A 144,179-nucleotide genomic window follows, 5' to 3' on the forward strand; every position below is an offset into this window, starting at 1 on the left:
TACTAGTGGAAATACGTAAAATTGTGCAGCCACTTTGGAAACAGTCTGGCAGTTTCTAAAAAGGCTAACCACAGAGTGTCCTTACAACCCAGCCATGGCAATCTCAGATATGCAGCTGTAAGAAATGAAAACATAGATCTCCACAAAACTTGTATACTAATGTTCATAGGAGAATTATTCCTAATAGAAAAAAAAATACTAATTGTGTGGACACCAGTTCACACATGTGTCTCTGTCCTGAGTGCTCAGCCCCGCCCCCAGACCACAGGGGCCAATCCGCGCGCTCGCTGCCCGGCCCTGCCCCGGAGCCGTCCTCAGCTGGGCCCCGCCCTCCGCCTAGCGGCCCGCGCTTTCGTCAGGCAGGCAGGCGACGGTTGGCAGTTGGTCTCAGCGGCTGGCGGCTCCGAAGCTCCGCATCTGCTTCGAGGCGGCGGCTGCAGCGGCGGCGGCGGCGCGGTCCCTCCGGGAGGCTCAGTGTGGGCAGAGCGGTGTCCGCGAAGCCTTGAGCCAGCGCGGAGGCGGTGGAGGCGGCGGCGGCGGCGGCGGCTGGCGCGGGACCGGAGCTTGTCCGCGGGCGGGTTTCGCCGCGGGGCCGCGCTCCAGCAACCTCATCGGCGAGGGCTCCTCCGGCGTGATGCGGTGAGTGTCCGCGCCCTCCTGCCCGGCCTCCCGCCCGGCCTGGGCGGACGCGGCCGCGGCGTCGGCCGCCAACCCGCGACCCCGACCCCGAGCCAGGCCGGACCGCAGCCGGGCTGCCCCGCGGTCCGCGCGCCGGGGGTCTCGTGCGGGGCCGGGCCGCTCGGGCTGCGGCGTTACTCGCGGCGCTTGCCGGGTGGCCCTCGCTGGGCGCGCGGAGTGGGGGAGGGGCGCGGGGAGCGGAGGTCGGGACCTGGGGACCCCGGGACGTCGGGACGGGAACGGCCCCCAGCCCCAGGGTGCTCGCCTCGCGGCCTTCCCTTGACGTCCGCATAGTGAAGCCGCGAATTACTTCAGATACTTGAGGAGGCGGCTTTGGTCTGGAAAGCGGTTCTCAGCGGCGGGTGTGCACAAGCCTTAAATCATCCTCTTATTCTCCACTTGCCTGCATTTTTCGAGAACGGCTGTGGTTCAGCACCTTCCGTGGTGCCCGTGGTGCCCTCCTGTGCAGGCTTTCTAAAAGGCATGTAGTGGCACCAGTTTGGGTGTGGAATGTTTCAGTCTTGAAGTTTTAAATGACTTAGGCATGGTACTGTTCGCCTTCCAGGAAGGGTAAGCCAGCATCGCTCTTTTGATTTATTTCAGGAGTCTTAGGAGTTGGGCCTAATTTGACTTTTTTCCCCTTTTACCCGGCATGAACTCTAGCATAAAGGCATCCAGAGGTTTTAGCACAATGACTGCGGACTTTTCTTGTTAATACTTTGTTGGTCAGTGTGTATGTGGCCCTGAGGGAGTTCTTGCACAACTACATGCAGGCTCCCTTGTCTGGCTCCAGATCCCTCAGAAGCGTTTCGGAGTTGGGGGTGACAGTGTCTTTTTGTTTGTATGTGTTTGGGTTTTTTTTTTTTATTATTAGAACCAACTCCTGTGGTATTTTGTGCTGACAGAGGCTTGTGGGGGTGTGGGCTTCCTTACATCTAAACCTTCATGTGAGCGTGTCTTTCATGTTGAAGGAAGGAAGCAGACTATGAACACTTCGTGTCATGTACTGTGCGAGGCACCTTGTCTCCTGTTACCTGAACAGCCACCTGCAGAGAGGGGAGGGCAGTGCTATTAGTCAGATGAGAAAGTATTTTGAGGTGAAGCCAGTTCCTAAGGTCACACAACTAGAGTCAGACTTGAGATTGTAGACTGTCATCCTGTTTCAGTTGCCAGAGCTCTTTTCATTACTCCCTGTTTTCTTTAATTACTGTTATTAATAATTTAGAATTTTAGCATATTTTACTCTTAAAAGCAAATTTAGCTCAGAAACATATTCAAACTTGAATGGTCATTATTTTAGAAATATATAGAGGGAATGTTTTACCAAGTATGCTAGCTAGGCACAAAGACTAAAATTCTTTTAACAAACCTGAATATTTTCATTCTCTTCAGGAACAGAGTGCTTCACAGTACAGTTGTGAAGATTCACGTGAACTCAGTGGGTTAGGAGCCATAAGAGGAATTCAATTAGGCCAGGCCTAAACGAAACAAGGTCCTAGAAGGTAATGGAAAGACAGTACTGCCCACAGCATTGCTTATATGGCATAGGTCTGATTGCTGTGCACCTGCGTGGGGCTGTCTGTGTCTGGCTTCACAAACCTTCATGCCGGATGTTGATGTATGACTGGGAGTTTGCCTTGAGAAGTACACTCCAGGTAGAGGAGAATGGACACACCGAGGCCCAGAAGTCTGAACATGACATCTCTGGTCAGGAAAACCAGGAGTTGTCTGGAAAGGGAGGGTGGGGGTGAGTGTCCTTGGTGAGAAAGCTGGAGTGGAGGCAGCTGGGATAGGTGGGGCCAAGTTCTGAAGGACTTTGTTTTCTAAGGAGTTGGGACTTGATTTGGCAGGGGAAAGTCACTGAAGGATGCCCTTTTTCTGCTGGTTCCCCGTGAAATTTTGTGTTTCCCTGTTTGTCTTTGACTTTCTACCTCTACCCACTGTTCTTATCTCTTTCTACTTATTTAGCGGTACTCAGTGAATGTGATTTTTATCCAGGCTCCAGGGACATTTTGATATGTTTGTGGGTTTTGTTTTGCTTTTTGTTGTTACATTGATTGGAGGTGTTATTGCCCTTCAGTGTGTATGTGGTGGAGGCGGACTTACCAAATGACCTGCATGCAGTTTGCACAGCACATTCAGTCACTGCACCGAAGGAATATCCTGTTAAGATGCCAGTGATGTTTCCCTCCAGCCCATCTCGAAGAAGGGCTGGGCCCTAGTCATGTCCTGCCTTCCTCTGTGGTTCATCTCCTCCATGAACTTGTCCTTATGTCTTTCAGCTCTAGCACTCCCCCATCCCTCCCTGGGACTTGCTATGTTGGTACCACCTGTTTGAAAGGCAGGACCAGCAGTGCTATAAATCATCTACAGAGGCTCCAGACCAGATTCCAAGTTGTGCTGGTGTAACTGTCAATTTGACTTTTAATGAATAAGTCTCTTGTTTGGTTTTTGGAGCTCAAGGATGTGAGGAGACCATCTACATGAGCAATGGAAAACCTAGAGTTTCTGAATAGTTTTGAGTGCAGGTAAAATGCAAACAAAATTCATTTTGATATTAGCAACATGCCTAATAGTATGCTCCTGGTGGTTAGCTGTAGTTTATATGCCATTCTGTTGAATTTAATTTGTATGTTCTCAACTATTAATAACAATATTTTTTTATGAAAAGCATCCCAGTTGAGCTTTCCAGGAACTATGTATAGTTTATTACTCACCTTGCTCGCAATAATGTACCTACTAAAAACAAATGTTTCCCCCAAAAACATCTCGAGCTACCCCACCGCGCATCCAGCCTGCTCTGCCTGCCCACCTGCCTGACCCTGAGATGCTCTTTCTTCCTTTTTACTTCTCTTTTCTCTTTCACTTCTTGGGGCTCCCATACATTGGAAAGCCAACAGGATAGATGTTCTCAACTTCTGGTGTACAGTGTAGTGCTTTAGTCCTCAATTTCTGGTGTACAGTGTAGTGCTTTAGTCATACATGAACATACATATACTTGTTTTCATATTCTGTTTCATTAAACGTTACTGCAAGATGTTGAATATAGTTCCCTGTGCTATACAGTATAAACCTGTCGTTTATCTATTTTATATATTGTAGTTAGTGTCTGCAAATCTCAAACTCCATATTTATCCCTTCCCACTCCCATCCCCTCTGATAATCATAAGTGTGTTTTCTCTGTCTGTGAGTGTGTTTCTGTTTTATAAATAAGTCCATATGTGTCTTCTCCTTTAGATTCCATATTTAAGTAATATCATATGGTATTTTTCTTTTGCTTTCTGGCTAACTTCACTTAGAATGACCGTCTCCAATTCTATCCATGTTGTTGCAAATGGCATTATTTTATTCTTGTTTATGATTGAGTAGTATTCCATTGTATAAATATAGCACAATTTATCCAGTCATCTGTTGATGGACATTTAGGTTGTTTCCATGTCTTGGCTATTATAAATAGTGCTGCTATGAACATTGGGGCCTATGTATCTTTTCCAATTAGAGTTTTCTCTGGGTATATGTGCAAGAGTGGGATTGCTAGATCATAGGGTAAGTCTATGTTTAGTTGTCTGAGGAATCTCCGTACTGTTTTCCATAGTGGCTGCACCAAACTACATTCCCACCAACAGGGCAGGAGGGTTCCCTTATAGAAGGAACTGTTTCAGATGCAAATACAAATCTGTATCGACACACACGCAGCCGTGGGTGGGAAAGGAAGGAATAGTAACTGTGGGGCGCCTTTGCAAACTCATTAGCCCCTAAGGCCACAGCAAGAATGGTTGTCCTCCCTCAGTGGACAAGATGCTCCCACCCAGAAATCCCACAAATCCCACAGTGATGCTGTCATTCCCCTTTTACACACCTTTAACAGGCACCTCATGAGGTTCCTCTCAGCCAATTCCCCTCGTGTCCTTGGGATTAAGAGGGAGCTGCCTCCACCACTCCCCACATTGCAGTAATCCCAGGAGACTAGAAGAGGCTCCCTCTACAATGGTGCAGAGATAAGGGAAGCCCTGTCTCTCAGGCCAAGGACACCCATAAAGGAAACCCTGGACTGTCATCTGTCCACCTCAGGGAAGCAGAATGAAGCTCCCCAAAGACAAGGGCTGTCTCCAGGCTCCATTCTAGAGAACTGGTTAGTGTCCAGAGCTGAAAGGCACAAAAACAGCTCTCCATCCCTAGTTTGCTCAGGGATGCAGATGATGAGGGAATGCCCCACAGGCATATGGCCAATCAGGCTGGAGGGAAAAGGACAATGCAGGGGTCCCTGAGGAAAGTGAGAGCTGCAGGCTGCCAGGAGCAGTCTGAGGACCCCGTGTCAATGTGGAGGAACAGCTAGTCAGCCACCTGTGGATCCATAACTCCTGGGAACTCCTCATCCTCTTTCTCAGGACCCCTTTCTGTAGAGCAGTGCAGACAGGAATAAGACTACAGTGGTCTGAGATCATTCCCAAACAAAACTATCATTCACATTTTACATACAACCCCCCAAGATGCTGCTCCCACCCACAGCCACCCAGACCCGCCTCCCCTACCCTCTAACTCCCCACCACCCCACCCCACCATGGCCCTGATGGCCCTCCCTCCTTCCCTGCCCTTCCCTCCAGGTCCCCACATCAGCTGGGTTCAGCACTGAATGAAGAGGAGCCCCTAAGGTCCCCTGGGGTCCCCCTAAGGGGCTGTTAATGGAGGGCTGGCACGCTGTTCCCTGCTGGCTGCAGTTCCTGTTTCTCCTTCTTTTACTCTCTGTGCCAAACAGGTCACACCTTCTCTTTTTTTTTTTTTTTTTTTTTTTGCCTGTGAGGGGTGAAGCAGCCCCAGAGTCAAGACTGGCCTCCCAGAGATCCCGAGGTCAGTCTTGGGCAGGGACAGCTTCTCAGCAGACACTGGGCCTCCACTGGAGCCCACGTCCTAGACTTGGTAGCTGGTGGAGGAGCTGGGCTGAGGCCAGTTGTCTGAAGGGAGGGGGCCTGGGGAGCCCCTGAACCTCCAGGGCAAATTTCAAGGGCCCTGGGGCAGAGCTCTGGGACATCTCCCAGGGCCACAGGCTGTACTGAGAGGCCAAGAGGAAGGCCAGGCTTGGGAGCTTCTCCTTGTCTTGATTGAACTCATCCCCTGGCCCTGGGACCTCTTTAATAGACCTCTCTCTGAGAACTGAGGCATCCCTGGGTCCCAGGCTCCGTGCAGTGTGCTTTTGACCCTGGGGAGGAGAGAGGGGCTGTCCAGTCTGGAATGGAGGGAAAACCGTGATGTCCTGGAGAGATAATAAAGCGTTTGGTCCTGAACAGGCCACTCTCTGTTTGGTAGCACCTTAGACATTCCTTGAAATCAATGTCCGGTGGGCCGTCTTCATCACTGACCCCTAGCTGGGGGCCTTGGTCATGCGTCTGGGCATCTTGGCCAATGTCAGTCTCACGAGTACTTGAGTCCAAATGGGGTGCACTGTGACTGGTGGGTGCCCGCACACCCAACTGCTGCTTCAGGGGCCAGGAGTCATTTCTGCACCAGCTGGTAGGAGGAAGGTGGACAGTGACTGGCCTTGCATGTACAGGTGAGGGGAGGAGGAGGTCTGGGCAGTGGGATGATGGCATTGTGGAGCAAGAGGCAGATGTCTCCAGGACTCCAGTCAAAGTACAGACACTAGAGCTCTTCTGCTGTCCTCCTGGGCCTTACTCCCAGCTGTGTGTCCTTCCTTTCCCTCTGGGCCCCCGTCTTCTCCTTCCTGTGCTCCTGCATTGCATCCAGTCCCTAGCAGGCCCTCCACAATGCCAGGCCTACCAGGCAGGGGAGGGATGAACAGAGCCATGTGGGCCTCCTGTTCTGTGATCCCATCCCTCAGCCATCTGTCCTAGGTCTTTGCCTCCCTTGGTTACCTGGGTGTCCCTTGCCTTCCTTCTTCTACCTGGGGTCCCTCCCTCCTCTGGCTCGCCTCTTCATGGGTGAGTCCTTCTTCCCTTCCAACTCCTCAGCTAGGACCAAGAGATCCAGCTGTGGTTCTGGGGAACGCAAGTCCACCAGGAATTGAGAGTGAATGACTGCCTTCCCCTAAGATGGGAGGAAGAGGCTGTGAGTATCCTTGGCCTGGAGTAAATTTGTGAGCCATAAATACCTGGAGGGAAAGTGAAAAACAGAACCCCATCCCATTGTCCTCCACAAGGTGGCACACTTTAAACCACTGAGGCAGTCAGCTACACACACACACACACACACACACACCCCCTCAGGGACAAGGTTCAGAGCTTAAGTCCCAGAGGCCTGGGCAGAACCCCAATCCTGGTGCTGAGAGTGCCAGTCCCTGGAATCTTGCAGCCCCCAGGCTCCAGGCCCAGCCCACCTTGGTAACGAAGTCTTCGTGGGAGCACAGTTTGTCATTGTAGCTCAGGAGATCCAATCCGTGTAGGTCCCATTCTATTCTTGGTTCAGTTCATTTCTGTCCTCTTGGAATTCTGCGTCGAGCTCCTCAGTGGCTGAGGGGACAGGCCCCACCAGCTCCTCCATGGTGTCCACATGCTCTCACAGCCTCAGAGGGAATCTCCTTAGGTGCCATGGTCTCCGAGGGACACTGGAATCTGTGTAGTTGTGGGCAGGTGGGCTGGGCCAGGCCCTGGGGCCACCCTTCCTGGGCACACACCCTGGGGCAGAGTGGGAGGAGGAAATAATGTAAGGGGCTTTTGCATCCAGCTCCTGACCATGCAGCACACGTGTTGGTACAGACAGTGTTTGTATGACATGGATGTGGGTGTGGCTGGAGTCAAGACTACCCGAATCTTCACCCACAGTGATGAGGAATGAGGAGGGAGAGGCAAGGGGGAGCTTCTGAGAGAGTCACGTGTTAGGGAGTTAAGTGGGAACCTTGACGAAGTGAAGTCAGGTAGTGGGGAACTCCAATTTTCCAAGTGTCTCCCCATCCCGCCCACTTCCCAGGCAGACTTTATGTGGGGTCTTTAGACAGGGAGGTGGAAGTGAAGTTACAAAACTGACCAAGTCAATGCCCCAGCGTGACAAAGGGCAGCTGAAACCCCTCTTGGTGGCTGCTGAGGTTGAAAGAAAGACCATTGAGCCCCATGAGGGAAAAGGACTGATGTGGGGATGGTGGCCATCCCTAAGCCCCTGTTACCTTTGCATTCAGCTCCAATGGGCACATGGGTACTTGGCTGAGGGCCCACTTTAGGGGCTGGAGGTGCCTGAGGTTCCACTTCAGTGGGGTTGGAGGAGTCAGGCCCTGCACCCTTTTATCCACTGCACCTGCTGAATCCGCATCTCCTCCTTTGCCTCAAACTCCATGACCCTGAGGGGGGAGGGAGGCACAGGCCATGCTGAGAAAAAGTCCTGGGCTCTGGGGCCCACCAAGGGAGAAGAGATGGAGAAATCAGAAGAGGTTGTGCTGGGGACAGTCAATGCCTCTGAGGTGCAGTGAGGAGCTGCTCCTGGAGCAGATACCAGATTTTGGGACACACCTGCCTCCCCAGTAATGGGCAGTGTTCAATAGCATAGACCAAGGTCACTGAATTGAAACAGGCCTGCATGGAAGGCTCACAGAGGAGACCAGGAAGGTGTCACATTGACTGTCCTGAGAGCACTACCTGAATGTGATTTCTTGTGTGACATTGTGACTCCCGGGAGAATAGAAGCCCTGGAGGGCAGGGCTGTTGTCTGCCTGATGCATTAAATGATGGTTTTTCCTAGAAAAGGGAAGGTACTTAGTGGACTTCCCTGTTAGTCTGAGGAATGAATGAGCCCAGCCAACCCCATCACACAGATCTGAGTGGGCCTGGGACCCCACTTCTCCCTCCCACGGATCTCTGCTCCCACTCTCCTAGGACAGGGACAGCTAATGGCATCAGAAGTTCCCTTTGAAATGGGAAGACAGTTCAACCCAAGGCCAAAGTCCCAGTGACACAGGAGGCAGAGGCTTCCTCATGGGCAGGAGGACAATGACCAATTAGCCCCAAAACAGCCCCTCCAGTTGAGCTTACCAGGGGCCAGTTCCCCAGAAAGCACTTTCCATGAAGGACCCACTCTGTCCATACCTTCCTAGGGCCTGATCCTCTCTTGACCCCAATGTGCAGAGGGGCAAACTGAGGCTCAGGGATGTAGAGTGACAATCTCACATGTGACTGCTAGTAGGTGGCTGAGTTACCAATATCCCATGAGGATAGAGTGCTCACCTTTGGAACAGAAGGTCCAGCACCTGTGGGGCGGTGGTGAAACTTCTGTACTTGCCCAGGAATGTGTGCAAGTAGGAGGGGTGGCCGCCCAGGACAGCAGGCACCAGGTTTGCCACCAGCTTTTCCAGCCTGTGTCGCTGGAGGGTCCACACCCTGTAGGTCTCATCCCTGCTCCCTAATGGTCCATCTACCCCCTGGGGTAGAAAGAGGACAGATATAAGTCAGAGGCAGCACAGGGGACTACCAGGGGGTTGGGAATGGAGCTCAGACCGAATCCTCAAGCCTCAAGGTCTTGTGCCTGAGGTGAAATAGGGGAGCCCTGAGCAGATTCAAAGTTCTCGGCGTCACCATTACAAGGGGCAGTGGGTGATGATTAAATGCATTAATGTCTCAGATCTTTGTGTCAGCATCGCAGTGCCAGCACCTCCCTCCATGAGCTACCTCATCCCTGTGACTGCTATCACAGCATCCCATTGTAGAGATGAGAACACAGAGGCTGATCCTGGGGTGGGAGGAATCAGGATTGTCAGGCCTATGTGGCCACTTGGGGATGGAGGAAAAACAGGACAATTTAGAAAAATGCAGAAACATCCTTGACTGAAAATGAACTGAAATTCTGTCAAAGTCTTTTTCTGAGATTCTGACTCATATGTGGGCATTGACTTTGCATCTGGCCAAGGAAGGGCCTGGGCTGTGTGGGCAGGTGGGAGAGATGGGGCATCAGATTCCTTTGGCAGCAGGTCTCTAAGAGGGAGCCCAGGGGAGGAGCAGGGCAGCTCTGGGACCCGGGGCTTCCTAGGATGGAGTCTCATCACTCGCACTCACCCGGAGCCCATCCTGGACTCTGTTGGTGTTGTGGGGCACCTGCCCCTCCTGCAGGGAGATGGAGCAGGGGGCTCCCTGGACCAGGTCCTGTCCCATGTCCTGGGTGGAGTCCTGCAAACACAGTGCCTAGCAGCCATGCAGAAACCTCAGAGCCCTGTCTGATTGTCTTGACTGGCTCTCAGACCCATAATGCATCTCCTGTCCTGACACACACACAACACTCTCTGCAGAGACCTCCATGAGGGACAAAAAGCTGACAACCTGAGGGCTTTGGATTCCCAGTGGCACAGATAAGAGACCCCTCAGGAGTCCTGTTTCCCCCCTGCCAGCCCTGTCCTCAGGTGTGGCCATGACAAGACCACCAGTTTACCACGTGTTCAACAACCTATTCCTACCCAGAGGAGACACCTCCCCGCAAGTCCCCCTACTCCAAGATGGAGATGAGGGGAAGTGGGCCTGCCCAGGGAGGGCTCCCAGAGGAGACTGGTCCAGGACTGGCCTGCTCCAGGGCACCCTGTGTTACCTTAGGTGACCTCTCATAATAGATGACAGACGTTGGGGTTAAGGGTTCAACCAATGCCTACAGCCTCTCAGAAACCTCTCACTCCAGGGTTTTCTGGAGGAGAAGCAGCGGGAGTTCGGGAAACAGAAAAAGAACATGATTCTGTGTAAACTGTCTCCAGCCAAGTGAGCTGGCTCTGGGGCCATCACTAGAATGTGGGTGCCTGGTAACCAGTTTCTATTTCTGTTGGTGTCTGTTGTCAAGGAAGTGACATCATTTTGTGGGGTCCACTTCCTGGAACCCCCTCCTCAGACAATACCTCCACTCACAGCCCACTGGGCTGCTGTCTGCTCACCTGCTTCTCCACGCAAACCCACATCTTTGACAGTTACAGCAGCCCCGCCCTCTCCACGGCTGCCAGGGATGGTCTGTGTGCAGCTGTGAGGAGACGCCCTGGCTTCCAGACTCAACAACTCATTCTTACCTGTCCTCCATCTTGGATTTATCCTGGTGTTTCTTGAGGATAGTCTCCCCATCTGCACAGTAGAGGTGATTCTAGCTTGTATTTCTAGGGATGTCCTCAGACACATGTGGGATAAGACCTGAAAAGTGTGAGAGTCGTGACACTTGTTGGTGATGCCTCCAATCCCCCCCCTTTTTTTTTTTTGTCTTCTTACCACCCTTGACATCTGTTCCTCTCCTGATCCCACCATATAGTTCTTATTTAATGTCAATGTGCATGTGTGTCTATGTGTTTGTGTGTGTGTGTGCTTTGGCACACGTGTAAGCCAGGGGTCACTCTCTGTGTGGCCAGCAGAAAACTGCCCTCACATAGGAGGGTTGGGCATGAGCTTCCTGTGGCCTGACGGTTTCTGATTTCCAAAGCAAACGTAATGAATGTGGTTCAAGCGTTCGCCAGCAGGTCAGAGCACCATGACTCCAGGCCATACAGGTAGCAGGGGCTGGAGCTGGGATCACAGACTCACACAGTCAGGTCCCACTGTCCACACTCAGAACCACAGTGTTGTGTCCCCTTCATGGGCACACAGCCTGGCAGAGTAATCTTCTTTGGCTGGACACACAGTGGTGCAGGGACAGATGGTCAGTTGAAGGGTTGCTGTCACCAGAGAGATTTGACAGTCTCATTTGGTGTTCCCTCTATGTTCCCATCCTCACATGCCTCTCCCAATTTCCGACCCCAGTATAAACAGTACCTTCCCCAGGAACAATGGGGTTTTTATCCACTGGAGTGAGAAGACCCTCAGCCTCAGTGGAATTTCCTTGAGAATCAGTTTCTCCCAGTAATTTCATGAGGAACGTGTATCAGATTTGATCTAGTCTTGTAAGTGTCTCAGGTTCAGTTGGCCCCAAGCTGCCTTCTGGAACTCTCTTCCCACCCCTCCCCGATCCTTGCAGCAGCTCCATCTTCCCACCTGCTCAAACCAGAACCTGGGGTGCTTTCTGCTCCCTTTCTGTCTCACCCCACATGCAGTCAGCTCCTCCCCTGTCCCTGGGTCCCCACTCCAAATGCATTCATCACCTCTCTGTATCCCCCTCCCCCTCCTGTCCAGGCCACCACTGACACTGTCCTGGATTCATGTTTTGTTTCCCTTTCTCACTCCCTCTGATCCAAGGGAGGAATGTTTAGAAGACAAATCTGTTCCTGTCACTCTGCTAACTCATAGGAAACTTCTCAGAGGCACTTTCAGGAACTGTCCAGATCCTCAGCCAGACCTGAAGGCCCTCCTCCTGCTAGCAGCCCAATTCGCCTTGCTCCCCTCAGTCCAGCCACACTGGCCTATGTCTGTTCTTCCAAGGACCATCCCCTACCCACCCTGCAAAAGCCTCAGGCTCGGAGCCCACTGAGCTCTTTACCTGGATGACTCCTCCTTCAGGTTTACCTCAAATGCTGGAGGATGGTCTGCCCTGGCCCTCAGTGCCTACCCCAGGGCTCTTTCCATCATCCAGGGAGTCATCGTTGCAGCCTTCTGGGCCCCAGGGTTTGCCTGCAGAATTTGCAGGAGCCTAGGATCCTGAGCAACCTCCCAGTGCCTAGCCCTGTGTCTCCTCCTGCCACTCGCTTACAGGTGAGCCCAGAGGGCTCTGTCATTCGCTCTCAGCCTGGGTTAAGAGGCCTTGCAGACCTCCAGAGACTCTCCTCCCTGCTCGTTTTGCAAGAGGAATTGAAAGGAGGAGAAAGCCAGAGCCGTGTGTGGGGCTTTCAGATCCTGACCTGTTCATCACAAGACAGGCTTCTTTTCCAGTTTCCTTGGTTGGTCTTTCAGGGCTCAGTGCTCAGAGTCACCTGGGTGCAAATCCTCACTTCTTTTGTTTTAATATGTTTAATATGGCTGGTACAAGTCACCTTTATTTTTTTCTTCAGTATGCCTGGGACTATTCCAGGCACTGGGAAGACTGCAGTGAATGAAACCTATAAAGAGCCTGCTAGCTTGGAGCTTACCGTCCAGGGTGGGGAGAATAATCATTTATATGTTTACATCTCTCTTGGATCTGGACCCCTCCCCTCTTCCTCCAGCTGCTACCCCATCTCTCCTTCTCTTTAAAGGAAACACTGTCAGAGGGTTTTCTAGACTCTGGTCCAACTGGTTTGATGAAATTATTTGTCTGTGAGAAGAGCTTTCTGGGTAGAACAAATAGCAAGTGGACAGGGGTGTTCATGGAATTCCAATAGTCCAGGGTGCTGGGGTGGGTGGGAGGGCAGCAGGGATGGGTCCTGGGGGGAAACCCTAGAGAGAGGTGTGCTTCTCCTCTGTGTGAGGAGCCCCAGTGTTCAAAGCAGCACTACTTGTAAAAACCAAGATGTGGAAGCAACCTAAGTATCACCCAAGAGACGAAAGCTTTAAATGTATATACATTTTATATACATATAATATATATACACATTATATATGTATATATAATGTACATACATATAATGGAACACTACTTAGGCATAAAAATGGAATGGAATTTTGCCATTTGATACAATATGGATGAACCTTGAGGATATTATGCTTAGTGAAACAAGTCAGAGAGAGACAAATACTGTATGTTGTCAGTTATATATGGAGTCTAAAAAATAAGAGAGGAGTACATATAACAAAACAGAAACAGACTCACTGATACAGACAAGAAACTAGTTGTTACTGGTGAGGAGAAGAGGGTGGGGAGGGGCAAGACATGGGTAAAGGATAAGAGACACAAACTACTATGAGTGAAATAAATAGGCTGTGTGTGGTTAGGAATGTTTACATGTATGGTTTAAAGTTAAACAAGCCCCGGTTCTGCCCTGAAGATGTTGATGGATGCTGGAGGGGATACAGCTACCTTTGTAAAATAGGTGCCAAGCTTTCTAGCAGCTCAAAGGAAACAGCTCCTCAGGCCTCCTGGAGGAGGTGGATGTGTGACCAAATGTACAATTCTTTTAAGAAAGTGGGCTGTTTGGAGTTTTTATATTTTCTAGATTTAATTTTGTTAACTTTGTTTTCCAGAAAATTATTCATATAGCCTAATATGGCCATTATATAGGTATGAAGTTGTTCATTACATTTTTCATAATACTTTTTTTCCACACTATTTCTTGTCTTATAATAAACTTTTTTAATTGCTTGACAAGGTTCATCTATTTTCAATTAGAAAAATAATACTTTCCTTTTCCAAACCCAACATTTATTTGTGTCCATCACACACAGTGTTTGCTTTCCAACTATTTTAGGTTTTCTATATTAAATTCCTCGCCCATTTCCAATGTTTGAAATTTTATTTTCAATTCCTTGTTGAATGTATGCTTTGTATAATTTCAAATTTGCTAAACAAACAAAAAAAGTTGATCTTCACTGAAAAAATGAAAGCACAGCTGCCATAAAGGGAAACAGACACCAGAAATGAAGTTACAGTGAGTGACAGAAGAATAAATTTTCAGCATCAGGAAGACAAATACGATCAAAAACAAATCAAAGAGAAAAGCAATTCCATACAAAGAATTAAAAATACATGGAAAAACTGACAAAGGGCATAACAGAAAGCTCACATCTGAGGAACTGTAATGATTAGTGAATCTCAAAAGACATCCCTGACTTTACCTAGTCCTAAGAAAAAGAACCTTTTTAATGACTTCCAATCACACCACTACTTTTACATAAATATTAAAAACTCATAACATGCTTTACCTGGCATTAAAGACACCTTTTTTCACAACAGAGACCAGCAAATACCCTTCAAGATGAAACACAAAGCACAGCTCTTTGTGTTTCTTCTATAAGAGACAGAAGGAGCCTGACTGGATCATTGCAATAATGTGGTTCTCAGGGAGAGCCACTTCCCCCATTGGCTTACCTTTCTCCCAGTTACTTTAATGATATAAGATGCTGGGGTCTTTGAAATCTCCTTCAAGGAGAGACTGCTGACAAACCCTAGTTCCATGGTAGTTAACGATCCTGTACTTGTGGGAAACACTGAAAAATCAAAGATCTGTTTTTCCCTGGCTGTTGTTGGTAATAGCTTCATTTGGCTTCACCTGCTGATGGTTTGGTGGCGATCAGGGAAGGCTCCTTCTCAGCTACCACTCACTTTATACCAGTGTTTCCTGACTTCCTTGAGCACGAGAATCCCTGGGACCCTTGTTGAAAGCACAATCACCTGGTGCTTCCTGGAGGACTCAGCAGCAGGACCAGGAGTGTGGACTTTACATGGCACCAGGGGCTTCTTAACAGCAGCAAAGATGTAAACAAATCATTTAGACTCTGCAAATCGTGTATCTCATAAGCAGTTAATATCCAGAATATGTAAAGAACTTATACAACTGAACAGCAAACAAACAAGTACTCTGATTGAAAAATGGGCAGAAGATCTGAATAAACATTTTTCCAAAGAAGATATACAGTTGGCCAATAAGTACATGAAAAAGATGCACAACATCACTAATCATCAGGGAAGTGCTCATCAAAGGCACAATGAGATATCACCTCATGTCTGTTAGAATGGCTATAATCAGGAAAAAAAAAAGGAAGAAATAAATAACAAATGTTAGAGAGGATGTTAAGAAAAAGGGACCCTTGTGCATTGTTGGTAGGAACGTAATTTGGGGCAGTCACTATGGAAAACAATATGGCATTTCCTCAAAAAATTAAAACTAGAACTACCATGTGACCCAGCAATCCCACTTCTGGTATTTGAGGAAAAGGAAAACACTAACTGGAAAAGATATATGCACCCCATGCTGACTGCAGAGTTATTTACAATAGCCAAGATACAGAGAAAAGCCAAGTGTCCAATGATGATGAATGGATGAAGAAATTGTGGTATAGAGTGGATCCCCAGGCCCATCCCACAGCCCCACCAGCACCCTACTGCCTGACAGCCCCTCCACAGGCGCTGCTGAGGCACAGGGATGCTTGGCACCACCAGGCCATGGTCCTTTTCCTGAACAACATCTCCCTAAATGGGTGTCCCTCAACCTGGGCCCAGGAGGCAAGAAGCCCCCACCCCACCACTGCCACCGACAGAGGCCCACGAGCCCCATGCAACACCACCTGGACCGCCCTTCGGCCTGTCCTTGCCCAATATCATGAGCAGGGCCTAGGCCCCCCCCCAGGGCCTGCTCAGCCCTGTGCCTGCCCTCATTAGCCTGGGCCTTGGCCAGGGCCCAGGCCTCGATGGGCAGTGCCAGAGAAGGTGCATCGCCTCCCAGCACTGCTCCCTTCAGTTTCTGAAAGACACAGTGGGATGTACCTCGGTTCATTGGACAATGCACATATCTGGGTCCCTGAGACACAAAGGCCTGAAGAAAACTCACTTCATCAAGAACGTGAGGCTGTATGATACCAAGAGCAGTAGGATCATACTGATTTGTTCCAAATGTTCCCTGCATGTGTCCTTCTTGGTCCTGCCCTACGGAGAAGGCTGGTGGATCAGTGACCTGCAGGGGAACAAACAGCCAGAAGCATAGGCATCCATCCAGCAACATTTTCATGTCTTCCGAGATGGTCTTTCAGTTGGAAGGTGTGGAGCTAGGGGTAGATGGAAAGGTTGTGTCCTACACCAAGTTCCTGTACCCCACCAAAGCCCTGGTCACACTTAAGCTGGACAGCCAAGGCCCATGGCCTCTGCCCTGGCCCAGTGTCCCCCCCAGTCTTCCAAGGTTGAGATGCAAAATGGCCCCCACCAGGGTGACAGCAGCCGGCCTGGAATTATGGGCCAACATGTGGGATGCCCTTGGGTTGGGGGCGGCCTTGGTCGCGCGGGGAGAGCCGCGGCGCAGGGACAGCTGGGGTGGGGGGCGTCCTCGGCCGCGCGGGGAGAGCCAAGGCAGGGAGCGGCCTCGGCCGGGCGTGGAGAGCCAGTGCGGGAGTCGTTCTCGGGCGCGCATGGAAAGCCGGGGCTGGGGCGGGGGGCGATCTCGGCTGCGGCTGTACAGTGTAGTACGGAGGTGGCCTCTGCCGCGCGGGCAGACCCTGGCCGCGTGGAGAGCAGGGGCGCGGGCGGCCTCCGCCGCGCCGGGGGAGCTGGGGCATGGGGCGGGGGCCGATCTCGGCTGCGGCGTGAGAGATGTGGTGGGAGGCGGCCTTGGCCGCGCGTGGAGAGCCCGGGCGCGGGGAGAGCCGGGGTCGGGGTCGTTCTCGGCCTCGCCGGGAGAGCCTGGGCATGGGGCGGGGGGCGATCACGCCTGCAGCGGGACAGCTGGGGCGGGGGTCGGTCTCGGCCGCGCCGGGAAAGCCATTGTGTGGGACGGGGCGATCTCGTCTGCGGCTGTACACTCTGGTCCGGGGGTGTCCTCTGCCGCGCAGGAATAGCCGGGGCGCGGGGAGAGCCGTGGAGCGGGGAGAGCCGGGCGGGGGTCGGTCTCGGCCGTGCCTGGCGAGCCGAGGCATGGGGCGGGGGGCGATCTCGGCTGCAGCGGGACAGCTGGGGTGTGGGGCGGCCTTGGCCGCGCGGGGAGAGCCGGGGCATGGGGCGTTGGGCGATTTCGGCTGGGGCGGGACAGCTGGGGTGGGGTGCGTCCTCGGCCGCGCGGGCAGAGCCGAAGCAGGGGGCGGCCTCGGCCGCGCCTGGAAAGCCGGGGATTGCGGCAGGGGGCGATCTCTGCTGCGGCTGGCAGTGTAGTCCGGAGGTGGCCGCTGACTCGCGGGCAGAGCCTGGGCGCGTGGAGAGCCGCGGCCGGGGACGGCCTCTGCCGCGCCAGGAAAGCCGGGGCTTGGGGCGGGGGTGATCTCGGCTGCGGCTGTACAGTGTGGTCCGGAGGTGGCCTCTGCCGCGCGGGGCGACTCGGGGCGCGGGGAGAGCCGTGGCGCGGGGAGAGCCGGGCGGGGGATCGTTCTCCGCCACGTCGGGAGAGCCGGACATGGGGCGGGGGGCGATCACGGCTGCGGCGGGACAGCTGGGCCGGGGGTCGTTCTTGGCCGCGCCGGGAAAGCCGGGGCTTGGGGCGATGGGCGATTATGGCTGCGGCGGGACAGCTGGGGTGGGGGGCGGCCTTGTCGGCGCGGGGAGAGCCGGGGCGCCTGGAGAGCCGGGGCGGGGGTCAGTCTCCGCTGCGCAGATCATGGCGGGTTGGGCCTGCGGGCGGGATCCTGTGGGCAGAGCTGAGCTGCCTGCCGAGACTGTTGAGAGGCACGGGACTCCCGGATGCTTGGCCTGAGGTGGCGGCTGGGGGCTCGGTGCCTGCCTGGAGGCCGCAGGGAGAAGGCGGGCCTGGGGCTGGGGCTGGGGCTGGGGCTGGGGCTGGCGTCCCTCCAGCTCCGAGAAGGGACCCGCGCCCGCGCACTACCAGCTAGTCTTCACCTGCAATGTATGTGGGACTGGGTCCTCCAAGCATATCTCCAAGCTTGCCTATCACCAGGGTGTGGTCATTGTGACCTGTCCTGCCTGCCAGACCCACCACACCATCCCCGACAGCCTGGGGTGCTTCTCGGACCTGGATGGGAAGAGGAATATTAAAGAAATCCTGGCAGCCAGAAGGGAGAAGGTATGACAAGTGGCTGGCAAGGGGGTCCAGGAGCTTGTTTTAGAGGCTGCGGGGTCCCCCAATCCACCAGTGCCGTGGCAGGTGCTGAGGACCAGGATCCCACCCAACCTGGCAAGAAGGAGGCCAGCTGACTCAACTTCTGCCTTCAAGAAGGATACTCTGGCCCTGGGCCACTCTGGACGTGCCTATTTTTTTGTTGTTGTTTTTGTTATCAGTAGCTATCAGTTGCAGATGTGGGGCGTGGGGGTCTCCTGCTCTCCCTGGTTCTGGAGTCAAAACGACTCCCGAGAACCCTCTGTGGGCTGCAGCTGGGGCCTTCTGCAGCTACAGGCCATGTCCCAGTGGGAAGGGGCTGGACGTGGAGTCTGAGTCCTTCCTGGCTGCGGCTGTGTGGCCTTGGGCAGGTCACTGTGCCCCTGTGAGCCTCTGTCGTCCTGTCTCCAGATGAGAATGCGCAGAGCGCCACCTTGTCAGGAGGACAGGCAGAAAGACAAGACTCAGGACAGACATGGGGTGGCTCAGTCCTGCCCCAAATGTCAAGGCGCCCATCTTGCTGGCTCTCAGGGATTCCAGGAAAGGACGGCCAGTTAGCCAGTGTACTTCCTGGGTGCAGGATCAGCACCCCCACACCCCTCTGCAGATCTTGTCCCTCTGGCCAGACACAAGGAGCCCCCACAGATCCTTCTGTGGCACCTGCTGTCCCCTGGACAGCACTGGTGGACAAGTGCCAACCTCAGCCCTGACTTTTGGCCACTGGCCAAGCGGTCAGGAAACCAGGCCACTCGCCGTCTCCACTGACAGGCCAGGCAGCCGTGGTGACAAAGGGAGTGGGTGCGAGGGGTGCTGTCTGACGGTTGGTGGGCCGCGTGCCGCGTGCCCTGCATTTGTCTCCCAGCCTTGTTTAACTGTTTCTCAGGAAGTTCCTGTGTTTATGAGAGCGTGTTTATTACCAGAAGCCTTCTGGGCAGTGTGAGCGTCAGCATTAAACAGCAGCCACCATCTTACAGGATCCCGGCAGGATGCGCGCTCCCAGTTGCCGACCCCGTCGGCCCTGGGCCTCAGCATGGTTCTCCAGGCACTGGCAGTCTGTGCTCTGACTCGGTTACCCCCGTCCTTCCCCTTGGCGAACAAGCCTGCATTATTCCAGCCCAGAGCCCCCCGTTCCATTTGTGAAGTCCAACCTGGAGGCTGAGCCAGCAGCCCCACCACGGCCTGCTCTCCCACAGAGGCCCCAGGCGACCCACTGGCCTTGAAATGCCTGAGCTGCAGGGCTGGGTAGTGGTGTGGCTGCCTAGCTGAGCCCAGACGCTTAGGACCAGAATTTGGGGAGGTCCTGGGAGCTGGCTGGACTCTGAGAGTGCAGGGCTGGGCCTTGGAGGGCCACTGAGGCCAATCCCGCCCTCCACGGATGTGGAAACGGAGGCCTGTGGTTTGGACATGTATGCTAGCCGTTTTTTATTGTCTGTTTTCTGACACTTTGACACCTGGGTCCCACTGAGCCTGGAGGGGCTGCCCCTCCCAGGGCTAGTCAGTTCCTAGAGACAGTAGAAGATGCCAGTGAGCACAGCCAGGGCGGGGACAGACAAGTAGGGACAGCCCCTCCACCCAGAGATGCTTGAGTCCTCCCACCTGCTAGTCCTGCCTCCCTGTTGATCCCCATGGAAACCACAGGAGAGGCTCTTGCCCACTTTTCCCCTCCCCTGCCTCCTGACCCGCGAGGGCCCTGCTGATGCCCCTCCAAGGGCAGTGCCCCATCTGCACGGATGCTTCTCAGACCAGCCAGGGCCCGGCGGTCCAAGTGAGCCTACTTTGTGCGAGGCCAGGCTGCCACTGACTTCAAGACTTCAGAATGACATCTCAGATGCGAAGGGACACATCACAGGAATGTCCATCTAGTTTTCCTTCTAAGCCATGACTCAGGAGTAAAAGCAAAATATCATTGTGTTCAGATCCAAGAGACTCAGAGAGTTTGCCGCTGTCAGGCTGTCACTGAGAGTGAGAACGGGTGGATTGAAAAAAGAAGTGAATGAATCCCAGAAGGATCGAGTGGAGAGTGAGACACGGGGTGGCGGGGGGGAATGGGTGAGTGCAGGTCTGTCTGACAGTCATGACTGTGTAAATCAAGCATCAGGGGTTACTAAGAACAATTATCATGACTAATGAGAAGGCAAAACCCTCTGTGGTTCAGTGTTGTGTCCTGGCCATCACCGGCCACCCTACCAGGGCTCAGGAAGCCTGAGCTGAGGTAGAAAGGGCAGAAAACAATCTATAAACTAGTCATTCGTACCCATCTGTGTAAGAAGAACTGCACACCATGAGCAAGTGGGATTGATTCCTGGAATGCAGGATGGCTTCACCTTAGAAAAGTGCATGACTGTACTCCATTCCATTAACAGTGTGAGGAGAAAACACAGGACCATCTCAACGAATGCCGAGAAAGAAATGGGTGAGTTCACCACCATCTTCTGAATTTCCTGGAAACATGAGAAATTTCAAGGGTCATATTCACACAAGGTTATTTTTTTTTCAATTACCCTAGCCCAACTGGATAATAACAATTTTTAGAAGTATCACAGCATTATATACTGCGTTATAGCACAATATCACTTCACTCCGTTCCTCATGTAATGCGTCAGGTCTTTTAGAGCCTCATCAGAGAAATGGCTAAATTTAGTAGGGATGCTCATTGCAAGAAAAACATGCTTCTTTTATGCCATCGATTTAACATGGATTGTTCAAGAGAACCCCCCCCGCATTATGACAGTCATGCAGAGCGGTATTTCTCCATGTGGTGACTGATTCATAAATTCAGTCCCATCGTGAAACTTCAGGTCCGTAGGATCTAATATTCTGACTTTGGATCCCTGAGGGAGTCAGAGGTGTCCCCTGAGACCTAGAGTGCAGAGCCACACAGTAGGAGAGTCAAGGGGGCCAAAATGAGAACAGAAGTGAGAGCAGATGCTGCGATGTGATGTGGGAGAGCCCTGGGATCATGTGGGTCCTGGCTGAGGGGCTCTGTGGGAAGGTCTTCAGGAGTAAAGGGCCTGGCAGGGGAGGAAGGTGCCTAGGTTTGATGACTTCCTGTCAGGAAAGCTCCAGGAGAGTCCCCATTTCAAATACATTCCCCTAACCCGTCCTATCTTCCCTCCCAACTCTATTCACTCAGCAGTACACGTCCATCTTCTTGGCCAAGTGCTGGGCTAGAGACCTGTAATATGCTCAAGTCCAAGGTGTAGACTCTGCTCCCAGGTTGCTGAGCGTTCCTTATAATACAATCCAGGGAAAGCCGTTGTAGGTAGAGGAGCAGGTAATTGAAATCAAAACCTGTCCCTCTCCCACAGTTCTTATCATCACTGTTCTTTCTTCTGACACTTTAGGATACACGGGATTGTAGCAAAGCGCCCCAGGCGAAAGCAGACTCAGTGCTCTGGGGATAGAAGTCGATGAGGACCCACCTTGGCTGTGCTGAGCAGGAGACCTTCCCCGGTGAGTGACTCCCACTGAGACCTACTGCCCCGCTTCAATTGTCTCCTAGGGATTCAGGGACAACCCCACTGTCCTGTGAGCAGACCGCTTTCTACCCAAATCTACATCACACGCACACAAGGCAACATGAATTAAAATATCTCTTGTACATTGCACTGATTGTCAAAGTCTTTTATTTAAATAGATATTTACAAACGCAGACGGTTGGAGGGAGAGAGGAAGGGACAGAGGTGGACACAGATGGGGGCTGGACACAGAAGAACACACGTCTGTGTATCCCAAGTGACAACTTCCACTCAGTGGCTCAATTGCTGTTTGTGAATGAAGGTGTATTGAGATTAGACCTGAAATGAGATTGAAGAAAAAAACCAAACCTCTATAGCTTAAAGGAATCCTCACTTTCTAAACCATGTTCTGAGGAGGGCTAAATTGGGAAGGACCACTTTGGAATGGAACAGTGTTTCTCAGAAGCAGTGACATCCCTCCCTCTGGTGGCCGTATGGGGAATGGCATGTGAACCGCTGGCTCCATGGATGTCGGACAAACAGGCAACATTCACACAAACACAAAATCAGTCTCACTGCTGGGAAAAAACAAATCCTCTAAGATCAAAATTTGGGGTTGCCTTCTAAGTCCTTGTCTTGATCATGACATGGGCGGCCACTTACCAAGGGTGGGGTCTCAGGGAGTGTTGGCGGAGGCCCTGAGCTGGGCCCTGGGTCCACAGCAGACAAGAGAGAGGAGGCCGCTGCCTCACAGGACCTGCAGGGAGAGGGTGGGAATGTGCTGGGGCCACTTGGCCACATCCCCGCCCTGTGTGTCTGGTGCAGAGAAGTGAGTCTATCCAAACAGAGACATGTAGGGCACTTTGATGTTTCTATTAACCATAAAACACAGACACAACAGGCCGCAAGGAATATGTTATCACCTCTAAGAATAATCCGGAATTCTAAATCACAGACACCTCAAGGACAGTGGGCGTCCCGGCCCTGAAGGCGACGGGTGGCAGCCGAGCCGGACTGATACTTACAGCGCGTCCCTCTGCTCTGGTTCTGGCTCTGGCTCTGGCTCTGGCTCTGGCGCTGTCGCAGGCGGGAGAGCTGGAGCTGGCTCTCCACCCAGAGGGGTTTCCCCAGCGGGTTCTGGAGCTGGTGCTGTAGCTCCAAGAAGGGAAACTCTCATCAGTAGGACTGCTTTCCCACGGGTCTCCCAAAGCCAGGGGAGCCCTCACTGCTACTCAGTCAAATCTCACTCCAGGATTCCACCCCCAGGGAGTCTTCCCAGACTCTGCTCTGTGGGGTCCAGTGCCTTCCCCTCCCCACCCACCAGATCCCCCACCCTGCATCCTCCTCACCATCACTGTCTGCCTCTGGGAGTTCCAGTTGCTCCAGCTGTGCCAGGAGGAGGTGGGCCTGCCGCTCCAGGTCTGAGCCAGGCATGCTGAGCTCGACGTAAGCAACAACGGTCTTCAAGCATGGGAATTCTGGAGGCTGGTGGAAATCGTCTGGGTACTGGAACATCCAGGTGCCCAGGATGGAGGCCATGGCCCTGGGGGTAGTCAGGGGGACACCAGAGTCAGAGCCTTGGCCTTTCCTACCACGTTGGGCTCCCAGGGTAGCCCTGCAGGGACCTGGGCCTTTTTGCCTTTGGCTCCTGCCCATCCAGAGGCCGGCTCTGCTCCATGTCCCATCTCAGCTGGCAGTGTGGGCAGAGGCGGGCTTGGACACAGAGGAGGGGCTGCTACAAGCCTTCTGAAGGGACAGCCCTGGCTCAGTGGCGTGACCACCTGTCCACCGCTTCAGGGACACCTGTCACACTGCTATGTCCCTCTCCCTGCCCCTCCCCACTGGATGGCACGTCTGTGAGGACAGGCAGGCTGTGTGCTCTGGCCACTGCCCTCTAAGGGACACAGGAGCTGCTCTATGAGTGCCTGAGCCAGGAGGGAACAGACAGGCTGTGTCGGCCATCCAGGCTGCCCACGGGCCTCCTCACTCCTCAGACTTTAGCTCCTGCACCTGCTGGCTGCAGAATCCTCCAGGGACCCTGCCTGGGTCTCCTCATGCCCCTGCTACTCAGCATCATCAGGATGGGCTCAGCTGTCCCCTGAGGCTCCCTGGGTCCCCTGAGCACCAGCTGAGTCCCCACCATTGAGGCTCCCCTAGATGGTGGGCAGGATGCTCTCCACCCCTCGTGTTCTGTGTCTCCCAAAGGGCGTGTGGGCAGGGATGGGATGGATAGGGGATGCTTGTGGGTTTTCTTCACTTTTGACTCTGTCCTCTGACCTCCCAGATGCCCCTCACAGCGCCACAGTCCCATCCACAGCTCTCTGGGTCTCGTCTCTTCTTTGCCAGGGGAAGCCCTAGGACTTCTGCTCTCAAGCCAGACTCGAAGGATATGCGGGATCCAGGATTCCGCCCACCTCTGCCCAACCAGAGAGCCCAGAGCTTCACACACTATTTGGGGAAGGAATCCTTCCCGCTTCAATCCAAGAGACTCACTCTTTCAGCTGGTGCAGGGGTCCCCCGTCCTCTTCCGTAACAGGGAGGACGCATCCGTATCTAGAGGAGAGCAGGAAGGCGTCACATGCACTGTCCCGAGCACACTAGCTGGATGTGCTGTCTAGTGTGACAGTGTGACACCCGAGAGAATGGAAGCCCTGGAGGGCAGGGCTGATGTCTGCTCGATGCATTAAATGATGGTTGTTCCTAGAAAAGCCCCTGTCCCTGGGGGCCCTTCCTGTACATTTGAGGAATGAGTGAGTGAGCCCACCTGGCCCCACGGCGCACATCTGAGTGGGCCTGGGACCCCACTTGTCCCTCCCAGGGATCCCTGCTCTCACTCTCCCAGGACAGGGACAGCTAATGGCATCACAGATCCCCTTTGAAATGGGAAAACAGTTGCGCCCAAGGCCGAAGTCCCAGTGACACAGGAGGCAGACGCTAGCCCTTGGGCAGGAGGACAATGACAAATTCGCACAACCACAGCCCCGCCAGCTGCCCTTTCCGTGAGCCAGGTCCCTGGAGAGCACCTTCCATGAAGGTCTCCCTCTGTTCCTACCCTCCTAGGGCCTGATCCTCTCTTGACCCCAGTGTTCAGGGGGGACCCTGAGGCTCAGAGAGGTAGAGGAACAATGCCTCATGGCACTGCTGGTAGGTGGCCAGGTCCCCAATGTCCCATGAAGACACAGTGCTCACCTTCGGAACAGATGGTCCAGCACCTGCTGGGCAGTGGCAAAAGTTCGATAACTGCCCAGAAATGTGTTCACATAGGATGGCTGGCCGCCCAGGACGGCAGGCACCAGCTTTGCCACCAGCTTCTCCAGCCTGTGTCGCCGGAGGCTCCAAGCCCTGTAGGCCTCATCCCTGCTCCCTGATGGTCCAGCTCCCCCCTGGGGTGGAAGGAGGAGAGACATGAATCAGAGGCAGCACCGGGGACCCCCTGGCTCTTGGGGCTGGAGATTAGACCGAATGCTCAAGCCTCAAGCTGTTGTGCCTGAGGTGGAACAGGGGAGCCCTGAGCAAATCCAAGGTTCTCGGCATCATCAGTACCAGGGGTGAAGGGCGATGATGAAATGCATCAGTGTCTCGGATCCCTGTGTCGGCACCGCAGTGCCGGCCCCTCCCTGCCTGCACCACTTCATCCCCGTGACTGCTGTCACAACACCCCGTTCAAGGGATGAGAACACAGCAGCTGAGCCTGGGCTGGGAGGGCTCAGGGTCTTCAGGTGAATGTGGACACTTGGGGATGGAGAAGAAACAGGACAACGTGTAGAAAAATGCAGAAATACCCTTGACTTTACGTATACTGAAGTTCTGTCCGAGTCTCTTTCTGAGATTCGGACTCATACGTGGGCACTGACTTTGCGTCTGGCCAAGGCAGGTCCTGGGTTGTGACGGCAGATGGGGGAGACGGGGCATCAGATCCCTTTGCCAGCAGCTCTCTTAAGAGGCAGCCCAGGGGAGAAGTGGGGCAGCAGCGGGGCCCGGGGCTTCCTGGGTGTGGAGTCTCCTCGCTCACACTCACCCTGAGTGCGTCCTGGGCTCTGCTGCTGTCGTGGGGCACCTGCGCCTCCTGCAGGGAGGTGGAGCGGGGATCTCCGTGGACCAGGTCCTGTCCCGTCCCGTGTGTGGAGTCCTGTAAATACAGTGCCCAGAGGCCAGGCAGGAGCCTCAGAGCCCTGTCTGCTTCTCCGACCCATAAGACATCTGCAGTCGTGACACACATCCACCACTGTCTGCACAGACCTCCTTCAGGGGCAGAAAAGCTGACAGAGTGGGAGCCTTGTATTCCCATTGACACAGAGAAGATGCCCCCCAGGAGTCCTCTTTCCCCCTTATCAGCCCTGTCCTTGGGTGCGGCCATGACAGGACCCCCAGGTCACCAAGTGTTCAACAAGCCATTCCTGCCCAGAGGGGACACCTCCTCTCAAGTCCCCCTTCAGCGACATGGAGATGAGGGAAAGCGGGCCTGCCCAGGGAGGGCCCCCAATGGAGGCCGGTCCCAGACTGGCCTTCTCCAGGCCACCCAGCGTTACCTTAGGTGACCTCCTCAAAATAGGCCACAGGCGCCTGGGTGGAGGGTTCCACAGACGCCTGCAGCCACCGAAGAACCTCGCAGTCCAGGGTTTCCTGGCGGAGAAGCCCCGGGAGACCGGGAAACAAGAGGAGAACATCCTGTGTCTTCAACTGTCTCCAGCCAAGTGCACTGGCTCTGGAGCCGTCGTTAGAATGTGGGTGCCTGGTAACCAGGTTCCATTTCGGTTGGGGTCTGTTAAGGATGTGATGTCACTTCCTGGGGTCCACTTCCTGGAACCCCCTCCTCAGACAACACCTCCACACACAGCCCTCTGGGTTGCTGCCTGCTCACGCCCTTCTCCACGCGAACCCGCACCTTGCACAGTTAGAGCAGCCCCGCCGTCTCTATAGCTGCCGGGGAGGGTCTGCATGCAGCTTTGAGGAGACGCCCTGGCTTCCAGAATCCACTCCTCATCCTTACCTGTTCTCCATCCTGGGGAAGTCCTGGTGTGTGTCCAGGCCAGTGTGTCTCCCTAGCTGCACAGTGGGAATGATTCTAGAAAGTACTTCTAGGGATGTCCTCAGGTGCAAGTGGAATAAGGCCTAAAAAACTGGAGAGTCATGTCACCTGTAGGTGTTGCCTGCGACCCAACTTATCTTCCTCTGACTTCCTCCTCCGTGTCTGTTCCTCTTATGATGGGACGCGATAATTCTTATTCAATGTCATTGTACACGGGTGTCAATGTGAGTGTCTTTGTGTGTGTGTGTGTGTGTGTATGGGTGTGTAAACCAGTGCTCACACTCTGTGTCGCCAGTAGGAAACAGTCCCCACACAGGAGAAATGGGCAATAGCATCCTGAGGTCTGAGGGTTTCGGTTCTCTAAGGCAAACCGAGTGAGAAAGCCTGAGGCCCTTGCTGGAAGGTTAGAGCTCATGAGTCAAGGTCACGCAGGTAGCAGGGCTGGAACTGGGATTAGAGACAGCCTGTGTCCACTGTGCACACTCAGTAGCACAGTCCTGGGAGCAGGAAAACTGTCCACTTGTCTGATTACACAGTCTGGCAGGCTGAACTTCTCCAGCTGGATATGCAGTGACCCAGGGACAGATGGGCAGATGGTGGCTCACATCAGTAGAGTGACGTGACCATCTCATAGGCTGCTTCCACGCATTCAGGGAGCTTCCGTCCAGGTAGGAGGAAGGCCAGCGAGTAAACTGAATGACAAGGAAGGATGTGATCAGGAAGTAATAATTGTTCTGATGGACTACAATGGGGACGTGAGAGAGAGCAAGGCCACGGGCAGCATGGCATGGAGGAAATGGCAGTAGGGGCCTCATGACCCGGGGGCCCAAGATTCTCAACTCGGCATCAGAGATAGCAAGGTGAGGGCGAGAGGGGGTGCCCACCCACAGGGAGCTGGCCTCTACCTCTAGCTCCGTGTGGCGGTCTGGCCTAGCTGCTTACCAAGGTCACTTCCTCCTGTTCGTGGGCACAGATGCAGCTGGACTCCATTTCCCGGCCTCCCTCGCAGTCGGGCATGCTCAGCTGTTGAGGTCTGACGGTGGCATGTGAACTTCAGCACAGCCCATGAAAATCTCCCACACGTTCTCCTTCACGTCCTTGAGACCTGAGAAGCCATATGTCGAAATGATAGATTCAGTGGATAAAATGAACCTGGATCCCTGAACTCTGGCTAGGAGAAGAGCTACCCACCAAGGAAGATAAACCCCTTTTGGACGTTACGCAAGTGAAGAAAAGCCCGGGATTGTATTAAGCCACTGAGATATTGGGGGTTCCATGTTCAGGCAGCTCACACGAGACTGATTCACGGAAGTCACTGTGTCATTGTCACGGCTGCTCATTTGGCCCGTTCTCAGCCTTATCATATTACCACTTACCTTTGTACTTTCAGGGCACTTTTCCTTCCTATAGGTCCCACTCCCTCAACTGGGATGGCAACAGGGCAGTCAGAGTTTTGCCCTTGTAAGGTGAGTGCTCTCTCTGGTCTCTGCTCCTTAGAGTGGATTCTGCCTTCACTGCTGTAGCATGTCAATGGATGCTCTTAGGGCCCTTGAAGCCATTTGTACTTTTCGGTGCTTTCTCTTTCAGCTCGCTTAGACGACTTGCTTTCTAGACTAGCACGAATACAGTCCTTATCTCAGTCCTTCCCCGAATTGTGATCATGTCTGAACTAGCGGGGCCCGGCTGAGTAGGACAGAACTGCCCAGACGCTGCTGTAGCTGCTTATTTCCATGTGCGACTGTACGCTTTTTCAGGAGAAGGAGTATTTCTTGGGCACCAGGCACAGTATCAGGCACACAGGAGGCGTTCAACGAATGCTCGCTGAAGGAACGAGTAGGGTCACTCCATGTGCTCAAACACACCGGGATGCTATGGAAAGAATCCGCAGCTTTTTCTTTCCCCCTCCCCTTTTTGGTATTTTATTTAAAAAGGTTGATTTATATAGACAGGTATTTGGGCAATTAATTAATCTTTCTTTATCATTTGGTCAATTTTCCGTGGAGAGCACAATGTTTCAGTGATACATGAACATACATATATTCTTTGGAAAATGTCTTTGGCTGTGAGCTACCACAAGATCTCGTATGCATTTCCCTGTGCTATACAGTATAATCTTGTTCATCTATTCTGCATCTGCCTGTCAGTATCTGCACATTTCCAACTCCCAGGTTGTCCCGTCCCACGCCCCTCCCCCTTGGCAGCCACAAGTTTGTTTTCTATTTCTATGAGTGTGTCTGTTTTGTATTTATGCTGTTTTCTGTTTTTCCTTTTTTTTTTTTTTTTTTCCATCCGAACCATCTTTAAAGCGACAGCCTAGGGAAGCCTGCTCCCAAGATGTCGAAGGCGTGGCCTGGGCCGCGCGCGGAATTGGGGCGGGGCGGGGAGGGGCGGTATGAGCTGTGCCTGGAGGGCCAGAACAGGAGGGGAGAAATCTGCAGTGGAGGGGCAGGGGAAGGGGTGGGCCAGGAGCGGGGAGCCCGGTTGGGGCGGTCTAGGCTGGGCTGGGTGAGCCAGGGCGGCGGGCGGAGGCGGCAGCTGCGCAGGAAGCCTGGGGCTGGGTTCGTTCTCGGCCATGCCAGGTGAGCCTGGGCTTGGGGCAGGGGGCGATCTCGGCTGCAGCCGGACAGCTGGTGTGGGGGGCGGCCTTGGCCGCGCGGGGAGAGCCGGGACGCGGGGAGAGCCGGGGCCGGGGTCGTTCTCGGCCGCGCCGGGAGAGCCTGGGCATGGGGCGGGGGGGCGAGCACGGCTGCGGCGGGACAGCTGGGGCGGGGGTCGTTCTCGGCCGCGACGGGAAAGCCGCTGCATGCGGCGGGGGGCGATCTCGGCTGCAGCGGGACAGCTGGTGTTGGGGGCGGCCTTGGTCGCGCGGGGAGAGCCGCGGCGCAGGGACAGCTGGGGTGGGGGGCGTCCTCGGCCGCGCGGGGAGAGCCAAGGCAGGGAGCGGCCTCGGCCGGGCGTGGAGAGCCAGTGCGGGAGTCGTTCTCGGGCGCGCATGGAAAGCCGGGGCTGGGGCGGGGGGCGATCTCGGCTGCGGCTGTACAGTGTAGTACGGAGGTGGCCTCTGCCGCGCGGGCAGACCCTGGCCGCGTGGAGAGCAGGGGCGCGGGCGGCCTCCGCCGCGCCGGGGGAGCTGGGGCATGGGGCGGGGGCCGATCTCGGCTGCGGCGTGAGAGATGTGGTGGGAGGCGGCCTTGGCCGCGCGTGGAGAGCCCGGGCGCGGGGAGAGCCGGGGTCGGGGTCGTTCTCGGCCTCGCCGGGAGAGCCTGGGCATGGGGCGGGGGGCGATCACGCCTGCAGCGGGACAGCTGGGGCGGGGGTCGGTCTCGGCCGCGCCGGGAAAGCCATTGTGTGGGACGGGGCGATCTCGTCTGCGGCTGTACACTCTGGTCCGGGGGTGTCCTCTGCCGCGCAGGAATAGCCGGGGCGCGGGGAGAGCCGTGGAGCGGGGAGAGCCGGGCGGGGGTCGGTCTCGGCCGTGCCTGGCGAGCCGAGGCATGGGGCGGGGGGCGATCTCGGCTGCAGCGGGACAGCTGGGGTGTGGGGCGGCCTTGGCCGCGCGGGGAGAGCCGGGGCATGGGGCGTTGGGCGATTTCGGCTGGGGCGGGACAGCTGGGGTGGGGTGCGTCCTCGGCCGCGCGGGCAGAGCCGAAGCAGGGGGCGGCCTCGGCCGCGCCTGGAAAGCCGGGGATTGCGGCAGGGGGCGATCTCTGCTGCGGCTGGCAGTGTAGTCCGGAGGTGGCCGCTGACTCGCGGGCAGAGCCTGGGCGCGTGGAGAGCCGCGGCCGGGGACGGCCTCTGCCGCGCCAGGAAAGCCGGGGCTTGGGGCGGGGGTGATCTCGGCTGCGGCTGTACAGTGTGGTCCGGAGGTGGCCTCTGCCGCGCGGGGCGACTCGGGGCGCGGGGAGAGCCGTGGCGCGGGGAGAGCCGGGCGGGGGATCGTTCTCCGCCACGTCGGGAGAGCCGGACATGGGGCGGGGGGCGATCACGGCTGCGGCGGGACAGCTGGGCCGGGGGTCGTTCTTGGCCGCGCCGGGAAAGCCGGGGCTTGGGGCGTGGGGCGATCTCGGCTGCGGCGGGACAGCTGGTGTGGGGGCGGACTTGGCCGCGCGGGGAGAGCCGGGGCGCGGGGAGAGCTGGGGTGGGGGGCGTCCTCGGCCGCGCGGGGAGAGCCGGTGCGGGAGTCGTTCTCGGCCGCGCCTGGAAAGCCGGTGTTGGTGCGTGGGGCGATCTAGGCTGCGGCTGTACAGTCTGGTCCGGAGGTGGCCTCTGCCGCGCGGCGAGAGCCGGGGCGCGGGGAGAGCCGGGCCGGGGGTCGTTCTCGGCCGCGCCGGGAAAGCCGGGGCATGGGGCGATGGGCGATTATGGCTGCGGCGGGACAGCTGGGGTGGGGGGCGGCCTTGTCGGCGCGGGGAGAGCCGGGGCGCCTGGAGAGCCGGGGCGGGGGTCAGTCTCCGCTGCGCAGATCATGGCGGGTTGGGCCTGCGGGCGGGATCCTGTGGGCAGAGCTGAGCTGCCTGCCGAGACTGTTGAGAGGCGCGGGACTCCCGGATGCTTGGCCTGAGGTGGCGGCTGGGGGCTCGGTGCCTGCCTGGAGGCCGCAGGGAGAAGGCGGGCCTGGGGCTGGGGCTGGGGCTGGGGCTGGGGCTGGCGTCCCTCCAGCTCCGAGAAGGGACCCGCGCCCGCGCACTACCAGCTAGTCTTCACCTGCAATGTATGTGGGACTGGGTCCTCCAAGCATATCTCCAAGCTTGCCTATCACCAGGGTGTGGTCATTGTGACCTGTCCTGCCTGCCAGACCCACCACACCATCCCCGACAGCCTGGGGTGCTTCTCGGACCTGGATGGGAAGAGGAATATTAAAGAAATCCTGGCAGCCAGAAGGGAGAAGGTATGACAAGTGGCTGGCAAGGGGGTCCAGGAGCTTGTTTTAGAGGCTGCGGGGTCCCCCAATCCACCAGTGCCGTGGCAGGTGCTGAGGACCAGGATCCCACCCAACCTGGCAAGAAGGAGGCCAGCTGACTCAACTTCTGCCTTCAAGAAGGATACTCTGGCCCTGGGCCACTCTGGACGTGCCTATTTTTTTGTTGTTGTTTTTGTTATCAGTAGCTATCAGTTGCAGATGTGGGGCGTGGGGGTCTCCTGCTCTCCCTGGTTCTGGAGTCAAAACGACTCCCGAGAACCCTCTGTGGGCTGCAGCTGGGGCCTTCTGCAGCTACAGGCCATGTCCCAGTGGGAAGGGGCTGGACGTGGAGTCTGAGTCCTTCCTGGCTGCGGCTGTGTGGCCTTGGGCAGGTCACTGTGCCCCTGTGAGCCTCTGTCGTCCTGTCTCCAGATGAGAATGCGCAGAGCGCCACCTTGTCAGGAGGACAGGCAGAAAGACAAGACTCAGGACAGACATGGGGTGGCTCAGTCCTGCCCCAAATGTCAAGGCGCCCATCTTGCTGGCTCTCAGGGATTCCAGGAAAGGACGGCCAGTTAGCCAGTGTACTTCCTGGGTGCAGGATCAGCACCCCCACACCCCTCTGCAGATCTTGTCCCTCTGGCCAGACACAAGGAGCCCCCACAGATCCTTCTGTGGCACCTGCTGTCCCCTGGACAGCACTGGTGGACAAGTGCCAACCTCAGCCCTGACTTTTGGCCACTGGCCAAGCGGTCAGGAAACCAGGCCACTCGCCGTCTCCACTGACAGGCCAGGCAGCCGTGGTGACAAAGGGAGTGGGTGCGAGGGGTGCTGTCTGACGGTTGGTGGGCCGCGTGCCGCGTGCCCTGCATTTGTCTCCCAGCCTTGTTTGACTGTTTCTCAGGAAGTTCCTGTGTTTATGAGAGCGTGTTTATTTCCAGAAGCCTTCTGGGCAGTGTGAGCGTCAGCATTAAACAGCAGCCACCATCTTACAGGATCCCGGCAGGATGCGCGCTCCCAGTTGCCGACCCCGACGGCCCTGGCCTCAGCATGGTTCTCCAGGCACTGGCAGTCTGTGCTCTGACTCGGTTACCCCCGTCCTTCCCGTGGCGAACAAGCCTGCATTATTCCAGCCCAGAGCCCCCCGTTCCATTTGTGAAGTCCAACCTGGAGGCTGAGCCAGCAGCCCCACCACGGCCTGCTCTCCCACAGAGGCCCCAGGCGACCCACTGGCCTTGAAATGCCTGAGCTGCAGGGCTGGGTAGTGGTGTGGCTGCCTAGCTGAGCCCAGACGCTTAGGACCAGAATTTGGGGAGGTCCTGGGAGCTGGCTGGACTCTGAGAGTGCAGGGCTGGGCCTTGGAGGGCCACTGAGGCCAATCCCGCCCTCCACGGATGTGGAAACGGAGGCCTGTGGTTTGGACATGTATGCTAGCCGTTTTTTATTGTCTGTTTTCTGACACTTTGACACCTGGGTCCCACTGAGCCTGGAGGGGCTGCCCCTCCCAGGGCTAGTCAGTTCCTAGAGACAGTAGAAGATGCCAGTGAGCACAGCCAGGGCGGGGACAGACAAGTAGGGACAGCCCCTCCACCCAGAGATGCTTGAGTCCTCCCACCTGCTAGTCCTGCCTCCCTGTTGATCCCCATGGAAACCACAGGAGAGGCTCTTGCCCACTTTTCCCCTCCCCTGCCTCCTGACCCGCGAGGGCCCTGCTGATGCCCCTCCAAGGGCAGTGCCCCATCTGCACGGATGCTTCTCAGACCAGCCAGGGCCCGGCGGTCCAAGTGAGCCTACTTTGTGCGAGGCCAGGCTGCCACTGACTTCAAGACTTCAGAATGACATCTCAGATGCGAAGGGACACATCACAGGAATGTCCATCTAGTTTTCCTTCTAAGCCATGACTCAGGAGTAAAAGCAAAATATCATTGTGTTCAGATCCAAGAGACTCAGAGAGTTTGCCGCTGTCAGGCTGTCACTGAGAGTGAGAACGGGTGGATTGAAAAAAGAAGTGAATGAATCCCAGAAGGATCGAGTGGAGAGTGAGACACGGGGTGGCGGGGGGGAATGGGTGAGTGCAGGTCTGTCTGACAGTCATGACTGTGTAAATCAAGCATCAGGGGTTACTAAGAACAATTATCATGACTAATGAGAAGGCAAAACCCTCTGTGGTTCAGTGTTGTGTCCTGGCCATCACCGGCCACCCTACCAGGGCTCAGGAAGCCTGAGCTGAGGTAGAAAGGGCAGAAAACAATCTATAAACTAGTCATTCGTACCCATCTGTGTAAGAAGAACTGCACACCATGAGCAAGTGGGATTGATTCCTGGAATGCAGGATGGCTTCACCTTAGAAAAGTGCATGACTGTACTCCATTCCATTAACAGTGTGAGGAGAAAACACAGGACCATCTCAACGAATGCCGAGAAAGAAATGGGTGAGTTCACCACCATCTTCTGAATTTCCTGGAAACATGAGAAATTTCAAGGGTCATATTCACACAAGGTTATTTTTTTTTCAATTACCCTAGCCCAACTGGATAATAACAATTTTTAGAAGTATCACAGCATTATATACTGCGTTATAGCACAATATCACTTCACTCCGTTCCTCATGTAATGCGTCAGGTCTTTTAGAGCCTCATCAGAGAAATGGCTAAATTTAGTAGGGATGCTCATTGCAAGAAAAACATGCTTCTTTTATGCCATCGATTTAACATGGATTGTTCAAGAGAACCCCCCCCCGCATTATGACAGTCATGCAGAGCGGTATTTCTCCATGTGGTGACTGATTCATAAATTCAGTCCCATCGTGAAACTTCAGGTCCGTAGGATCTAATATTCTGACTTTGGATCCCTGAGGGAGTCAGAGGTGTCCCCTGAGACCTAGAGTGCAGAGCCACACAGTAGGAGAGTCAAGGGGGCCAAAATGAGAACAGAAGTGAGAGCAGATGCTGCGATGTGATGTGGGAGAGCCCTGGGATCATGTGGGTCCTGGCTGAGGGGCTCTGTGGGAAGGTCTTCAGGAGTAAAGGGCCTGGCAGGGGAGGAAGGTGCCTAGGTTTGATGACTTCCTGTCAGGAAAGCTCCAGGAGAGTCCCCATTTCAAATACATTCCCCTAACCTGTCCTATCTTCCCTCCCAACTCTATTCACTCAGCAATACACGTCCATCTTCTTGGCCAAGTGCTGGGCTAGAGACCTGTAATATGCTCAAGTCCAAGGTGTAGACTGCTCCCAGGTTGCTGAGCGTTCCTTATAATGCAATCCAGGGAAAGCCGTTGTAGGTAGAGGAGCAGGTAATTGGAATCAAAACCTGTCCCTCTCCCACAGTTCTTATCATCACTGTTCTTTCTTCTGACACTTTAGGATACACGGGATTGTAGCAAAGCGCCCCAGGCGAAAGCAGACTCAGTGCTCTGGGGATAGAAGTCGATGAGGACCCACCTTGGCTGTGCTGAGCAGGAGACCTACCCCGGTGAGTGACTCCCACTGAGACCTACTGCCCCGCATCAATGATGAACACAACATTAGCACCTAAAATCCAATGTTTACATTAAGTCTCATTCTTGGTGAACCGTTATTCATCCCTTCTTCTTTCCTAGCCCCTGGAACCACTGATCTTTCTACTGTTTCCATGGTTTTGTCTTTTTTGGAATGTCATATAGTTGGAATCATACAGTAGGTAGCCTTTTCTGGTTGACCTCTTTTACTTAGTAACTTGCATTTGTTTCCTCCTTACGATGTGAAAACTGTCTTTACATGGTTTGATATATCATTTAGTACAGAATAATATTCCATTGTCTGGATGTACCACCATTTATTTATCCATTAACCTACTGAAGGACATCTTTGTTGTGTCCAACTTTTGGCAATTATGAATAAACGCATCTGTGCAACTTTTGATGTGGATGTAAGTTTTCATCTCCTTTGGGTAAATACCAAGGATTTTGTCGTAAGAATATGTTTAATTTTGTAAGAAATCTTCAAACCCTCTACCATTTTGCATTCCCACCAGCAATGAATGAGAATTCTTACTTCCCTGAATCCTCACCAGCATTTGGTATTGTCAGTGTTTGGGAATTTGATCATTCTAATTGGTGTGTAGTGGTATCTCATTTCTGTTTTAATTTGTATTTCCCTGATGACAGATTATGTTTTACATTTTTCATATGCTTATTTGCCAGCTGTGTATCTTATATGGTGGGACCTCTGTTCAGTTTTTTGCACATTTTTTGGATTGGGTTGTTCATTTCCTTAACGGTGACTTTTAAGATTTCTTTGTATGTTTTGGATAACAGTCCTTTGTCAGATTTGTGTCATTTGCAAATATTTTCTCCTAGTCTTTGGCTTGTTTTATTCTGTTGACATTGTCTTTTGCAGTGTAGAAGTTTTAAGTTTAATGAAATCCAGCTTATCAATTTTTTTCTCATGAATCTTGCCTTTGGTGTCGTATATAAAAAGTTATTGCCATGCCCAAGTTCATCTATGTTTTGTATGTTATCTTCTACAAGTTTTATAGTTCTGTATTTTATATTTAGGTCTACGATCCATTTTTAGTCAGTTTTTGTGAAAAGCGTAAGGTCAGTATCTAGATAAATTTTTGGCATGATGATAGCCAGGTGTTCCAGCACTCTTTGTTGAAAAGACTACTTTTCTCCATTGTATTGCTTTTCCTCATTGTCATGGATAAGTTTACTATATTTATGTAGGTCTTTTTCTGGACTCGCTAATCTGTTTCATTGAACTAATTGTATATTTGTTGCCAATACTATAGTCTCTTAAAGTTTTATAGGAGATCTTGAAGTTAAGTTGTTCAGTTCTTGTACTTTTTCTTCCCCTTCATTATTGAGTTGGGACTCTGAGTCTTTATTATCTCCATATAAACTTTTAGATCAGCTTGTGGATATCTAGGAAATAACCTGTTGGGGTTTTGACGGGGATTGTGCTGAATCTATAGGGCAACTTAGGAAGAACCAGTATCTTGAAAATATTGAGTCTTCCTGCCCATGAACGTGAAATAATTTATTTATTTAGTTCTTTTTTATTTCATTCATCAGACTTTTATACTTTTCCTCATGTAGGTCTTGTGTATATTTTGTTAGATTTATACCTAAGTATTTCATTTTGGGGAGGATGCTAATGTAAACGTGTTTTTAGTTTCAAATTACACTTGTTTATGACTGGAAATAGGAAAGTGATGGCTTTTTTAAATATTTGCCATGTATATTACATCCTTTCTATAATCACTTATTTGCATTAAGGTTTTTTAATTCTTTTGGATTTTCTACGTATATGATTATGTTACCTATGAGCAAAAACAGTTTTAATTTTTTCCTTCATGATTCACATGCCTTTTGTTTTTGCTTCTTGTTGAATTGGTAAAATTCCCAATAGGATGCTGAGAGCAGTGGTGAGAGGGTATATCCTTGCCTTGTTCTTGATCTTAGTGGGAAAGCTTCAAATTTTGCACCATTAAGTATGTTAGCTGGAAGGTTTATGTAGACTACTTTGCTGAGAGATATTATCAGGAATTGGTATTGGATTTTGTCAAGTGCTCTTTTTGTGTATATTGATATGATCATGTGATTTTTCTTATTTAGCCTGTCATTGTGATGAATCACATTAACTGATTTTCAAATTCTAAACCCAGCCTGGTATAACAAGGGTAAATCCCACTTGGTTATGGTGTGTAATTCTTCTTATATATTATTGGATTTGACTTGCTAATATTTTGTTGAGCATTTTGCTTCTATGTTCCTGAGAGATATTGGTCTTTTGTTTTCTTGTAATGCCTTTGTCAGTTTTAGTATTAAGGTAATGCTGGATTCAAAGAATGAGTTAGAATATCTTTTCTGTGTCTGTTTTTTGCAAGAGGTTGCAGAAACTGGTAAAAATTTTCCTTAAATGTTTGGTGGAATTCACCAGTGAACCCATGTGGGTCTGGTACTTTCTGTTTCAGAAAGTTATTAATTATTGTTTCAATTTCTTTTAAAAGTCTATTCAAATTATCTGCTTCTTTTTGTCTGAGTTTTAGCAGATTGTGTCTTTCAAGGAATGGGTCCATCTCATCTACGTTATCAAATGTATGGGAATAGAGTTTTTCATATTATCCTTTATTATCCTTTTAATATCCATGGGATCAATGGTGATCCTCCCTGTTCCATTTCTGGTATTAGTAATGTATGTGTTTTATTTTCTTAGCCTAGTTAGAGGCTTATCTATTTTGTTGATCTTTTCAAAGAATAAGGTTTTAATTTTATTTATTTTCTCTATTGATCTCCTATTTTAAATTTCATTAATGACTGCTTAAATTTTATTATTTCTTTTCTTCCACCTAATTTGGATTTAATAGGCTCTTCTTTTTTTCATTTCTAAGTTAGAAGCTTAGATAATTGAGTTTAGATCTTTCTTTTCTCCCTATGTCCATTCAATGCTGTAGATTTCCATCTAAGCACTACTTTTGCTGCATGCCACTCATTTTGATAAGTTGCTTTTTGTGTCCATTTAGTTCAGAATATTTTTTAAAATTTATGTTGAGCTTTCTTCTTTGACTCATGTTATTTAGAAATGTAATGTTTAATATCCAGATCTTCTGAGATTTTCTGGCTATCTGTCTGTCATTGCTTTATTGTTTAATTGCACTGCACTCTGAGAACAGACATTATGTGATTTCTGTTCTTTTAAATTTGTTAAAGTGTTTTATGGCCCAGAAAGTGATCTATCTTGGTGAATGTTCCATGCAAGGTTGAGAAGAGTGTGTATTTTGCTGTTGTTGGATGAAGTCCATAGATGTCACATACTCAGTTTGTTAATGGTGCTGTTGAGTTCAACTATGTCCTTGCTGATTTTCTGCCTGCTGAATCTGTCATTTCTAATTAGAGGGGTATTAGAGTCTCCATCTGTAACGGTGGATCCATCTATTGCAGTTTCTCCTTGCAGTTCTGCCCATTTTTGCTTCATGTAATGTGTGCGTACATGTACTTCCTTTGTTAGGCACATCCACAATAAGAATTGCTATGGCTACTTGGAGTATTGACTGCTTTATAATTATGCAATGCCCCTCTTTATCTCTAAAAATTTTCTTTGCTCTGAAGTTGACCCTGTCAGAAATTAATATTAGTATTCCCATTTCTTTTGATTAATGTTAGCATGGTATATTGTACTTTATACTTCTATTTTTAACCTATATATGTCTTTACATTTAACGTGGGTTTCTTGCAGGTAAAATATATAGTTGGGTCTCATTGTTTTATTCACTCTGACAATCTCTGTCTTTTGATTAGTGCTTAGACCATTAAAATTTAAAGGATTACTGATGTAGTTCAATTAGTATCTGCTGTATATGTAATGTTTTCTATTCACCACCCTGTTCTTTGTTCCTGTTTTTGTCTTAATCATTTTGTCTCCTTTGTGTAGGTTTAATTGAGAATTATATGATTCCACTCTTTTCCCTTGTTAGCATGTCAAGTATACTTTTTTTTCCAAACTATTTTTTAGTGGTTGCCCTAGAGTTGGCAATATACATTTACAACTAATCTGAATCCCCTTCAAATAACACTCTAGCACTGCAAGGGTAGTACAAGTACTTTATAATAACAAAGTATTCTTAATACCTCACTCCTGTGTCTTGTATCATTCATCTTATATATATGTAAGCATTTTTATTATGCATGCGACATGTAATCAAATATGTTACTATTATTTAGTGAACAAGCTCTACTCTTTTAGCTCAATTAACAATAAGAAAAATAAAGGTTTTTATTTTACCTTGACTTACTCATTCTCTAATGCTCTTCTTTTTTCCTATAGGTCTGAGCTTCTCACCTATATAATTTTTTTTCTTGTTGAAAAACTTCTTCTAACATTTCTTTCAAGGTAGATCTACTGGCAACAAATTTCCTCTATTTTTGTTTCTGACTATATTTCTCCCTTTTTTATAGGATAATTTTTCAGAGTGTTGAATTCTAGGTTGGTGGGTTTATCTCTCAGTACTTTAAATATTTCACTCTACTCTTCTTGCATGGTTTCTGAGGAGTAGTCAGATATATTTTTTATCCTTTCTTCTTATAAGTAAGGTGTTTTTTTCTCTTTTTTCAATTTTTTTTTTATGTTTGATTTTCTGCAGTTTAAATATAATGCCTATGTATGGACTTTGGGGGGGGTGTTGTTTGTCCTGCTTAGTGTTCATTGAGCTTCCTGGATCTGTGGGTTAGTGTCTGACATTCATTTGGGAGAATAATTCTCAGTCACTATTGCTTTAAACATTTCTTTTTTTTCTTTCTCTTTCTTCTTCTGATATTCCTATTACAGATGTATTACATGTTATGTAGTTGTCCCACAGTTCGTGAATATTTAGGCTTTTTTCCCCTGTGCTTTTCAGTTGGGAGGTTTCTATTGTCATATCCTGAAGCTCAGTGATTCTTTTCCCAGCCATATTTAGCCTACTAATGAGCCCATCAAATGCATTCTTCATTTCTGTTACATTGTTTTTGATCTCTGCACTTCTTTTTGATGCTTTATTAGAGTGTCCATCTCTCTGTGCTTGTAGCTTTCTACTTTTTTCAATTAGACCCCTTAGGATATTAACCATAGTTTATATGCATTCCTGGCCTGATAATTCCTGGCCTATCTGACTCCAGTTCTGATACTTGTTCAGTCTCTTTAAACTGTTTCTTACCTTTTTTGTATGCCTTGTGATTGTTTTGTTTGAAAGCCAAGCATGATGTACTAGGAAAAAGGAACTGTGGGAAATAGGCCATTAGTTACGTAGTAGTAAGGTGTTGGAGGAGGTGAGTATTCTGTAGTCCTATGATTAAGTCTTACCTGTGCCCCTGGAACCTCACCAGTTCTTCTCAGAACTTCCCCGCCTCTTAAGTGGAGCAGGGTGGTAGAAGGGGTTGGAGTTGGACATTTCCCTTCTCCAGGTAGGTTAGGCTCTGGTAAAACAGTTTCTCCTGAGGTTAGGCCTTGGTAAGAAAAATAGAATGCTCTGGTATTTCTCAAAATGGTTTCCTTTCTCCTCCTCCTGCTGGAAGCAGATGGGAATTTTCACTCATTTTTACTGTGAGAACCTGTTAGAGCTCCTGGAGCTACAAACTCATCAAAGTGTGGGTCCCTCTCCCCTGATGACCGAGTCCCTTTGGAGTTTTCATCTCTCAGGCTGGTCCACATTGAGTCTCTAGAAACTTGCCAATTACACTACCCCAGCATTGATTCCTAAGGAAGTTTCTGCTTGGTTGTTTCTACTCAGGTAAGTTGTGATTTTTGTACCCCCCTTTATGTCTCCAATTTTGGAGGGAGAGTAGCAGTTTGGCCTATGACTTACTTCTCTGAAAGATCTAAGAAGATTTGTTGATTTTTCAATTTGCTCAACTTTTTAGTTATTGTTAGGTTTGAGTGGTGACTTCTGAGTTCTTTACATATTGGATCTGAAAGTAGAAGTCTAATTCATTTTGAATAAACACAAGCCAAACAAACAAAACTTTGCAAATTGGAAGGAGTCAAATGTAAACTCAATGTGACAAAAGAAGCCCTAATTCTAACAACCCACTTTAAGAAGAAAAACACAGAAACAAGAAAGGAAAAGTCAATGCTGTTCACCTAAGCACCACTGCTTATCCTAACCCCTGACTTTTTCTCGTATCAGATTTTCTCGCCTCCTTTTTTTTCATTTTTTAAAATAAATTATTTTGGCCACAAACTTTCCACTTTTATCTACTTGTTTTCTCTATGTAAAGCTGGAGTTTTGAGTTTTGTCTCAGTCTACATCCACTTGCGTCTGACTCATACTTTTTTCATTTATTTCTCAGCCTTTTCACTTTGGTCTTCCTCTTTATAAGAAAAAAAAAGCTAAAGCTCAAAACAAGTACATTTCCTTCCAGTTACTGGGGACCTTCCAGGTTTGGGAAATTACAGTGTATTAGAGTGAAAGGCTAGTAAAACCCCCAGTGTAAATATTTTAGTAGTTTGCTAAAGAAAGAACCTCAAATACTATGTGGAAAACAATTTAGAATGAGGTTTATAAAGCTCAATAGAAAAACCTGTTTGACTGTTAAAGCAGGTGCAGATAATCACAATTTGCTATTAAAAGATACAGTGAGAGAAACATAAATTCAAGACAGAGGCATGGGGCATGAGAACTCCAGATCAATAGGTTGTGAATTATTAGCTGTTCCCTATCTGTAAAACCAGAGACCAGAGTCACTTTCTGTCAGTGGACAGGAAACTGGGGAATCAGTATCTATGTATTTCTCAGATAAGGGAGACTTCTTGGCAGAAGTTTAGGGTTTATCTTTATTTCACTGTGGTGGGAACATTCATTTGCTTTTTAACAACTCAGTTTTTCTAACTATAAAATGATACAGTGCATTGGGAAAGGTGGTCAGAAACTTTTAAGTGAATATGCTAAAGCTGGCCTTTACTTTCATGTAGTAAAATGAATTCATGCAGCAATAATGCTAAATGGTTACTTGGATCAAAAGTTGACCCAGTTTACATCTTCCATTCATCAAAGTATGAGATTTGTACAAAAAGTACAGATTGACTCTCAAATAGTGCTCCCTTATAGAGGTTTGGTTCTACTGTTAGGATAACTGATTTTTTTCCAAAAAACATATATGCCAGTTACTGAAATGTGCACAGACTCACCCAACAACTTAAATGAATCTCCAAAGATATTTTCTCCTGAAGCCATTGTGAATATTGAAAATTAAGCCTGAACAATTTTGGTGTATAAGCAACTCTTTAGCTATGTTCTTCCTCCTTCACCTTTGACACTTATGGAGTAATAGAAGGAAACGTCTTTAACAGCAATGACAGATGTACAGATAAAGGGAACTAAGACCGAATTATATTTTGATTGACAAGTGTTGGCACAGATGCTAAAAATAAATAGCAGAAATCTATCTTGCAATTAACTCCTATGACATTAAAATTGTAATTTACAAAAATGTATAATATAAAGAAATAGGCTTTCTCTGTTTTAGTAAAATAAATCAATACAGGGAGTAGAATGGTGGTAACCAATGGCCAGGGGCTGGAAGGAATGGGGAGATGTTAGTCAAAGGATACAAATTTTCAGTCACAAAATGAATAAGTTCAGGGGAATCTAATGTCAGCATGGTGGTTATAGTTAATGAATATTGTGTTACATACTTGAAAGTTGCTAAGAGAGTAAATTTTATGTGTTCTCACCTACAAAAGAGAAATGGCAATTATGTGATATGATTGAGGTGTTAGCTAATGCTACTGTGGTTAATCATCAACACATTGTACACCTTAAATTTACATAGTGCTCTTTGTCAATTATATCTCAATAAAGCTGGAAATTAAATTGGATTAAGTGTTCAAAAAAGAGTCTTTGGCCACACTTGATTGTTCAACCATTGTTTTTGTCAGAGCTCAATAAGCTTCTAAAAACAAGACAATTTTCAAAACAACCATCTTTCTTCTCCCTGCCTCTTCACTGGCAGCCAATACCAGGGGTTAAACAAAAGTTGTGTAAACAAATGTGTGATCATAGACAATGCTCTTGTGGGGAAGAAATCTTTATTTTTATTCCTTCCTATCTCCCATTTATGTCACATGCTCCAGTGTCCTGTGAAGGCAAAGCAGGAACTCAAGTGTCCTTGAACAGACTTAGCTCCCTTCCTACTTGAGAGCCCACACCAGGCGTTTGCCCTTGAACCTGGCAATGTTGCCTGGCTCTTCTGTGGCCAGGGAGCCACAAAGTAAAATTAAACATTGCAATTAAAGATTGAATGATGATATTTTTACATTTTTTCTGGTCAATTAGCATCTAAAAAACTTCTTGGAAATTTGAAATATATACAAAAGTAGACATAAAATAAACTGCATATCCCTGTCACTGAGCTTCAGTAGGTACCAACTCATGGCCAATTTTATTTCACCAATACTGCCTTGCACTTCCCTCCTACATTATTTTCAGCAAATTCTAACTATCATATAACTTTAACTGTATGTATCTCTAAAAGGTATGGACTTTCTCTGTCATCTTTTTTTTTTTAAACATATCCACCATGCCACTACAACAACTAAAAAATAAAAGTCCTTAGTATCTTCAACTATCCACTCAATGTACAAATATCATTGTTTCATTTTTTTCTTCAAATACAAGTAGTCTTCACTTTGCACTGTAGTGTAGGTCTGTAAAGTGACCATGCAAAAATAATTTACATAATTAATGGTAAAATTGTAATTGATCTATGATATTTGCAAATATTAAACTATTAAACATTAAAAACACTCCTACTTTGGTTATAAATAGATAAGAAAATGAAAAAATCTAGTAAAACTAGTATGTATTTAGTACATAGTAATACATTTAAAACATTAGGAACATCAAGTGTTAAAGTGTTTTAATTTTTTATAAAATACCTATCAAGAATAGTTTGAGAGTGCTTGCTTAACTTCGGGTCCTGTAACTTACAATATGAAGGCACCATCTCTTGTATGTCTTGAAAAGTTGTCATACTTCTTTCTAACTTTGGATCCGCTTCCAACATTTTATTCTTAGTGCCTCCAATATTGTGAAATGTATCCAAGAGTTTGTTTAACATAAAGATTTTTGCTGATGTCACTTCCTCTCGGAGTCTTTGTGTCTTTGTCTCTTTGCCACAACCGCTTTCCCCATTTGTGTTGCTAAGTTTGCCTTCACTGATTTCCTCTGGCTGCAGATCTAGAGTCTCTTAAATGGCTGCAGGGTCAACATCCCCACGGTCAGCTGTTCCTTTTGTAACTCCATATAGATTCTGTGTGAATTTCACTTCCAGTGATATCACTTTTTGTCTCTTTGCTGAATTTTCATCTTTGTTGGTCAATTTCTTCCTTCAGTTTTCTGTTTTTGTAAAGTGGCATGCAGGTTTATCATTGAGAGACCAAGAGGCTACACAGCCACACACTCCACACACTTTACTGTTTTTGTGTGTCCTGAATAATAGTTGCACAGTGACCAACCACCAACAGACTTTGAAAGAAGTGACATGATTAGACCCCGAACACGTTGGAAAATCTGTGTATACAGAGGACCGACTGTGATCATTATACTGAGCCATTTTATATAAGGGACTTGAATATCCTTTACTAGGTGTCCCTGGGGGGTCTGGAACTGATCCCGCATGGATAGTGAGGGATGACTGTATACTGATTTGTGGGCTGAAGACCTAGTGGTGACATCTGCATTTTATGCAATTACTCATAGTTAATATACTGTGGTAACTGAGATTTGAACCACGTTGCTGGAGGACTGGTGTTATTTAACTAAACTGGCAACAGAAATCTGTTCATTTGTGAACAGTATAAAACAAGGACTGCCCACGGATTGTTTAAATCAAGATCAAATTAAGGTTCACATATTGTGAATGGTTCATAGATCTCTAAGTCCCTTATAGAGTTTTCCTCCCTTTTCTTTTCTTTTCCTTTTTCTTATTTTCCCATGCAGTTTACTGGTTGAAGAAACTGGGTTGTTTATGCTTTGCAGTTTCTAACAGTCTGGATTTTGACATTTTCATCTCCATAGAGTTGTTTAACAAATTTCTGTCTCCCATAATTCCTATTAACTGGCATTAGATCCCAAGGCTTCTAGTTGGCTCCTGAGTTCTTCTAAATACCCCAATATGTTTTGATAATTTCTTTGAATTTTGGAATAAGATATCCTCTGTTTACTTGTAAGTATTCTAAGCTTACTTGCAGAGATGGAAATTACCACTTCTCTAAGGACCCCTCATTCCTTTCAGTGGGAATTGGTACGTGCAGAACAAACTGGTCACTAGAATTGCTCCTTGCTATTGCATTGGTCACTGGATTGGTCTTTTCAGTGAATTGAAAAAAGAGACAGATATAGATAAGCTGTATAGTGGATTTTAACCAACGAATGCATCTTATGCCTATTTTTATGTCTATACTGCTATTTCTATATCTACTATAGAGAAAATATGTCAAAAGGTCACACTATTACTTCCAATCCAAATTCGAGACTACAGGGCTTTTACTTGCCTTTGTCTGTCTTCTATCTGCATATTCTTTTCCCCCTGCCAAGAAGCCCAGCTCTCAAAAACAGTAACAGTGATAAAAATTAGGATAGTGTGTAATTATTCACTTGCTCACCACTTCAAAATAATAGTACAACACTACACCCATACTATAGTCATTGAAAAAATTTAATTTCATTTTCCTTCTTTTCCTTCATCTTTAGGGTATATTCTACCAGAGAGATGCAGGCAAATTACTGTGCTTTAAAGTCAATTGGAGTAATGCCTCTCTGTGTGATTATGCTGCCTGCTGGAGACCATTTAGGTAACTTTGCTTTTATTTTACTTCCTCTTAGCTCTCTTTTTCCCTGGTCCTCTCTGGTGAATTCACTGGCCTAATGGTTTAGCTTGTTCTTGTGGCACTACCAGCCTGCTCTTTTTATCTTTTTATTCTTCTTTCTTTTTTCCTTTTCTTTTATTTTTCCTTTTTTTTCTTTTCCTTTTTTTTTCTTTTTCTTTTTTAAATTGAAGTATAGTCAGTTACAAAGTGTCAATTTCTGGTGCACAGCATAATGTCCTATTCATGCATATCTACGCATATATTCATTTTCATATTCTTTTTCATTATAGGTTACTACGAGATATTGAATATACTGTGTATAAAATAGCTACCAGCCTGCTCTCAATTGCTTCCCACCTGAATCTCCATGGTCTCTGAGAGCATCTTCAGGCTTGCCCCACACTCTGTTCCAGATGAAGTCACTTCATTTGGGGAGAGTTCTCTGTTCCTATGATGTGTCTCCACCTGGGTAAAATCTCTGTGCCATTGCTCCAGCGTTGGGGACAAATACAGTTTCCTACTTCTCTTAAAGGAAATCCCAGCTTTATAGCAAGGTATTGAGTAGGGGTGGTACACTCTGGCCTTCCAGGTTTGCCTCTCCTGGTGTAAAACTTCCACCCTGTGAATGAGCTAACATGAGGGTGATCAGAGGCCAAATGTTCTTGGCTGCCACACCTGAGATGAGCCTCTGCCCTGCAATCGAGACTGAGATGAGGGCTGAGAGAGGCCCTGAGAGCTCCACTGCACTCATTTGGCATTTAGCCTCTGTGACACCAAACTGCAAGCTGGGGGAATAAGAAATGCCATTGGCCTGCACCCCCAAGGAGGTACTGTAGTCCTAGACTGTGAACTGGGGGGAAAGGGACCCCCCCTCCCCACCTTCTTGGCCGTAACATCCCAGAGTAGAGCTTCCATTGTAACAAGCTAGGGAAGGAAAATGGGGGCAGGTTATGGCTGAATTGCTATAGGCTTTTGCTGTTTCTACTAAGACTTACTATATTTTCTTGAATAAATGTTTCTCCACTTGCTGTATGCCATTGGGACAATTTCCAGAGACTTTAAATGGTTGTTTCATAATTTGTGCAGTAATGGTTGTTCCACTGGGAATCAGGTGCACAGAGCTCCTCACCTCCCTGTCCTGAAAGTTGCCCTCCAGCTTATTTCTGATTCCTATGGGTTTCAGTTGTTCTGCTCTCTCACCTCCCGGGTGACTCTTCTTTTTTTTCCCCTCCACTGAGTATGTGCCAGGTGCTTTTTATATATAGTTCCCATTTTGTTTCTCATATATCCCTGTGAAGGAGGTTCTGGGAGTTATGATGCTCAGGGGTTACATATCTTTCCAGAAATTACATCTTATTCCTAGATTTTAAGCCGTTAGAAAGTTTAAACTCATTTCTTTTTTTTTTTAAATTAAATTAAATTAAAGTATAGTTGTTTTACAATGTTGTGTTAGTTTCTGGTATACAGCAGAGTGATTCAGTTATACATATACATATTCTTCATCATTATAGGTTATTACAAGTTATTGAATATAGTTCCCTGTGCTATACAGTGGGTCCTTGTTGTTTGTCTATTTTACATATAGTAGTTTGTATCTGCTAATCCCAAATTCTTAATTTATTCCTCTCCCTCTTTCCCTTTTGGTAACTGTAAGTTTGTTTTCTGTGTCTGTGAATCCATTTCTGTTTTGTAAATAAGTTCATTTGTATCATTTTTAGATTCCACATATAAGTGATATCATATGATATTTGTCTTTGACTCACTTCACTTAGTATGATAATTTCTAGGTCCATCTGTGTTACTGCAAATGGCACTACTTTCATTCTTTTTTATGGCTAAATAGTGGTCCATTGTGTGTGCGTGTGTGTGTGTGTGTGTGTGTGTGTGTGTATGCCCAGTCATCTGTCTATGGACACTTAGGTTGCTTTCATATCTTGGCTATTATAAATAGTGCTGCTATGGACATTGGGGTGCATGTATTATTTTGAATTAATTTCCTCCAGATATATGCTCAGGAGTGGGATTTCTGGATCACATAGTAACTCTTTTTGTTTTTTTTTTAAAGAACCTCCATACTGTTTTTCATAGTGTCTGCACCAAATGACATTCCCACCTTTTCTCCATACCCTCTCCCTTTTCTCCACACCCTCTCCAGCATTTATCATTTGTGGACTTTTGAATGATGGCCTTTCTGACTGATGTGAGGTGATACCTCACGGTAGTTTTGATTTTCATTTTTCTGATAACTAGTGATATGGAGCATCTTTTCATGCGCTTGTTGACCATCTGTATGTCTTCTTTGGAGAAATGTCAATTTAGGTCTTCTGCCCAATTTTTGATTGGGCTGTTTATTTTTTGCTATTGAGTTCTCTGAGCTGTTCATATATTTTGGGAATTAGGCCCTTTAGACTCATTTTTAATCAGAGGGAAGTCACCTGACAGTTTACCACACAAAGAAAGAACCACTTTCTAGTTATGTGTTCCTCTCTAGAGAGGCTACCAAGCCCCGCTCTGCCCTCCCACTGAGTCTCAAATAGCAGAAAATCTCTTCAGAAAAATAGGATGCTCACAACAAGAGAAAGCTCATATTTTCAGCACTACCCGGATTCAGACTTGCGGCTCTGTTGTTGATTTTAAGTCTTTGTTAATGCTGAAGTGATTCGGTCTAACATAACCCAAAGCCTGTAAAGGTGTACTAACAAAGGGCTTGGATTGACCTGTATCAGTTGTTTCTCAGTCTGTTTAGTGGGATGTCATAAGTTACTGCAGGACTTCTCATGGCTTTTCATACACAGAGGTACATTTTTGACTCTCTAAGTGTGAAATATTATATGCACTATTTCCCAGCTTGTTTGGCCATGCAACCCAGTTTCCTTGTGCCACTTACACTCTGTGTTTTGGGAGAGGTTGGACTAAAACATTTATTCATTAAGGAAAGGACAGGGGAAATCCTTACAAATGACTGGAAAATATTTGCATAAGAACTGTGTTTCTATCTGCCATCCTTTAGGGTCTGGTGTGGAAGATAGTACCTAGTTTTTGTCTCTTAAAGGGGGAGCTCATTTGATAAACTGTTCAGAAGCTGCAGGGGTCTGTGAGGGCATAGCCAGCTTCCTGTTGAAGCCTAATCTGCATTCCCAACTGGAGAACTCTGGGATAATCCCATAGGTTACCTGTTGATCCTTGGAAGAAATACAGAAAAAGACTTTGGGGCAGGTGGTTAACTTGGCTGTAGCAAGAGCACACTGTTGTATCCTCCAGTGCCAAGCATGGTGCCGGCACTTGTGCATGATACGAATCTAATAAATACTTGTATAAATACTTGAAATCAATAGTAAATCAGCGCACAATTCAGAATCAAGCTCCCCCTCCTCCCCCACAAAAAGAAAAAAGGAAAATAGGCCCTGCCCTCACATTTGGGGCTTATTCTGAGGGGAGAGAGAATCAGAGAGTTGCTGCTACTGCTGCTGGTCCCCAGGTGTGGGTGCTTGGAGGGTGTGGTCAAGGTTGCAGAAAGTTCTATCCCACTGAAAGCTCCTAAACCCAATCCCTGGAAGGCTACTGGAATGTTCTCCACACAGAGAGTAACCTGAAAGTACTATACCAATAGTTCTCCGAGTGTGGCCCTGACGCCTGCAGCACCATGCATTATCTATGGGTTTGTTAGAATTAGAAACCTATGTTCCTCTCTCTCAAAATATTGAATTAGAATCATTGGCAGTTTGTCCTGGAAACTGTTTTTATAGGCCCTCCAGGTGATTCTTATTCATTCACATTAATGTGTAAAAAAGCACACTGAATTTGACTATGATTTTGAGGTCAAAATGATTGCTATGTACTGCAGTTTTGTCCTTCCCAAATTCATACATTGAAACGCTAAGCCCAATATGATAGTACTGGAGGTGGGGGTCTTTGGGAAGTGATTAGGTGAGGAGGGTGGATACCCTGTGCCTGGCATCAGTGCTGTTATAAGAGGGATCCTAGAATGCTCTTTGCTCCTTGTGTGGGGATGCCGCAAGAAGATGGCTGCGTGTGAAGCAGGAAGCCTGCTCTCACCTCATACCAGATCTGCCAGCACCTTGACCTCAGACTTTCAGCTTCCAGAAATGTGAGAAAAAATTATCCATGGTGGTGGCATTTTTCTGTAGCAGCCTAAACTAAGAGAGTGATCATCATCAGGGTGGGGGCTGTGAAACCTGGATGAACATTAGGAAAATCTGGAGAACTTGATAAAACACTGAGGCAAGACCCTGCCCCGAACCAATTAAGGAAGAATCTTGGGAGAATATGATTAGGTTATTGACAGCTTAAATGCTCCACAGGTAATTTTAATGTGCAGCCAGCTGAGAACCACTGGCCTGGCTGGTTGGGCTATCAAGATGCCTGAAAGCCAGGATGCTCAGGAGACTGGGGGAGCAGCACAGCAGTGACCAGGGACACTGAAGCTTGTCACCTGAGGACAAGATGGCAGCATGACGCCTGGCCCCTGAGGTTACTTCAGAGGCACTTATTTAACAAGTGGTGGTACGGACTCTGAGGCGCGAGTTCTTGCTCATCTCGTATGTATTTAACCTTCATGCCAGTGAGGGCTTGGGATGCATGCTGTCCCTTGTCCTTAGAGTTTCTGAAACAAGGTTTGTGAGTAGAGACCTGGTGCCCTGAGTGGGCAGAGGTGGTCTGTCTCTTACCGGGCGAGGCCCGCATGGAACAAACTGCTGATGGTGAGCTAGTCTTCATGACAAATGGACCACACTTGGCTCAGAGGATGAGGATTGTGGGCAGACCTGGGATTTGTGGGGTGGGGCTCAGGCTGGGAAGTATAGCTTTTCCATTCAGTGGGAAAATGTCTTGCTTTCTCAGCAGCTCCCATTTCTTGGCCCCATATTCACCTTGTCTTAAAAGCCCTGGTTTGGGAGCGATCTGTTCTTGGTTGGCATGTGGGTTTCCAACTGTGTGACTATAGCCTCAGACAAGCAGGGATGCCATGTCCACACCATGGCCAGGCCTGTAGAGTGCTGAGCCTTACTTATGGCATATTTATAACTGAATACAGTGTTTTCAATTTGCACAGAATAGTTAGAATGTTCTATTAAAGTTGTGAAACATGAAAAAAAAGTGGTGGTAACATCAAATAAGAATTGTTAACCAGAATTTCAAAAAATTATTGGGTACCATCTCTGTGTCCTAGATGCTATGGATACAGCATCAGTGAAAAAGGCAAAGTCCTCAGTCTGATGGGGCTTGTATTCTAGCGGGTGGTGGCAAAATAAACAATTGGTTACACTATGTAAAATAGCACACGGCAATGAAGGAGAAAATTTAAGCAGAGATTTAGAGGGATCATTTTATATAGCATAGTCAGAAAAGTCCTCATTGATGTAACAGCTGAGCAGAGACCTGAATGAAGTGAGGAAGTAAGTCATGTGGGCATCTTGAAGAGTGAGGAAATGGAGGAGCCAAAGCAAAGGCAGAATCATACTCGGTAACTTGGAGGAACAGTAATGAGGTGCTGTGTTGAGATCAGAGAGGGAAATAGAATCATGAGAATTAGGGGGCAGGGAGAAGGGGAGATGATATGGTCTTCTGTAAGAACACTGGTTTTCACTCAAAGTGATGAGGGAAACCACTGGAGTGTTTAGAGTGAGGTGAAGTTCTGGGTGTTATTTTCTAGCAGGGTCACTCTGCTGCTGTGTTGAGACTGGACTGGAACAGTTAAGGGTGTAAAGGCAGTTAGGAGTCTATTGCAAAAGGCCCAGTGAGAGAGCACAGCAGCTTGGACCAAGGTGGTAACAATGGTGTAGCTGAGAGGTGGTTGGATTCTGCATGTACCTTGAAGATAGAAGCAACAAACTGTGATAGTAAATTGGATATAGGATGGGAAAGGAGGAGAGGACTCAAGGATGATGCTAGTTGTTGGTCTGAGAAGTTTTGAGGATGAAATTGTTATTGACTGGGAAGACTGAAGGAGAAGCTGGTTGGGGAGAGGTAAGGGATGGGCAGGATTCAGGACATGTTTTAGACATGTTAAATTTGAGACCTCCAAGTGGAATAGCAAGTGGGCAGTTGAATATATGTCTGAAGTTCAGGAGAGAGGTCTAGATTATATGAAAGTCATCAAAATGTAGATTGTTTCATGCCACTAGAGTGAACCTAGATCCTTCCTACTTACAGGATTAACATTACCTAGAAGCTTGTTAGGGCTGCAGAATCTCACTATCTACAGAACTACTGAATGGGTATGGACTTTTTATCATGATCCCCCAGTGATCTTAAGAGACTTTAAAGTTTGAGGATGCTTTCAGATTAGATGACCTAGAGTCTGAATTCTGAATGAATATAAAAAATAAGGACTGAGGACCATCTAACTTTGGAGGCCATGGAAATGAGATGAAGATGGAGATGATAGGAGGAAGGAGAATTTAGAGAGAATAGTGTCCAAATCCAAGTTCAGAATGTGTTTTAAGAAGAAGGAAGTAATCAATTTAGTAAATGTTGTAGGTCAGTTAAGATGAGGAGTGAGAATTGACCCCTGGAAGCAGCATTACAAATGCTATTGGTGACTTCTACAAGAGCATTTGAGTGGGGTTCAAGAGACTGGAGAGAGAAATTGGAGACAATGAGTATAGACTTTTATGAGTTTTACTTATCGGAAAGGAGAGGAATGGATTGTAAGTGGATGGAAATGGAAGTCAAGACTTTTGTTTTTAAGATGAGAAAAAGAAAATCCTTTCATTATATTGGATATGAGAATAATCAGCTAAGGGGAGGGGGAGTTGATGGAGCTGCAGGAAGATTTGAGAGCTGTCCCAGAGTACCTTGAGTGAGAGTGAAGGGACCTAGGACACAAGAGGAGGGATCATCTTTAGTGAGGAGGATGGAAATTATTTATGGGAACAAGAGAAAAAGTACATTGATAAATGTGGGTGTGGAAATTATGAAAGTTTTCTTTTGATTGACTCAATTTTATTAATTAAATAGTAAGATAGACATAAGAACATGAGGATTGGAAAGGAAATATTGGGGATTTAAGCAGAAGGAAGTGTGAACTTCTATCTAAGACAGTTTCCACAGTCTTTTAAAGTCATGGCACACATAAAAACATGAGAATACGTGGGTAAGTAGGAGGGCATTTGGAGCCCTGGGCCAGTTTGCCAGGGTAGGATGCAACTGGATCAGGGGTTCTGGTTGACAGAAGTCCTACCCAGATGCCCATATGGCTAACAGAAGTAATAACTTCTGCATCCTGGTTCTGTTTGGTACATGGCTTCCAAGTAAGTTATGGGAATGAATGGACCACAGGAAAGTAAAGAGATAGCCAGGTGTCATGAAAGGATCCATGTGTGACATAGTTCACAAATCTGAAGAGAGGCAGGCCAGGATGGTTGTGTGTTTTTTAACCATCTTCAGCTCTACAGGTATAGTCATACAATAGGTAGAGAACTGGATTTAACTGGGTTCAGGGTTATGCCAAGTAAGCACAACAGGAAGAAAGGGGGGATGAGGGAGTTGAGGAGAATGGAAAGGAATGACTCTTAAGTTTGGAGCAGGTGTATAAACTAGGTGAGGAGAGAAACAAGGATGCAGAATGGGGGAGGAATATTGAAAAGGTGTGTAGTTCAGCGGACTGTGAATTTTGTGGTGTCTGAGTTTTGGAAGTTGGGATCCCAGGGGAAGAGGTTGATCAGAGAATAGAATGCTGGAAATTGAGATCATGATGGGATGCAGATATTGATAACAACAAAGCCAGGTACTTCATGAGAGTGGGTAGCTGAAATAAGGTGGAAGAAAAGGTGCTAGTAAGCTGAGAGGTCAGGGTATCAGAGGAAAATTTACATTGATATTAAAATCAGTGAACCTGGAGAGCAAATCTTCAATAAATGAGAGAGAGAGGGTAACCCTAAAGAAATATGTATGACCATAAAAAGAGACTAGTACCATTTGCTGGAGGAGTCTGATGTCAGAACTTCAAAGAAGGACATTTGTGGAAGAGGAAGATACAATGTGTTAATGGGACAAAGAGGTTGGGAGGACATCCTCCTCCACCTCTGGGTCTAGTGGTACAAGATATGTGGAAAAGAAAGCAATTCCCTTGAGGGTCCCATAAAAACGGTGTGCTCAGAGGGAGCCAGGTTTTCATTAAAACCATGTGGAAAGAAAAAGCGTGGTCCAAGTGTTTGAAGATACAGGAGATTTTGCTGTGATTCCTGGGAGGCTGTGAGAGATGGGATCAGGTTGGGGGATATGTGGAGAGACAGGGGATGAGAGCTCAGTTGATGAAGTGTGGGCTTCTTGTCACATGTGACTACCGCTGTTATGGTTACTGGTAAGCAACTACTCCAGAGTGTTCAGAATTTTCTACCTAAGAAGCTATAGGTTATCTAATATCACTTTTCAGGTAACATGCTTTTTCTAAGACAAAATATTTTGTTATTATCTATTTGAGAAAATGGCTTGACCTTCCCTTAATGCCTTCTTGAAAATGTCTTCAAAATCATCATTCCAGAAATGAGAAGTGACAGAATCTTGTCTAATTCCCTGACTTAAGATGATCCATTCTAGAAAAGTGATTATCTATTTTCTTCAAGACTTTTTTTTTACTTTTTTTATTTGAAGTATGGTCAGTTTACAATGTTGTGTCAATTTCTAATATACAGCACAATGCTTCAGTAATATATGAATATACATATGATCACTCATATGTGGAATATAAAAAAAGATAAATGAACTTATTTATAAAACAGAAACAGACTCACAGACATATAAGACTCTCTTTAAAGCTTATTTATTGAGTCTCCTTTCTGATTGGAACATTGATCCAAATGTTCAGCAGCCCTCACTCCTCCATTTTAGTATAACACATGACACCAGCCTTTGCTAGGATGTGAGGGTGGGTGTTCTCCTGGGAATGTAAATGTGTGTGCGTAGACAGGATAAGAGTGATGGTGTCCTGAATGCTCTTTAAGCCTGATCTTTATGGACTTCAAAGATATTTCTATCTCCTGTGACCTGGTGACTTTGGTTGTGACTCGTCTTGACTAATACCTTTTCAAAAACACTGTGCACTGAAGGACAGCTAGAAAATTCTAGGATTCTGTCCAAGTTCTAATTGAGGAGCAATTCCACACCCTCACAGCCCTTCATTGGGCAACATTTGTTAGCGTTTGTTTTCCAAGTTACCAAATTACTCATTTTAGAGTTCAGCTGCCCAGAAAGTACTTTCTTCTAGGCCCACAAAAAGAGTCAAACAATCAAGACAGTCTCCAGGATAAGGGCTGGCATGTGGAATCATCCCATCTTTGCTGTGAAGCTACAGGAAAGAGGGAGGGAGGATAGAAGCCAGCTTTCCAGCAGGCATTTGAGTAACCACAGTGGGACATCCCACCTCACGTCTTGGCAGGTGTATTAGTTGTGCTTTTCAAGGTCACAGAAAGGAATCCTATACACATTGTCTTCAGTGATGGGATTTTATTGTCAGAATATGAAAGCTTGGGGTAGGATGGGAAATTTCCTTATCTGCTGTGCCTCCTGGGCCCCCACCTGGGAGTGGGGTGATGAGGCACAGCAGACTTCTTACCTATAATCAAAGGGCAGAGAGGCGATGTGTCTTCTCACTGTTCCCCTCACACAGTAAGGTCAGGGTTCAGCTTCTCACTATGAGGCTCTCCAAGTAGAAATGGTGCCCCAAATTCACCTCTTTGAAAGTCAGCTTCTCTAACATTGGGGATTTTTGTCCTGAGGCTTTGAGGATCCACAAACCCCCTTGAAGTACATACCCAAATGAGGGCTCATCCCTCTGCATTTTCTTGGGAAATGAGAACCCATTTCCAAAGGAGTCTTAATCTTTGCTTCAGGTAACCATGGCTAGAGTAACATATTTGGGCTTTACTCATGGCTCATTACAATGTAGGCCAGAATGAATTCTTTTGAATGATCACCCTCAATGGGGTCCATGATCCAGAGGCTTCCTCTCAATGTTGTGTGAGGTAATTCTCTCAGTTCCCCAGACTGAATTCTGATACCTCCTCTGGTCTTTCCATTAGTCACAGAAATTCCCTCATATCTCTGCAATTTCTCATACATCACCCTCTGACTCAGTAACAGATGTAGAATTGTTTTCTTGTGTGGTTCTGTGGCCAAATGAGTTTCTTTTACACTGTTCAAATGGACCTCGCAGTGGGTCCCATAGTTGCTGCACTCAGTTCTGTTTTCCCCCTATGTGATCAAGGTTGAAAAAGTGAAAGCTATTCCAGGATTTTCACTTCTTAGAAAGCAGACAGCTTAGATTTGTCTCCCACTCTTCAGTAGCAATGATTCTACAGCTGGATGTACAGAGAGTTGTAAGCAATCCCAAAGGTTTTTGTGGCCCATGCCTCTTTACAGTGGTAAATTTTCAACTACCTTGGAGAGGGTTTTCAGGATACCCAGTGTTGACTCAGACCCAATCAAGAGCATTATCAAAACAAATGAAGAGCAAAGTGAAGAAGAAAATCCAAATGTTGTTATTCAATCATAAAAGTTGAAGGTGACATGAACTCATGTTGCTTTTTCAGTCAGTTACTCTAAGTCAAATCCATTTTACCTCTTAATATAAGTGACCCTTTTGTTGGCCAGGGCTCTGCTTGGGCTTCAGGGCCCTGAGTTAGAGAAACTGGAAAGCTTTGAGTACTGTTTGGCTTTGGGACAATGCTGTACATGGTTCAAAGATGTCATTAACTGTAAGTGAATTAACAGCAGCACCTACCAAAGCTAATCAAAGCCAGGAAACAAGATTTATTTCCCCTAAGTTTTCAGTTAGCTGAACTTGAAAATGTTTAGAGACTTGATAATGTGAATATATCATAAGGGTCTTATACATATTTTAGGCAAGTCTGTTGAGAACAAGGATGATCACTACTCAGTTCCCTTGGCATCAAATATCATTACCAATTTTTGCAGAAACTTCTCATGCGAAGACCAGTGTAACTGTAAAAATACTCTTTTTCATCCTTTGAGAAAGTTGAACTCTTTGAAAAAGGAATGAAAATTCATTTCAATCCAAAGGCATTGAGGGCTGTCATTTGTATTTTCTGCTTTTGTTTTGAGAGATGTTTTGTTTTATCAATATCAGATCTTTTATTACAATATTCTTTAAGGTAAGGAAAAAAGCCAGTATTTCAATAATGTGCTCCATACAGCTCCAAGAAAGGCATACAAAGCATGATGTAATATTTTACTTTTCTCTTTGGAGTTCAAAAGGGTTGGAACAATGCTTACATTGACTCAGGAAGAGAGAAAACCCTTACGAAGGAAGCCAGGTCAGCACAACCAGCTGGCATTTTGTTTATTTTCTTAGCATTTAAAAAAAAATAAAACTTTTTCTTGGCTCTGCTTCTGACCTTACCTTTTATAGTGCATTTCATTTTCAAAGGGCTTGCTTCTTTTCCTTGTATTTGAACACACATCCTATTTGTTGGAAGAACTTCCATTAAATTACCGTGTCAGCTCTCTTTTCATGGCTCTTGCTGTCTAGGTTATAAGAGCCCGTGGCAAGCATGAGAGGCCCCAAAGGAATGTGTGTTGGATCTTCTTGAAATGCGTTGCACAGATCTGGTGAGGTCTTTGCCTCCAGGAAGCAGCAGGAAGAAGGTAGGTTGGCCTGTGCTCAGTCTTTCTTAGTGGATGGGTTTTTCTTAAGAACAGCCACATGAAGTAGTGGTGCCTCAGGGACTGACTGATACCAAGGTGAGGGGTTGGCAGAGTGTTATTAATAAATGTGAAATATGCAACTTCCCCAAAGATACTTCTTGGATGGAATTTAGCATGTAATTTCAACCTGGTGCTGTTCAGTGCTTCCTCTTAGAGTCCAGGAAGTTGCCTCCTTTTCTCCCTCTGGACAAATGTGTTATTACTTTCAAGCTTTTTTGCTTTGAAGACAAAAATAATAAAATCAGCTCTGCCAACTACCTTATTTCAGTGGCCAGTTTTCCTTCCTCTAATGAGCAGTGCTGGCCAGTGTGACTGAATCACTGCATGTGGGCAGCATGACTCAAGTATGTGTCAGACAGTCAGCCGTCCTGGGCAGGCTCTCTCTCTTTGGAGTGCAGCTCTAGGTGGACAGTGACACCTCTTCAGACTTGCTTTAGGTGGAGAAAAGCTCAGAGAGAATAAAGAACCTACCCTTTTCCTTGAAATTAAGGATTATTGAGCTTTGCTAATGTGGCATGGAAAGGTGAAAGAGTGAAACCCCCAAGCTCTACACTAGGGGACTTGTTAAATAGTGTTATGCATGCTGAGGAAATCCTCACTTTGGACTTAGCGTGGAAATTAAGATTGTTTTACGCAATGAGTGTAGGCCAAGTAAGCATCATTCCTTACATAATGCTGCTGCTTAATGATTGTGTACCTGTGAGGTGTGTTACATGTGATGTACATTTGGTTTTCCTAGAGGTTGTCTCAGGATATACTCATATGACTCAACTCCTTCTGTGTTCTTGGCTTTTCTGTCAGTGGAAGTAATGATAATGTGTGTTTGCTCACCTCACCAGCTTTTAAACTGAACACTGATTCCCTGGCATGGGGAAACACTTCTCATTTCTTCAGCAAAATATCCAACAGGCCAAGCTAGTTTGTAGTCAGTTTCTCACCTTGAAAAATCTTGTATTTTATATAATCTCCAACACTTAAAATGGAGGAATGTCTAGATCACTATCAAATTCTTTTCATATCTTTTTTAATACTGATACCATTGGATCTTTTGATGAATAGCATTAAAAAAAAAAAGAGGGATGGTGTATTAGAAGTTTCCTGGGAATGCTAAAACAAAGTAACATAATCTGGGTAGGTTAAAACAGTGGAAACTTACTTTCTCGCAGTTCTGGAATTTCTAGAAGCCCAAAGTCAAGGATTTGGCAGGGCCATGCTTTCTTTGAAGGCTCTAGGGGAGGATCTTTCCTTGCTTCTTCCTAGCTTCTCCGAGGTGCCAGCAATCCTTGGTGTTCCTTGGCTTGTAAATTCATCACTCCAATCTCTGCCTCCATTATCACACAGCATTCTCCCTCCATATCTTTGTGTGCTGGAATTTCCCTCTTATCAGGCCTCTAAAGCCCACACTCATCCTCAACTTAATGGGATCACATCTGCCATGACCCTATTTCCAAATAAGATCACACTCAAGTTCAAGTGGACATATGGTTTTGGTAGATATTAATCAGCTTAGTACAGGTAGTCTTGAGAATATTCTTCTAAATATTCTAAATCCTTTAACCTAAATGTGGTTCAAACAAATACACTACAGAAATAATCACCATCACATCCCAAGCTCCATTAATGGCACACTTGTATTCATTTAACAAATAGTTAGCAAGAGTCCATCAGACACCAGGGACAGTGATGGGCACTAGGGAAGACAGTAATGAACCAGAGAGATGAGGTCCCTGTTTCCAAGGAGCTTACTTTCTAGTTGGGGGAGAGATACATAGTATAATTCATTTGTACTCACAGGCAGCATTTATTGAGAACTGACCATGTGCTGGTCACTGAGGATGAGGAAAAGGAAGAAAGAGCAGAGTCCATGCCCTCATGGAACTTACTTTCTACTGGTAGAGGGACAATGCATAAATAGGTAAATGAGTAAACAAAATAATTTTAGCTGGTGATAATACTATGAAGAAAGTAACAGGGCAGAGCAGTACAGGGTACTCTTTTGATCTGAGCCCTGAAGGAAGCCAGGGTATGAGAATTGTGACTGTCTCCATTCAGTGTTCTAGTAGGGGGAACAGGAGGTAAAGGCAAGTTCCTGGCACCTTGAGGAAGAGCTGAAGGCCAGTGTGGCCTCTGGGAGCCAAGCAGGATGGAACAGAAAGAAATGGATTGAGCAGTAGCCTGGGGCTCAGGTAGAGCCCAGTAAACCACCATGAGATACTATCACTCTAAATGCTCTGGCAAGCAGTCTAAAGGTTGTGAGCAGAGAGAGGAATTTGGATTTACTTGGATTTGATTAGGAACCCCTTTGGCCATTTGGTGTGTAATGGGTAGAAAAGGGATCATATTTGGTTGCAGGGGAGGCAGGGACCTTGACCACAGAGCCATTGGGATTCAGACAATGAAAAGGGCTGTGAAGTAATCTTGGCATGAAGGAGAGGAAGGGTATGAAGAAAGGTAATTACATTGGATGGCTAGGAGCCAGGGAAGGCCTCCCTGAGGACGTGGCATTTTAGTGCATACATGAGTGACTGGAAGTGACTAGATTTCTCAAGATCTTGAGAGAACAGAAATTGGAAAGTTCTAAGTCCGCTGTGTTAAAGGCAAGAAGAAACAGCTGGAACCTAGATGATTCCAGCCTAGAAAGCCAGCAGATGCACCGTGAGGATTGAGGAAAAAAACCAGAGCAGCCCCAGGTCCACCCCCAGGAGCCTTGTGTTTGTTCCCTGAGCCTCCTCAGAGTCCCAGAAGGAACATGAGGCTCTGCAGCTGCCTACCAGGAAGAGAGTATTTCACCTTGGCCCTGGAGTCACTGTCTGTGGCCCACAGGCTTCTGTTGTATTGTAAGGGACAACATTCCTCAGTGTAAGAGAAGTGGCTGCTTTCTGAGATGCATTCATTTAGAGGATCTCCTTCTGCAAAGCATTACAACTAATTGTTCTCAAAAGCCTGTGCCTTTTCACACAGCAAAACCATTTCCAGGAATCTGCCCTACAGAAACAAAATTACCAATACTTAATACAGTGTACGAAGATTTTACTGTGCCATAGATTATAATAGCAGAAACAACATTAAATAAACTGAAACAATCTCCTTCATTGTTTTCTCAATGATTGATTTTTCAATTAAAAGAAAACATTTGGGCTGACTATGCATTCTAACTTTATTCTTCTAGTTTTCCTGATTGATATTTTCATAGACAGTTTTGTCAAAAGTAAATTGAAATGTAGCAAAATTTGGATCAGCCTTGCACTAGATACAAAAAAAAAACTGTTAAAGCATAAATGAAAACAAATGAAGGTGCATTGTGTCTTCTCAGTGTGGTTCAGTGTATAATGGCCCACTTTGGCAGATAAATGGCCAATGTTTCACAAAATTGTCTATTTTCTCAGTGAAGGGAGATATCTCTTTTCTGCACATGGCTTATGAGTTACAAATTTGTTCTGATTGCTGGTAAATTGTGGACTAGATGATTAAAAGAACATTTGAATGATAATGCTTTCCTGTATGCAACTCAAGAAACTAAATGGGAAGAAAATATACCCATGACTCAAACCCCAAGTTTCTTTTAAGGAAAAAAGAAGTCAAATCTTACTGTTAATTTTTGGTCAAAACAGCAGGAGATAAAATACAGAATTTAATATGAGGGAAAAAAAAACTAAAGGAATTTGAATAAAGCCTATCAGTAGGAAAATGGATGAATAAATTATGGCACATCTATAATATGGATGTCTATGCAGCCATTAAAAAGAAAGTGTAGGGTCTGTATTTGCAGACTCAAAAAATTATGTATTGTGGATATTTTTCTATATTAAAAAATGTGATATGTTTTTATTGGATTATATTCAGTTTACACTCTTGTGTCAATTTCTAGTGTACAGCACAATGCTTTAGTCATATAGGAACATGCATATATTCATTTTCATATTCTTTTTCACCATAAGTTACTATAAGATATTGAATATAGTCCCTGTGCTATATAGTAGAATATTGTTTATTTTATATATAGTAGTTAGTATCTGCAAATATCAAAATCCCAATTTATCCCTTCCCACTCCCTTAGCCCTTTGGTAACCTTAAGTTTGTTTTCTATGTCTATGAGTGCTTGTTTTGTAAATAAGTTCATTTGTCTTTTTTCTTTTTTTAGATTCCGTGTATAAGTGATATCATATGGTATTTTTCTTTCTCTTTCTGGCTTCACTTAGAATGAACTTCTCCAGGTCCATCCATGTTGCCACAAATGGCATTATTTTAGTCTTTCTTATGGCTGAGTAGTATTTCATTGTATGAATATACCACAGCTTCTTTAATCCAGTTGTCTGTTGATGGACATTTAGATTGTTTCCATGTCTTGGCTATTGTAAATAGAGCTGTTGTGAACATTGGGGTGCATATATTTTTTGAATTAAGATTCCCTCTGGATATTTGCCCTGGAGTGGGATTGCTAGATCGCATGGTAAGTCTATTTTTAGTCTTTTGAGGAATCTCCATACTGTTTTCCATAACAGCTGCACCAAACTGCATTCCTATCAGCAGTGTAGGAAGGTTTCCTTTTATTCACAGCCTCTCCAGCATTTATCATTTGTGGACTTTCAAATGATGGCCATTCTGACTGGTGTGAGGTGATACCATTGCAGTTTTGACTTGCATTTCTCTGGTAATTAGTGATATTGAGCTTTTTTTTTTCATGTGCCTATTGGCCATTTGTGTGTCTTCATTGGAGAATTGTTTGTTTATGTCTTCTGCCCATTTTTGGACTGAGTTGGGTTTTTTTGTTTATTTATTTTGTTATTAAGGTATATGAATCGTTTATATATTCTGGAAATTAAGCCCTTGTCAGCCTCATCTTTTGCAAATATTTTCTCCCATTCCATAGGTTGTCTTCTTGTTTTGCTTATGGTTTGCTTTGTTATGCAAAGCTTATAAGTTTAATTTGGTCCCATTTGTTTACTTTTGCTTTTATTTCTATTGCTTGGGTAGCCTGCCCTAGGAGAACATTGCTGAGGTTTATGTCAGATAATGTTGTGCCTATGTTTTCTTCTAAGAGGTTTATAGTGTCATTTTGTGTTGGTATAAAAACAGACATTGGATCATGGAACAAAATAGAAAGCCCAGAAATAAACCCACAAAGTTTTGATCAATTAACCTTTGACAAAGGAGTCAAGAACACACAATGGAGTAAAGACAATCTCTTCAGCAAATGGTTTTGGGAAAGCTGGACAGCTGCATGTAAGTCAGTGAAGTTAGAACACTCCCCTACACCATACACAAAAAGACTCAAAATGGCTTAAAGACGTAAACATCTTGGCTTTTGATTTTTATACAGACGGGTCAGTCATTTGAGGTTTCAAAGCAACATGTCTCTAATTTAGGACAGGCTGTTTCTCAGTTTGGATGTGAATGACAAGTAATCTGGGAAGGTGGACATTTTTCACGATCCAAAGGAGGCTATTCACATGGAGTTCAGTATAAATTGTGTGCCCTGAAGCATAAGTCTGTTGATGTCTCTTGAAAGACACCATACGAGTCAGATTCTACAATATACAGGTTGGCTATTCCCAAGAGGAAATGTGACTTGATTTGAAATTAAAAAGCAGACATTCAACTTCACATCTACCACAAAGTACTGTATGCTTCCATGAATCTGGGCCACACTTTTGAAAAATCTGAAGTGGATATGAAGTACATCTATCAAGCAAGACATGAGAAGGAGCACAATAATTTTAATTTATTTATTTTAAAAAATTTATCAAAGTACTGTCAATTACAGTGTGTCAATTTCTGGTGTACAGCACAGTGTCCCAATCATGCATATACATACATATATTTATTTTCATATTTTTTTCATTAAAGGTTACTAGAAGATATTGAATATAGTTCCTTGTGGTATATAGAAGAAAGTTTAAAAAAAATCTATGTATATATAGTGGCTAACATTTGTAAATCTCAAACTCCCAAATTTATCCCTTCCCATCCCCTTTCCCTAGTAACCATGAGATTGTTTACTATGTCTGTGAGTCTGTTTCTGTTTTGTTGATGAGTTCATAGTATCCTTTCTTTTTAGGTTGCACATATGAGTGATATTGTATTTTTCTTTCTCTTTCTGTCCCTCTTCACTTAGAATGGTGATCTTGAGGTATATTCATGTTGCTGCAAATGATATTATTTTATTATTTTATGGCTGAATAGTATTCCATTGTGTAAATATACTGCAACTTCTTTATCCAGTCATCTGTCGATGGACATTTAGGTTGCTTCCATGTCTTGGCTATTATGCTTGCTATGAACATTGGGGTGCATAAATCTTTTGGAATTAGAGTTCCCTCTGGGTATACCCAGAAGTGGGACTGTTGGGTCATATTGTAGGTCTATTTTTAGCTTTTTTGAGGACTCTCCATACTGTTTTCCACAATGGCTGCACCAAACTACATTCTCATCAATAGTGTAGGAGGGATTCCTTTTCTCCACACCCTTTCCAGCATTTATTGTCCATGGACTTTTGGATAATGGTCATTCTGTCTGGTGTGATGTGATACCTTATTGTAGTTTTGATTTGTATTTCAGGAGCACAATAATGATCCGTCTTGGCAATGCAGATTCTCCAGTGAGTGGGAAAGTTGGTAGATGTGAGCTTAAGAAAGTGAAGGCTAATACATACATACGTACCTACCTACCTACCTACATACAAACCACAAGATTTCTGTGACTGACACAACTGCCCAGTCATGAACACCGTGTAGAGGTTTTGTTGGTACAGTAATGCTCTTCATGTACATTGGGTAAACATTAGGTTTACAGATAAAGGAACTTAATGTATAAGTATTTACAGGAGTAAGTGAGGTATAAATATTTAGTACCTGAAATGGAGAGAAAGAAGATGGTGTTGTGGTTACCCCAACAGAGGGCATTAGAACCCTCCACCCAAAATTTGGTTCAGATATCAAAACTGATGAACACATACATACAACCAAGAAGGCATGAAAGGTTTATCACTCATATAATGAGGTCTTCTGGGGAAAGCAGGGTGGGCTTCCAAGCAAGTCCAGAAGTGGAGTGAAAGCTGGGAGGGCTTGGGGTTTTATGGTGGTTAGGTAGTGGGGCTGGGGTGATGATTCCTTTGTATAGGTGAGGCTTGCATGACCTGAACTTCTTACCAGTGCTAAAGGAGTGAGATTCTAAGCTTTCTAATCAGCTTGCCCTGATGTGGGTAAGGAGAAAGGGGAGTGGTGGAGCTTGAAAGTGACCAACAGTCAAATTCATTGACTAGTGCTTTTTATATCCTAAGAAATCTGTGCCTAATCTAAAGTTAAATGTTTTTCCTATGATTTCCTTTAGAAGTTTAAAGGAAAGTTTAAAGACTTTCAGCTCTTACATTTAGGTCTATAACCCATTTGAGTTGATTTTTATATACGATGTAAGGTAAGGGTTGAGTATTTTCTTTTTGTTTTTGTTTTTTTATGTATTGATATAAAATTGTTTCAGGACCAAGTATTGTAAAGATTTTCCTTTCCCCATTGAATTACTTTTCAAAATTGGTTTAGCTATTTTATATCTTTTCTGTTTCTATATAAATTGTAGCTTCAGCTTATAATTTCTTTAAAAACTTGTAGGGATTTTAATGGGAATTTCGTTGAACCTATGGATCATTTTGGGGAGAATGGATATCTAAAAATTACTGACTCTTCTCATTCACTGACACAGTGGATATTCTATTTTTCTGAGTACTCTTTTTTTCATGTTATTTTATACTTTTCAGTGCATGTATTACATACATATTTTATTAAAAGTATTTCTAATTATTTTTTAAATTTTGATGATACTATAAATAAGATATCTTTTAAAATTTCCACTTGCTACTATATAGTATACTATATATTTACTTTTTTTCTTTTCTGAATTGAGATATAACTGACATATAACATTTTATTAGTTTTTTTAGGTGTACAACATAGTACTTTGATATATGTATATGTTGTGAAATGATTACCACAACAAGTTTAGGTAACACTCATCACTGCACATTATTATATTTTTGATTGTGATGAGCACTTTTAAGAACTACTGTATTAGCAACTTTCAAATATGTAATAGACTATTATTAATTATAGTCATTATGCTATATGTTACATATCAGGGTTTATTTAATTTATAACTGGGATTTTGTGCCTTTTGACCACCTTTACCCGTGTCACTCCCCGGCCCTGCTTCTGGCAACTGCCAATCTGTTTGCTTCATTGATGAGAGTTTTTTTTTTTTTCTTTTTAAGATCCCACATATACATGAGATCATGCAGTATTTGTCTTTCTCTGTTCAACTTATTCCATTTAGCAAATCCCCTCAAGGTCCATCCATGCTGTCACAAATGGCATATTTCTTTGTTTTTTATGGCCAAATAATATTCCATTGTGTATATATGCCACATTTCCTTTATCCATTCATTCATTGATGGACACTTAGGTTCTTTCCCTGTCTTAGCTATTGTAAATAATGCTGCAATGAACATGGGGTGCACATAACTTTTTGAAATGATGATTTCTCTTTCTTTAGTGATAGCTTTTTAAAAATATTTTTGAAGTATAGTCAGTTTAAAATGTTATGTCATTTTCTGTCGTATAGCACAATGCTTCAGTTATATGGGAGTATATGTATATTCATTTTCATATTTTTTCACCATAAGTTACTACAAGATATTGAATATAGTTCCCTGTGCTATAAAGTAGAAACTTTTGTTTATCTATTTTATATATGCCAGTTGGTATCTGCAAACCTTGAACTCTCATTTTATGATTTTCCACTCCCTTCTCCCTGGCAACCATAAGTTTGTTTTCTATGTCTGGGAGTCTGTTTGTGTTTTGTAGATGAGTTCATAGTGTTTTGTTTGGTTTGTTTGTTTTTTTTTAGATTCCGCATGTAATTGATATCATACAGTATTTTTCTTTCTCTTTCTGGCTTACTTCACTTAGAATGATATTCTCCAGGTCCATCCATGTTGCTGCAAATGGTATTATTTTAGTCTTTTTATGGCTGAGCAGTAATCCATTGTATAAATATACCACAGCCTCTTTATCCAGTCATCCACGATGGACACTTAGATTGTTTCCATGTGTTGGCTGTTGTAAATAGTGCTGCTATGAACACTGGGGTGCATGTATCTTTCTGAGTTAAGGTTCCCTCTGTATATATGACCAGGAGTAGAATTGCTGGATCACATGGTAAGTCTATTTTTAGTCTTTTGAGAAATCTCCATAGTGTTTTCCATAATGGCTGCACCAAACTACATTCCCACCAAGAGTGTAGGAGGGTTCCCTTTTCTCCACAGCCTCGCCAGCATTTATCATTTGTGTACTTTTGAACGATGGCCATTCTGACTGGTGTAAGGTGAACCTCATTGTAGTTTTGATTTACATTTCTGATAATTAGTGATATTGAGCATTTTTCCATGTGCCTGTTGGCCATCTGTATGTCTTTATTGGAGAATTGCTTGTTTAGGTCTTATGCCCAGTTTTGGATTGGGTGGTTATTTTTTTTTATTATTAATTTGTATGAGCTGTTTATATATTCTGGAAATTAAGCCCTTGTCAGTCTCATCATTTGAAAATGTTTTCTCCCATTCTGTAAGTTGTCTTTTGTTTTGCTTATGGTTTTCTTTGCTATGCAAAACTTTGTCAGTTTAATTTGGTCCCATTTGTTTATTTTTGCTTTTATTTCTATTGCCTGGGTAGACTGCCCTAGGAGAACATTTCTAAGATTTATTTCAGATAATATTTTGTCTGTTTTCTTCTAGATTGATGGTGTCCTGTCTCACATTTAAGTCTTTAAGCCATTTTGAGTTTATTTTTGTGTATGCTGTGAGGAAGTGTTCTAACTTCATTGATTGACATGAGGCTGTCCAGCTTTCCTAACACCACTTGTCGAAGTGACTGTCTTTTCTCCATTGTATATTCTTGCCTCCTTTGTCAAAGATTAATTGACCATAGGTATGTATTCTAACTGTATTTTGGAAGCTCCTAATCTGAATGTCCCTTTTAGACATCTTGCAGCCTGCCATCCAATTATAAAAAAGTACATGTTGAATTTTACTAACAAATCAAAACTGTATGGATGTTACTGTAGGTTCTTAATAATGTATTCCAAATGTACCTTTATCTCTTTTCTGGTCCTTGAATGCACTAAAGAGATTTTTATCTTCAGAAAAGCTGCTAATATAAAGCAATGCTTTATCACTAAGAAATCAATTTGATATGATCTAAGATGGTGTATGTAAGCAAGAGGAAGAACATGAGAGCCACCTCAGTCTAGGTATGTTGGTCTGTGATTTCCAAAGCATTCAGTTTTCTTCCCAAGACTAGTGTCTTTTTGTGAAAATACTTGAGAGTATCAAATACCAGCATGGTACCAAGAATTTGAGTTCAGCTCAAAGGCATTATTATGTTCAATCCTAAGACTACCATCCTCTCTCTCCTACCAACACTCTGTCCCTTGCTTTAGTTCTACCTCCCTGTCCATGAGATCAAAGCTGTACACTCCAAGGATTTCAGAGATAAAGCCTAGGCTAACTGACATGTGCTGGAATTGATTTCTTCCCTGATACTTCCTCCTTTACTTCTCACCATGTAGCATAATCTTCACTATATATTTTAAAAATTTACTTATAAAGTTTAAAATCCTTTCAACACACGTGTACCTATATGTAAATAATCATTCTGTCCAAGAGAAGACTTTCAATACTCAAATATTCTTGGTACAAAATCATACTTTTTTATATGTATGAAAAGCACTTTTTTCCAATGAGCACCTAATTCCTCTAGCTCCACTGAGATGTTGGCTTTATTTCAGTTTAAACCTTCTAACACTTTCTAATAACATGGGGTCTTTCTCTGAATAATAGCAAGTGAAATACCAACATGGAGGACCAGTTTTATAAATGGCCCAAAATTGAACACAAACATATTTTGCACTGATAAACTATTAAGAGCAATAGATAGAAACAAGAGCAAAATGATTTCATTAATTCAGTATTTTATTTGGTGTCAAGGCATTAACTTTGAGGTTATATAAGTCATTTGATTAATAATTTTAGAAGAACCAATTCTAGAAAATATTTATTATCTGTTGTGCCACTAGATTTGAAGAGGGCATTAACTTTGAATTAATTGATTGAAGCATTTACAGTTTTTTAATATCCACCTAGGTACAAAACTTTTGTAAGAAAGATAACACTTTTATTTATTGCACTATATAATTTCCTGTTTTACAGGAGGCATAATGCAAACTTATATGCATAAATACACATGATATAACCATTAAAAGATTTAAAACTACAAACTAGAATTTAACAGGCAAAATACTTAATATGGCTTTTAGGAAAAGTAACTGTTTAGAAACGATTTGTTATTGCCCCATTCAACTCATTCCTCATCAAGTGAACCTAAAAGTATGATATTCATTTAAAATGGTACATGTTATCTAAGCCAGTGTTGTACACATTTTTAACATGTAGTATGCAATGATTCATGGTTTTCTTAAATGTACATAGGTACATATATATAGATATACAGTACACAGTTGTTTTAATACCCCTGAACATCTTGATTAAAACTGTTACAATTGTTCTATTATAAAACTACTTGAAAAGTGGGTATAATGTCTTGGTCTTGCAGTTCGGTCCTACAGAATTGAAAATAAAATGTTGGTTATAAATCCATTTTTTACAAAAACTTGAATAGTGGCCCCACTCTCATATTTGTATTACACTGAAAACATCTGATTCATTTAAAGGTATTTACATCTTGTTGTCCTTGGTTTCTGTGTGAAATATACAGAAGTTAAGAATAAGACAACTGTGGGCAGGCCTATTTGTTAGGTTTTTCTACTTGTTCATTTTTGCATAAATTTCAAATCTCTTCTTTTGAGTTGTTGTTTATCTCTATTTGCCATGTGTTACTGCTGCTGTTGCTGCTGCTTTCAGTGCTCTGGAAATACTAGGTGACAACTTCTAGGAACAGGAAGAAAAGGTTTAACTCCTGAAACACGCAACTCAGTCTTTGATTTACTGTTGCTGCATTCAGGTGTTTGATAGCTGCTGAGAGGACTGACCTCCTGTAAGAAAGGGAAACAAAACTGCGTGTCACATTTGACATTGTGACCAGCTTCTGTGATCAGTCCTAACTTCCTCTCTGAATAAGCTTGTAGGAGGTTCTTCCTTAACAAGGAGCAAATGAAAATGGAAAAAGGAAAAGATGAGTGCTTAACTTCCCGTAGACCACTGCCTGGCTTTCATTAGGCCCTTTCTGGTGTCACAAAAGAGCTCAGTGCAGGAGTCCGTGAATCAAGTGCCAAAGGGTCTGGGGTCTCCCCACCAACAGGAGTTTCATGAAGTCCTTGGCCTGAGGAAATCAACCAGAGGGGACTAGTCCCACCAACTAGTTGTAAGCAGTTCTACAAATCAACCCTGGTGCCTTGAGTGAGTTATTTACATTTTCTGACTTCAGAGCAGTAAACGAAAAATTGGACTATTACTCAACAGATATTCTGAGTGTTTAACTACAAAACAAAACTGTTTGCGGTGCTTGGCATGTGGTTAGAGACCATCAAAGAGCAACATCCTTGCTCTAGTGGAGTTTACGTCCTAGAGAATTAAGGTTCCTGTGCAGCAGTTCTGGGCTGAGGCAGCCCAAGCTCTTCCACATTGGGAAACTGCATGCTCTCATTTTCCTAGGGTTCCAGAATTCCTCTGCTCATCTGGTCTAGGCCCTTGAGGGAACACAGGAGGGAACACTTGGATAGGTGAGTAGATGATGCTGGGACAAGACCTTTCCTGCACGCTGTTCTCCCTTATCTTGTAGTGTTCAATTCTGCCAACCAGCAAACAAGAAGCGAGGCCTACCAAGTGTGCTGCTCCACATGCGTTTAAAGCACATGATACTGATTACTTTCCTTCTTTTTAAACTTAAAATTATGCAACCATACAGCAATGTATACACCATAGAATTTAACAGGCAAGATACTTCATATGGCTTTTAATGGACAGTAGTAACAGTATGGCCTCTGCTGGCAGTTGAATTCTCCTGGGTGTCTTCTTAAATCTGTGCACTGAGCCATGGGCCTAGTAAGGCAATCCCAACCTGTAATTTGGTTTAAAATGCCAGAAGATGGCATGCTAAAATAACAGCCTACTGGTATTTATGATGAGGGGAGGTGGACCTAACTCTGGGCATCCACGGGGTAGTGCTGTCAAGGCCCTGAGGGAATAAAGGTGGCACAGTGTGTTCTTTGCCAATCCACCCTTCTGTCAGCATCAGGAAGGCAAGGGGAGTGCATCTGGATGGCCTGTGGCAGGAAATGCCCACATGATATAAAGTACCAGTGAGCACCCACAACAGCTAAAATTGTGGTTTGATCTTGAGGTTGGATGTGGACAGGTAGGGAGGTGTGAGGAGTGCATGGACAGTCACCTGGCTTTGGGAGGGCCATGGCAACCCTTCCTGGGCTAAAACCCAAAAGTTCCCTTAATTAAACATAAGGATACTCATATTGTGCATATAAAGCTCAAAGAAAACCTCTTGTTTGTTTAGAAAAGGCAGTGCCCCTAAAAGTTTTAATTGTTTAACTGTAAAGAAATATTGTTAAATCAGAGTAACTAATACAATCCTGAGCATCTGCTGGAAGCTAAGAGACACCATAATCCCAGTTCTCTAGATGGGAGAGCAGGAAGAGGTAAAGGAAAACAGTGTGGAGGAGATGACACTGTAGTGGATCTCTAAGGACATATGGGACTGTGACAGGTGAGGAGACAGGGGGAGGTGTAGGGTGTGGTGTGGAAAGAGAGAATAACATGTAAAAAGTAAGTTGCATGAAGGTCAAAGACACATTTGTAAAGAAAGAAATGGGGTGGAAAATAAGAATGACAGAGCAGAGGTATGTGTTAGAGTAGACCTCAGCCCAGGTGTACATGAGCCTCACCAGGGAGCTTACAGAAACCCCAATGTCCAGCTTGCATCTCAGGCCAGTTACATCAGAAGGGTCTAGGGCCTGTGGTCCAGGCATCAGGGATTAGAGAAAATCAAGTGGATTTCATTATGCAACCAAAGTTGAGAACTTTGCTTTAGGAGATTTAATGTGCATTTTCATGAGAAGAAAACATGTATTAGTGCCTGTTCTTTCTATTGATTTAAATATGCATTTCTGTAAATTTTTTTTTAATTTAGAAGACAGGCTAACATGCCACTTGATTAATAGGCCCCTCTTTGACCAAACAGGGGAAGGTGATTTCAACTAACACAGAAGCTCTTCTAAAGGGAATTACTTCCTAATAACAGAACGAACTGGGTATCTAACCAAGAAATACTCGGAGTTTATCAGGCTAGAAAAGGCACGAGTCTGTGAAGCTCTCAGGACGCCAAATCCAAATGGGTATTACTTTGCTCTCTGCTGGTAGGCTCGGAGAAAAATAGTAACCTTGGGAAACAGAACGTGTTCAGTGGGCAAAGGAAAAACGGGAGGCAGCTGGCCTAACACCCACATCAAACACACATTTAAACAACTCCAGGTTTCTTTTTAAGAGCCCAGAAAGTATCAAAGGACCAATTTTTTAAGGTCCCTTTTAACACAAAGCTGTCCTGGGCTTATCTTACTTTCAGTACTTTTTTTTTTTTTTGAACAGTACCTTACTGTGGAAAGCCAATATGGTCATGTCACAGAAACAGGTACAAAACTGTCTCCCTTAGATGCTAGTCAACAGCAGCCAGTTACTAGCAGTGAACACTTTTTATACAGGAAAGTGACTGGGCAAGTGGAGACAGGGCTCCTCTTCACACTGACTGTTCCACAGGGAATCCTAAAGCAGGGTCCTGGAGGCTTAAGAAAAGTATTCTGAACCACAGCTCAGGGACAGCTCCTGAACAAAGTGTTCTCCAGCCAGAATTCTCAGTAGAGACCCCAGGTCACCTCCTTAGTCATCCTTGCATACCTGCTCTCCAAGTCATACTTTACTGTGCTTCTAAACTGTTCCCAACTGAGAACAAGAAAAGCAAACACTAGAGAGTGAGCCAGGGAGGTCGTGCTCTCCTTCACAGATGGTCAAGTTACATATTTCTTACACGGGACCGCAGCCTCATCACTATTCCTCCCCGACACACACACAGCCCCACAGTTTCACATGTAATTCATCAGGACTGAAACCTAATAAAGCAGTGAGAGGGCAGGGGCAGGGGAGCTGAAGAGGAGGAATAATTCAGTGGTCTCACCACGCTCACTTGAGAATCTGCTCTCTGCTCTCCCCACAGGGTGGTGTCAGTCACCATCAGAGGGGACGAGAACAGGATGTGAACCAGAATTAACATGGCTTGGTGAGCAAATCACACATCATTAAATGCCTCTTGCAAAAGGTGCATCCTCACAAAATCACTGCTGGGTAAGGAGCAGTTTTATTGTTTCCATTCACCAGGAGGATCAGGCTGGGCCGTTTCACCTCTTGGCATTTATTAACCAATCTTTTATTTCAAGAGGTTAATGAACTCTGTTGGAATCTGGGCTCCTCTATTTGACATTCTGATACATTTTTAAAGGAAAGACTCTCACTGAAACATCATGCATGGTACAGCAAGTTAAAGAAAACCAGAAGTGAGACCGTGTATAGAAGACCTTTAGGTTATCACTCAGCCCTTTGCTGTAAATTAACTCCAATTTTCCAAAATAGTTCTCAGATGAAAATCAGTGTTCCCTTTTAAAGTAAAACAAGACAGAAGTTACATTAGTTCTAGTTTTGGCATAAAATAATGAAACCAAATGGAAAAGACACCCAAAATTATGGAATCAAGTTTTTAGGCATCAAATAGAAGGGGTGGGGGGAAGTAATGCTTTTTCTATATGATTCTTTCAAGCTATTAGCCCAACAGTAGTCTTTCTAACCTTGATTACTTAATGAACACTTTTACCTTTCTCCTATTTATTTCCCAGCTATGGTTTAAAAGTAACCTGGTGATGTACATTGACAGGTTTGTGAAGTCACTTCCACAACCATCCTTCTTTGTCCCATTCTGGAGGGAAAGGAGCACTTACCTTTTGTGACACTGGCATTCTTGAATTATTAACAGTTGCTTACAATACAGGATTGTTTCCTGAACTATCAAACCTCCTTAAATCATCCCTGGAATCTGCAATCTGGAAAATACACAATGTATCAAGTTGTGTTTTCACAGTTACACTGTGACATATTCAAGGTAAGACAAAGTCACTGTGGAAGGCCCACACCAGAATTGTGATCCTTCTCTTCTCTGTCAGAAATTCTACAGAACAGACCCTCAAGTCCTATACTGTATACATGCAGACTTCATGGGAAACTAACAGCAAATGCATGAGAAACAGTCTCTAAGAAAAAAGATAACCACATGAGCCTTTATTTTTTTTTAAAAGTCACTTGGCAACAAAAGAATATAAAATTTGCAAGACTTTGATTGTCACCTTATTTTTCCAATGACTAAGTATTTCAGCTCATTTCCAGCAAGGTTAAATAAGGTAGTCAATTCTGCTCTGTCCTAGAGACCATGACTGTCCAAGTATATTAGGGGAGTCTCTCAGTGCAACCTGCACAAGTTATGACTACCTTCCTTCTCTCTTTGAAGTAAAAGACATCTATCAAGGAAGTTTGGTCAGTGTTGCTGCAGATATCAGAGTGCCAGAACAGGCTGAGCTTGATGCTATAATAATGCTTTCTTTGAGACTGAGTCATTGATGTACATTTTTGGATCTCAAATTTCACAGCTTAAAGACTGACTAAACAAATTACACAGGCCACCCATTTTTCTTACTTGTTAAGGAGAGTTGTTGCTCTATCCAGAACACAAGTCTGCTGTAATGTTCTCTTACAGATAGATGACTTACGGGCCAAAGTTAAGAATGTGGAAAGAAAAAGGATGTGTTAGTGTAACTTGTGGTAAGACAACATACACAATTTTTAACTTCATGGTTTTCTTACTAGCTGTGCTAAATAGGGCTCTCATATTGTATAAATTGTATGTTGGAAGGAAGCGCTTTTCTAAGCAAGGTAAGGGATGTTTTGATTTGGAGCATTAATTATAAGGAATTTCTATCAGGGAGTGAGTGTTATAATGCGGCTCCAAGAAGTCTCTGTGCTGCTGGGTGGAGCCACTCAGTGCCTTCCCTGATGTCTCCTGCTTACCTTGCTTATATCAGATTCAGGTTTGCAGTAACACATGCTCTGAACCTTCACAAGGTCTGCTTCATCATCTGAACCCAGAGAGAGTCTTTGATCCAAATTCAACATCAATGATATATTAGTCTCTAAAGACCTACCACAAAGTTCAGAAGAGTTTTTCAAACTGAGAGCAACAGCCCAATTCCCAATATGGAACCTAGACACCACACCATTTTTGGGGGATTTGGTGGAGGGCAGGAAAATGATTTTAATATCCTTTAAAGGCATTCATAAATGTCATTTTAGGCAACAACCCACTCCCATTGGATTTTGATAACCCCCACTCAAAATTCTCCATAGGATAAAATATTACACAAAGAAATTGATGTTGTCTTATAACATTCCAGTCTTCATACTCTTCCCTTTTCTTCTGTCTCCAAAGCTAAGGCATTGAACACTCTACTGTATGGTGTAGGGGGCAGTGGGATAGTGGAGAAAGTATGATTCTAGCACTTATTAGCACTATGGCCCTGGGTCAGATTTTTTTTTTTTGGACTCAACACTTCAGCACCTGGGCTTCCTTATCTGGAACAAATTCCTTATACTACATCATAGAATTAGCACAAAAAATTATATAGGTTCCTTGAATACAGCAGATCTAACAGTGGGCCTGGCAGAAACAAGCACATGAAACTTTTCTTTACCTCCCTTCACCCTCTCCCCCTTCTGTAATTCTGTAAACCAGGCCACAGGATTTTAAATGTTATCTGCCAAGTGAGAGGGCACACAGTTTATTCAGCTACACTGAGGACCTATTTACAAATATTCTATAATAAATAATTCTTTATTTCAGCTTACAAATTTGGAGCTACACTCAATTCCCTAGGAGCAACATAAGAGAATAAGTCATGCTATGTTTCTGTAATTCTATCATTTAAAAAAAATGGTAACATTTAAAAGCCTGTTTAAAAGTTCACAAATAGGATTTACCCTAACTTTGCAAAAGCATTAAGAATAATTATCAAATTTGATATAAAATGAATCCAATGATATTTCTAACCTTTTAACAAACAGCAAAATAGGCTATTATTAAGTTATATTAAGCTTAAGGAAGTTTTTTCTTTAGATTTCATTCATTCATTAGATTTCAGTTTAATACTAGCATTTGAATGACCTCTATGCTTTTTAAGAAATTGTATTAACAGCATAGCTGTTGCACAAACTAATAAGAATGTGTATTGTTTGTTATGAGTTAAATCTGCAAGGTAAACTTACTTTTTGTTCTGACAGAGAAGCATTCCTGTTACAATTCAGCTGCAATATTATTCTTGATACCTGTTTAAAGAAAAATTGTAAGCATTTTAAAAGAATGTCCCTGTGCATCTTGAACTTTATTTATAAGAAAGAGTATTGTAATTTTTTGCTGAATTATAGTCAGTTTATAATGTTGTATTAATTTCTCAGTACAGAGAAACTATCTTTGGATTAAATCCATCTCTTAAGACACTATGGAAAGGTCAGAGAATGACTACCTCATGTATATTTATAACTAAAGTCAGTACAACTCACACTTCCTGAAGATGAATTCTGGATTCCTGAACTCTGCTTTTATCAGTGGACCCTATTCTCACTGGTCCGTTCCCCATGCCCTTAGGCCTTTGTTTTTAAGTACCTAAAAAGGAGTTAATACCTGCCCTTTGATGATGGTAATGTCCCTTTCTCTACTTTTGTTTGCCTTCTAACACTACTGACTATAGGTTAAGCAGAGTTTCTGATGTGTGGGCCCCATGATGTATTACAGTGCAGGTGGCATTAATAGTGTACAAATTTAACTTTGTTTTCTGTAAAATGCAAAGAAATTCAAAGTAGAAACAGTATACAAAAAGTCACACCATTAAGAAGTACTGCATATCATACCAATATTTCAAACTGCAGATTTCAATCCATTAAAAAAAAAAAAAGAAACAGGATAGGAAATATCAGACTGTATTGCCTTCAGTAAACATACCAATTTGTAATAGTTATGGGTACATGCAAATGCATATCTATCCGTGTGTAACCAGTCATGCTTTCAATTATTTCTCACTGTGGGTTGCAGTCAAAGTATGAGAAACACTCAGCCATTTCCAAACCAAAATGTCTGTTTCTGTAATACAGCCTACATTTTGTAAGTTCATGAAAACATTTGCTTCTGAGTGAATTCTGAATTTGTATGAATGTTTATCTATTATACAATTTTGAAATCCCAGTCTATCCCTTCCCACCCACCGCCCCCTTGGCACAACATTGTAAAATGATTATAAACCAATAAAAAATGTTAAAAAAATTAGGCAGGAAAAATAAATAAATAAATAAGAAAAAAGAAAAGAAATTGTATGAATGCTGTTAGCACAGGTTATCTCTAAACAATGATTCTGAAATCTCCTGACTAAAGGCAGACCATCAGAGAATCTCTGTACTTGTTTCCTCATCCATACTTCTGTCATTATTGTCAGAAAGCACTTACTAGCAGTTTTGCCCTAATTCCAGATAAGTGCACAGGCTTGGGCCCTGCCCTCCAGAAGCCTGTGACCTATATCTTTGTGCTTTAGGTCAGCAAAGAAAGAGGCTGTGTCTTTACCAAATTTCATGAGCTTCCACAGTGGTCTGCAGGGAATGCAAAAGGGTTCCTATTTTGGTATTTTTTTAAACAATGATTAAAAAAAACAAAAACAAAATTCAACCCAAACCTTGTTGTAATGACTTTATATCAAATGTAATTGTTGGAAAGATTACTATGATGAAAAATACCTAGAGGCATGTCCACCTTGGTTCTTAACCAGACAGTGGTTTATTCACCTCAACACTCGCCAACAAATTTTATAAATCTCTGTGTTGAAGTCAGTATAAACCTATAGTTGCACACAATATTATTCATCTTTCAAGTGAGTTTTCATACTTCAAAGAATATCCGATATATCCAATAGTTCTAAAACTAATTACTGAACATATAAATGAATTTAAAATCATTTATAATTATTTACTGTTTAATATTGTGCATGATCGTCTGCCAAGGTAGACTCATTTCCATAATATAAGTTCGTATTCATTTAATGGGTTTTGTTTGTCAACTCTAAAGTATATACAGACAATGCTTATTGTTTAGGTAATTACTTAGCTCAGGAAAGAGGCTGATGCTGAACCCTCAAGAAATTCTCACACACTTGGAACTGCTACAGTGAAGAGTCTGCATGGTGTCCAGGTACAACTGCCATGGGCTATTCCACGTGCTGCAGGATTAGAGGGGCACAGATGGAAGAAAACAGCATTGGACTTGCAAGATACAAAAACATGGATTACAGAACCATGGGGTTGTCGAAGGGATTTGGAGAAGGTAGCCGTGGGTTTCTGAGTCTCAGTTTTGACATCTGTAATCAGAGGTGGCAATCCTCATCCTATATAGAGCTCTTTTGAATACTACCAAGGGATAGAGAGGTAGAGGGTATAATCCTTGCTACAGAAATTCACGTAGGGGAGTCTCTTGTGGGACTGGAGTCTAATGACTTTATTCCATGAGTCAAACTTCATTACTTCTAACTTTAGGAAGTAATGGCAAGCTTTGGGGATCAGACTGTATCCTATTATAAATATATAACGCTTATTTTACAATGAGAGATTTTTTTCCCCGGTTACTGTCTATTTAATCATTTTTAAAAAGTAGTCACAATTTATCATCACATATTTGGGGTAATTTCAAAACTCTGGCATGCATTGATATGGTTAAAAGCCATATTAAATTTTTATTAAAAATACAAGCTTAAATATGGAAATATACTAAAGCAGCTTTTTTCTGCTTTAAGAAATATAAGATTTCAGACATCATATCCTCTTATTTTAGCAACCCCTCTGCTATAAAGTTGCCATAAAATTACATGAAACATATTACTTCAGGAGCCCCCTTGTACCCTGAAGACCTAAAATTAATTACGTATATTAGAAATCCTCAGTGCATATGAGGTTGGCACATCATTCTTACTCAAAGATGATCTCCTTTAGGGAGGACATTTGTAACTTGTACAATTGTTGATTATCCTAGTGTCAAAGCCAACCCCAGAGATAAATTATTCTTTGTTAGAATACAATCTTACACATTTCTTTTCTGTATATGATATCCAGTTATACACACAATCTGTTCAATGACTTACTAGAATATCAACTATATGAGGGAAAGGATTTTTATCTCCTGTTTTCACTTCTGTGTTTCCAGTGCTTAGAGTAAATCTTGGGACAAGGTACATCCCATGTATGAAAAAGAAACATGTAAGAGACCCTAACATACTTCTAAATATTTAAGGTTGGCTTAGGGATGGTCTTTGGCATATTTCTTTCCTTTTATGGATCAATTTTTATTATATATATATATATATATATATATATATATATATATATATATATATATATATAATTATATATATATATAATTGTGTGGCTCCTAAGAAAAATTAATCAAAACCAGATGATCATTAACAGAGTAGAGAAAAAATTAATTTCAGAATTCTACTATAAAAGGTTATCTTTTCATGTAGGGTACTCTCAATATTTTTGAAATGTACCTACTCTATGTACTTTATTCCTTGAAAATATGCATTGACATACTCAGTTTTGTTTTGCTGAATGCTTAATGATAAAAATAATAGCACATCTGCATTCAGAAACCACCTGTGGGTGCCCACATGGTGTGTAGGTTACATGCCTGGCCGCCTTACCTTCCTCACTCAGGTCCGGCTTGTTCCAGGTGAATGAAGAGAAATGCCCAGACTTCTTGCAAGGACTGGTTCTCACCTTTCTCCAGGCACCACTTTCTTTCTTTTGGCTACAACTGTTGTAACTTGAAACTATGGATAAAGGGAAACTTCCTCCTTTGAAATCAGCTGTATGCTGGTCCAGCTCTGAAACAACACAAAGGAGAGTGGTGATAATGCGGTTTTATGGAGTCAAGCAAAATCCAACATTTCCAGTTCCCAAAGAAATAGCCTCTTCAGAATCATGGGCCTGCTTAATATCCATGTAGAGGTTTTGTCAACGAGCAAACTTTACTTTGAAGTCTGGTATTTAAAGGTGAGCCAGTAATTAAAAAATAGATGAGTTCTAGAGCAATGTTGTGAGACAACCATTATGTCGAGATAATTTCTCTAGTTACACAGAGAAAAGAGAGATCCCTAAAACCAAATTCAAACAAGTCTTACGTAAGTGTGTGAATTTCCTCTCCTCTCAGCATGAAACCACATACCTGGCTCTCTGGAGGGAACAGCCATGCAGAACAGCTTTATTAATCAAGATGCTGAGAGCAGCTCTCACCACAGCCTACTGCCTTTGGCTAGGGATTTTGGTTGTGCCCAAGGCCTGGCTGTCTTTTCTCAGAGGTTCCTGACAATATTGCTTCTTGAACTCTGGGTGCAATGACAGCATTCCACAGCTTAGACATCCAACTTGTGAGAGAGGGGCAGGTTCATTGTTAAGACCAGACCTCTTGTGAATTACATTATGAGGAACAGGTTTGAAGACCATGAAACAAAACCTAAGTGTTTCTATATATATCCTATAATTCCCAGGTAGTTTGGGAATAAATGAAATTATCCAACACCAGAGTAGTTTGAGTTTGCCTTAAAAGTGCAATGTATTTCAAATGAAGCTGTTCACATGTCTCTCTCCTTTTTCTGTATAAGATCTTGGAGAGCAGGAATCAATGTTTGAGTGTTGAATAGATAAATGCCCAAATAAGTATTTACTGTAAGGGGGAAGTGGAAAGGAGAAAACTTTACACACTGAAGCAGTCTGGGGAAACGATTGCCTAAAAATCTGTGTCTAAACAGCTTAAACTTACTTGCCATTTTCCTTAGTAAGATACATAGATTGTATTTTAATATTTCTGCAATGGGGATTCATTTTATAATCACTGGCAAATAAAATCTGCCTACCCCAAGGTGGGTCTACATGTGGAGGGTTAGCCCTGTAGAAGGGATGCAGTCAATGAGCCATCACCTCAAGTGAACTCTTCACATTAATAGTTGTAGCTGTGGGACTTGAGCCCAAATTTGAAGCCCTCAATGCCAATTTAGATTCTTTCAAAAAAGATGACACTTTGTTGTAGCATTAAGAAAAAAAAACAATTACCATTAAAGGCTGTAAATTAAAAAACTACTCCCAGAGTAGGAAACTTGTCAAAGTTATTAGGTTATTGGCATAAGCCTTTCAAGACTGTTAAAACTATTATCCAGATAACAAGCATCTGTGTATGGTCAGCTTCTTTGTTCATGTCTAGTGATACATAATTCAGAAAAAAGATACACAATTACTCTTAAAGTTGCTAAAGGGGTAAAGATGATAAGCTTTGGCAAAAAAAAAATCTCTTAATTCCCTATATGTTTCAGAGACAACTCTCCACAGCATTTCTGTACCTCCTGTGTCAGCTGTTGTCCTGGACTACATTTCCAAGGATGTTAGTACAGCAAACAGACTTAGAAAATACAGTGCCTCCTTCTGGAGCAGTGGGCAGATTTGTTTCCTCAGCAGGATAATGAAAATTTTTCCTTTCAGGACAAAAGGTACACAGATTCACCAGCATCTCCTGTTAGAAGACAGGGTGATTGCCACCCAAGCTTGAAGTTCCACAGCTTTGATGCAAAGACAGCACCCACCTGGGCCACTAGGCATCACCCCAGGGGAGCCGAGAAGCTTGGGGAACAGATGCACATATGAAACCTAGGCTGCAGCTGTGCTGTAAGTGATGAAGTGCTGGCTTCTGACCCAGCATCCCGAACCAGAGGCAGGTAAACCTGTCAGCTTATAAGGAGCATAAAATTCTCTGAGTGTCTACTCCTTGACAACAACTGCTCCAAACAGGAAAGGTGAAAACTGGCTCCTAAGAATCTTGAGACTCTGAAAAGGCTTAAATTTAATCATGATACTGACAAAGGAGTCATTATATGAATAAATGTATTTCTGCTTTTTAACAAGAAAATGCTATGTATTTTTTAATATAGCACTTCTTCTTTTCCCCCAGTGAGCTATTACTAATTTGACAGTTTGTCTTACAAAAGAGAAGATATATTATTTGCAGCCCCTGCTTTCCAAAATGGATTTCTGCCCAGGATGCCAGAAAGCACAGAATCAAATCTAATAGCTAATCTCAGAACCCTTACTAAGTAAGCTGGATGGAGATAAATTTTTCCTCCTTTCAATTTTCTTCTGATTTTCTATCTCATTATCCTTATTGTATATATGTCTGTTCTCATAAACTGCTCCAAAAGAAAACCTAGTAAGTACGTAAGTCTCATTAATAAAGGAGGAAGCTCTTCACTTCATCAATAGAATGAAATTGTGCCATTTTGTTTGGCTTTCTCCCTTTCTTTCTTTCTTTCTTTCTTTCTTTCTTTCTTTCTTTCTTTCTTTCTTTCTTTCTTTCTTTCTTTCTTTCTTTCCTCCTTCCTTCCTGCCTTCCTTCCTTCTTCCTTCCTTCCTTCTTCCTTCCTTCCTTTTTTTTTTTTTTTTGGTTATAGGATCCTTGACGGAATGTGTCATGTGGACCTTCCTCAGGAGACACTGCACAGCAAGTCACCCACAACTCAGATGAGAGTTTTGTAAACAAAGGGAAACTGCTATTATCTAGTCTTAGCAAAAAACAGTCTCCCTAAGAACTGCTCAACAGACAAGTCCTGGTGCTCCTGCACCAGCAGTGTGGAGCCCAGCATTCCCTGCAGCTTTCTCACTCACCCCCCAAAATCCCAAACTGGCCTAGGCTCTACTTTACATGGACAAAGAAGGAGAAATGACACTTAATTCACTGTTGCTTGTATATACCCTGGGATTAAAGGACAAGATAGGAAATAACTTTGGTCCAAGAAGTGCTTCCAGTGTGCCCAAGCCGGCTAGGCACACTCTGAGCTGTTGCCAGACAGCCAGGGCCCAGTCAACCATCTTGCACAGGGGATCACAGGGAGAAGGCACCTGCCCTCGTAGCTAGAGACACAGGAAGGAGCAAGATGGGGGCTCGGTTTAGAACAGGGATTCTTTTCCTTTTGTTTCTATCAGTCCAAAATTTAAAAGATAAACATTTAAAACTGTAAAACAAAAATGTAGCCGATTCTGATTTTCCCTCCACCTGGGGTGGCTGTAGGAGGGATAGGTAATACCGTGCTCTATCATGTGTGTTAGCATGAGATGCGGCAATAGATCTGTAGCTCATTATGTGAAATGCAAGGATTCAGACGTGACAGTGCAGTAAGACACCTCAGATGAATTCTTACACATCAATTCTGGAAGAAATCAGTTTTCACATGTACTGAGAGTACCTCACAAGGTATTGCAAATAGTAGGTGTTCAAGAAAGGATTCTGAACAAATGAATAAAGATGACATGAAATAGTTTAATAATTTGGATAAGTGAGAAAATGGTACATCTGGACCTGAGGCATGTCCACCTTGTACTACTTTTAATTTCCCTAGAATGCAAGTCAGCTAAAATGCTAACTTCATCAAAATGTACAGAGTTCTGCTGGCATAAGGAAATTCATTTGTTTTCAAATTTTAAAATGTATCTATTTTAAGTAATACTGTATCATACACATAGTTCAATGGGATCAATTCTCTTTAGAATTATATTTTATAAAAAAGTGTCCCTTTTTGGTAGCACAGAAGGTTCATAAAAGGATGAAGATTTATTTACTATGAGGAGAAATCTCAATAATTTAGAATTATTTCACAATTAACTCTATTTTATAAGAAAGCAGATTTATGTAAATCTTTATGATATAATGATAATTATGATATATCATAATAATTATGATATTAAGACTGAGGATAATATATGAATATTTGTATGTCCTACATGAAGAAGGGTTAGAATTTGGTATAGAAAAAAAATGAAAGAGTGGCTCAGTGACTCTAGCAGCACCACTAAAGTGACATCACTGTGTTACACCAGGCTTAGGGATCTGTTATAATTTCCCTTTTCTTCAAAAAAAAAGGAACAATCATATTTCTCCCACTTTCTCCAATATTCTTCTAGCAAGAATAATGAGATCATGTGCTACAATTAATAACAGTTGAATATTAATTTCCTACTAAAGAAATATAATTATTATTTTTTTAATTCTAGAAGCCTGATGTTGTCCTAAAGATCAGTTTACCTTTGTCCCCGTGAGGAACCAGAAGAAGAAATTGTGAACAAGTGCCAGCATGCTTCAGAGAGCCCCCAAGGGTTTGGTTCCTTCCTGCAGTTACAAGAGTTCTAATGTGTTGCAGGAGTCGGTCATTCCCATTGTGCACTCACTCCAAGAGCCCATTTTATTATCCTACCTGAGTGATTCCTGGTAAATTAAAGGCATTACCCTTTCCCCTCTTTCTGTTCTTCACAGCACACCCCACTCGCCTGTTCTTAAACACAGTGGAGGAAAGTGCAGAGCTTGACGCTTGGAACTTTCCTTTCAAAACAAGTAAAATCAATCCTTCTCAAACTAGCTTCACCAGAGAGGTGGAGAAGGGGAAAAAGAGGTACATTTTATCCAAAATAGTGCTGTATCCACAGAACCAAACTGGTAAACCAGTAAACTTGTACGTTTCAGAGAAGCAGGGCCCCTGCATAAGGAAGACATGCAAATTCATGACGCATTCAATGTTTTTCTCTTAGGTAAACTAGGGACGTTGATGTGCCATGTAGGTTACTTCTTGATAAGAAAAATGCACGATTCTGGTGATAACAGGGGGAAGCTATGCATGATTGGGGAGCAAGGGGTATATCAGAAATCCCTGTACATTCCTTTCAATTTTATTGTAAACCTAAAACTGCTCTTAAACAATAAAATCTTTAAGAAAAACTAGTATCTTTTGCAATTATTTATGTGATTTTTTTGGCAATAAGATTTAAATAATAAAAGTGATGAAATTAATGGAAATCTCTATAATTTGAAAAGCTACAGACCTATGACTATGTTTACCTTACCTTCCTTCCTGCTGGTTAATGTTGTACATTATATGTGCTTTGGTCAAAAGCATAGATTGATAACCAGGCACTGACTTTAGCAGAGCTTGGGGCAGAAGACTTCTGATTAAATTACAAATTTCAGAAACTAATTCAAGTTACTAGTGGCAGGCACTGTTCATGGAATCACTGAAGGCATTCCCACTCCACACTTCTCCCTCCGCCTGCCTCCCCCACCCCACCCCACAAATGCACGTACATTCATATGCTCTAATGCAACAGACACAGAATGTTGTTCAGGAACTTGGTGGAGCACTTTGGTCTTGGGAAGTTCATTCTAGCCATGGTCTGGGGTGGAAAGGTGGGCATGAAAGTAGTTCTAGTTAATGAACCATTAAGGGGAAGTCAGGTTTCTGGGAGTTTGGGAAAAAGCTGTTTTCCTCCCTGATACAGAGGAGACGGAAGATGCTGAAGCTCCCTCTCTACACAGCATCCTGCTTCCTGCCAGCAGACACGTCTGTGTGAGGTTATGGTACCCAAAGCCCTGCAGATATCCTGCAGTCTGAAAGGTGGTCAAGAGACTCACCCAGACCTGAGATTCTGCCATCATGAAGGTGTGAATGGACGGCAGCAACACCTTCTGCAAGATGTCTGGTTATATAAAGGGAAAAGCTTCTTTATGTGAAGCAGCTAGCAGAGGGGTTTTGGGTTACAGCTTAAAATACTATGCTGATACAATGAAGATCCTGTCCTCCAAGTGTGGCCCACTGTGCAGGATTACACAATAAAACCCTGCTAAACTTAGCTCTTTTACTTCAGATCCATCCTGACACTCAGCTACTGGCCTCATTTAAGAATAATAATTAAATAGTAATGTACTAGTTTTGGTCAGCACTAATTAATTTTGTTACTTGGTAGAATATAGAATATTTTATTATTCTGAAAAATCACTAACAGTGATCATTATTCTTAAAAAGGTGTCAACAGAGTTCTAATTTTTTTCACATGACTTCTTAATATTTATGACAGGACAGGGTAACAGTCAAATATTAAGATTAGCTCAAGGGGATGGACAGTGAAGGCTCCAAGGAAGCAGTAGCTCTTCCTTAAGAAGAGTGGTTAACTTTCTAATCTAGTTTCCCACAGCATTTTAAACTTGGAGAGACTCCTTGAGAACAATGAATATTTGCTTGTTTTTTTTTAGTACTTAATATATTCCAGAAACCACTATGGATTTTGTATGTGTTATCTTATTTAACCCTTGAATATCCAAAAATTTTAATTGCTGTGGACCACACGTAAGTGGCAGAGCCCAGGCCCAGGTTGCCTGGCACGCAAGGCCCCTCTCCAGGCAGCAGCCTGTGCCTGTAGGCTGTTACCTCGTTCACAACTTCCCTTCTCAGGAACCTCTGCAGCAGCCCATGCATGTGCTCCCCGTCCCACTGCAGCTGAACCCAGTGGAAATGCTGCTGCACCAGCAAGTCAGAGCCCTGGACACAGGCCTTGGCAATGGTTCCCATCAGAAAGTGGTTCTCATGAAAGCAGTAACATTCAGATGTTACATTTCCTAAAACAAACCGAAAGCAACGCTCCAACCTCAGCAAGAGGTATCAAGGGACAAATCCAAATTCACATGCACGAAGGAAAGAAGACCAGGAAGCCTAATGTGTACTCTGGGGAATAGAAAGATTGAAAGGATCTTGAAGAAGCTTGCTTTTCAGCGAGCCCTCTCCGCTATCTTTACTTTTCTGGAAAGTACAGGGGCTCTCAGTGCTGTGATTTTCCAGAGGTCCCCAAAAGTCCCCCAGCAACTCAGACAGTGAAGATTTTTCCAAATTCTCTAAGATTATGATGATTTTCTTGGTAGCAGAGGATTGTTTCACTAGGATCAGACATGCTGTGATCAAAAGGAAATTTGGTGATTAAAGGTTTTACAGAAACCTATATAAACTGGCAAAAAGTTACGTGTGCAAAGATGTGACACAATGGGAATGCTCTTAAACTGCTATGGGAGTATAAGGATTCTGAAAAACAGTTTGGCATTACTGAATACACACACACACATACACAATGGTCCAATACCAGTTCCTTAACAAATCCCAAAGGGAATCAACCCAAATGTCCACCAACAATACATTGTACTCCAACAGGAGTATATTCATACAACAGATATGAAAGGGAACAAATCACAACTACAAGCAACCATGTGGAGGACTGCTACAAATGGTATATCCAGAAGGAACCCTACTTCAAAATCACACCTGCACCCCAATGTTCATAGCAGCAATATTTCCAATAGCCAAAACATGGAAACAGCCTAAATGTCCATCAACAGATGACTGGATAAAGAAGATGTGGTATATTTATACAATGGAATACTATTCAGCCATAAAAACCAACAACATAATGCCATTTGCAGCAACATGGATGCTCCTGGAGAATGTCATTCTAAGTGACGTAAGCCAGAAAGAGAAAGAAAAATACCATATGAGATCCCTCATATGTGGAACCTAAAAACAAAACCAAAAACAAACAAAAAAAAGCATAAATACAAAACAGAAATAGACTAATAGACATAGAATACAAACTTGTGGCTGCCAAGGGGGCAGAAGGTAGAAAGGGATAGATGGAATTTCAAAATTGTAGAATAGATAAACAAGATTATGCTGTATAGAACAGGAAAATATACACAAGATCTTATGGTAGCTCACAGAGAAAAAAAAGTGACAATGAACATATATATGCTCATGTATAACTGAAAAATTGTGCTCTACGCTGGAATTTGACACGACATTGCAAAATGATTATAAATCAATAAAAATGTTAAAAAATATAAATAAGTATTCAGCCATAAAAAAATAAAATAGTGCCATTTGCAGCAACATTGATGGACCTGGAGAATGTCATTCCAAGTGAAGTAAGCCAGAAAGAGACAGAAAAATACCATATGATATCACTCATATGTGGAATCTAAAAAAAAAAAAAGACAAACTTATTTACAAAACAGAAACAGACTCACAGACATAGAAAACAAACTTATGGCTATTGGCAGAGAAGAAGGGATAAATTGGGAGGCCTAGATTTGCAGACACTAACTAATGTAAATAAAACAGATAAACAACAAGTTTATACTGTATAGCACAGGGACTTATACTCAATATCTTGTAGTAACTTATGATTGAAAAGAATATGAAAATGAATATATGTATGTTCATGTATGACTGAATTATTGTGCTGCACACCAGAAATTGACACAAGAGTGTACACTGACTATACTTCAATTTGAAAATATATATATAAAGAAATCACACAAGGATACATACAGTATAATTTGAACATTATAATTCAAATGGGGCAACACTAAACATATAATTCAGGGGTTCATATGTAGTAATACTTTTTAAAAAAGCAAAGAAAATGGTTACTACAACAAGGCAGACTAGTGGACATCTCCAGAAGGAAAAGTTTGTGAACAGGGTGTGGAACATGGGTACATTCTGGAAACTGGGGATATTCCGTGATCTGATCAGTGGTTAAATGGTTATTTTAAATGATTCACTGACCTGTAAATATAAGTAGTATGTATCTTATAGATGTGTATTTCACAATACAGAAAGCCAAAATCCTTAAGTGACCTCTAATGACACATATGTAAAATATTCATAAAATTATGGAGACAGGACCTCAGAGACAAGCAGAACCCTCCTTTCATTTTACAGATCTCAGAGAGGTTACAGTGATCTGACTAAGGTTTCAGAAACAGTGGTTAAGGAAGGACTACAGTCTGGGACTTCTGATTCTTATTTAAGGGGTCCTCACACTAAAGACAGGGGGTGCTGAACTACATATCAACCCCAAATGAAAGATGGAAAGTAAATGGAAGATTGTTATTTTATGTAGAAGATAAGTCAGTGGACAAAAGTGTAATTGAAACAGTGCCTGGCACCTGCTAAGCACTCTAATGTCATTCAAATTGTAGTTAAAATATATATAATTCTTCCTATATACCAATGAATAAAAAGATTTAAATTACTTTTTAATGTTTTAGAAGATTCTAAGATGCTCCAGTCATAGCTAAATTAACCTTGAAAAAAGATCAATTTAAGATACTTGAGAGTAATTCTGTCACACCTTCCACTTTTCACAAACACTTCTGATAGTGTATCATACTCCCTTTGGCCTCCTTGTTACTATAGACACAAATGCATTTTCACTTTCAAAAGAATTCCTTGAGCACTGTAAATGAATCTCTTCTGAAGCTTTAAAAACTAGAAGAGTAGAAACAGTAACAACCACGTCTCAATTTAGCTGTACTTGGAGGGGCTGGGTCCTCTTCAACACAGCGATCGAGTCAAGAGTGCTAAAATTCTATGCTTCTCAGGTTCAAATGTTATTTCAGAGACATGGAAGTCTGAGAAACCTGTAGTTTTTTTTTTTTAAACAACAACAACAATGATAAGCTAACAACCTTTTATATCCACTGATTAAAAAAAAATTGGCCAGGTTGAATGGTTGATGAATCTGCTTTTCTGTAACTAAGGACTGCAGATCTCCAGCTTTTCCCTGATGTGTGTTAAGTGTCTGACTAGCTCCAGTAGTCCTGAAGCTGCTGCATCCAGAAAGAACGTGTCTGCAGGAAAGAGGAACTGCATCTCAGCAAATGATTTCCCATGCCTCCTTGCTGGATGTACCATGCTAAGCACTGTGGCATGAGAAAGGTGATCAATTCTAACCAGGGATGTGTGCCATTTTAAACTGAACCTATTAAAAGGAAGTGCATCTTGACACGCAGTTCAGAAGAAGGCTTTCTAGGTTTAAGACATGGCACAGTCAGAAGAACGAAGGTTGGAGGGGACAGGGGCCTCAAACCAAGGTCAGAATCGAGGGGCATGTTGCAAGAGGGGTATGTTGGTGAGCTCAAAGCTGATACAGGCCTCAGTTAGGTTTGGTTGGGAGCTCGGGGCAGAGGAATGAAATCAGTGGAACAGAATCCAGGAGGCCCATTTTTGAGCAGCCAGGCAGCAGGCTGGGTCCTCACCCTGGGCTAGACATTATGATCTTCTAGGATCCATCCCCGGGGGCTCTGATTTAACTGGTCTGTTCTGAGCTCAGGTGTTGACATTTTGTGATCAGCCAGGGTGAGATTTGCTCATATGAAGTCTCAGAACCCAGAAGTCACGGGGGAGAAACTACCAGCTGAGGGAATGGGTGAAAGTCTTTAAGGAGGGGGATAAACATGATTTGAATCCTGCTTTGAGATCTTACACTGGTGTGATGAACTGACAGGAAAGGAAAGAAAAACAGGAAAACACCCCCAGACTCTTATTGCTGAGATGAGGACAAGAGGGAGTGGGACCCTCATCGAGGGCCAAGGCACAGAACAAAAAGGTGTTTTGAGATGGAGTCGGTAACGCTCAGTGGTTGACTGTCCTGACAGAGCGGTGGAGAGAAATACCACAGACAACTCGGAAGCTCCCATCAGAAGATGCCATGCAGGTAATGGAGGCAGAAAGCATACGAGGAAGAGCACACATGAGGCAGGGAGATGAGGATGGGCTGTTTCAGGCCTGAGTGTTTGCTGAGTCAGGCATCTCTCCTGAGCTGTCCAGCCGGGCTGGGACAGAAGGACAGGAGGATTCAGACTGGAGATAATTGAGTTTACAGGAGTTCAGGAGACATAAACTCATCCTCCTGGGTCTACAGGCAAGAACTGTATTGCTCGTTAATCCCGCATTGAATGGACAGATTGTGCCCTAGACAAAAGGAGGTGGGGGTGCTGTTCATGATTGTTGGGTTGTTTCCATCTCATCTCTGTTCATCTTGGTTTTCCCTGAGGGACTGATCAAGAGTCAAACAGACTGGGTTTCTTTGATGAAAAGCTTGGTCTTCAATACTGCTGGCCTCAATTACTCAAAAATATACTCAATTTTTCAGTAACATCTACGTCTCCAACAGACCACTTACAAGCAACATCCTGAAGCAAGTTGGTCCAAAGGTAAATTTCATTTTAGTTGAGAAATAGCATGTTTTGAGTTCAGGTTAACATAGTTTCAGTTCTAATATATTAACCAACCACAGAAGCAGAAACTCATTACACCTTCTGGCTTGAAGGATTTATCAGCCCCTGATCAGGGTTCATGTAGACACAAGATGGCCACCCACTCCACGCTACAGCTGGAGATTCCTTTTGGCCAGTGCTGGAAAGCCGTTCAGATTCCTTTTGCCCTGTGATAATTCAAAGCCCTATTTCTGAAACAAATCTACTCTTTTTGTCCTTTTCTCTTCCAACTTTATAGGCTATGTCAGCCCTGCTCCTCTCCAGAGGCTGGTCATCTTAAACAGACACCCTCTTGGGTAGGCTCAGGGCTATTGTCCAGCATTGCACACCATTGTATTAAATGTTCTGGATAGCAGTTCTAGAGCAAGACTCATGGGCTTAAAAATAATTAAAATATCACATTTATAGTTAAATCCAAACTCCTTTATATCTAACATACCTCAAGTCCAAAATCTCCCCTTTGAGATGGATGGCAGCACATCTTCTATACTGTTCACTTAAAACAAAGCTCTGTAGGGATGATGCTCTGAGTCCAGATGAGAAGCAAGGGACAAACCTTCCAAGAGCCTCCACAAACGTAGGGTCTAAGGAGGAACACTCATTTAAGTAGACTTCAATTGCACAGCCTCCTCCTATTATCACAGTAAGTCCATCTCTATTACATCTGAAGTAGAAATTTCTCTCAGGAATTCTAAGAATTTCTTTGAAATAGCAATTTAGTGTTTAATTTTTTTTCTACTACTGTCACATGCAATTTTAAAAAGTGTCGGTCTTGCTAACCCAACTTAATACCTTACACCGAGGAGAAATTTGACCCACTTCTAAAACACATTCACATCCTCCTTAGCAAATAACAGAGCCATGTGGCATGACTGTCTCTCACACAAGTCAATATGATAAGGAAGATGTTATTTTAAAATAAACACAAGATAACCCTTGCTAGCCTAAAGATAACCCTTGTTGACATGTTCTGTTCCACATTATTTTCTTCACTGGCACCATTTTAATTTCCATATAAGTTTTATTTCTTAAAGCTAATTATTTTTTAAAAATCTGCTATTTTTCCTTCTTGTATTTTTTCATTCACACACTTTTTAAAAAATTCTTTCTCTGTGTCTCTTTTCACTGGCTTTCTTCTGCAGAGTTGTATAGAGGAACATATACAGTAATGCATGTATGACGCCCATTGGAAGATAAAAGTGCAACTTTCTAACCCCAGCCCAATTCTAGTAGTTTAAATCTCTTTCTTTAGAGAAAATAAGGTTAAAAACCAGGGATAAGTTTCGAATACCTTACAAATCAGTGTATTCCTCACTTGGAAGTCATGCAATTTGATCAATTTAATTTATTAGTAAAAAAGCAAGAGAATAGCTGAAAGATTCCTATCCCCAATATTCTAAAAGCCTACATGGAATAGAGGAGGAGACCCCCTTTCTTTCATCCAGATCTCTGCTCATGCTATTCTGTGTCCTTTTCCATCACCCTTTGACCAAAAGAACATTCCCTGCTAGGTGCTTTCTGCACAACAAAAAAAGGGACACCACAGTCTCCATAGACCCTTCCCACTGGCTCACACAAGATTCTCTCACACTGCTCAGAAGCCTCTGGTGCCCCCAGTCTATTCAAAGTGTATGTTTTCTTTGACCTCCTCATTGGTCACCAGTCAACAGCAGTTGGTCTTACTGAGAAAATGATGGTGACAGTGGATGGAGTTTTAGGAGATGAGGATGGACAGCAGCAAGGGAGAGATCTGAAGCCAGACTGTAATGTTCTTAACATCTGGAGACCTTCAGTGTTTATTCTGGAGCCACTGCAGTGTAATAGCAGGGAACTATCCTGAGCAGTTTTCTATTCTAGGGTGCGCCCTCCGGAAGCCTGTAGGGGGCCTGTGGAAGGAATGAGATCAGAGAAATTAAGAAGGGTCTCCATTGTCCCTTGAGCAAGAAATGATAGGTGGCAGGGGGACAGGAGAGCAGGGGGTGGAGACGAGATGTAGGAAGCAGAGTCAGAAGAACTCACGGCTGAGTGGACGTGTGCACTCAGGCAGATGAGGATCTATGATACACTCAGCTGGCAAACTTGGGCAAATGCCTTCACAGTCTCGGCAGATGAATCTTGCGTTTATGTCTTACTTTTGTTATTAAAAAAAGGAAGAGGGTATTTGATACTTATAAATTGCTGGGCCACATACAGAATAAAGTCCTTTAATACTTGGAGATGCTACACTACTTCCTACATGAGAAAGGAGTTAGAGTGGAGATTTTTGGCCTCATTCTATAGTTCCAAAACTTCCTTTTTCAAACTCAGTTCACTCTTATCCTTATGCCCTATTATCAGCTATTGCCTTAACAACTCCTGCACACTCTAATCTTACTTCTTTCCACCTCCACCATAAGCAAGTTCTTCTACCTGCTGACAATTAAGTACGACTAACTCCTTTTTCTTTGCCCATGCTATTTCCTGATCATCCACTCATTCAAAAAGCAATTATTGGCAATCGGTGTACAAGGTGAAACAGAAGAATAAGCTACATTACTAGCTTTCAGGGAGCTCGCAACATGTGTGTGGGCCAGCACAAAAGCCCAAAAGCCCAGATAGTACCCTCACTGCCTTGACCTAGAGTTAGGTGGGGCACAGAGGTAAACAAAACCTACTGCTGTTCATCAGAGGTGGTTGTCATATCTGGGGCGATTAGAAAAGCCTTCATTTGAGGTGTCCTTAGAGCATTTAAGCAGGGGCTTCCATGGCTATTTCGATCAGCACTGTACAACATAGTACTGGGCATAGTACCTGCCATGCAGCAGTCATAGTGTGTGTGTGTGAAAGAGAGAGAGAGAGAGAGAGTTTGTGTGTTTATTCTAGATGAAATCCTAGAGTAATTCTAGGCAAAAAATGCAGCATAAACAAAGAAGAGTAGAGAGTGGAAAAGCAAAGGATATGTGTGGAGAAATACCATATTTTCGCTGGAGCTTAGGTATCTATTTTTAAAAAGGGTCAGATATTCCAAAGAAGATGTATAAATGGCCAACAAGTACATGAAAAGAAGCTCCACATCAGCAACCATCAGGGAAATGCAAACCAGAACCACAGTGAGATATCAATACCTGTTAGGACGGCTGTCACCAAAGAGTTAACAAGTGCTGGTGAGGATGTGTAGAAAAGGGAACTCTCGTACAATGTTGGTGGGAATGAAAACTGGTACAACAACTGTGGAAAATAGCATAGAGGGTCTTCAAAAACTAAAAATAGAACTACCATATAATCCAGCAATTCTACTTCTGGGTATATATCCTAAGGCAATAAAATCTGGCAGAGATCTTGAAGAGATATTTGCACTCCCATGTTCACTGCTTAATTCATAATAGCCAAGATATGCAAACAGCCTACCTACTCATCAGCAGATGAATGGATAAAGAAAATGTGCCATATATATACAATGGAATATTATTCAGCCATGAGAAAGAAAGAAACACCGCCATTTGTAACAACACAGATGGATCTTGAGGGCATTGCGTTAGGTGAGATAAGTCAGAGAGACAAATATTGCATGATATCATGTGTATGTGGAATCTAAAAATGCCAGTCTGATGATACACAGTAGAATGGTGGTTGTCAGGGGCTGGAGGATGAGAGAAATGGGGAGATGACAGTCAAAGGGTGCAGTTATAAGATAAATAAGTTCCAGAGATCTAATGTAAACATGGAGGCTATAGTTAACAATACTGTATTCTATACTTGTAAGTTGCTAAGAGAGAAAATACTAAATGTTCTCACTGTGAGAAGGAAATGGTAATTATGTGAAGCGATGGAGATGTTAGCTAATGCTCCAGTGGTATTCATTTTGCAATATGTACATGTATGGAATCAATGCATTGTACACCTTAAACTTACACTATATCTCAAAAATTAAATTAAAAAGGGACAGATAAGCAAATCAGATGGGTCAATGTCCTTGAATGGAAGGTCTTGAATAGCATTGACTTGATTCAGTGAGTGATGAAAGAATGTGGGAGGCAGAAATCACACAGAACTTTCAATCAGGAGTCTGGTGGTCCATGAAGGATGTTCAGGGAGAAGAGGTAGGCAGAGCAGCCACTGCCAGGGGAAAGGGGGCATACAGTAGGATGGTACCATAAGGGTGGATGAAAAAGGCACACTGAGGCCCACTTGGCAGGACATGAACACAGACTGGCTGTGTGAAAAGGGTGAGGGGTCCATGAATGAGAACCTGGGGGTTCTAAATGGTCCTCATACTGCTTTAAAAATAGAGATAGTTGAAAATATGGAAAGAACAAACTCCCAGATTTTCACAGAAAAACCTGGATTTCTGGCTTCTTCTTCCAATCACAAGATCTCAGGACCCTGGGTCTACGCTTCTACCACCAACAAGTGGCTAGAGCTGAAAGCTGCTGCCCTGGGGAGACCAAGATGTGCCTCCCCTCCCCCAGTCCCAATCAGCTGGCTTCACCCCTTAATGTGGCTTTTTGGCACTTGTGGGCATTTAGGTTTTTTAAGTCTGCCAATGAGACCTGAATTCCAAGTGTAGGGGCCAAAAGACTTGTGCACTCACCAAATTGGGCAATTAGGAAGAAGAGGTGTTTTTGTTTTGCTTTGTTTTGCTTTGTTTTTTAACAAGATGCTCCCAAAAGTTTAGAAACACTGAGTTGGTCACCTTTGCATCCTCCTTGACCTAGTTCACTGTTCTCAGATTTTTTTAGCTCTCTAAGTTTAGAGCAGAATCCAGTCTAATTGCTTATCTACAATGATAGGGTGAGAACAAAATATTTTAGCTTTTTATATTGAGATGAAACAAGATGGAACCTTGAAAACACATACGGGCTTTTGTTATAAAACTAGGAGGAGAAATAAATATTTGGCACAGGTGAGTTTTTAAGGAGCAATGGCTGGCAGTGATTCAGGTCAGGTTCAGGAGCCAGACTGTTTTTTACTTTTAAATATTTTTTATTGATGTATAATCATTTTACAATGTTGTGTCAAATTCCAGTGTAGAGCACAATTTTTCAGTTATACTTGTACATATATATATTCATTGTCACATTTTTTTCTCTGTGAGCTACCATAAGACCTTGTATATATTTCCCTGTGCTATACAGTATAATCTTGTTTATCTATTCTACAATTTTGAAATCCCAGTCTATCCCTTCCCACCCTCTGCCCCCTGGGCAACCACAAGTTTGTATTCTATGTCTATGAGTCTACTTCTGTTTTCTATTTATGCTTTGTTTGTTTGTTTTAGATTCCACATATGAGCGATCTCATATGGTATTTTTCTTTCTCTTTCTGGTTTACTTCACTTAGAATGACATTCTCCAGGAGCATCCATGTTGCTGCAAATGGTGTTATGTTGTCAGTTTTTATGGCTGAATAGTATTCCATTGTGTAAATATACCACATCTTCTTTATCCAGTCATCTGTTGATGGACATTTAGGCTGTTTCCATGTCTTGGCTATTGTAAATAGTGCTGCTATGAACATTGGGGTGCAGGTGTCATTTTGAAGTAGGGTTTGTTCTGGATATATGCCCAGGAGTGGGATTCCTGGGTCATACGGTAAGTCTATTCCTAGTCTTTTGAGGACTAGGAGCCAGACTGCTTGTTCTGAGCCCTGCTCTGCTGTGTTCTTGCCATGGGATCTGTGGATCAGGTACTTAACTTCTGTCTCAAGTATTTATAAGTCAGGTGTTTAGAATAAACCTTACCAGAGTCAAAGCTTAATATATATTAGCTATTATTAGTATCATGGTCAGGGAAAAACAACTTTCTGTAGCTAACTTTCACTAGTCTCTGGTCAAAGACTGACCTCAGTACCGGAGCAACATTCAGATTCTGGTGGGATTTTCCTATCCCCACAATATGTGCCTCAGGTTTTGTGGACGCCTCCATCCCTCTCTAAAACTGCTTCTGAATTTTATTTTTTGATTTAGGAACTCCTGGCTATTTCCTTCTTCCTCATCCTGGTCAACTGCTACCCCAGCCACAAGATATATTCCTTGATCATAGCTCCAAAGATGAGAATCACCACTTCCCCTAAAAAAGAGACCTGAATTCACATTTCAACCCTCCTCTCCACTCAGCGCACAACTGCCTCCCTCCTTCACTCCCCTTGGCCCCCAGGGTCTCTGTGGCTTTGAGGTCTTGGAGACTGGAGGCTGGTCCGTTTCAGTTTTGTTTCACAACCACTAGTCACGCTATGCTATGCAGGGTTACACTAACTCCACCTGTGGTGAAGCTTGGGGTGTTAAACTCTAGAGCCTAAGGATAGAAAAATTAATGAAAACATTCTATTAATAGACATTTTAACCGTGGTTCTGCCACTATGTAGTTGTGGCAAGTTATTGAACCTCTCTGTGCCTGTTTCCTCACCTTTGGAATGGAGGTAACAATACTGACTTGCACAGGGCTGCTGTGGAGATTAAATGAGTTAACTAATACATGTAATGTGCTTAACAAAGTACCAGTCAACAGCACTCTAAGAGTGAGGTGGAGAAAGCAGTTCACCCCAGGTGCAGCAATAAGGGGTTCTTAGGTTGCAGAGCATTTATAAGTAAGAATAAAATTTACCCAAAACTGATCTGCTTTGATCACTGTGCAGTTCTAAACTGCACCAAAGACACAATACTTAGCTCTGCCAGGTGGACTGCTCCTACCACCTCCTCCTTTAGCATCATCTGGTGCCAGTTATATAGTATGCTCATAGCAGACAATAATTTATAAACAAAAGATGAAGAAAAAGAAAAAATACAGGATGTGCAATAAATGCAATGATATGTACATGAAAATAGTTCTTTGCAAGTGTTCACCTGGGTCCCAGTTTTCATCGGAATGCTGCTGAATAAATTAAAAGTCCACTTAAATTTATCCCAAGCAACATTTATTTCCTTGTAATGGCATCACTGACAAGACGTGTTTTTGTTCCCACAATTCAGTTTGCTGAAACAGACTTACCACTACTGATGAACAGATCTGCTGGCTGTTCCTTGGAGAAATCAGGGTCCACTTCGGCTCTCACTATTTCACAGGAGAACCCTGCAGCCATCTGTCTGTGCTGTGATAAGAAGAGATAGTCACTAGTTCTACACACTTTCAAGTTTTCAGGGAAAAGGAGGGGGTGTGCAAGTAATTGATACCTTCATTCAGAGCAGCAGCTGATGTGCCTTGTGCTCTTGCAAGCTTCCTTCTGGGCCATGGAAAGTGACTTTATGATATTGCTCAATCTATTAATAAACCAAGAAGAGACCTTAGGTACTTTTTAGGCTTTTGGGTAGCATTTTGCTAAGCAGAAAAAAAGTGGTACACAAGTGTGGAATTTTCTTTCTGACTCTCCTCAGCCTTTCAAAAGATTAGAAATATTATTCTAGGGATTAGCTGTATTCACTGGGCATGTCAAGTCTTTCATTTTAATGTGAAACACGGGCAAATATAGTATTTATGTGGTATATTTTATATAGTATTTACATACTTATAGCAAGAGATGACATTTTATGAAAAAGCACGCACCATCTACCCTCTGTTTTCTACAAGGAGGGTCAGTGTATTAGCTGGGAACACGGTTCCTACAATATTCTGTCCCATGCAGATGTTAATTTTTGTCTTTATTATATCTTGTGGATGCTTCTTAGTCTGAATTTTCCCAATGCTTATTTTACTTTTCCGAGTAAAATAGAAACAAATGTTATTAATTTTGGAAAATACAAAGAAACATAAAGAAGCAGAATAGGAATCACTGAAGCCATCACTGTAAATGTCTTTGTTTCCTTTCAGCTTTGTTCTTCATATAGTTGATGTGTGTGTATTTGCTTTTTATGAACAATATGTGAGTGTAATAGTGTAATCTTTTTACAGCTGTTATATATCAGATGATATCTCTGTGTTGACTTTTTACATAAAAGACATTTTCATGAGTATAAAATTCTTGAATAAACTCTCTATATAATTCCATTTTTTCAAGCACTGAATTCCAGAAATCTAGGTAGAGACTGATCACTTTTACTTTGTGAAAAGGAAAATGTCCTGCCTGGAAGCCTATAGGGTTTTTAAATGAAATCTTGACCCTCATGTATAAGGATACCTCGCCTGAGAACATGTGGAGATGTAGTGGATGTTGGGACAGAAAGCCAATGACCTTTTACATAGGGCAAAGGCAGTGGCATTTGGAGCAAGATGTGGAAAGGGAACCCTTCCCCCGACCTCTGCCATCCTGGGGCTGAGCTCCCACTCCCAGCCTACGTGATGCAGAGAAGCTTTCTTCTTGGAAAGGTCTTGTAGAAAAGCACCTGTGCAGGTGAAACGCCGCCTTACCAGTACAGGTGACGTAGCTCGTGTATGAAGCCTGAGCCACCAAAACTTAGAGAAGTGTCAGACATGAAAGGGTCTGTTCTCTCTTTATAATTCAGGATGGGGCAATGCCAGGGCATGTGTGTGTATCTTTGTGCTATTGGTGCTCTATTGTGCTCTGATGAGTCTGCTCTTTTTAGATCAGAGGGGAAGACCACATCCTTTAGTGTGGCTGGAGTGGACTACTGCAAAGACAGTGACTGCCCCTGGCTCATCACAGGAAGAGGCAGGTTCTGAGACATGAAAGGCTTGAGGGAAATTCCTTAGCATGGAAGGAAGAGGCAACTCCTTCCTGACCTGGGGCCTTTAAGACTTGAGCTGTGGCCTCCAAGGAGACCAGGACGTGCTTAGAGGAACTCCTGGAAAGTGGAGGGAAACCAGGCTTGATCACTGGGTGTCAGACCATGAGCTAAGGAGAGAAGTGATCCTTAAAGTGGTCCCTGGATGTTGCACTTGGGACTGGATTTTAAGCTCTGAAAGATAACATATCTGGCAGCCACCAGTGTTTTTCTCTGAATTTAAACACTATTCTACCACTGCTAATTCTTCAGTAAAAAGGGAAACAACTGGGGCTAGGGCAGCAGAGACCTGGCCTTTCATTCCAGGCTGTGATCCCAGAGCCCTGTGGGGAACTGAGCCTCTTTGCCTTTGGCTCCTCTCCACCCAGAGGCCAGTTCTGCTCCACATCCCTTCTCACCTGACAGTCTGGGCAGAAGTGGGCCTGGACACAGAGGAGGGGCTGCTACAAGCCTTATGAAGGGAAAGGCCTTGGTCAGTGGTGTGACCAACTCTCCACCTCTTCACCTCTTCAGGGACACCTGTCACACTGCTCTGTCCCTCTCCCTGCCCATCCCCACTGAATGTGACCTCTGTGAGGAGAGGCAGGCTGTGTGCTCTGGGCACTGCCCTCTCAGGAACACAGAGCTGCTCTATGAGTGTCTGACCCAGGAGGGAACAGACAGGCTGTGTCTGCCACCCAGGCTTCCCGGGGGCCTCCTCACTACTCACCTGCACCTTCCTGCTGCCTAAAACTCCAGGAACCCCGCCTGGGTCTTTTCCTGCCCATGGCACTCACCTCCCACAGGGTGGGCTCACCTGTCTCCTGAGGCTCACTGGGTCCCCTGAGCACCTGCTGAGTCCCCATCATTGAGGCTCCACCAGAGTGTGAGCAGGATGCTCTTCACTCCTTGTGTTCTGGGTCCCAGGAAGGAGGTGAGGACAGGGCTGGGATGGAGAGGGGATGGCTGTGGGTTCTCTTAGGGGCTGACTCTGTCCTCTGACCTCCCACATGCCCCTCACAGTGCCACAGACCCAACCACAGCTCTCTGGGTCTCCTTTCTTCTTTGCCAGAAGAAGCCCTAAGACTTCTGCTCTCAAGCAAAAATCATATGTGTGAAATTCAGGGTTTGCTCCCTGCTTATCAACACAGTCTACAGATCCACACTGGATTTGGGGAAGGGAGTCCTCTCCTCTTCAATCAAAGAAACTGGCCATCTCAGCTGGTGAAGGTGTCCACCATCCTCATCGGTGTAAGGGAGGATGTATCAATATCTAAAGGAGGCCAGGATTCTGTCACATTTACTGTACTAAGAACACTACCTGGATGTGGTGTCTAGTGTGACAGTGTGACTCCTGGTAGAATGGAAGCCCTGGAGGGCAGGGCTGTTGTCTGCTCAGTGCATTAAATGATTGCTGTTCCTATAAATGTATCTGTCCCTTGGGTCCCTTACTATACTTGAGGAATGAATGAACCCAACCAGTCCCACTACACAGACCTGAGTGGGCCTAGGACTCCATTTTTTTTCTCCCAGGGATCCCTGCTCTCATTGACCTAGGACACGGACAGCTAATGGAATACAAATCACATTTGAAATAGCAAAATATTTTAACCCAAGGCCACAATCAGTGATGCAGGAGGCGGAGACTTCCTCAAGGGCAGGAGGAAAATGACCAATTAGCACAACCACAACCCCTCCAGCTGACCTTTCCAGGGGCAAGGGCCCCAGAAAGCACTTTCCATGAAGGGCCCCCTCTGTTTTACTATCATCCTAGGGCCTGATCTTCGCTCACTCCAGGGTGCAGAGTGGCAAACTGAGGTTCATGTAGGTGGAGTGACATTCCCCCATCTCATCACCAGTAGGTGGCTGAATCACCAATGTCCTGTGAGGGCAGAGTGCTCACTTTTGGACTAGAAGGTCAAGAACCAGCTAGGTGGTGGCCAAAGCTCTATAGGTGCCCAGGAACATGTGTGGTTAGTGGGGTTGCTGACAGGATGGCAGGCACCAGATTTGCCACCAGAATCTCCAGTCTGTCTCTCTGGATGTTTCATGACATGCAGGTCCCATTCCTGCTTCCTGTTGACACATCTTCCGCCTGGGGTGGAACAGAGGAGAGATAAGAGTCAGAGGCAACACCATGGACCTCCAGGGCAGGGTGTTGGGCTAGAGCTCAGACCAAATCCCCAAACCTCAGGGTCATGTGCCAAGAGGTGGGACAGGAGAGCCCTCAGCAGAATAAAGGTTATCCTTATCACCAGGAAAGGTATCAGTGGGTGATGATTAAATGCATCAGTTTCACAGATAAGTGAACAGCACAGAAGTGACAGCACCTCCCTGTATGAACTACATCATCCCTGTGACTGCTGTCAAAACATTCCATTTTAGAGATGAGAACACAGAGACTGATCCTGGAGTGGGAGGGATCAGGATAGTCAGGCAAACATGGAAACGTAAGGGTGGAAGAAAAACAGGAAAATCTGTAGAAAAATGTAAAAACACCATTGACTTAACATGAACTGAGATTCTATCAAAGTCTCTTTCTGATATTCTGTCTAATATGTGGACATTGACATTGCATCTGGCCAAGACAGGGCCTGGGCTGTGAGGGTGGGTGGAAGAAACAGGGAATCAGATTCCTTTGCCAGCAGGTCTCTAATAGAGATACCAAGGGAGGTGCAGGGCAGCTCTGGGACCCAGGGCTTCCTGGGTGTGGAGTCTCCTCGCTCGCACTCACCCTGAGCCTGCACTGAGCTCTGCTGGTGTCTTGGGGCCCTTGCCCCTCTTGCAGGGAGATAGAACTGGGGACCCCACGGACCAGGTCCTTTCTGATGTCCTGTGTAGAGTCCTGCAAACACAGTGCCTAGCAGCCAGGCAGAATCATTAGAGCCCTGTCTGAATGTATTGGCTGATTCTCAGATCTACGTCTTGACTCCAGACTCACACATACCACTCTCTGCACAGATCTACATGAGGGACGAAAACCCAACAACCTGAGGCCCTTGGATTCCCATTGGCAAAGCACAGGTAGGAGGCCCCTGAGGAGTCCTCTTTCCCCCCTGCCAGGCCTGTCCTTGGCTGTGACAATGACAGGACCACCAGGTTACCAAGTGCTCAACAAACTATTCCTGCCTAGAAGGGGAAACTCCCCTCAAGTTCCCCTTCCCACAAATGGAGATGAGGAGAAGTAGCCCTGACCAGGGAGGGCTCCCTGAGGTGGCTGTGTCTGGATTGGTCTGCTCCAGGCCACATATTTTACCTTAGGTGAATTCCTGGTAAAAGATCAGAGTCATCCGAATTGAGGATTGAACCAACATCTACAGCATCTGAAAAACCTCTCATTTCAGGATTTCCTGAAGCTGAAGCCCTGGAGGTGGGGACACAGAAGGAGAACATGTTTCTCTCTCAGCTGTCTCCTACCAAGTGAGCTGGCTCTAGGGCCATCACTAGAATGTGGGTGCCTGGTTACCTGGTTCTATTTCTGTTGGGGTCTGTGGTCAAAGAAGTGACATCACTTCCTTGGGTCCCCTTACTTGAACCCCATGCTCAGACAACACCTCCACACACAGCCCTTTATGTACCTGCCTGTTCACCCTTCTCCATGCAAATCCACATCTTCCACAGTTACAGCAGCCCTGCCTCTCCACAGCTCCCGGGGAGGCTCTGTGTGTAGCTGTGAGGAGACAATCTGGCTTCCAGACTCAACTCCTCATTCTTACCTGTCCTCCATCCTGCATATATCCTGGCATCTGTCCAGGCCTGTCTGTCTCCTCACCTGCACAGTGGGGATTATTCTATCATGTACTTCTAGGGCTGTCCTCAGGTGCATGTGGGATAAGACCTGAAAAGTGGGGGAGAATTGCCCCATCTTAGTGATGCCTCCTACACCCTTTTACTTACTCTTAGTACCTCCCCTGTGTCTGTTTTTCTCTTGATCCCATCCCATAGCCTGTATTTAATGTCAACCTTCACATGTGGGTGTGTGTGTTGTTTGTGCAGGCTTGTAAGCTAGTGCTAAATCTCTGTGTGGCCAGCAGAAAACTGCCTGCACATAGGTGGGATGGACAAGAGCATCCTGAGGTCTGAGAGTTTCTAATTTCCAAAGCAAAGCTGATGAGAGGTGTTGAGGTCCTGTCTAGGAAGTCAGAACATAATGACTCAAAGCTATACAGGTAGCAGGGGCTGGAGATGGGATCACAGACTCCTAGACAGTCTGGCTCAACAGCCTACACTAAAACCACAGGGCTGGAGGCAGATAGGATATAGCTGGAGATAGGAGACTATCCCCTTCATGGGGCACAGAGACTGGCAAGCTGGGCTTCTCTGGCTTTATGCATAGGGGCCAGGGACAGACAGGCAAATGATGGCTGGCATCACCAGACAGGCTTGTCAGTGTCATTTGCTGCTTCCTTTATGTTCCTGTCCTTAAATTACTCTCCCCAAGACACAGGATGGCTGTCAGGTTTTACAGTCCAAACCCAGTATAATCAGAGTCCAGATCATGAGGTATGGAGTATTTTTTTGTCATCTGTAGTACTACATCTTGCTTGAAACCCCCTGGGAAGCAGTTTCTCTCAGTGACTTCATTATAAAATGGTATCACTTTTGCCTTTTGTTTAGATTTCTCATATTAATTATATCATATAATATCTGTCTTTGTCTGACTTACTTCACATAGTATGATAATCTCTAGATTTCCCAGACATACACCTCAATGTTCACATCAGCTCTATTTACAGTGGCCAAGATGTGGAAGCACAGTAAATGTCTACTGACAGTGAGTGGATGAGAAAGATGTGGTATATATACACCTTGGAATACTATTCAGTCATTGTAAGGAATGAAAGAATGTTATTTCCAACTAAATGGAATGTATATAGAGATTATCATACTAAGTGAAGTAAGTCAGACAAAGATAAATATAACTTATATGTGGAATCTAAAAAAAAAATAAAAAAGGATACAAATGACCTTATTTACAAAACAGAAATAGAATCACAGACATAGAAAATAATCTATGGTTTCCAGGAGGAAAGTGGTGGTGGGGAGGGATAAATCAGGAGTGTGGGATTACAGACACAAGGTAGGATATACAAGGGCCTACTGAATAGCACAGGGAAGTATATACAGTAACTTATAATAACCTATAATGGAAAAGAATATGAGAAAGAACATATATGCATGTATAACTGAAGCAGTATGTTGTATACCAGGAACTTAAACAACACTGCAAATCAAATATATGTCCATGAAAAAATAAAGTGTATCAGAACTGATCTAATCTCATAAGATTTATGTTGCCCCACTCTGCCTTCTGGAACTCACTTCGCACCCCTCCCCCATCCATGCAGCAGCTGCTCAATCTCCCCACCTGCTCAAACCAGAACCTGGGACTCTGTCTGATCCCTCTTTCTTCTTCACCCCACATGCAGTCAGCTTCTCCCCTGTCCCTGGGTCCCAACTGCAAATGCATTCATCACCTCTCTGTATCCCCCTCACCTTCCCTGTCTAATCCACCACTGCCATTGCCCCAGATTCATGCTCTTTGCTTTCCTTTCTTACTCCCTTCAATCCAAGAGAGGGATGTTTAAAATACAGACCTGTTCCTGTCACTCTGCTAACACACAAGAAATGTCTCAGGGTCATTTTGGGGAAAAGCCCCAATCCTGAGCCAGATCTGAAGCCCCTCCTCCTGTCAGCAGCCCACCTAGTTTTGTTCTCCTCAGTCCAGCCACACTGGCCTCTGTCTGTCTGTTCTTCCAAGGACCACCCCCTGCCCTGCCTTCAGTGAAAGCCCATTGAGCTCTTTACCTGGTTGACTCCTCCCTCAGGTTTACCTCAAATGCTGGAGGTTGGTCTGCCCTGGGCCCACAGTTCCTCCCCCAAGGCTCTTTCCATAGTCCTGGGAGATGTCAGTGTGGCCTCGTGGGCCCCAGTACTCGCCTGGGAAGTGGCAGGAAGCTGGGGCTTTGGGAAACCTCAGGTCCCCAGTCCCATGTCTTGTCCTGCAGCTGTCTAGCAGGTAGCCCAGTGGGCTCTATAGCCCTTGGTGACTACAGGATAAAAGGCCCTGCACTGCTCGGGAGCCCTGTCCCCCTGCTGGTTTTCCACATGTAATTTAGAGAAGAAGAAAAAAAGCCAAAAGTGTAGTGACACAAACAGTATGGTACTGGCATAAAAACAGACATTTAGACCAATGGAACAGAATACAGAGCCCAGAAATAAATCCACACATGTATGGTCAAGAAAATTACAACAAAGAAGCCTAAAATGCACAGTAGCAGAAAGGACAATCTCCACCATTAATAGTGTGTGGAAAAATGGGCAGTTATATGCAATAGAATCACACTGGACTGCTATCTTAGAGCATCCACAGAAAGTCAAAATGGATTAAAGACTTGAATAGAAGACCTGAAACCATATAACACCAAGAAAGAATAGGCAGTGAGGTCCTTAACATCAGATTTGGTTTTGAATTGTTGGCTCTGACTACAGAAATTAGAAGAAATGAAAATAAAAATTAGCAACTGAGACTACAGCTAATTGAAAAGCTTCTTCACAGCAAAGGAAATCATGCACTAATTGAAAAGGTGAGGCATGAAATGAGAGAAAATAACTGCAATTCAGATCTGATTGGGGTAACATCCAAAATATATAAAAACTCACACAACACAATAGCACACAAACTCTCATTAAGAAATGCATACATAAGATTTTGTATATATTTCCCTGTGCTATACAGTATAATCTTGTTTATCTATTATACAAGATCTATGGTAGCTCACAGAGAAAAAAATGAGAAAATGAATACATATATGTTCATGTATAACTGAAAAATTGTGCTCTACACTGGAATTTGACACATTGTAAAATGATTATAAATCAATAAAAAATGTTAAAAAAGAGAAAGAAATGGGTATAAATTCTGAATAGATATTTTTCCAAAGGTGAAATACAGATGACCCACAGCACATGAAAAGATGCTCAACGTCATTAATCACCTGAGAAATGCACATCAAAACCCAATGAGATGTCATCTCACACTTGCCAGAATAGCCAACATCAAAAAGTTCACAAATAACATATGTTCGTGAGGAAGTGGAGAAAAGGGAGCCCTTGTACACCATTGGTGGGAATGTAAATTGTTACAGACATTTTGAAAAACATTTGGAAATTCTTCAAAACCTATATATAAAACTCATATGATCCAGAAATTCCACACCTGGATATATATTTGAAGAAAAGAAAAACTCCAATTCAAAAAGATAGTTGCATCCTAATATATATATATATAACAGAATTATTTACAATAGCCAAAAATGGAAGCAATCTAAGTGTCCAGCAATAGATGAATAAATAAATATGTACATAATTTATTTCATTTATATTTATACATATATAGAATGGGCTACTACTCAGTCATAAAAAAGAATGACATTTTCCCATTTGAAATGACATGGAATGATCTAGAGGATAGCGTGCTTAGAGGACTAGGTCAGGCAGAGATGATAAATACTGGGTGTTATCACTTATATGTGGCATTTGGAATATAAAACAAGTGAATGTATATGATGAAACCCAAACAATCTCACAGATATAGAGAACAAACTAGTTGTTACTTGTGGTGAGAGGGAAGCGGGGAGGGCCAAGAAGGGATAAAGGATTAAGAGACACAAACTACTACATATAAAATAAATAAGCTCTGCGTATATAGGAATGTTTACTTGTATGTTTTAAACTTAAACAAGCCCCAGTTTCATCCTGGGGGTGCTGGCAGATGCTGGGGTGGGGAGAAGTTACCTTTGTAAGATAGTTGCCAAGCTTTCCAACAACTCAAAGGCATCAGCTCCTCAGGCCACCCCGAGGTGGATGTGTGACCAACTTTTCCATTTCTTTTAAGAAAATGGTCTGTTTGAAGTTTCTGTCCTTCCGAGACTCAATTTTGGATACGAGATGTTTTTTATGAAGGGAGTTAATTAGGTTTTTTCATTTACTTTTATTTTTAGAGGAGATACTGGGGATTGAACCCAGGACCTTGTGCATGATACGTATGTGCTCTATCACTTGAGCCATACCCTCCTCTTGGGACTCAATTTTGTAACTTTTGTTTTCTAGAAAATTATTCACATAGCCTAACATGGCCAGTATATAGGTATGCAGTTGTTCATTACCTTTTTATAATACATTTTGTAAAGTATTCCTTGTCTTATTCATAATTAACTTATTTTTTATTGGCTTGACAGGTTCACCTATTTCCAAATAGAAAACAATACTTTCCTTTTGCCAAAAACAACATTTATTTGCATCCATCAAGCAGAGTGGTTGGTTTCCAATTGGTTATTTTAGGTTTTCCATATTAATTTCTCCTCCTTTTCCACTGAAAAATACTGTATGGTATCACTCATATTTGGAACAAAAATAAAAAAAGAAGACGACAAATGAACTTATATATAAAACAGAAACAGACTCACAGACATAGAATACAGACTTGTAGTTGCCAGGGGGAGGAGGGTGGGAAGGGCTAAACTGGGAGATGAAGATTTTCAGATATTGATGGGTATATATATAAAATAGATAAATAAGTTGATACTGTATAGCACAGGGAAATATATTCAATATCTTGTAATAACTCATAGTTAAAAAGAATATGAAAATGAATATATGTATATTCATGTATGACTAAAGAATTGTGCTGTACACTAGAAATTGACACAACATTGTAAACTGACTATAACTCAATAAACAAAAATGAAGACAACATAAAATAAAATAAAATAAAATAAAAATAGCAAAAAAAATTTTTCTTTTAGGAAAAGATCTTACCAAACAGAGTCCCATGAATTATATCATGAGATCCATTTCTCAGGTAATTGATAAATGATATCAAAATTGAAAAATTCTCATAAGGGAAAGAAAGGTGGAAGAATGAATGAGATGGCCCAATGGTATGTTTTTGGAGAGAGCCAGCCCAGAATCAGGGCATGCAGTCCTGCTCGGAACTGAGCAATTTTGAATTTTGAATTTCAGATTCTTGGCTCTAAATGCCTCACATTAGAGATCCTCAGATTCAAACCTCACCTAGAACAGTCTTTTTTTTTTTTATCATTGCTGAATCCTTCAATGTTGGTGCTTAAATATCATTTGCTGAACAAATCCTCACAGGTACAGCAACATCACATGTTTTAGTGAAGCTAAACTTGAATAAAGAGATCTCTATATCAGGATAGACTGCTCTGCTATCAAAGGGGACAAATGCTGAATTTCTCTCCTTGTCAAAGTTGTTATCTATTTTTTAAATGCTAGTTTGTTTCCCCTTGTTTTTGATAAAGCTGAATTGATTGCAAGTTAAAATAAGAACTTCCTTTCCTAGGGCTATGTTCATTCTTCCAAACTGAGCTGGCAAACACTGTTGTTAGTTTTAGTAACATTTCAAAGAACTTCTTCCCCATATATTGCTTCTAGAGAATAATCTTAAGCCTGGGTAACCAGTATGAAAGATGTGGAAAGAATCAGGTATAATGAGAATGTCTGAAAGAAACTGTTCTCTTGAGCAAACTAGCCTATTTCCATTAATGTCATTATTTTTATTAACATTATTTTTTGACTTATAAAATACATTTGAACAATAGCAATCTCCTCTCCCTGGGGCGTTAGAAATAATATCCCCCATGTATGGAGAATTTATTACATTCTGGTCATTTGGCACATACTAATATGATCCTCACAGTAAACCTATGAGAAAGGTCATAGGATCAGAGAAATTTGATGATTTCATCACAAGTACTAGGGTCTGGAGCAGGGATTTGAACACAGGGCAGAAGGAGGCTAAAGCCCATTTTCCCACCTTACTGTACTGCTTCACTAAGTCACCAGGAAGCTGCTATGTATTCAATATGAAGTTGAACTCAGTTAAAAAGAACCGCATGGGCCAAAGACTTATCTCTCACAGGGGAGATTGCTCGGTGCCTCTAAGAAAATTTCAGCTTAACACCCTGAGATTAGTTAGCCTTGCATCTCTGATCCATGGAGGTCTGTTTAATTCAAGCCACATGTGGGCATTTCCACTCCAAGTACAACATCAGTTCTAAACCTGGTGGCATGTCACAGAGGCACAAGTCAAAACCCAGGAAGGAACCTGAGGTGTGTTACTGTTTCCAAGCAGAAACATCCTTGGAAGCTTATCTGAACAGAAGGCCTATCTGAAAATCTGGAGGTTTGCCCAGCTTTGGTTTCCTGTCTAACTGAAGCAGAGAGAACCAGACATGGAGCCAAGGGGTTTGTGCTTGTGGGGTCAGCAACCTAAATTTGAAGATTTGGACCAGCTAGGCTGCATGCAGCCTGCAGCCAGGGCCCTGCCAGCAACACCACCCCAGGGGCCCAGCAGCACAATGAGAAACCGGAGGAAGAAGATAAACATTACAAGCATAATGATGCCACAGGGCAAACCGACTTCCCACCTGGCAGAGAAGGGGAGACAGATCCCCCAGGGTTATTTTTATAGATTATTCTGCTATCCTTGGCATCCAGGAAGGATCTTTTGCTATCTGCAATACTGCCGGTAGCTAATGTGTACTGAGTACTTGCCATGCTCATGATACTATACTTAGCACCTTACATATATTATTTCAGTGGTGAGTAATTATAATGAGAGTGGCTGAAAAGGCAAGTGTACAGCTTTAAGGGTTTCTACAGAAAATGTCATTTTGGCATAGTCTTTACTAAAAAGAGCCACCTCTATTTCTTAGCGCTACACCACCTCACCTGTCATTACTGTTTTCTATACCCAGCACAAGGTTGCCTTGAATCAAAATGCTTTGTTGTTGCTGTGCCACAGCCAGGACTGTAAAAATAACACCATCACCTGCTTTGGGAAGCAGAACCTTGGACGCATCCACAGCCCTCCAGCAGTTATTTCCAGCCATCTCCCTGTGATGCTTCCTGCTCTGGTTAAACTTAACCCCAGTCAAACCATATCTCTTCCCTGTTGAAACACTACCCGCCCCCTCACCTTTGCTTAGAGAAGATAGGGCAACATCTGTGGGAGAAAGAGAAAACTTTCTTCAAGTGTTGTTTTCTTAGGAAGGAGGAAGCTTTCCTAGGTATTCCACAGCAGACTTGCTGTCTCATTGGCCAGAAGATTCTGGTCAAATACCCATTTTATGAAGGTCTATTCCATCATTACCTAGAATGGAGGGTGTGGTGCAGGTGTGGTTTAAAAAATGGGAGAGACTATAGGATGATTCTACTGTTGGTTGGTTGGTTGGTTTGAATTAATTTTTAACCTGCCTAATTTTAAAAAATGATGTAAGGGAGCAGGGGCACTGGGTGTAATGTACTATGCTTACTGTCACTGTTCCTGTAATCCCCACAGCACACAGGAGAGAGAGGGATGCAGCGATTCTGACCTCAACCATCTGTGCTTCAACTCAAAGACTGACATATTTCCCGACTTTCCCAAGGCTCTGGCAAGGAAAACTCAGATCCCCAAATCCAGGTCATTCTGATGCAGCAGTAACCAGCTGGGTTTTCAGTAACCGGGATGGAGACATCTGTTTTCCCAGCCCACATAAAAATATGCACAAGGGTGCAAATCAGCAAATCTACAGCTTCCAGGTGACCAAGCTGGGATGTGCTCTCCCTTTGGGGACCATGAAGGGTAAATCTGGCCCTGGAAGACAGAAGGCCAGCAGCAAGGCTAAGGGGCTAAGCAAATCCAGACTCTGTCATCCCTTTTCTGCATTTGCCTAGAATAGAGTCCATCTGGCTTCCTGGCTATGCGGCCATTGTGCCTGTGCAAGGGGCACCATGGAGCATGCTGAGTGCCTGGAAAATTACCAGCAGCCTCTTGCAGTTCTCACCAGGCCACCAGGAACTGGCCACATGGGAACTGCCTTCTCTGACACTCCTGGTTCCTCAGATTATCTGATCAACCCCTACATTCTCATAGAATGAGAATTGTGAGCCCAGTTGGTAAGGAACAGAGGGGGCTTTTGTGTCCTGGTCTTAGAGAAGAGAGCCCCTTAGCTTTTCTCACATATCCACCTTCTGTGGCTGCAGCTTCTCCTTCCCTACCACACCACATCACAGAAGAAATTTAGAGACATCTTGGCTCTCCAGTGAAGACAGAGGACAATGGATTCCACATGAAAAATGGAATAAAATTGGGGTGCTGTTAGTCAGCCACCTAGGTGCAGGTGGCTTTTGGCAACCCAGGATGGGGTGGTGATTTAGAAGGGTAATTCTCAAAGTCATTACAGTTAATTAGCACTGAGTTACAAACTCATCAGCAGGTGAAGAGCCAGCTCCAGATCCCCAGGGAATTTCAGATGATTTAATATGCAAAGTGGCATGCATGTAAGGCAGCTGATCCTCTATAAAGAAATGATTTCATTATTTCTTTATTTCTCACTCCTGGATCCCATCCCTTTTATATACATACCACATCTCAGAAGACATCCGTCCAACAGGGCTTTGGGTCGAGGAAATTACTGTGTTCCTTGTTTTTAATTTAGCAACACACTTTCACAATGGGACCAGTGTATTTTTCAGTATTCTGATTCATCTCAGTAAGATGCTTTTTGACCTGGTCGTCTTCTAGACTCTGTGGTATTTATGATTGAACCAAAATTCTGCAGAGATACTGATGCAGTCTTAACATTGATAGCATGCATGACATCAATACCATTTACATATAGAACACCCTTGTGTATCTGGGAGCCAGAACAGTAGCTTAATTGACATCATACACAGAAACAAGAGATCTGTTCATTAGAGCTGGTGCTGAACAAAAAAGAAATGTACTGGACTTTGAATGTTGCTTCCTCTTCCAGTTGTTTTGTTCTTTGATTTTTGTGCTAAGATCTCTATCATTACTCCTGAGAAGCAGGAATCATCTCAGAAAGTATCTTGCTCTTTGGCAGAAACCCCTGCTGGCTCATCCTGCCCCACAAACCCTGCTAGTCCAGGGTAGAGAAAGAGAGCTGTATGTCTGCTCAAAACCACTCTCCCACAATTAATGGGTGCCTGGATTCACCTTTCTTTGCTGCTTGTGAGTTTCCATTTTCTCTAAGCCTTCTCTCCTTCACATAGCACTGAGGAGCAGAGGTTAATGAAAAAATGAAGAGTTTGACTTTATAAATGAAGTAGAAAATACATTCTCTAAAAAAGCAAAAACTAAGTGAGCTAATATCTGTGGAGGATAAGGAAAATATTTTTCTGAACTAAATAAGAGTAGTGATTTAATTACAGTGTTGCTACTTGAAGGTATTTTATTGTGTTCATTATTGCTGTTTCCTTTTTATTTTTTTTTTCAGTGTGACTGAGGAGTCTATTGTATCAAGACTAAGCTTCCAGTATTTAAAATTGTACACAAATATTGCAGAAAATAATTGACTTGCTCCCAGCACATCCACTTGTCAGACAAGACCTGGGTGGAATAATACTTCATATCAGTGGATTGGCAAACTTTTTCCATAGAGAGCCAGAGAGTAAATATCATATGTTTTGTGGTCCATGTTGCTTCTGTTGAAACTGTCCAACTCTTTCCTTATTAATACAGAAGCAGGCATACCCAATACGTAAATGAATATGGGACCTTGTTCCAATAAAATTTTATTTATAAAAACAAGCCACAGATCAGATTTGGCTCTTAGGTCATAGTTTGCCAACCTCTGCTTCCTAGCAAAGCTCTAATACATTTTCTTCTTTGGCTAAACTATGAATGGGAGCTTGTAAAACCAAAGCCATTCTGAGGGGATGACACAGCCCCATATAAGGTGGTAGCCAATACACAATAACTGGGTTTCTTTCTTCTACTTTCTAACAATAATAATAACTGACAACTTAACAGCTATTTTCAGCTTAGAAAGTGCACACTATCTGCTTGAACTGCAAATTCTGTGAGCTAATATCATCTTAATGCAGATTATTTATTATCTTGGGCTTCCAGTTTCTGGGAATAGTGGGGTAGATTATCTAGATCAAATATCCTACTGAAAATGCTGAATATAATACAAAAAAAAATCTGCCTAAAAGCATCTGAGAGGAAACAAGATAGGAAGAAACTACCAGAACTAAATGGAGAGAAAATATTAAGCAAGCACAGAAGCAAATTTTACCCTGACATCATTTGCTGATTCTGGCAAAAGTGAACTTTGCTTTTGGTAATTCATGGGGTGATCAAGGCAGAAATCAAAGCCTAGGGCCTGTACAAGCTAGAAAATCTTTAAGAAATCACCATTACTATATACTTGAAACTCAAAGGGAATAACTCCTGGGGTAAAAGAGAGCCAGAAGTGAAGCAGCTCACCTGCAAATAGGTAGGTTTCACATCCCCAGGTAGATCAAAGACCCTCTAGCCTTGAACTTGGTTGAAGGTGATAGTTCCTCCAGACATCTTTCAGAAGCAAAGATATATCATCTCTGGAAGAAGGCACTTATAATTTATCCTGGGTCTCAGATTACTCATATATATGTTTTCCCAAGCATGAGGACCTAGCACACCATCAAGAAAATAAGCTACATAATTAAACACAGCACCAGGATGTCAACAAAAACAGATTTGCAAATACTTTAGCTGTTAGAAGTATCAGAGACAGGTTAGAGAGCAAGAGTGTTTACTATTCTTAAAGGAAAAGAAATAACAGGATTCATAGCAGAAAACCACAAAAATGGCAGTGTAAATTTTTCTTTAAAGAAGCAATAGAAAGTCTAAAAAGGGAAAATGAAATAGCCAAAAATTAAAAACTTAATAGAAATTTTTAACAGCAGATTAGACATATGAAAAGAGAGAATTAGATATTTGGAGAAGAGGTGCCCAATATCCCACAAGTAGCAAGGGCCACAAAATGATGTTAATTTCTTTGGATTTCAACATCCCATTAATTTTTCAACAAATGGCCAACTTTGTGGTAATATGTGTTTATATTGCTAGAGGAGAGAGGAAAACTTACCATCTTTTCCTGCCCACCTTAAAGTAATGATTTTCAATCCAGTTTTGGAGCTTCATTCTGCCTCCTTACAACAAACTCCCCATCAGGCCACCAAGACACTGATCCTTCTGTCCTATCTAGGAATTTTGGTCGTGTGATCAAATTAACTTGATCTGCAACAATGAAATTCAAGTTCTCACACTTTAGTTTCAGTTTGTTCTAGATAATGAAATGAAAAAAGAACACCCTGCTACTCATCAAATGGCCCTTGTGTTTAATAACCAAACATAAAGTTGGGATTTGAGGGGGGCAAACAATGAAAGAGTATTGATAAAAAATATTTCTTCATGTAGAAGCATTTAAAAGTCCACACATGAGACTGTTAGTTGCACTGGTAGTCCCGCCTCTCAGAGAGAGGGCCATGTAATCCTTTTCTCCCTCAGCCCTGGACACTGCCCTTAGCCTGATATTCCCAAGGTCCCCTGGCCCCTTTTGTAACTAATTTCACTCAGGCTGAACTCTGCCCAGAAGCCTTCAGAGAGATCACAAAGACTTGACCAATTCAATATGATTGAGGTTTTTTGGCTTAATAATAAATGATAGTCTAAATGACACACGCCCTAATTTTGTGTTATAGTTTTCACGAACAGTAATTTTCTGTTTGTTTTAAGCCCTGCAAAACTATCAATAGCATTGTATTTACCACCCACTCTTTCTCTTGTTTATTCCTTTTTGGATTTCTGGGATAACTTTCCTCCAGTCCAAAGAATTCCCTTTAGCATTTATCTTAGTGTGGGTCTCCTGGTGATGAATTTTTCTGTTTTTGTTTGTCTAGAAAACTGTTTATTTCACTTTCACATTTGAAAAATATTGTCACTAGCTGGTCAATTCTGGGTTGACATTTTTGGCTTTTTTCTCTTGCATTTTGGAGATATCATTGTATTGTCTTCTGGTTTTCAGTTCTCTTTTGAGAAAACAGTTATCAGTCTGATTGATGCTCCTTTAAAAGTGTCAGTTTTCTCTGGATGCTCTTAAGATTTTGGCTTGCAGAAATTTTACAATCATGAGTCTAATTGTGGCTTCTTTTGTTCTTATCCAGCTTGGAGTTTGTAGCACTTTTTTGATACCTTTCATCAGTTTTGGGGGAAAAAACATCTCAGCTATTATTTTTTCAAATACTGCTTCTGCGCTATGATCTCCATTTCTTCTCTGATTTCAACATTGGATCTTTTCCCCATGTTGCATGTATCTCTTACGTGACTTTTCTGCATTCTTCAACCTTCTGCTCCCTGTCCTTCAATTTGAATATTTTAACTGACTTAACCAGTTAACAAATCCTCTTTTTGTTATGTCCAATATGTGATTAAACCTATTTAGAACCTTATTTCACTTGGTACATTCTTCAGGTGTAGAAATTCCTTTTGATGCTTTTATAGAATTTCTCTGGTGTAATTCCCTTCTTGACATCTATTTTTCTTGAATATATTAATCAGGATTTTAAAAAATCCATGTCTCTTAATCCTAGCATCTAGCTTAACTATGGATCTGTTTCTATTGCCAGTTTTTGTTTAGAATGCTGTTTCCTGGAATGACTTGTAATATTTTACTGAATGTACAACATTGTTAATGGAAAATTGTAGATGTTCAGGATGATGCTATCGTTCTTCAAAGGAAATATATCCCATCCTCTGACAAACAGCTATAGTAAACAAGAGACTGGGCTGATTGAAACAACTTGTAATCTCTGTAAGACTTTTAATACCTCTAGCATGTCAACTGAGAGCTTAGGATACTTACTAGTGAAACTGAGGTCAGTCATTGGTTAGATCCATTAAACTATAGCTTGCTTAATAAACAGTAAACTGTAACCTGCCTTTAATGATTAAGCTCACTTTGTCTTTACAGAAACTCACATATCCTTCAAGCATCACACAGTCTAAACAATGTTTGCCCAAGTTGTTTTTCAGGAACTTGGAGTCAGCTGTTTTCAAGTTTGAGCCCCAGCTAGTTGGAACCACTGATCCACAACTGGGTTATGCACCGTGTCCAATCCATGACCTATTGGCATCAAAGGGTCAAAAGCTCCACCCTCAGAACAAGCTAACACCAACATTTCCTGCACCTGCATCCCATGAAAAAGCATGTACCTTAGTTGCTCCTGTACAGAACAATAATGACATCACCTTTTTCTCACCTCCAGTCACCTTTCCCCACCATGCCTCAGACCACCCTGTTTCTTTATCCCATAAATATCCCAAAGCCCTCACCTTTGGGGAAACAGATTTGAAATTTGTTCTCCCATCTCACCTCATCACTTGGCTGCCTCCTGAATAAACCTATTTTTTTTAATATATAGTTTGTTGAAGTATAGTCAGTTTACAATATGTCAAGTTTCTGGTGTACAGCATAATGCTTCAGTCATACATGAACATACATATATTCATTTTTATATTGTTTTCCACCATAGGTTACTACAAGCTATTGAATATAGTTCCCTGTGCTATATAGTATAAACTATATATAAAATTTATATATATATATATATATATATTACTATCTGCAAATCTCAAACTCCCAATTTATCCCTTTCTCCCTTCCCACCCCTTCCCCCACTGGTAACCATAAGTTTGTTTTCTCTGTCTGTAAATCTGTTTCTGTTTTATAAATAAATCCATTTCTTTTCTTTTTTAAAGCTTCCACATATATGTGATATCATATGATATCTTCTCTTTCTGGCTTGTTTCACTTAGAATGACAATCTTCAGGTCTATCTATGTTGCTTCTCTGCAGCAAACCTCAGTGTCTCAGCATTTGGCTTCCTGCAAATCAGGGAAATGAGCCTAGTTCTGAAGTCCTCCTGAGCAGACCCTGAACTCCAGTTTTTACCACCTCACACTCCTGAGACTGCTGCAAACTCCTTTTTTGCTTTTAACCTGCTTTCTACTTGACTTTTTAGTCTCTTGCCTGTACACCTTAAGAACTCAACAAATGCCTCTAAATGAAAACAAGAGTATCCTCTTCACTTCTCATCTCAGAGGTCTTAGCCTCAGTCCTGTCTTCCCAGTCAGTCATGAACTCCAAAACTCCAATTTCTGTCTCCCTAGCTGTGTGAGATACTGAAAACTCTGATGGATTCTTGCCTCTTAGCATCTAACTTCTGCCCAACTCCCAGCCTTCCCTTCTATGCCAAAAATTGGCAGGGACCCTGAATGTGGCACAGAGAATATTCAACTTACATGAGTTTCTCTCCTCCTGTGATCTTGACTCCTCAAGTCTTGGGTATCTTGGCTGCTTTTAATATGTTACAAAAATGTGTATTTCGTGTTTTATGTGGATTATCTAGGTTTCGGCAGGAGGCTTGATCTGCAGTGAGATACTCCATTATTGCTGGAAGTAGGATAAGCTTTCTATAGTAGAAACATACAATTTTTATCTCTCTGCTTTCATCTTTCTTCTTTGTCAGACACAAGAAAATTACTCTAGATGTCTTCTCAGATACATTAGAACCTGATTCCAATACCACTTAGATGTCTTATGGCTTCATTACTTTAGGGCTAAGTCTACCTAGTTTGTATGTATGAATATGTCCAGGCCTTCAACTAAAAGAATGTGTCTGTCACATGTTGCCTGAGGTGTGGGCTTCTGGTCCAATGTCTGGAAGACATACTTCCCTAATCTGAGTTTTTAAGCTTCAGGTTAATCTCTGCTAACTTCTGAGTGTCTCTAATTCAGTGAGGTTCTTCCTGTTGTTTAGAGATGAAGTTTCCTTCTTTATCTTGCAAACATTAATTTGGCTCCAATAATTTCCTAATCTTTTGCTTTATGAGCCTATACTTTTGTTACAAAATGCTTCAAAATGAGGAAAATAGGAGAGAATTCTATGTATATATGTTCATGTGAGCATTCCTATTCTCTTTCTTTCATGACTCTTCAAAAATGTCTTTTAACTATATTTAGACTTCATCCAATGAGGCTCATTTATTATAATCCCATTAGACATTATTAAATCAATTAAAGTATATAATTTAGTAGACACTGTATTGAGCCTAATTTAAAATGTATATGTTGGAACAATAATGGATCACTGTGTTGTCAGATACGGTTCTTCCTCTGTTGCTGATAATGCTGAAACTGTTTTTGAAAAGTAAAAGCCATCTGCAGCTGCTTTGAAAGTCAATTAACATTATGTTAATTAGCACTTATTTACAGTAGTTGATTAACAATATCAAACTACAATAATGAATAAGCAGTTAACATTAAAAAAAAGCTGGTGACATTAAGTTTTATCCTTTGGCATCAAGTGAAAAGCATTAATTCTTTCAGAGACTAAAATGAGATTCATTGAAATCTGCTTAAATAAGAAATAAACTAGAAAAGGAAATGAGAGGTCCCAAAGAGGTGGGGTTAAGGGGTGGCCCTGGGTCTTAGAATGTCACAGATGAGAAACCCACTAGTTGAGTAGCCAGTTAAGCAAAAGGGGAAGGTAAGAAGTAGGTGAAATTATTTCCTTATTCAGTGGCTTGTTAACACATGCCAAATTATCACTGGAATTTTGGCAGTTAGGAGTTCCAAATGACTTGATGATCAAATTAAGATGTCACAGTCAACTCAGGTCCTGACCTGTTAGCATCAACCTCTGTGCATGAAGCAGTCAGGGAGTGAGGGGGAAAGAGAGGAGCTGATTTTATTAGGAACATTTTGACATATTAAAATTTGACATCAGAAAAAAACATGCCAAGAGTTTGATCTCTTGCTTGCTTTCTTCTCTCCCTGTGAGTCCTAAGAAATAAGAAAGTCAAAACTGAAAGGGACTAAGATGTTTTCATAAAAAAGTAAAGCCAGTGCTGTCACCAAATTTCCAGTTGATCTTACGTGATGTTATCAATAAACAAATGAATCACAATTTCACCATCATACATGGAGAAGTACATTTGCCACCTGTGTATTCATCCTCTATAACTGGTAACCAATGCTACATGTTCCTTGATGAAGGAGAGAAAATAAATTATTCTGCTATTTTGTCTTTTAAGAATGTTAAAGCACTTTTTAACACAAGAGGTCCAGTTGTTGATGATGCAGGGAGAGGAACTGTGGAAAGCAGTTTCCCATGTTTGGAGGGTCCACACCTGTCCCTTTCAAATGCTGGCACTTTCACACACTCTGGCTTCTCTCCAGCCAATGCTTTTGGCTCTCAGGCCCCGGGGGCTGCCGAGTGAGTGGCAGTGAGGAGACTTGGAGCTTTCCTTCCTGTTATCAGAGCCAGGCTGTGTCCGTGTCAGGTTGAGGAGGATTGAGATTCCTTCTTGAGCCAAGTTTGATGTGAAAAACACCTGCAGATCATCCCTGACTAAGTGGGGGCATTCTCACAGATGTCAGCTTGAAGAAAGATAAGGTAACACTGGAGAGCAAATCCTTGTCATGAGCTCCTGCTTTGTGACCTCCTCATCACCCTCAGGGTGCTGCCTGGGATCTGGACTTGTTTGGAAGAAGCCTCAAGGGAAAGCAGTGGCTCCCCTCAGGTTGGTGACCTGGATCCCAGCTCCCCTGGAGGAGCCTCCTCATGGTTATTTTGGGGCTGATCACAGACACTGTGTAGCAGAGGGAAGAGTGATATTGCTGTATGACCATAGCCAGATCTATCTTCGGTTGGCTCAGCACAGAATGGAAGGACTTTGCCCCTCTGTAAAAGGGGGCAGATGGAAAGTCCTGCGATTCTAGGGACTCGGGGTTCAGAGCTGGAGACCTTCACTTAGCTTTGCCTCTCCCTAGCAGATGCCACAGAGCACTGCAGACCCAAAAATCTGGTTTCCTTCCATCTGGACCAGGTCATCCAGTGGCCACCATGTCCCTCTGCCTACTGCTGTGTAACTTTTTAGAATCAAAAGTTTGTGTTGGAGTTTCTGTGTGTGCACATTGTCCTCTCACCTGCTTCAATAAATCTTGAAGCTGCCACCCCCCCCCAAAAAAAGAGGTCCACTGTGTCATAAACCTTCCTAAGAAACTTTTTCTTTCTTAAAAATGCTGGCAAGCTGGCTTTGCCTTGAAGTTACAATACTCTGTAGCAATGAAGGCAAAACATATTTGCAATGAACAGTTAATGATTTTCACCATTGTAAGTATGCAAACATCTACGCATTTATGAAACTAGATATCCAGTCTCTCATGTCTCTGTAGGCTTTATATGATTTTCCTGCCTAACTATAATTCCCAGTCCATGAAGTAGGATGAATAATTAGTAATCTGGGAGATGGCCTGTCAGTATTGGATGAAATTTGCAATTCCACTGATCTTAATGGTTATGTACAAATTTGGAATATGGACACAGAACATTTTATTGAAAAAAAAAATGCCTCAACTTTTTCATTCTCCACCTCACTCCAAGTGACACCAATGGACAAGCACTGATCAGGAGTTCAAAACTAGCTTTTTAAAACACTCATTTACTGAAAAGCAACTGATGAGAGGCTGAAAAGCCTAGTTTCTCAGATAATTTTCACCCCACTGAAGCCAATAATTGTAGCTTAAAAATGGTGGCTTTATATTTTAGCTGTAAATCTCACTTTCAGCAGATGTGTTCTGAATCTGCTCAGCTATCCGTTGGCTTCAGTTAAATGAACTATTTTTGTTATACATGCAGAATGCTAGTAAAAATAAAAGGCTCTATAAAGTATTTCTTTTAATAAATGTGATTAGCTAATACCAATCAGTTTTCCTAAAGACTTAAGATAGGGAGTTTTTTGCTTGTTTGTTTTGTTGTGTTTTCTTTTGTATCTTTGTTTTTCTGTTTTTTAATAGCCAGCCTAAAGTGTGATATGACAGCAGGGCACCATGTTATTTTGTTCATTGGATCTCCATTATTTTTAATTGAAGTCCAATCAGTTAAAATGTGTCAATTTCCAGTGCACAGCACAATGTCCCAGTCATGCATACACATACAAATATGTGTATTCATATTTTTTCATTAAAGATTATTACAAGATATGGAACATAATTCCCTGTGCTATGCAGAAGAAAACATTTTTAATCTATTTTTATAAAAAGTGGCTAACATTTGTAAATCTCAAACTCCCAAATTTATTCCTTCCCACCCCCTTTCACTGGAAACCATAAGATTGTTTACTTCTCTGCAAGTCTATTTCTGTTTTGTAGATGAGTTCACAGTGTCTTTTTTTTTTTTTTAAGATTCCACATATGAGTGATATTATACGGTATTTTTCTTTCTCTTTCTGGCTTACTTCACTTAGAATGATGATCTCTATGTCCATCCATGCTGCTACAAATAGAATTATTTAATTCTTTTTATGGCTGAATAGTATTTCATTGTATAAATATACCACAACTTCTTTATCCAGTCATCTGTTGTTGGACATTTAGGTTGCTTCCATGTCTTGGCTATTGTATGCAGTGCTGCTATGAACATTGGGGTGCATGTATCCTTTTGAATTAGAATTCTCTCTGAATATATACCCTGGAATGGGATTGCTGGATCATATTGTTCCATTTAATTTTAATATGATTCCAGTTACCTTTTGCATCAAAGCATGGAAATTTTTAATATTTTTTATGAAACATTTCCCTCCCTTACTAGCAACTTTGAGATTTAGATAGGCCTGAACTTGCCTACCCTTGTTCTCACACAGGAGACCAGTTACTTGAAAAATAAAGTATATTTTTTTCATAGTGAATTAAAAACCATTGCATATTAAATCAAACTATGCCAGGCAGACTAATGAATATCCAGCTGTGTTAGGAATAATGTGATTCAACCCTTCAATAACCTTGTAAGTTAGGCATTATTATTCCTATATATATGTTAGAAAACTGACACTCACAGAGGTTAAGAGAGGAGTTCAAGGTGACATAGCTGAAAGCAGCTAATGACAGATTTAGCCTCCTTCTATGATTCCTGTACCAGTGTTCTTTCTACCACAGAACATTTTGTTCATTTTGTGAAGAAAATCAGAAAGATAGCTGATATTATTAAGATGATGCCCTGACCCCCAATGTTTTAATTCAATTTTGAGCTATGCTGTCTTTGATTTGGATTGGTCCTCTTTTCTCTTAAAAATCAAAACTAATGCCAAACTCTCCATTATCATTAGAATATCCAGAAAAGGCTGGCTTAGTCTCCTGTTGCATCTCTTCCAGTTTAGGGATAAAGTAGGCATATCTACTATTAAGCTTTCAAATTTAGAAGTCAAAGGAGGTAAGAAAGCCAAAATAATCTTTGGAAGTTAATGATAACTTTCTTATCCTGCCACGGGTTCTCCATCTTTCTTGCTTTGTTAGAGACCATTTCTTCCTGCTTTCTCTTCTCACAACTGTGCAGTGCTTGCATTTTCTTAAATATTCCTATGTATGGACTTATCTTCAGTATTTCAAACTCATTGAAAACTAGCCCTTTAAAGAAAGCCCAGTGTAGGAAAGAATATGGGCTTTGTCACAAACTTGGCCTCAAATTCCTTATGTGACTCACCCCCACACTGTAAGAATAGGCAAGCTAGTAACCTCTGAGCCTTGGTTTCCTGATGAGATTTGCTCTACAGAGTTTTTGCTGAGTAAGATAACATTAACATTATGTCTGAGACAGCAGGAAACTTCTATGGTAAAAATTACTCCCTTTCTCTCCATCCCCCTGTGTTAGTTCATCTAGAGGCAGCTCATTTCCTATGAAGCAACTTTCTCCATTGCTGCTCTTTCTGGCCTGCATAGTAATTCATTTATTCATTATTTTTTTATTGTTGTTGTTATTTTGGTAAAACACACATAACATAAAATTTACTATTTTTATGACTTTTAAGGGTACAGTTCATGTTGTTCTGCAACCATTACCAACATCCACCTCAGAACTATTTCATCTTCACTCTGTACCCACCAAACATTAACTCCCCATTGCTTCCTCCTGTCAGCCACTGGCAACCACCATTCTACTTTCCTTCTCTACCAATTTGACTATTCTAGGCATGTCATGTAAGTGGAATCTCACAGTATTTGTCCTTGTTTCCCACAGCATAATGTCCTCAAGGTTCATCATTGTTATAGCATGTGTCAGAATTTCCTTCCTTTTTGACAATGAATAATATTCCATTGTATGTCTATATCATGTTCTGCCTGTACATTCATCTGGATGGTGATTTTGATCATATGGATGCTTGGGCAAGAACCTGAGACCGACTGGCTTCCCTCAGAAAGGACTTCTGTAGCTCATTCTGGGAGTTGGGTAGGTTAAGTAGCCAGGGAGCCCCCAGGAAACCTAGCGCTGGGTGGGTTGTCCTCGGCAGCCCCCTCCGCGCTTTCTCCTCTCTGTGATCCAGTACTTTTTGCTTATTGTCTTTTCCTTCCCCTGTATTGGGTGTACCATTTAAATAGCAATAGCCCAACTCAAACCCTAAACCCAAGCTTTCATTCTGATAGTAAACTAGGCAGCCACCCAGTGTGAGGACAGGTATGTAACAGTTACTGTGAGTTTAAAAATCTTCCTGAAATGGAGCTTGGATTGATGACCTCAAGATTTTTATGCCTGTGATTTTAGGAGAGAATTTATTTTTATTCATCTGTTTCTCTGTCTCTGTGCTCTCCTCCCTCTCTTCCTGCCCCTCTTACATTTCTCACGCTTATGATACTTCTTTTGCTATGATGATACATTTGAATCTACATTCTTTCCCTGAAATGGGTGCAAAGAATCATAGTATTAACCCAGCTAAGTAATTTTTTTAATTCAATAATATTTCTAGGAAATTCTCTCCTTTTGGTTCATTTCATTTTGTATCTCTAGGTCTCCAAATCTTAGGAGGAAGAGAAGAGTGAAAGCTAAACACCACAGCACAATATTGTGTAGTTTAATGGGAATTTGAAATAATGGAAAGCCGGGTATAAATACAATTCACTGACACCAAACTTCCAGGTTAGTCCTCAAGACATTTGTCTTTTTAGATAATTGTTTCAACCCCAAACCCACTGTAGGTAAAAAGAGCACATGAAACATTCATATTTCTCTTTAGAAAATGAAGAAATATATATCAATATGAGTTTCTTGACTTCAGAACACTGAAAAGTCATCAGGGGAAAATGTGTGTTTTCCCCAACCTAGGCAGCTCTCTAATTCTCTCTTTAAAAAAGGGAATGAGTGATTTTTATCAGAAGCTTTTAAAAACCCAAGTCCCAAAGCAAACATATTTATAATCAACCTGTCCCTAGAAGTACTTCTACCACAAACGCTGGATGGTTTGGTGTCATGAAAAGAATTGTGGGGTTTTAGAGTTGGAAGGATCTTGGTCCAAAATTCTAAATGGATGCTTCTCTTCTAGTTCACAAAATGGAAGAGGTAGTCCCCAAAGAGTAGAGACTGTGGCATGTGTGGTCCATGATCATTGTAGGATGCTGGGGTGTAGGATCAATGTGTCTGGACAGCATGAAGGTGGAGGAAAGAAAGGGTGAGAGAGGGAGGAAGGAGGGAGAATAATGGAGAAAATAAAGGGAGGGAGGAAGGAGTCAGGGAAGAAGGACAGGAAGGTAAATAGTACTTATTATATATATGTGTGTGTGTGTGTGTGTGTGTGTGTGTGTGTATATATACATATATAATTTTTGTTCAATAGCTTTTATATTTAATTAAATTATCCCAGCAAACCATTAATAAAGATATTAATACCCCATATTTAGAGTTGAAAAAGTTTAAGTTCAAAGAATGTGGACTCATGTATTTTTAGCTTATTGGAGTAAAGAGGCACTGAGAGGAGACGCAGAACCCCTCTGGAAGGGGACATAAGGCAGAGAGAGGCAGAATGGATGTGTGTGATGGACCCACACCTATTAACTGCTTCCTACGCTTGACTGCAGCACTGTAGTGAAGAAACAGAGCCATAGCCGAGCCCAGGAGTTACACAGAGCCTGAATTAATATTGACTGAAATGAATTTTCTCCGTTGTCAGAAATGGCAAAAGAAAAGGTGATAGTAGGATTCACATTGCTTTCGTTCTGCAAGTCCTAGTACACCACCAGTGTCTCTGTTAGCCCCTCACCAACTGCAGCACACAGTACCTTACAGAAACATAGTAGGAAATGGCCTAACACAGAAATGTAATGCTAAAAAGGAGAAAAACATCACTTTGATCCAGGCAGTATTTGTACCCCAAGATGTGCGTTTTGGTTATTCTGATTTCAGCTTCTAGAACAATGAGTGCTAGGAACGATTAGGCTAATAACTGATTTCAGGAGAAGAGAAGAGACTCCTGGAGCACACCGTGTCTGACTCTTAAGCAGGCCTTTGCTGACATATTATTTAAATAGCTTAGGAAAAGTGAAGGGCTCGCTAATTCACCAGCACCTCTGGCCTCCAGGCACACAAGTCTTTTTTTCAGTAATGTTCTGAGGCTTCAGGCCTACTTCTCTGGCAAATCATGTAACATCTACGTGTCTCAGTTTCTTCCGCAATAAAATGCGAGAGGCTGGTCTCTAGGGCACACGCCAGCTCCAGCTTTCTGGGTTCCTGCAATACCCTGCGTGTGAACTTTTGTCTGTGGATGGAGGATTGGATTCACTCTTGATTTTTCTGCACCAGTGCAGATTTAGACACAGATTTTCATCACCATCATCACTATCATCATCCCAGTGATTTTTACAGTGTGCTAAGAATTATTCCTATTTCTATTCCTAATTCTCACAATAATCCTTAGAATAGGCGTTATTACCTCCAACATACTGAAGAAATGGCACTAGTTCAAGAGTGATCCCATATTGGTGATTAATTTGGGCTTGCTCTAGGAGCACTGCAGTGTGAAGGGTATTTTCAAAGCTGATTCACCCAAAAGGGTTTTTGTTTATTTGGCAAACTTTCCCACACCTCATCCGGAGTGAGAGACTTAGTCTATTCCCAGGATATGCAGCACTGCCTCCCGACCCGCGCCAGGCGCATTCTGAGTCCCTCATTGTGCGAACCAAACTCCCGGCGGAGACCAGGAGCCTCCAGGTTACAGAGTCGCTATGGGACCCGCGGGAGTGGAGGGCCTTCGGTTTGGAGACCCTGGCCTGGAGGCCTCGGGGCGCCGGGGCTGCAGGCGTTCCTGAAAGCGGGAACCCCGGAGGAGGGGGCTGGACTATGGAGGGAGTCCGGGTCGAGGGGCGGGATTACCCGGCTGCCACTGTCGCCTGGATGGTCCCCGCGGCGTCCCGGGCGGAGTCGGCGCGGGACTCTCCCCGGCCGCTGCCTTGGAAACCGGCCGAGCCCGGCGGGAAGACTTGTCGGCCCCGCGGGGCGGGGAGACGCGACGACCCCTCGGCGGGGCCGGCGAGGCCCGGCGGCCGCGGTGCCCTGAGGACTAACGGGGCCGGCGAGCCGGCGTCCGCGACGAGGAGGAGCCGGAGGACGGCGGAGAGGTGCTGCGAGCCGGGCTTGAGGACGAGCCGGGGCTGCGGCCGGTGCGCGGGCCGCCCCGCCGCTCTCCTCAGGCCGGTGCGCGGAGCCGGAGGGGCGGGCGCCGCTGCAGCACACGGCTCCGGAGGCCGCGGCCCCGGCTGCAGCTCGGACCCGGGGGCACCTGGGCGCGGCCCCCGGCGCGCCGCCCCCGCAGCCGGAGCGGCCCCTCCCCTCGGCCCCGCGCCGCCTCTGGGCCCGGCCGAGCGCGCCCCCGCGGCTGGCGGTTGGGAGGCGCGAGCACGCGTCCGACCCTCCCATCCCCCACTCTGGGGCTCCGCGCTCCTCCACTCAGGCAGCGACCACCAGAGCCAGAAGTGGGCAGCAGCGCGGAAGGCGGCGCGGGGCCGGGCGAGGGGAGCCGATGTTTGATCAGTTTCTTGAAAAGCATACTGACTTACACATATTGCACCTTAAATACACATAGACACACTTACACTAGTTTTCTTTCTTTTATTTTCTTTTTATGGAGACATTGCAGCTTATTCTAAAAAAAAGTATTAAAAATGAAAATAACGATTCCAACTGAAATACCCTGCCCCAAATTCTCGAGGTACGTTCTCAAGGATGCATTTCTGAATTATATACTTAAACTGAAAAATTCTATAGTGAACATTTACACATCATTACATTTCTTTAAAATAAGATTTTTTTCAGAATCATCGATGTACCATAATCTACCATTCCAATACAATTTTTCATTTAACTTATTTCCAGTTTTTGATATTATAAATAGAATGTAAAGACCATCTCTGTGAAAAAGCATTGTTGCGTCTCTTTTTCATTTCTAATGACACCTTTCTAGAAGAATCCCTGGCCAAAAGACCAGAGGTTTTTAGTCTCCTGAAACATACCACGAAATACCACCCCAGGAAGATAGTGACTGAACACTCCCCCCAGTTATCTGACAGCAGCCACCACCTGACCCTCTCTCACCCTGCGTGGACAATTAAATAGGGTTAAAGTGTTAATGAGATTTGTGAGATTATCAGGAATTTGAACTTTCCTCCATCTTTATTGACCATTGGTAATTCCTCCATAAATGACTTATGTTTTTTAATACATTTTTCTTTAGAAGTGTTAGTATTTTTCTTACAAATTTATTAAAACTCTAGAAAAAAAACTGTTACCTCTTTGCCTATCATCAGTGGCAAACATTTCCCCAACTTTTTCATTTTACTGTTTCCCATGATATTTTCATTTTAATTTAAGGAATGGGAGCTTTGATATACAGTGTTTAAAACTATGTCACCAATTCTATTGATCTTTTCTCAAATGTTCCTACTCCTAATCTGAAAATAAAAAAAACCCTTCTCCTGAGTGTCAATTTTATTTATTTCTAATATTTGTGTTGTTTTATTTGCTACATACATTGTTTTATACAGACATCACTGGAATTGATTAGTGTGTGTTACATATGGGGTAAGCTTAGGACCTAGCCTAATATTTTCTGTATTCCATTTATTGTGTAATCCATTCCTTCCTTTGTTTTGTAACATTGTCTTTACAGTATCTCAGGCCATTGTATATTATAAGGTGCTTTCTTTTTTGAAGGCTAGTCTCTTATATTGATCCATTCTTGTGCAAATACCACTTTTTACAGTCCCTTTGCAATGTATCTTCTAACTGGTAAAATGAGTTCACCCTCACCTGTCTTTATTAGCTTTCCTTTCCAAATTTTCTTTTGCTATTCTTATATATTTATTCTTCGAGCAAAACTCCCTAAGAAAAATCCCACTGAGAGCGTATTGGATTGCATTAGATCTGGAAATTAATGGCGGTGAAATTTATATATTTATAATAGTCCACACAGATACACTCACTATATGCTTCCTATTTATTTAAGCCTTATTATATGTTTCTCAGTATAGTCTTGTGTTTTCCACAGAAGTCTGAAACTTTTTTAATTAAGGTTATATTTCTAGGTTCTTTATATTTCTGTTACTATTGTGAAAGAGATTTTTTCCCTCATATTTCCTGATTGTGGCGGGTGTGTTTGAAATCCACTGATACTTATATTCATTCATCTTGCTGAACTCACTTCTAACATTTTTTAGCTGGTTCTCTAGAGTTTTTCTAGGTATGTGATATCATCTACAGACAATGATAACTTTGTTTTCTTGTTTCTAGTCATCACACTTCCTATCTTTGTTTTCTGCTGTAAACAAAACATAAAATTATAACTATAAGGAAGATGGTAGACAACTTTGTTTTGTTCCTGATGTTAATGGAAATGTCTCCACTGATATTTTCACAATAATTATGATATGAGCTGTCTGTGTATAATATTCCTTAATGTGGTAAGGAATTATTCTTGTATTCATAGGGAACAAAAAGATTTTTCTCAGTAGAAATGATTGTAATACTTTTTATGCTTTTCCAAATGTAATGATCATATGGTTTTTCTTATTTAATCTCAATATGATATAACAGTACATTTTCTAATATTAGACCAAACCGATACTTTCTTTTGGTAGATTATTTTTTTCAAATATTATTTAGTTCCATTGGCTATTAGATTATTTAGAATTGTAAAAGATTTTTTTCTTTTTATCATATCTTTGTTAGGTTTTATTACCAATAATAATAATGGCAGTTGTGATAAACTTGTACCATGTTCCAAACATTGTATTTTCTTGTATAATTCTTTCAACAGTTACAGATATAGCATTATCTATATTTTGCAGATAAGGAACTAAGGCTAAGATCATACAGCTTGATGGGGTAGCCTGTCTCTCCAAGCTGTGTTACATGGTTTTGATAGTTAAAAATGAGTTGGGTGGCTTTCCATGTTCTGGAATAGATTGTATAGAATAAAAACAATTTGTTCCTTGAAAGAATGACAAGACTGATCCATATATACACAAGAGGCAAAATGATGCTGTGAAAGCAGATAAATACTTGTTTGAATTCCAGCTCTGTCCACTACTTAGTAGCACTTAGTAAATAGAAACTACAGTCATTATAAAAAAAACCTTTTGTTTTTATGCCCACCTGCAGGTCTTTGGCTAAGCTGCCTAGAGCACACCTGTCATCAGGCCTGCTGCACTGGACTGAGCCCTTAAATGGGCCAGTGACTTAGCACAGATGAAAGACACTGACAATCACACATGGTTTCCTCATCCAGGCCCCTCTTTCACATGTAGGGTTCTAAGAGGATTTGCCTAGGAGAATCAGGTGATACTGGTAACTCAGGGCCAATCTATTAACTCTCCAGGAAAACTCAATAAATTTTCCTACTTCTCAGACCTTATTCACTGGTTTACCATGAATTTATGGGCTCTATTCTTTGTCAGGCAACACTAATATTTCTGAATCCAACAGTTATCTTTTCTGTTACAGGATCCAAGCTTCTCAGCCAGGTGATTTATCAAGTTCAAGATCTGAAGCAGTAAGTAGTGGCATAGGGATTTGGCAAAAATCTTGAAATGTCTCTCTGAACCTTTCAAGCTGAGTACAAGCATCTAGTATTCAGCATCCTCCTTCATCCTGACCGGAAGTAATACACTAGAAACAGGAGATGCTAGATGCTGTTTACATGTTTCTCCTAGTGGAAATGACTTGGTTCTCTAAAGTTAGAAATATCTGACTGAGAATCCTGCTTTGGCAACTTCCTAGCTAAGTGACCCCAGGCAAGTTACCTCACCTTCCTGAACCACATTTCCTTATAGATAAATTGGGAAAGATAATGTCTTCTGTGGAAGATTTTTGTGAAGGTAAGTGCTGTGTGACAATGAATATATATACGTTCATGTATAACTGAAAAATTGTGCTCTACAGTGGAATTTGACACAACATTGTAAAATGATTATAAATCAATAAAAAGTGTTTTAAAAAAAGAGCTAAAGTACATAAAATATCTGACATGCACTACATTTAAGTGTAGGTTTCTATTCTTTCTTAATTTTATTAGTCTTTCTACAAGACTAATCCCATTTAAAGTAGGATCTGTGTTCTCTCAGTGCCCTATGTTCTCCATCACCCCCAGCCCAGTTCAGAGCATACAGTGACAACTTCAGAAATATATTTTTAAATTAAAAAAAGGTTATTTTCTGAAAAGACAATATTCACTTACATGAACAATGACTAAATCGACTCCCTTGTTTTTTCCATTCTTATTGCTGTTATGCTCTTTCTTTTACCTATAATCCCATGTATGACAAACTATTGCATGAACAAAATGTTAGTAATGAATGAGATTTATATTCTATAAGAGGGTAGTGTTCTTCAACAAGATTTAGGGGCTGATACAGTTTTTAATCCATGAAAAATCATTAATTATTCCTAATGTTAATGTATATTTTAATATAAAAACTCTGGATATCTTGAAGTCTGAAAAGATTTCCAGAACCATGCCAGAGGGTAGCTTCTAAGTTTACTCTGGCCCAGTGCCACATACAGGGTGACAAAAAGTTCATGATTTCCCATTGTGTGAAGTCACATCCACAAGTTACTTTTGTCCAAGTGGCCTTGTCATGTGATGTTGCTAAATATTTTTCACTTGGCCTTCTAATCATGTCCAAAATGTCATATTCTTAGAAGCAATTTGATGTATGAGTTAATGGAAATTTGAGGTGACTCTTAAAGGGGACATAGGTTGGTAAGAATTGGACTGTGACTAGTGAACCAAACACCGATATCTCCAAGTTAAGTTAGAACATGTACAAGGTGAAGGAAATTCAAATTAAGAGCCAAAGTCATATCAGGACAAAGAGGTAAAAATAGAAGGCTGGTCAGGTTAAGGGAGGACAAAGAGTGAACGAGGTCCTTTTGTTTGAGAACAGTTTGGATCGGGATGGAGTTCATAGCATTTTTGGACTTGTTAATTTTACTAAAAGGAAACAAATGCAAACTGATAATTTATTAGAAAACAGAAGACAAAAGAATTGGGATTTAATTTCTTACATGACATGAATAAAAACATGCAACATTTTTCTTGTTTAGAAAAATAATCAAAGGGTTATTTACCAGGGATATTATTTTTAAATTCCTGCTTTAAGCTATTCATTTTTACCTTCTGAAGTGGTCTTTGTCTTTTATACCAGACCTGACTCACCTATCGCTGTTTAATCACATGAACCCACAACAGCCTGTGTCTGCTTGTTTCATTCTGCAGATTCTCAATCAGCCTCATGGATGCTTGTTTTGACACTGTCCTGTTAGCATTTGTGTGTGCACTCCCCAAACTCCTTTCCTTCAATAACAAACCTTCATTAGACTTCAATTTTTCAGCCATTTAAACTGACTACACATTTTAAAATATTATCTAATTCATCTATTTGCCAAAATTGTATGGTGACTTTTTTCAAAAAGAGATACAATTGTTGTGACATAGCTTCACCTTTTATACATGTTAAAACAATATTCTTCTAATGACAATATCAGCATGCATTAATAAATAACTGGACAGGAGTGTTATTTCCTTTAAGGATTTCTTGAGAAGGAGCTGTGTTTCAAGTTTGTATTATGCTCTCTAATATAAATAAGATAAAAGAAATCATAAGTGGGTGAGATGGCCCCCTAGTGGTGTTAATTATGGAAATGAATCCTGGGTCCCCTGACGAAACCTGCTCTTTTTCTTTTGCTTTCCTGGCTAAAGGTTCAACAGGTCTGAGGCCACTTTAATAGTCCAGCAGGAAACACAGGACAGGTCTCCCTCAAATCTCAGGAAGGGCTTCCAACACCCTGAATTATCTATTTCTTTGCCACTACCCAGGAGTCTTAGGCAACCCTGATGCTCTTTCATGGTGCCCTTGTGAATACTGATCTTATTGATGTAAAAATAATGGCACTAGGATTTCTAAAGAAATGGTGATCTGGATAGGAAAGTGATACTTTTTGAAGCTGCACAAGATTCAAAGAAGATTGAGAAAACATTAGTTGACCGTCTTAAAAAGATGATGTTTAAGAGGTTTAAGGAGATTATTGGGGGACCAGAGATCCCAGTATCTCTCACATTTGCATACACTACATTGGCTTTTATCCCTGTTTACATATTTCTCCTTGATAATAAATCTCCCACCTCCCTGGCAATCAGCAAAACTGAAAAAGCCTACTACACCACAGTTTGAAGAACAGGACATCCTGTGTTCATACAGGGTAAAATTCCAAAAATCATATGTTTTTGTGAGTTCTGCTTTCCCTAACTTTAAAAAAAAACAAAACATTTTTTTCCTCTCTTTAGATTCATTGTTTGAAGCTAAGACCAATGTGATGCTTTCAATATTTTATATGTGAATCCAATAATATGAATTTTTCACTGCCCATCACAGTTTACAATGTGCTTCCATTTATATAATGTTGTTTTTCAAGCAGAGATCATCAGAGATGTGATGGGGGTATACAAGATCAAAGAGTAAGAGTGCCAATTTATTGTTCCTGCTGGTAACACACTTAAAGTGTTATTTTATATTAAAAGAAACACACATCTATTATTAAATATAATGCATAATTCACAGGAATTTCTCAGATAAAATATGAGACTTCTAAGAAATGTCATATCTAAAATTTGCAGCTATGAGCTTTGCCTGCAGTCTGCTAAGAGCCTTAAGGGTGCTTGGTGGAAATGTGAGTAGGATAGTTAAGCATTTAAAAATTTTATTTCCCCCCAAGAGTGTACAGTAGGTAACATATTTATCCTTTTATTAAACTAAACTTAGTTTAGAAAACTAAGGCTTGAGGAGTTCATAAATTCTTCAAGTCACTTTGCCATTTTCTTCTTTACAGGCCCTTTCTGGTTGCTTCTCCATGAGTAAGACCTTAGTCTACAATAGTTTCCTTGGTGTGGAAGGCTGAATAGTAGTCTTCCCAAAACTTCTACATTCAATCGAGAACCTGTGAATATATTACCTTACGTGGCAAAAGGGAGTTTGCAGATGGGATGAAGTGTAGCATTTTGAGATGGGAAAATGATATTGGGTGATGTAGGAGAACCCATTGTAGTCACAGGGTCCTTATAAGAGGGAGGTAGGAGGGTCACTTTCTGGGAGAAGAGATGTAAAAATGGAGAGGGTAAGAGAGGAGAGAAGATGCTACACTGCTAGCTTTGAGTATGGAGGAAACGGGCCACAAGTCAAGGAGTGCTGGCAAGCTCTAGCAGCTGAATAAGACAAGGAAGTCAAGGCAGGAAAACAGGTTCTCTCTGGAGCCTCCAAAAGGAGCACAGCCTTACCAACATCTTGATTTTAGCCCAGTGTGACCTGCTTTGTATTTCTGACCCCCAGAGAATGAATTTCTGTTGGTTTAAGCCATTAAGTTTTTGGCAGTTTGTTATAGCAGCAAAAGGAAATTAACATACCTGATAAGGCTCTGACAGTTCCCCAATTTTTCTTCATCCTTATTTATATTATTAATGATATTACTTTGTAGTTTTATTTTAATACTTTTAATTTATAATAGCACTATATACACAGAGCTGTTAGTTCTATTAAGAATTTTATAAATTTTTACTTCCATTAAAAGAATGGACAAGTTTGAGTGAGAAGTGGAGATGGAACCCTTGTACATTGCTGGTTGAAATACAAAATGGTGCAGCCACTGTGGAAAACAGTTTGGTGGGTTTGCATTAAGTTAAATATGGAATGACCAATGACCTGGGAATTGTAATCCTAAGTATATATCCAAAAGAATTAAAAACAGGTATTCATCACAAAAACCTGTACACAAATGTTCATAGAAGCTCTATAGACAATAGCTAAAATGTGGAAACAACTCAAATGGCCATCAAATTATGAATGAATAAAAAAAGCATAGTATATCAATACAGTGGAATATTATTTAGTCACAAGAAGAAATGAAGTACCAATTCATGCTATAGAGTGGATGAAACTTGAAAATATATATAAGTGAAAGAAGCCACTTTCAAAAGGCCATATATTGTTCAAATCCACTTATATGAAATACTCAGAATTGGCAAATTCACAGAGACAAGAAAACAGATTAACAGTTACCAGGGGCTAGGTGGAGTGGGGACTGGGCAGTGATTGTTTATTGGGTGCAAGGTTTCCTTTTGGACTAATGAAAATATTCTGAGAATGAAATAGTGCTGACTGAACAACCTTGTGATATGCTATATGTTGTTAATGGTAAATTTTATATTATACATATTTTACAACAGTACTTAAAAAAAAAGACAAATGAAACTAAAAAAAAAAATTGAATCAAAGTGCAATAAACTTTCTGACCCTTACCCCACTGATCTCTAACTCCCAGTTCTGCAGTCCAGGACCTTCTACTGAAAACTATTTGATTTGGGGGTAATGATTATTCAGATATTTGCTGACTATTTCCAAATAGCATGCTTACTGTGTACTGTCATCTGTTGATTTAAACATTTTGACATATGTTGACTTCCAATTACAGTAGATGAGCATTTAGTTCTATTTTTGGCAATCATATCTTAAATATTCAAGAGCTCTTTCTTGTCCTCTTTGTGTTTTTGCAGTATACTTACTGTTCTTCCTCAGCAATGCAGTAGCTCTTTTCTCTCTCTGAGAATGTATAATTATTTTAAATGTTCTGCTCTCTGCCTTGTCTTTGTTTCATCCAACTTATTTCTTCCTGTTTGTTTTCTTCTCTGTCCTTCATGTTGAAGACTTTCTTCAGATGTCTATGACCCTTGACTGCTCACATTAAGGAGGGATGCATTAAAAAGTTGGTTGGCAGTTCAAATCACTGCAAAGTAATGAGGTCACATGGAACTTTTATTAGGGAAACTCATGTCAGTATCTTAAAGTCTTTTCTCTGGGAATACTTGATTTCTGCTCAGAAAAATTCTTTAAATTCCAGCCTAGTTTGTATCCCCATGCATGGAGAGGGTGGGAGGATATACCTGCCTGCTGGTCCTCTGGGTCTTCCATCATTATTTCTTTGTTTTCCACCATGCACTTCTCTGGTTCAATTTTTCCAGGTAATAAACTACTGGTCTCCTGTGGTCACCTGGTGGCTTACAGGCCAGAGGAGGGGCTAGGAGTTGAATAAATTTTCCCCCAGTTAGTCTCCTATTTCCAGCCTGGGGATTCCTCCCCACCTTCCACAGCCTCAGTGCCTCTCAGCCTCCCCCTTCTCAGAGATCTTCCAGGAAAGTGAATGCATTTCTCAGTGCCATTCCCTCTGCTAGGGCTTGGGGCACCACTCCATTGTCTCCTTTATCCTCCACCTACCAACAATGTGCTGGCATTTTTTGCTCACATTTTAATTTTTTTTCACTTTAGTGGGGTTCCTATAGTAAGATAATATAACTTTGTACATTTATTTTACCATTTTAAACTGGAAATTGGATTTGTTTGCTTTGGGTGGGATATAAAGCTTTCTCACTTACCCTGTCTCATGTATTTCTTACAAAAATTCTCTAATGAGGCTCCTATTATTGGAACTTCACAGCTAAGCACATAGAATTTCATGAAGGTAATGAACTTACCTGTGGTCACACAGCTGTTAATGGGGAGCCCAGAATTTGAATGCAAGTCTTTCATTCTGTCTTTAAGGAACTTCAGTAATAATAAGAATGATTCAAGAAGAGCTAACACCTATCTAGCAAGAGAGATTATTGTGGATTATTTGGGTGGGCCCAATGTAATCACAGGATTCCCTAAAAGTGGAAGTGGGAGGTAGAAAAGAGGAGACTCAAAGGGAGGCATGACCATAGAAGAAAGACACAGAGAGATGCATTATTGGCTTTGAAGATGGAGGAAGGTGTCCCATGAGCCAAGAAATGTGAATGCCCTCTAGAAGCTAGAAAACTCCAACCCCATCCCTGAGAGTCTCCAGAAAAGAACACAGCCTCATCAACAATTCAGTTTTAACCCAGTGAGACCTGTGTTGAACATACGACCTAAAGAACTATAAGATAATACATTTGTGTTGTTCTTGCCCTTAAGCTTTTGATGAGTTGCTATAGCTGCGATAGTAAACTAACACACTATATGCCAGGAATTGTTTTAGTTGCTTACATGTGAATTAACTTATTTAGTCTTTATAAAGATACCATGAGGTGTCTACAATTATCTTATTTTTCTAATAAGCAAACTGAGTCATGAAAAATGTTAAAAACATACCCAAAATATTTGAACAGATACTTTATGAAAGAAGATCAAAGTCAACAAGCACATGAAAAGACCCTCAGCATCACTGGTCATTGGAGACAAGCAAAATAGAGATAAATCTAATCTGTAGGGATAGAAAGCAGATCAATGGTTGCTTGGCTTGGAGGTCTCCAGATTAACTGGAAAGGAGTACAAGCAAACATTTTAGGGTGACAGAAATGCTCTTTATCTTGATCACACTGGTGGCTATAAAGGTATATAAATTTGTCAAAATTCATAGAAATGAACATTTAGAATGAGTACATGTCACTGCATATGAATTATATCTCAATAAAACTGATTTTTTAAAAAATTTACAAAGTCACACAGCTGAAACTGTAAGGCTTGGATTTGAAGCCAGGCAGTCTGACTCGCAAGTCTGTGCTCTCACCACTAGATAACACTCTCTATCAGTGCTATTTGGGGACTGCAACAACACGATTGTCCCTAATTGTGGAGGTTGAAATTCTTTGATCCTCCTCCCACCAAAAGGTGGAGTGTAATCCTCCTACCCTGGAGTTTGGGCTGGCCTGTGAGCACCTTGCCCAGTAAAGCAGAAACAGTTCTATTTCAGTTCTGGTGGATCTGGTACAGCCTTTAAGAGGCTGCCAGCTTCTTCATTGATCTCTTAGAGCCCTGGGATGTCTCACCAGAAGCCAAATGACCCTGCTTGAGAGACCACATGGAGACGCCCTGAGACTTCATTGAGTGAGGGACGAATCCAGCTGAGCCCAGCATCCTGCCATTCTCCAAAAGACACCAAGCATGTGAATGAAAATGTCTTAGACCCTCCAGACCACACAACCTCTGCATGAGCACTACTGAGAGACCCACACAGCATCACATGATGTGGTAGAACTGCCCAGCAGAGCCCTATCTGAATTCCTGACCCACAAAATCATTAGATAAATGGGTAAAAAGGTTGTTGTTTCTAAATACTGTGTTTTGGGGCCCTTCATTATGCAAACATAGTTAGCTGTAAAACTGATCAAAGGGAATTCCCATGTCTGTTGCTGCTGGAATTTTTCAATGCTTCATGGAAAACTTTCTCTTTAGTATTCCAGATGTGATACTGCAATTGTCCCACTCATGGGCTGAATAAAGGAGGAAGAGCTGAAAGAATTATGGAGGCCCATCATCACTTGTTACATCAGGTCTATAAATAAAGAGAAATGCAAAACTAGAACTATCAGGAATCCCCTGCTCATCCACTGCCTCTGGGCTGCTGCTGAGGGTACCTCACTGTAGTTAAGGTATAGGTGATCCACAGCCCTCTTGATCTAAAAATCAAACAACCTTTTGTGCAGTAACTGGATATTTATATAATTCTTCTAGGAAAGGTAACATTTTCTGAAGCAATGCATCATCTCATGGATACAGAGAAGCCATTGGATGCAGCAGAATGACGGTGTTTCCTGAAATGTTGGACAAATCTGAATTCAGCACCAGTGTTAATGCAGAATGATATGTAGAAAGCACTGATGTTTCACTTTATGGGCCTGGAACTCTGCTCAGCTACAAAATACAGCTGTCCCTGAGCCCCAGTTGGTTACTACTCAACAGCAGTCAATATACAAAATAGAACTGTGCCCAGACTGGCAGAGAAATCCTTGACAATACTGCAGAGTCAAGAATTTTCAGGACTATTCTAATGCCTTTCAGGTAAAAATGCTTCCATTTGTTATAATTTCTGAGTGTATTCTTATAGAATCAAAGTTTTAAATTTGTGTAGTTTTGAGTGTGTGTGTGTGTTTTCAACAATCAAGGCTCTTTATCTATAGTCTGAAAAAACAATACTGAACACTAATGCCTCAGTGATCTGCCAATATGACTAGTAATGCTAGGTCATGTCCCTCCTGGCATAAAAACCCCTAATAGCCACTTACTGAAAACTATTTACCATGGTGGAAAAATTCTGACATGATCCCCCCACTGCCAACCTCTTTCTCCTGATGTTGACTTTCCCTTCACTGTCCTCCAGTCACAGGAGCCTTTATTAAGCACTTACTACATGCTCTATGCCAAGTGCTCTAGATGTGTTATCTTATTTAATATTCATAACAGCCCTAAAAAACAGATATTATTGTCATTTTATAGATAAATAAATTCAGATCCAGAAATGATGAACCTTGATTGAGGTGACATAAACACTGAGTGTTGGAGCCAGATATTTAACTCTGTATGTACTGGTTCAAGCCCCAGATGTGTATCTTCCCTGAATTCAGACCATATGTCCAACTGCCTTATTAATCTCACCATTTCAATGTCAAATAGGCATCTCAAACTTAACATGCTTAATAATCCAAATAAGAAATTTTATGTTGGTGACAATGTGGAGAAAAGGAAATCCTTGTATGCTCTTGGTGAGAATGTAAATTGGTGCAGCCACTGTAGAAAACAGTATAGAGTTTCCTCAAAAAATTTAAAAGTAAAACTATCATATGATCCAGCAATTCCAAAAGAAACAAAAACTCTAATTTGAAAAGATACATGCACCCCAGTTTCATAGTTTACAATAGCCAAGATATGGAAGCTATTCAAATACCCGTCAACCAACAAATGGATAAAGAAGATGTGGCACACTTTATAATGGAATGTTACTCAGCCATAAAAAGGAATGAAATTTTACCATTTGTAGCAATATGGATGTACATAGAGAATATTATGCTTAGTGAAATAAGTCAGAGAAAGACAAATATGATATGATACCACTTATATATGGAATCTAAGAAATAATATAAATGTATGTATACACAAAACAGAAACAGGCTCACAGACATAGGGAAAAAAACAAAAAAACTTGTGGTTACCAAAGGGGCAGGAGAGGGACAAATTAGGTTAATGGAATTAATGGATACAAACTACTACACATAAAATAGACAAGCTACATGGATTTGTTGTGTAGCACAGAGAATTACACCCCATATTTTGTAGTAACCTATAATGGACTATAATCAACAAAAATCAACTAAATCACTTAGCTGTACATCTGAAACTAATGCGATATTGTAAATCAATCATACTTCAATTTTTTTTAAAAAAAAAACACATGGATCAAAAAAAAAAAGAATTTTTGATTTCCCCTCTTTATCCCCATCTTCCCAACTTCAGTCAATGGCAACATCCAGTTGCTGAAGACAAAAGCTTGGGTGTCATCTTTCATTTCTCTCCTTTCTTCAACACCAACATTCAATTTCTCAGCACCTCCTGTCAGGTTTTTCTCCAAAACATTACTTCAATCTGCCCACTTCTCTCATCTCCATTGCTACTAGCCTAATCTGAGCCATCTTCAACTCCCATCTGAGATAAGAACCTTCGGATCAGCCTGCATGCATCCTGTCACCTGTCCATCCTGCGGCATTCATTATCATGTCTGAAAAGTCACAACTCACTCCTTAAACCCATCCCAGGGCTTCTTCCCATTATATTTAGAGCCAAACTCCACCATAGTCTTCAAAATTACGCTTGATCTGGCATCCCTTTCAGTTTTCTACCCTTCATTGTTTGTTATGTGTTTGTTGCTACTGTTCCTGCAGTTGTTAGGGAAGGGGAACTCAAAAACAGAGCTGTGTCACTCACACTCCTTAATATGTGTTTCCTTATCATCTTTGTTACACATAGATCCACACTTGTTTGTTAGTTGGTTAGCTTATTTCCTTTTGCCCAAATTCCCCTCTTGCATTTCCTCTCCTTAAGGTAAGCAACTATTCTAACGTGTTTTTTTCTGTTATTATAAATTGTATATTGCTTTTTGTATACATATATTTTTAATTTATGTAAATGATACTGTGTAAGAAATCACATTCTGCTTCATACATTTTTCACTCAGTGCCATGTTTGGAAGATCCACTTATGCTGCATGTTGCCTCTAGTCTTTGCCTTCTAACTGCTGTGTAGTACTCTCCGGTACATCCATCACCTTTTGAAAAAAGCATCCCCTGGGAAGTGGACCCTAGGCTAGCCTGGCTCTGGCTCCCAGTCCCCACCACCACAAACAATAAACATTCCATTACTGGGGACTTATCTGAGAATTACTTTGCAATAGATATCAGAGTGGAGTTGCTGGTAATCTTGTATATTTGATTTAAAATGTACTGCCAAATTGCTCTCCAGAAGGCCCGCAGCCTATGTTCCCCCCAGCAATGCATAACAGGGCCATAAATCCCCTGCCTAGTGTCCCTGTCAGCCTAGGTATTATCTTACTTTCTGAATTTCATCCCTCAATTAGAGGAAGGTTTATGATAGCTAATGACTTTGAGCATCTTTTATGTGTTATAGCCCTTTATGTTTCCTCTTCTGTAAGTTGCCTGTGCATAGCCTTCACCTATCTTTTTTTTCCACTAGGATTATGTGTTTTCCTTGCTGATTTTGCAAGATCTCCCTGTAAATTCTGCGTATAGCCCCTTGATCAATGTTAGACAATAAAATTATTCTCTCCCAAACTATCATCCATCTGTTAACTTTATCAGGGTTATCTCCTGTTGAATAGCAATTCTTTACTTTGATAAAATTGAATTTACCTTTTTTTTTTTAATGGTTGATGCTTCTGAAATTTTTAGGAACTCCTTTCTTACCACCAAGATGTAGGTAATAAGGACTTTTTGATTTTCCCTTCCAACAATTGCAGCTCTTTTTTCCTCTATCTTATTGCTTGGAAAAGACCTCCAGTTTATGTTACACAGTAGCAATGATAGTGAGTATCCTTCTCGTGTTCCCAATTTTAAAGAAACTACATCTTCAGTTTTCCCATAAATATAGTGTTTGTTGTGGGTTTTCAGTTAAAGTGAGTCCCTTCAGTCCTTGTTTCCTGATAGGCTTACCATAAATAAGTATTGACTTCTTTATGTTTTATCAAGTGATTTTTCTTCATCAATTAAGATTAGTAATATTTTAATAAATATTTATAAATATTTTACTATTTTTACAGTATTCTGATGTGATGAATTAGGTTGATCAACTTTTCTCATGTTAAACCATCCCTTCATTCCAAGATAAAATGGATAACTAATCTTTCAGATAGAGTTTGGCATCTATGATCACAAGTGAAATAGACCGATCATTTCCTTTTGAGTATTTTTTGTGTCATCCTTATCTGCTTGTGAAGTCATTGCACTGGCCTCACAGAATAATCTGGGCAACTCATTTCCTGTGTTCTGTAAGCACTTTTATAAGATAGAAATTGACTACTCCTTGAAGTGTTAGTAATGCTAATATGTAAAACCATCTGTACTTGAAATTTGAGGGGATGGTTTGTCTTTCAGACACCATTTCAGCTAGTAAGTATTGATATTTAACTATTAAATATTACTGGTATTTAACTGGAATATTTAAGTTCTCCATTTCTTCTCATGCCAGTTTTGACAGCCTGGAATTTCTTGGTATTTGTCTATTATGTATAGGTTTTCTAATGCTATTAGGTAATACTCTTTTTTATTATTTTTTAAAATCTTTGTTGAGGCTGACATTTTTGCTTTTTAGTTTTGATTTTTATTTATATTCTCTCTTTTTTATCTTGCATTAAGTAAACATTTTACTGAAGTAGAACATATGCACCAAAAATTATATATCATAGGTGTGTAGCTCTATGAATTTTTGTGGGGTACATACCTAGGAATAGAAATAGTGGATCAAACATATGTACAAAAAACACTTGTAGAAAAATTATAGCAACATAATTTGTAACCACCAAAAGTGAAAATAATCTAAATGTTAATCAATGATAGGATAGATAGACACTTTTGTATGTTTATGACATGGAATACTATGCAGCAATAAAAAGTAAACTCCTACTACTGAGAGAAACATGGAAAAATAGACAAACATAATGTTTGACCAAATAAACCAAGCACAAAGTGCTACATATTATAGGATTTCAGTTATGTAACATTTAAAACACAAACCAAATTATGGTTATGGGCGTCAGAATAATGGTTAACTTCGGGGGTTCAGTGACTGGGAAGGGCTTCAAGGAGGACTCTGGGGTGCTGATATTGTCCTATATCTTTTTTTTTTCCTTTTCTTTTCTTTTCCAACTACATCTTCCACCATTTCTAAGCACCACAGAGGACTAAGAGAGACTAGCACCATAGTCAAGGAGTATCCAAAGCATGTGTGTCAATTTAAAAACACTGTCAAAAGGGCAATGCCCTCAGCTGCAGGACCTGGTTATGAGCAGCACCACCCTACCCTCAGGTCATACCCATGACCGCAGCAGCTGCTTGCAGCCACTCCAGCCTGCAAAATGAGCAGAGAGCAGGCCTAGCCGCCTTCACCCTATACCCTACAATCCAAGCCTCCTCCCCAGGTACATTTTCTCCCTATGAAACCCCTCCCATGCCTCCTGCTCGAGTGACAGACAAGCTGCCCCCGCCCAGGAACCCGTTGGCCTCGGCCAGGCGCCCTAGGGGCTGCTCCTCGATCGCACCCTCTTCTCCACTGACCCCGTCGTCGGTGGAGGTGGCGGCCGCCACAACGAGGGGACCACAGACGCCAGGAGCCCCACTGCCCCATACATCCACCCAGCCTCCAGCAAAAGCAGCGGCGGTGGAGGCGGCCAGAGTGGTGGTGGTAGATCCTCCGCCCCGCCCGCCAGAACCCCCCACGCGTACATCACGCAACAGAGGCCATGGTGCCTTTGGTACCCAGGCCGGGTAGGGCCGGAGTGGGGCCTGCCTCGCCCGCCGCCTCCGGCACCATGGGGCACACTCAGGCCCCACGTTCCAGCCCCGGGCAGACGCCCCTCTACCTCCCAGCTGAGGCGGCAGCCCCGACCCCGAAATCCAGGCCCTGGATCTGGCCCAGCCTCCTGTGGTAGCCCCTGCCCTGGCACATCCAAGCCGGGTCGCACAAGACCTGCCGCCTCCTTCATCCTCTGCCCCACGAGGAGGCACCGCAACCTCAGTCTGAGAACTACTCTTCTGTATCTTGATCTGGCTAGTAGTTACAGGCATATGTTTACTTTTAAAACTTCCGCAAACTATGTGTACTTATGATTAATGCACTATTCTATATGTAAAAGTACTAAATGGGATACAGGTGAATATAATGTGGTGAATAAAAAGCACAATATTTATAAAGAAGTTATAATGTTCATAAGCTTTCTTACACCTAATAAAATAGGAGTTAAATACATACAGCAAACCAAGTAGAACCTATTTAAAATGTAATTAGAGTGTGAGACATCAGAATACTTCTTTTAGAGTCAGAGAACCTGGTAGTCAAAAATAAAGACAAGGAGAGATTGAATACTATATCAACAAATTCAAATTAATAAATCTTTAGAATAATTTTGGAAACCTCCAATGGAAAGTACACAGTCTTCATATACCAAAAAGTATTTACAGGAATCGATATAATTAAGTATAAATTAAGGTTATTAATAACCCAATAAAATTAAGAAT

At 43.0% G+C, this 144,179-nt stretch overlaps 1 protein-coding gene, 2 long non-coding RNA genes and 4 pseudogenes across 4 annotated transcripts; 5 read left to right on the top strand and 2 right to left on the bottom strand.

Moving 5' to 3' along the window:
- Window positions 1-239: 239 nt before the first annotated feature.
- LOC140699668 (uncharacterized) lies at window positions 240-21,763 on the top strand. 2 transcript variants are annotated; one of them, XR_012077915.1, is made up of 3 exons: window positions 240-639; window positions 20,530-20,579; window positions 21,511-21,763. It is a non-coding gene; the product is annotated as an uncharacterized lncRNA (long non-coding RNA). The 2 variants fall into 2 exon arrangements; XR_012077914.1 differs by lacking the exon at window positions 240-639 and adding an exon at window positions 17,898-18,133.
- Window positions 14,066-16,961, top strand: LOC140699507 (CDK5 and ABL1 enzyme substrate 2-like; annotated as a pseudogene).
- A 45-nt stretch (window positions 21,764-21,808) lies between the features above and the next one.
- Window positions 21,809-25,158, bottom strand: LOC140699543 (ral guanine nucleotide dissociation stimulator-like). The gene is made up of 7 exons (XM_072972208.1): window positions 25,084-25,158; window positions 24,814-25,007; window positions 24,118-24,177; window positions 22,974-23,167; window positions 22,650-22,773; window positions 22,288-22,381; window positions 21,809-21,963 (listed from the first exon to the last, which is right to left on the bottom strand). The coding sequence occupies exons 1-7, from the start codon at window positions 25,156-25,158 to the stop codon at window positions 21,958-21,960; spliced, it is 747 nt and encodes a 248-aa protein (XP_072828309.1). The 3' UTR covers window positions 21,809-21,957.
- Window positions 25,159-31,281: 6,123 nt separating this feature from the next.
- On the top strand, window positions 31,282-84,530 carry LOC140699157 (uncharacterized). The gene is made up of 13 exons (XR_012077157.1): window positions 31,282-31,541; window positions 33,936-33,985; window positions 34,916-35,024; window positions 45,762-45,862; window positions 67,341-67,533; window positions 72,841-72,968; window positions 73,514-73,776; window positions 74,425-74,489; window positions 76,002-76,063; window positions 77,857-77,952; window positions 79,470-79,808; window positions 81,288-81,470; window positions 83,847-84,530. It is a non-coding gene; the product is annotated as an uncharacterized lncRNA (long non-coding RNA).
- LOC102528943 (cortactin-binding protein 2-like) lies at window positions 68,931-111,885 on the bottom strand (annotated as a pseudogene).
- Window positions 84,276-84,370, top strand: LOC140699928 (U6 spliceosomal RNA; annotated as a pseudogene).
- A 7,416-nt stretch (window positions 111,886-119,301) lies between the features above and the next one.
- Window positions 119,302-119,443, top strand: LOC140699931 (small nucleolar RNA SNORA71; annotated as a pseudogene).
- The last annotated feature ends 24,736 nt before the right edge of the window (window positions 119,444-144,179 follow it).

The sequence above is a fragment of the Vicugna pacos genome, chromosome 11 (assembly GCF_048564905.1).
Source record: "Vicugna pacos chromosome 11, VicPac4, whole genome shotgun sequence".
Classification (NCBI taxonomy): domain Eukaryota; kingdom Metazoa; phylum Chordata; class Mammalia; order Artiodactyla; family Camelidae; genus Vicugna; species Vicugna pacos.

Coding starts and splice junctions, on each gene's coding strand:
- LOC140699543 (XM_072972208.1), bottom strand. CDS start 25,158: ATGCCGAGAACCTTGGATTTGCTCAGGGCTCCCCTGTTCCACCTCAGG. Junction 25,008..25,083: donor GCTTGAGGCTTGAGCATTCG/GTCTAATCTCCA, acceptor CTTCCACCCCAG/GGGGGAGCTGGACCATCAGG. Junction 22,774..22,973: donor CCCAGAGGCAGACAGTGATG/GTGAGGAGGATG, acceptor TTGGAGCTACAG/CACCAGCTCCAGAACCCGCT.